At 46.3% G+C, this 144,179-nt stretch overlaps 3 protein-coding genes across 6 annotated transcripts in view; all 3 read right to left on the minus strand.

Moving 5' to 3' along the window:
- Positions 1-20,713: 20,713 nt before the first annotated feature.
- On the minus strand, positions 20,714-77,621 carry LOC138816358 (probable ATP-dependent RNA helicase DHX35). The gene is made up of 22 exons (XM_070006076.1): positions 77,553-77,621; positions 71,644-71,777; positions 67,673-67,765; positions 65,523-65,600; positions 61,143-61,247; positions 58,870-58,931; positions 58,007-58,076; positions 55,253-55,312; positions 49,961-50,073; positions 48,981-49,077; positions 47,994-48,152; positions 45,442-45,652; positions 44,534-44,658; positions 40,575-40,629; positions 38,599-38,694; positions 37,057-37,151; positions 35,127-35,204; positions 32,764-32,893; positions 30,928-31,009; positions 28,684-28,755; positions 27,393-27,504; positions 20,714-21,880 (listed from the first exon to the last, which is right to left on the minus strand). The coding sequence occupies exons 1-22, from the start codon at positions 77,608-77,610 to the stop codon at positions 21,836-21,838; spliced, it is 2,130 nt and encodes a 709-aa protein (XP_069862177.1). The 5' UTR covers positions 77,611-77,621; the 3' UTR covers positions 20,714-21,835.
- A 5,822-nt stretch (positions 77,622-83,443) lies between these two features.
- Positions 83,444-104,228, minus strand: LOC138816359 (protein FAM83D-like). Its single transcript, XM_070006077.1, has 4 exons — positions 103,746-104,228; positions 91,159-91,326; positions 87,233-87,357; positions 83,444-84,670 (listed from the first exon to the last, which is right to left on the minus strand). Exons 1-4 carry the CDS (start codon positions 104,226-104,228, stop codon positions 83,686-83,688), a joined length of 1,761 nt encoding a protein of 586 aa, XP_069862178.1. The 3' UTR covers positions 83,444-83,685.
- Positions 104,229-105,650: 1,422 nt separating this feature from the next.
- The window catches only part of LOC138816360 (protein phosphatase 1 regulatory inhibitor subunit 16B), a 97,512-nt gene continuing 58,983 nt past the window's right edge, over positions 105,651-144,179 (minus strand). For all 4 annotated transcript variants that reach the window (XM_070006080.1, XM_070006078.1, XM_070006081.1 and 1 more), the window contains 9 exons: positions 128,866-128,936; positions 123,962-124,107; positions 117,732-117,835; positions 115,009-115,133; positions 113,921-114,046; positions 113,125-113,200; positions 112,313-112,442; positions 112,065-112,233; positions 105,651-110,597 (listed from right to left, as the gene is read on the minus strand). In XM_070006080.1, the coding sequence (XP_069862181.1) occupies positions 110,088-110,597; positions 112,065-112,233; positions 112,313-112,442; positions 113,125-113,200; positions 113,921-114,046; positions 115,009-115,133; positions 117,732-117,835; positions 123,962-124,107; positions 128,866-128,936 (1,457 nt within the window). In that variant the 3' untranslated portion in view covers positions 105,651-110,087. The remainder of the gene's footprint in view (positions 110,598-112,064; positions 112,234-112,312; positions 112,443-113,124; positions 113,201-113,920; positions 114,047-115,008; positions 115,134-117,731; positions 117,836-123,961; positions 124,108-128,865; positions 128,937-144,179) is intronic.

Raw genomic sequence — 144,179 nt, forward strand, 5'->3', positions numbered from 1 at the left:
GATCTGGGGAGTGGGGGCGGGACCCTGTGCCCACTGGCTTCTGCCTGTATCCAGCCAGGGAGGCACTGACAGTAAAACAAGGAGGGAGGAGGGCTGGAGTGGCCATCCCTGGCTCCACCCTAGGCCTTGGCCTCCCTCCCAGGCAGCCTCTCCAGGCAGTTGAGTTTACCCCTTTGCCTAGAGGTGGTGAAGGCTCCCTATGGATACTATGTCCAGCCACACACCACCCCATACCCCTCCTATGTGTGATGATTTCTCTTCTCTAAACGTCTCTCCATTACCCCCATTACTCTCCATTGTGTGTGAAGCTGTGAGCCAAATCCCAGGGTCAAGGGAGCAGGGGCCCAAGACCCTGTGCTAGGAAAATAATGCACAGCAGAACTGTCCCCTCAGATTTGTTTAACACAAATTCAAACATAAAAGTAGCCCAGGCACCAATGACTCACACCTATCATCCGAGCTGATATTGAGGTTCAAAAGCCAACTGGAACAGGAAAACCCCTAAGACTCTTATCTCTACTTCACCACCAAAAAGCAGGAAGTAGAGCTGTGGCTCAAGTGGTAGAGCACTAGCCTTAAGCAAAAAATGCTAAGGAACAGCACCCAGGTCCTGAGTTCAAGCCCCAGGACTGACACAAAAATAAAGTGATAAACTGGGCACCACCTGTAATCTGAGCTACTCAGGCATGGTTCAAAGCCAGTCCAGGTAGGAAACTCTGTGAGACTCTTATCTCCAATTAACCACCAGAAAACCAGAAGTAGCTTAAAGTGGTAGAGTGCTAGCCTTGAGAAGAATAGCTCAGGGACAGTGTCCAGGCCATGACTTCAAACCCCATAACTGACCAAAAAAAAAAAAAAAAAAAACCTCCCTAGAGTTGCTAGGGTTCCCCAGAGTGGACTGACACCCTTATCCATGTGTGAAAAGGATGCGACAGAGGGCCATGGAATGTTCTAGGTGTCAGATTCTCCCCCCCCCTCAATCCTACAGAATAAACTAAGCCTTGCCAACACCTTGATTTTAGCCATTTAGGACTTCGGACCTCTAAAACTGCAAGCTGACAACATATTACATGCTTTGAGCTACTGAGCTGGTGTGGACTTTTATCTCAGCAACATTAAGAAAAGAACATGGATTGTGCCCTCCACAGGCCCTGGTCCCCACATTAATCCACTCAACAATCTAAGCTGAGGCTGTGGCCCAGGAAGGCTTAACCTCACCTAGCTTCAGTCCTCATTTCCAAATGGAGGTGTCTACGCCCCAATCATGGAAATGTTACAAGGACTAAACATGTCAACAGTAATGTGGCTATGTGTTCAGGCTAAGCGCTAAACACACAAAGCCCTCAAAACTCCTCTATAGCTGTTATTGTTGGCCATGGCTTTGCTATAGCTTAGTGGTCTTCAACTCTAGCCATGTCTGGAGACACTTTTTGTTGTGACTCTGTGGGTGGGATGCACTGCTAGTGCATCTGGCTTCTACCCACTAGCAATGATCCCACCCACAGAGTCACAATAAAGCCAGATGCAACTCAACATTCTACCATGCACAAAACAATCCCCAGCAAAGAACTTGACATGCCCAAAGATAAGTGCATACCTATAATCCCAGCTACTTGGGAGACAGGGATAGGATCATCGTTCAAGCCTAGCCTGGCCAAAAATGCAAGACCCCTTCTTTTAAAAAAAGCTAAAGGGCTAGAGGCATGGCTTCAGTTGTAGAGCACCTGCCTAGCAAATCCAAGCTGATACAGCCTGGTTCAGCACTATCCATCCCTGTATCCCAAAAAGCCTCTTGCACATACTTCTGTAATGCAAGCTTTCGCCATAAGGTGGCGCTGGAGATAATACCTGTCTTCCATATCGCTGGCTACTTCCGAGCTCAGATTACAGATTAACAAATGACCCTCCTCTATGCTTCTCTACCAAAATCCATGTCCTGTAAAATATCAAACCATGCTTAAAGTGATCTTTTCTTTTGGTATTACTAGGGTTTGAACTCAGAACCTCATAGGCAAGTGCTCCATCATGGAGCCATACTTCTAAACATTTTTCTGTGCTGGAAATCTTGATATTAATAGGGTCTCACTTCCTGCCTAAGCATGAACCTGGACTTCAATCCACCTGTTTTAGGCTTCCCATGATAGCTGGGATAACAGGTACATGTCACCACACTCGGCTTTTTTCCAAACTTTTCTGCCTGCCAGCCTGAAGGTACAATCTTCCCGAATCTCAGCTTCCCACACAGCTGGGATGATGGATGTGTACCACCACAACTGTCTCAAAAGAAGCCTGAGTTCAAATCCTACTACTGTCAAAAGAGAAAACAAAATTTATCATCTCAGGCTTTACATAGCACCTGCAACTTAACAAGACACCCCCCACCCTGTCCCTGCCCCGGCTAGGTGATTCCACCACACATTGGTTCAAAAACATCACTTTACAATTAAAAATAAGTCACTGCAAACAAATCTTCCACTTCCATAAAGCCCCTGCTGCTACCTACCAATCCTTGTCTGACCAGGTTCCCTTCCTCTGTGGCAGTCACATGACCCTTGAAAGTAGCCATCACTACAAACTTGATGGGAAGCACTTTGCTATGCATGATGGGAAGTGTTTTCTTATGCTTAGGAGATGATGCACCTTTGCTCCTCAGTAAGATGTTATCTTTCTTCTCTTTTTTAGGTTGGTCTTGGGGCTTGAACTCTGGGCCTGGGTGCTGTCCCTGAGCTCTTAAGCTCAAGGCTAGCGCTCTACCACTTGAGCCACTTCCAGATGTTATCTTTCTTTAAGGATGAAAGACTTTCTTTATTAATGTGTAGACACTGACCTTTTGCTATCTTACATGTCAGGAACGATTCGTCCATTGGACTTCTGGGTTTGGTTAGGGAAGTGTCTTGAGATATAGAAGTTTTGTTTTTGTTGTTGCTGTTGTTTTTTAAGCTAAATCTGTCAGTCTTTTCTCTTGGCAATTCTATCTCATCTTGAAATCAAACATTTCTCTTTTTATGCTCTCTGGCAGTCTTGTATTGGTTTATTTCCTACTGTTTTACCCATTCAGGGGTTGGGATTGGGTTTTTTTGGTGGTTTTTCTTTTTGGACCCTAGAATAAAATCAAGATCAAAACTGTTCTCCAAATAACCAGATGTACAAGTAGCAATTACCGACAAATCCATGCCTCTCTTGAGGAGACGTGAGGCACTGTCGTTGTGGACCAAGTTCTCACCCAGGACTATCTATTTCAGCCTATTGATTTGCCCATCTTCACTTGTGTCCATAACATACAGGTTTTATTATTGTAGCTTTATCTCACATTTTAATACCTAGTAAGGAAAGCCATTTTCCAAATCAATTTTGCTATTCTCATCTTGTTGGGATTTTTTTCCTCCCTAGTTTTATCTCTTTTTTTTTCACTTGTCATCAAAGAGATGTGACTTCTGGGTACCTGGGGGCCTTCCTGGCTGGGAGCAGAGGGTGCCACCTCATGTGGAGAGGATTCGGGGGTGGGGGGGTGAGAGCAAGGTGGCATTCCTTTCTCCCGCCTCCCCAGGACTTTAGCGTTTCTGCTAGATTTTTATTCTTATAGAAGCTGAGCAGAGCGATGTTTTACATCCCAGTCTTCACCCACCATGATCTATGTCCCTTTTACAAACTTATCTCTGGGTTTTTGCTCAGTTTATAAGCTCGAGGTAATCTTTCTTCCCTAAAGCTCCCTTCTACCAGAGTCTGGGGGAACCTTGAGATTTCCTGCCGATGATTTAAAGGGCTATAACACTCGCAGGCTAGATTTGTTTTAGTGTCCATAAAACTCAAAAATTTCATAAAACAATTGGTGAAAATAAAATTACCAAAAAATGATATAATGCCAGCAGACTGTATAATAGTTACGGGAGAAATGGAGACCATGATTCACCAGGGGATAAAAATGACAATGTATTTATTGCAGTGCACTGACAAGAAACTAATTTGTCCCTTTTACTTTTGAGACAGGGCAAGAATTCCGATTCTTCTCTTCTCCCTCGGACTCTGACAGGAGAACAGAAGGTGGGAGCAAGTGGGCCTCAGCCCAGGGAACGTGTGTGTGTGTGTGTGAGTGAGTGTGTGTGTGTGTGTGTGTGTGTGTGTGAGTGTGTGTGTGTGTGTGTGTGTGTGTGTGTGTGTTTTGCATCTAGCCATAATCACCAATGGTGGAAGAAGGTAGGTAGTTAAAAAATGAGTCATTTTCCCCCTTTGTGCTCTGAAGAAAAAAAAAAACACACCAAGTAAAATAAAACTAAATGTTCAGTTGAGAATCAGTGGTTGTTTGCTACTGAAAAGCGAATGAAAGGTGACCTCACAGAGACATCAGGGAAAGTTCCAGAGGTTGTGGACACATTCTGTGTCTTAATGGAGTGGGGTAGCTTGGGTATGTGCAGAAGCCCCAAGTCATTGTACTATAAACATCATAAAATGGAAGAATTTGATTTCACAAATTATACCCCCAATGACCTTTAAAACATTCCATAGGCTGGAGGCCAGGAAGAAAGGATAGAAAGTTACTTCTGACCTAGTGGTTAATCATCAGACACAAAATCTGGACACTGTGAGAGCAAAAGGGTACTTACTAAATAAATAAGTGAATGAATGAATGAGAAGTGAATGAATGGGTAAGCGAGTATATGAGTGAATGAGTGGAATGGGTGAATGAATGAATGAATGAATGAACGAGTATGAGTGGACAGATGGGTGAATGAATGAATGAGTGGGTGGGTGGGTAAGTGAGTAAATTAGTGAGTGAGTAGACAGACTTATTTCTCCTTAGCAACAGAGCCCACTGTGCAGGATGATGCACATTCCCCCAGAGCAGCCTCTGGGAAGGGCTCATTAACCCACCTCACCAAGAAGAGGAGGGAAGGTTAGAAAGTTGCCCTGGCTTGACTTGCCTCTGTCACACAACAGGCTCGGCTAATGCCCAGATTCATCAGCAAATAAAGGAATGAAGCTGGCCCCTCGTGAAGCTGACCCTGAGTGTCCCTGCACAAGCCGGACCCGGCCCTGGGCCTGCTGCCTCTGCTCCCTGATCTGGCTCCCGCAGAAGCTGCTCTCAATTCTAAGAGACACGTGGCAGCGGGGATGGGGCACAGGAAACAGGCCTGGGCAGCACTGGGGACGCGGTCATCTGTCCCCACACTTGAGGGACCAGGCGAGGAGAAACATGCCACCGGAGCCTGGGCTAGAGCTGGGAAAGAGCTGGGAAATGGCCTCGCTCCTTCTCCTTCCCTCAGACTTACAGGGCTTCCGTGATCACCCACCTGGAAGCAGGGGCCCACGCTGCCCCGAAGACACGGTATCAGCCTGTGGGGCTTGGAGCAAGGGAGGGAAGGGCCAGGGCTGGGCATGGCTGTGATGGAGTTGGGGCAAACCTTCCAAGTGGGTTCGCTTGGAGAAATCAAGGAAGACAACATTTTAGGGTGAGGTGCAGGGAGATGAATCGCATACACTGCTTGATTTGGCATGGAGGTCATTCAGGGTACAGAGAGCTATACTGTCAGGATTGCAATTCAGCCTATTCCTCTGCTCCAGCCTGATAGGGGTCACATGCATACCAACTTGACAGGGCTTATGAGGTGCCCAGATATTTGGCCTGGCATGATTTAGGGCTTGGCTGTGAGGGTGTCTCTGGATAGGATTAGCATTTGAATGAGTGACCTGGGTTAAAGCTGATGGGCCTCCTGGTGTAGGTGGGTCTCACTCAACCAGTTGAAGGCCTGAGTAGAACATAGCATAAAGGCTGACTTGCCTCAGTGAGAAAACTTTTCCTCCATTTGATTGCTTTCAAACAGGGACATCAGCTCCTCCTGGACTTGGAGACCTCAACACAGGCCTGTAGACTCATCCGCCACCATGATCTCTGTACCTTAGCATCAATTAACATAAATCTGCTCCTGAATGTCTCTACCTCCTAGGGCTCCAGTTTCCCTGGACACCCCTGATGGAAGCAGAGCCGCTTCCTCCGTGAGCAGGAGGTAACAGAGACCAGATGAGGCTAAGGGGAAGATTCTATACCCAACAACCAAAGCAAGGGGCCAGAGCCAGACCCCTCACCAGGTGAATGCCCACACAAAGGATGGCCATGAGGAGATGTGCTGCCATGCCACCGTCGTCCGCCTCCACGGTGCTGCTTTCCCATTCCACTCTTCTTGGCTAATTTTCTTTCTCAAGACCCAGACTAAAACCGGATGTCTAATGCTTTTGTTCACTGGCTGGTCCTTTACCACCTGAGCCATGCCTCCAACCACCATCTTTGCTAATTATATTCTCAGGGACACACATACACACACACACACACACACACACACACACACACACACACACACACTTCGTGTGTTTCTACTTGCCTCTGCAGTATATAGAGCCTCAGGGTCACTATCTCTGGTTATGGAGAAAGAACCTAAACTTGCAGATTAGCTAAGGGTTGGCTGGCTCTCCAAGATGATACCCTGCCCCTGCCACCTCCAGCCCTGACCAGGAGAGAAGGGTGTCCACCTGGAGAGGACACTGAGCTCCTCCATGGAGGCCACACCCCTCAAGGGGCACCCCTCCATACTCTAGGCAGACAGAGGCTTCTCATGCCTCTTCCTTTCTGGGAACCTGGGGTCCATGTCTCTCCTCAAGCAGGTGCAGGTACAGTCAGAACCTCTGTGTGTGTGTGTGTGTGTGTGTGTGTGTGTGTGTGTGTGTGTGTGTGTCTGGGGGGAGAGGAGGAGATGGGGACTAGGGTGAATTGCACAGGGTTTCCTTTCTGAGAAACTATCTTCAGCTCCCTTGCTGGGGCCTAGAGAATAGAACACTCAGGTTTTCAGAGGCCACAGAACTCACCTGCTCTGACAGCCTGTATACTTGAGCAAAAGCCAGATAAAGAAGAAGAAAAAAAAAAGATGGTCTTTTTCAGTGGCCCACGTGGGGAAGGGTGGAAGAAGAGGAAGAAGAGAGGAGGATGGGGGGAGAGAAGAAAGGAGGGGAGGGAAAAAACGAGAGAGGAAAAGAGAAAACAGGAGGAGGTAGAAGGGAGGGGAGGGGAAGGAGTGGAGAGGGGTATGACTAGCACATTGTAAATTGTCCTATGAAAAGGTCCATCAACAAGAAACTGAGGAAAACAAGCACACCCCAACATCTAGCCAGATGTAGGCAACATCTGCCAACAACCTGTAAGCAATCAGGAAAGTGGATGCTCCTCCAGCCCAGCTCAAGGGTGAGAAAGCAGACCTTCCCTTCTGTTAGGATGAGCAGCAAGGCTACATTGGAAGGGCCTGGATTAAGGCAGGAAAGAGAAAGGTTATATTGCAATCTACCCCAGCTACCAGAACATGCACTATGCAAATAATGATATTTTATCCACCGACGTGTCTCCAGCTCAGGTGTCTCTGGTTTAGGGCAGCACCGATTTTAGGATCTCTTTTTGGATTTCATAAAACACTCAGAGGTTGGCTGCACCTATGTGTGGCCTCAGTCCCATGAACACGAGCTCAATATTAGAAAGCAAAATGTAAGCCACGGTCACAGATTGATGCAAGAAGAATCACATATGTGTGTGCACGCACACACACACATACACACAGCTGTGTCTCCAGCCTGTACACACCCAGGCTTTCCGTGCATTATCTATAATGCACTTGTCCATACCCACCATCACTCCAGGCTCACCAGCAGCACATCACACATGGGACAGGAAGCTCGCGCAAAGGAGACACAGACATTGAGACACAGAGATGTGTGGCATGATGAGCTACAAGATCCACGCATGCTCTGGGATCATGGCTGTGGACACAGACTGAGAAGTCTGCCCACATCCTCACACCTCCAGTCCATGTGCACACACATGCCCAGTCAGTGCACTCCACACCAGCAGGAGCTCACCCGTCCACACATCCACACATCCACCTGGGAATGGCTGGATTCATTCCTCCATTGGACTGTTTGCTGCTTCCACAAAGATAAATGTGCCCCTCTCAAAGATGAGCTGTCAACCCCACAAATCACTGCCCCTCAGCTCCTTCCTGCTCCCACCCTCGACCCTCCCCCATTACTCATCCAAAGGGGAAATGCAAAGAGTAATAATAATTAGACAAGGACAAATCACTGGGCTGGGTTAGGGATGGCTTCCACTCAATAAAGGGCTGTTTCCCTGGCAACCAGGGCAGATGCTAGGGACCAGGCCCCTGGGTAGGTACAGAGACCTGCAGCCCAGGGTTCACCCCTCCCTGGTGCCAGCAGCAAGACTCTGAGGACCCCGAGATCTGAGGGGAACCAGCAAGTGTCACCCTAGTCGCAGGCACACTCACAAATTGTGCTTTGGAAGCACGCACGGTGTGAGCAGGAGATTGACGAGCGTCTGTCACATCCTGTATTCTACATTAAATGGTGCAGGGCTTATCATTTTTTTCCCCAAAGCTTATCAAAAGAGATGAAGTTTCTAAGACAAATATGTTATATCTAACTATTACCACAAGTGCTTGTCTATAAACTTTTCGGTAATACAAAAGTCAAGTTCCCAAGAAGAGCTCCAGACACCGGCTTGGCACTGAGCAGATATGGTCATCCCCAGATGGACTGGGCAGTTCAGACCACCTGGATAAGAAAACATTTCTTACCTTCTCACGGAGCCAGGTTAGCCTTTGTGGGTGCTGTTCTCTTCCCTTAGAGAACTGCAGAGGTTCCCAAACAGTCCGGTTTGGGCATCACAACCTTAAGGGAACAGAAAGGAGATCCACCAATCAGAAAGCCATCTCCAAAGATGCCAATTGTCAACATTCAACCCAAGGCCAGGCTCCATAAGGAGGAAGATGGCACAAGGTGGCTGTGATGCTCTGAAGAGATGACTTCCTGTGCCGTGTTTATGCCATGTGCTCTCCTTCTCTGCCATATTCCTTTTCTAATAAACTTTTCCATCACCTTAAAAAGACAGAAGAAAAGAAAGAAAAAAAAGCCAGCCAGACACCAGTGGCTCACATCTGTCATCCTAACTACTCAGGAGGCTGAGATCTGAGGAACGTGGTTCAAAGCCAGCCTGGGCAGGAAAGGCTGTGAGACTCTTATTTCCAATAAACCACTCAGAAAACTGGAAGTGGCGCTGTGGCTCAAACGGTAAAGCGCAAGCCTTGAGCTGAAGAGCTGAGGGACAGTGTCCAGACCCAGAGTTCAAGCCCCATGACCGACTCATTCCCCCCCCCCCAAAAAAAAGCCAATGAAATCTAAATAATGTTGGTGCTTCGGTGAATAGTCTGGGCCCAGTGTGAATTTATTTTGGAGAAACATGCAGCAGTTCTTATATGAAATTCTCTCTGGATTCAGTGCCTCAAGCCGATCATCTTAGCTACTTGGGAGATGGAGATCCGCCTGAGCAAAAGAAGTCCACAAGACTCCATCTCAACCAATGGCTGGGTGTGAATGGCAAGCACCTGTCATCCTAGTGATACAGACAAGCACAAACAGGAAGATCCCAGGCCAGGCCAGCCTAAGTGAAAAAAGGTCAGATCAGGTATAAAAAAGGGAGACCCTATTGCAAAACCAACCAAGGCAAAAAGGAGCTGCCAGAGTGGCCCAGTACCACCAAAAACTAAAAGAGAGATGCTGCATTAGAGAAGTTGGGTGGGGGGTCAGAGGAGATAGAGGGCATAGAGGAATCCCCTCTATTATTTTTTTGCAGCCTTTGGTCATCTAAAATCATTTCAATATGAAATGATTGTTTAAAGTGATATTACTAGAAAATTATAATGGATGCCTGTTGAGGGAGTTAACAGGAAGATGAGCCCAGGTTTGCTTGGAACGCTTCTGGCTTTTTGCACTTGGTTTTTGTTTATTGGATTTATCATTTTTCAGGGAGGTTGGTTTGTAACCCAGACTAGCCTCAAACATGTAATTCTGCCTCATCTCCCTGAGTACACTGAGATTACAAGTATGAATCACCACACTCAGCTCCTGTGATTTTTTTTAAATGTAGAAAAAGACATCCCCCACACACAAAAAAAAAGATGCTAAAGTACAGCAAACATGTAACATAGAAAACCACAGCTGGGGAAAAGGAAGAGAGATGAAGAAGACAAATATAAACTTTAGTCCAGAGAAAGAAAGAGAGAGAGAAAGGAAGGGAGGGGGGAGGGAAAGAGGGAGAGAAGAAAGAGAAGGAAGAGAAGGAAGAAAAGGAAGGGAAGGACTTTCCTGCCTAATTTGTCCTTAGAAATATGATAGAGAAGGTGCTGCTGGCTAATACCTGTAATCAGGAGAGGAGAGGGGAGGGGAGGGAAAAGAGAAAGGGAAAAGAAAGGGAAAGGGACTCAAACACCCGAGGGAACTCAGTGCCGATCCACAGGCACCTTTCTAACTCCCTTTCTAGGTCAAACCTCAACAAGGACTCTCTACATAAACACTCACCACCCCCAAATTCAGCTCCCCCTCTGCAAGAAGAAAATAAGCAAAAGAATGAGTTGTAATTGACTGAAGAATCCACTTCCTCATTGCTGCGCACTCTCGAATTAACTAGAATTATATTTTCCTTCTGCTTTCTGGTGGAAGATTTATGAGTATTCTGAAGGGAGGAGAAGGAATTGAGATAGAAATTAAACTCACTTATGGATAAACAAAAACATACTTGCCTTGTCATTCTGAATTCCAAGAAACCCAAAACCACCTCCACACACTGTGGATCTCATATCATTTCCAAATTGCTCTCCACGAGGGCTGTACCAATTTGTGCTCCCTTAATAAACACACAAGTGAGCCATTTTCCCCACAGCCATGCCAAGATTCATCGCCAAGCTGAAAGGTGCACTGCAAAAATTAAAAAAAAAAATCACATTCACTGCTTTCCAACCGAACAACCCATTACATTTGCCACCCCATGACGTTACAAATTCTGCCCACACCAGCTCTTGGCACAGACATGGAGAGCGAATATCAACCAATTTTAATGAATTTGGAACAGCAAGTTCTTGGCTGGGAAAATATTGTGGCTTATTGAAGGATGTTGTTCGTTGTGGGGTCGTGAACATCATGTACCAGCCAGCATCATGAAATGACTTCATCAGAGGGAGGCAGGGAGAGGGCATTGTGGGCAGTCTCTGAGGGCCAGGAAGACAGACCAGGACAGAGCTGGAGAGGTACCTGTCCATTCACCCATCGGGAAATCTCACTGTTACCTTCTTCTCTCTACAGTCCTACTGATTTAGGATGCTGAGATATGAAGATCAAGGTTCAACCCAGGCAGACAAATTCCTAAGACTCTGATCTCCAGTTCACTAGCAAGAAGCTGGAAATGGAGGTTGGCTCAAGTAGTAGAGCGCCAACCTTGAGCTAAAAGGCTAAGTCCAGAAAGCCCTGAGTTCAAGCCCTAGTGTCAGCATGCACACACACAGGCACGCTCATACACATAAACATAAATATGAAAGTAGAAGGGAAACGATTCAGGAAAAGGGTAAGTGGGAAAATGAGGGTAACAGGAGATGAATATAATCAAATTATGTATTTTCTATAATATTTATATATAATACAAATATATACTTAATATATAATACTAATATATACTTAATATATAATACTAATATATACTTAATATATAATAATGTATATATAATATATAATATACATTATATGTAATAATATATACTCCATTAAATATATAATATTTAAATATATTTACTATAAAATATATATAATACATACAAATGTCATCATGAAACCCTGTATTTTGAACATCTAACATATCCTAGAAAACACTTTAATGTCTCCAAGCAGTCTCAATGAATGGGATCCATGTTTTTATAAAGCCCCAAAAGCTGTAAGAGACAGCCAAGCACCAGTGGCTCACGCCTGTAATCCTAGCTACTTAGGAGGCTGAGATCTGAGGATCGCGGTTCAAAGCCAGCCTGGGCAGGAAAGTCCAAGAGACTCTTATATCCAATAAACCTCCAGAAAACTGGAAAAGGTGCTGTGGCCCAAGTGGTACAGTGCTAGCCTTGAACTGAAGAGCTGAAGGACAGCACCCAGGCCCAGAGTTCAAGCCCCACAACCCATCCACCCCCCCAAAAAAAAAACTATAAGAGACTAAAATCTACACATCCTACAGTCAGCTTGGGAGCTCCTCCCAGCCCCCTCCTACAGCCAGCACCCAGATGGGCCTGCTCAGTAAGTAGAGCAGACACCCAGCCCAGCTGGGAGGTCTGGGAGGAGGGGCAGGGCAGGGCCAGGCAGGCGGTAACAGCTGATGGGTGTATAGTGTGTAAACCGAATACATACTGTACGCCTCACACCAGGACAAGTGCAGTGACAGGAACAGCTTCCCAAAGTGGCCTGGTCGGGGGACACCCAGCAGCCACATGCTGGGACAGGGCAGTCATGGGCCCTGGAGTCCACAAGGCTGCTCACGCCTCCGGCCTCTACCTCTCGTTAGCCAGGAGACTTCCATGAACAACAGGTCAATCTCTGAGCTCCAAGGAGGCATCCACACAATGGAAGGAAGAGCCAGGCCTTGTTTAGCTTAAAAAAATGACACCTGGGAAATTCTTAGTGCAACCTTTTTGTCTGCAAGGGAATTCCAGGTAGCGTAACTCCCAATATTTAATCCACAAGCCCAGCCTTGGTCTGGATCCCTCTGAGAGTGTCAGAATTCACATCCTCCACCCAGGGCCCTCTTCTTGCCCTCTGTCTCTCACTCACAGATCCCAGGCCCCTCTGTCCCTGCCCTCCTCCCCTGCCTTCTTGCCTCTCAACCCCTGCACTCTTTGACCCCCTCCCCCTTCTTCCTTTCCCAGTCTAGACTTCCTCTTCTTGTAGTACTGAGGCGCATGCGTGTGTATGCACGCATGCTGCTGTCATCTGCAGGTACATGCAAGCACATGTGTGCAGACATGGACACACGCATGTCCCATGCCAATATTTGTGCACAAGCGTGATGTTGTGTGCATGGGTATGCAAAGCCGTGAAATGGTGTGTGCTGTAGCGGGGTTACACTTGTCATGTGGGCTCTATATTCTGGGCTGGTGTCACATTGAATGAGCCAGGGCACACGGTGGCCAAACCAGGCATCCTCCCCTCCCCAAGCTGTCCTCCCTCCCCTCCCTCTAGCCTGGAGAAACAAAGACAGTTTAGCAAGAAGTCCCCAGCTAAGCGGTTTTTTTAAGACCTTCAGCCAGCCACTGCTGAGGGCTGAGCTGAATGTCTCACTTTATTAGTGAGTTTGGCCTTGGGTGTCTGGCTGTTTGATCAATCCCACAGGGGGGCCTCCGTCCTCCCCGCCCCCCCCCCCCCGCCTCTCCGCTGCACCTGATGAACAGCTGCCCCCGGACCGCTGATCACCTATTGATTTTCCGCCACGCCGCTACCGCCAAAGCCAGCTGCCATCTCCAGCCCTGTCACCCAACCACTTGGTGACTAACTCATCCCCCCCTACTGCAGGCCCTCCCCCCTCAACACCAGCCTGTACTGCCCTTCTAGCTCTGACCGAGCTCAAACACATTCTCTTTCTCAGGGCCTTGTGGAGAGACCAAGGCACCAAAATCAAGGTCCTTGCTCAGTGACTTCCCACCTACCAGACGCCTCGCTTTGAAGCCCAGCCCCGTGACCTTGCACAAATTGCTACCTCCTTTTGTACTTCAGTTTTCTCACATGCAAAATGGGACAATGGAAGAATCTAGCATCGTGTAAATATGACAGTAGTTTTAACATGGTGGCTCAGGCCTGCAATCCTATTCAGGAGGCTGAGCTCTGAGGATCACGGTTTGAAGCCAGCCCAGGCAGGGAAATCCATGAGACTGCTATCTCCAATTAATCACTCAAACACAAGAAGTAGAGCTGTGGCTCAGAGTGGCAGAGTGCTAGCCTTGAGCAAAAGAGCTCAGGGACAGTATCCAGGCCCTGAGTTAAAACCCCACAATCAACCAAAAAAAAAAAAAAAAAAAAAAGAGAAGAAGAAGTATGTATTCTAAGTACATCTAGAGGCTTCGGAGACTATGCAAAAAGCCCAGAAAAGTCAAAACTATAATGATAATAGTAATACAAAAATGTCTTTTATGTTCTCGGGGGAAATTTTGACTCTTGGTGGAATGCTCCAAGATTGTAGGATTAACCTCAAAACTTGAACATAGGCCAGGCATGCTGTACATGCCTATAATCTCAGCACTGGAAGAGCAGCAGCAGGAGGATGATAAGTTTGAACCTAGCCTTCGCTACATAGAGAGACCCTACCAAAACAACAGCAACAACTTTGAAGCAGAAAGGACAATCTAGTTATCTGTCTTCTATTAAATCTGACACGACAGAGATTTGCAAAAACTGTCAAACAATGCCATACTGCCTTCTCCCCTAAATGTAGTATGTGGGAAATACAGGTTATCAGTCATAAAATGGCATTTATGCTAATATGTTTAACTGTTGTTCTCTTAAATTGTAAACAAGTGTTACTAAAAATTTGTTTTAATTCCTAAAATAGGAGCAATGTAACTTGCCTTCACAGAAGTGCATTCCACGCCTTGAAAATCCTTAAGAGTATAGACCAGGAACTAGACAGGTACTGGTGACTCATGCCTGGAACCCTAGCTACTCAGGAGGCTGAGATCTGAAGACTGCCGTTCAAAGCCAGACGTGGCAGGAAAGTCTGTGACGCTCTTATCTCCAGTTAACCACCAGCAAACCAGAAGTGCAGAGTGCTAGCCTTGAGCAAAAGAGCTCAGAGACAGCGCCCAGGTCCCAAGTTCAAGCCCAACTATGGTCATGGGGCTATGGGGCTCGAACCAGAAACGGCTCATATAAATTGCCAGACAGAGAAGGGAAAGTAGGAGAAGAGGAGGGGGAAGAGCAGGAGGAGGAAAGGGGATGACTATTCTTTCGACTGGGAGTCAGAGCCATCACCCTCGTTGAGCTAGGCGGGTTATGGAGGGCAGGTTTGAGGAGGTTGACCCTAATTGGAACCCTAGTCACTACAGCCAAAATGGCACAAAGGGGGGGTCTCTTGTGCTGGAATCCCTGCTCTGCTCCTCCCCCGACCCTCAGCATCAGCCTGGGGCCCAGCACCATTGCCAAGGGCGTAGACCCCTGGCTGCCCTGCCCCCAGGCCACCTGGCACTGGCTCTGCCTGGAGCCTTCCAGCTCGGAGCTGTGGAGAGGAGGGCGAGGGAGGAGCACAGAGAGGGCTTGTTCAGCACTGTGGCCGCCGGCTCTGTTGTAAGCACTTCAGAAAAGTTCAGCCACCTCACCCCTGCTGGCTGTCTTATGAGGTTGTTCTATAAAACACAGCTATCTGCTGTCACAAGTAAAATGACAGACACAGAGACTACTGTCTAAAGAGCTCATTGCTGACAGTTTCCCAACAGAAAAGGGACAGGCCACAGCAGGCAGGGCCAGGCCCTATGAGGAGCCCGGGGGGGGGGGGGGGCGGGCTCAGGAAGCAGAAGGAACCAAAAATGCAGACAAATGGCTCTCATTTCTTGGATCAGCTGGCCTTGGGTGGGACAATCCCTCCCTACAACAGTGTCCAACATCTCAAAGCATCCATCATAAGACATAAAAGGCAGCATGATTAATGCACAGGTATCAACTGACATCATTCTCACAGATGAAGGAAACTGAGGCCAGGGTGAAGGGTCACACCTGTGCTCACACAGCAACAGGATTAAGCCAAGACCCTGTGTGACCCACAGGCCCTTCACTACCTGACCCCACTGCCCCACTGTCAGGCCCGTTTCTGAAGCTGGGGCTGGTTAAACTCTGGCTGGCCTCCAACAGATCAGAGCCTAGCACCGGACAGGCTCAAGTCTTGAGTGCTAGTGGCTGTAACTTGGACCTCATGGCCTTGGCTCCCATACCCTTGGGCCTGCTTCTTGGTAGGTGCCAGGCTCCTGGTTACTCAAGCCACTCTCTCCATGTGCCTAGGCCACGCAAGACTGCAGGAAAGGGGGTGCAACAGACAGGCACACAGATTAAGGGGTGGCCTGAGCAGGCCTGAACATCCCATTGGTTCCTCAGATTGGCACGCCTCCCCCCCCACCGCCCCCCACTCAGTTTTTGCAAGTCCTCAGGTCTGCAAAGAAAGCTGGGTCCTTCATCCGCCACCCAGCACCTGCCCAGGTTGCACTCTGTAGGATTTGACAGGCCCGTCAATCATCAGAACTCAATAAAGGTCTGCTGGTATTTGGGGGTTTGTTGTTGTCATTGTTGTTTTGGTTGGACCTGCAAAGTGGAGAGATTGATGTATCCTTCTTATGGGTGGTAGAGATTAAAGGACCTGGTGGCGAAGCCCAGCTTTGGGCAGAATGGCCAGAATACAGGAGGGAGCCGGTCCGTACGCCCTGAGGTTTGGGCCAGACCACCTGGGAGCATGCCTGGCTGGGCAGATGGCACACTGGCACCAAGCAGGGATCAGCACCCAGCCACAGCACCCCCAGAGTAGGACAGTGTTATCTAAGAGCACACACGTGGGGCACCAGCGCCCCCTGCTGGCAGCCACGTGCAACATCTGCCCAGAGCATCCCGGTACCACCAAGCAATAGAAGAGGTGGCCCTGCCTGGTTGGACAGGTCCCCAGCACCCTAGGGAGGCCACCAGCAACCTTGGGGAGCCGACCCGACACCTGGGCCATTTGAACAGGGACCAGTCCATCCACTCGCAATGTGCCTGCGTCCTTATCCGTCCACGATGTTCCAGCCTTTCCTTCTGGTCCAGTTCCACCTTCAAGTCCCCCCAGCCCCAGGTATGAATGATTTCTGTCACTCCAGATGCCCTGCATCACTGTCCAGGAAGACCTTCGGGGGCCACGGTTGTATCTGGCTTGCACATTAAAAGCCAGGATATGGGACCTGAGCAGCTAGCTCAGTGTCACCTAGACAGGGAAGCCAGAGCTGCCCTGCTAGCCAGCAGGGGCCATTCCCAGGGAACCTGCATTCCCACAGCCTCAGGTTCCAGACGTATAGGCCTGGGTCTGAAAGTCCTACCCTGGGTGGATAATCTGGGGACTACTGTTGCCTAGAAATCCAGCCCAAAACTTGGTGGCACACATGACTGCTATTTTATCTTGTTCACAGACGGTCAGAGATTTGAACAGGGCACATGGATGTGTTTCGTCTCCATCCTGGCAGAGAGGGTATTGGCTGAGGGAGAGCAAGAGGGCTGGACCTAAGGGGACCGGATGGAGAGCCCACTTCCATGGTGACATTCTGTCCCCCTCCTCCTTGGAACCCTTTAGGACAGTTGCCCACACCTCCAATGAGCTCTCCGGCATTCTGGTCTCAGTCACTGGTAAGCAAACAGGACAGAAGCAATGTAGCCTCCTGTGGCCAGACAAAACAGTCACAGCCATCACTCCAGCAGGCCAGGATGGAGGAGGAAACAGACTGCACCTGCGCACGGGAGGTATGTTGAAAATCTGCAAATCTGCAGCTGTCCTGCCGAGCCCATTCTGATTGAGGCCTGGGTGCGGGAACCCTCAGGAAAGGTATTTCCAGGTTACACCTGTGAACTTGAATGTCAGGATTGGTCCCTCCATCTGTGAGAAAAGGGGCTGAGAAGGAATTCCCTGGGCTAGTTGCCACCATGGTGAAGGGGCTGAGGACCCTTCTCCAAGAAATACTTAGAGTAAGACAAAACCAATGAGTTCTCACCAACCTAGCCAACCTCAGCCCCCTACACGACTTGGTTCAATCGCATGGAATAACACACACCTGAGAGCACTGGGGAAGAGTGCTGCACATCACTTCTGCCCTCCATATCTGCTACCGGGTGGCCAGAAACAAGAGACCAAAAGCATGGTAATATGGTTCACTTCCCCTTGGCCCATTGCCAAGGCAGGAACAGCAGTGGCTGAGTGGCTGCCTCCCCTGGCCAGCAGAGGGCAGCACTGCACTGCTCTGCAGCATCAGAAGCTGAGCTGATTGGCTGGAACAGAGTGGGACTCCGGAATTGCCCCTCCCTGCCTAAGGATGAACTACAGCCTGGTCTAAAAGCGTGAGCTTCCACATACTTACACATGCGCGCGCACGCACACACACACACACACACAGCCTTGTATCTCAAGTGTTTTACATGCTAGCTAAGCTGGGGAGCAGAGGGGACACCACACAGTCCCTACTCCCACCTGGACAAGCAGCTATCCCAGAAGCTGGCCTCTTCTTGCATCTGCAGCGCGAGTCTGGAATATGCAGAGTTGCTTGACATACCCTTCTCCAAGCAATGCTAAGTTTAGATGAAGAGAGAATTGTGTAAGTTTCCTGGTGTTAGCTCATCCACTTGGCCCAGATCTTGGCCCCTTATAAAGCCATTTTAAAAAAAGAAAAAAAAGCAGACTTCTGTGCTAACTTGGCTGGTTCTCAGTGACAGGTCAGACAGTGAGGAGTCACACCTGAGGGCCATATAATAGCTGACATTAGCCCACCTTTGATGCTAAGGGTTCACGAGGGGTTTTCAAGCCTCGGTGTTGGCCGATGATCCTGGCCAGCTCCGAGGGCCTGGGAGGCGCGGCACCGCACAAGCTGAGAGGAAGCAGCAGGTGAGCCTGCAGGTGAACAGCATCACATCCCACCTGACAATGCTGCTGGGCAAGACCCGGTGATGCAACCTGTCCTATGTTAGTTCCTATGGGGAATATGGAGGCGCTGGATCCCATCAACCCCAACAAGGCCCATTGCCCACCCTCCCTCCCCCACACACCAGCTGTCTGTTTTTCCAGCAAGTTCACTCACCTCTCCTGAAGGTGAACCACGGGCCTATGTCTCTCCAGGGGTGGAATGAGCCCTACTCCTGGTGGCTTTGACGGCCACTGAAAACACTGAGTGGGGGTGTGGAACCGCTGCGAGGGCATCACTCCGTCACACGCCTGGACAGCATGCTGTTAGCACGGGGAGACGCCTGCCAGGCTGCTCCATCTAGACAGCAGCAGCAGGCCCTCTGAAGCCAACCCATGATCTCTCACCTCTTGGGGGTCACAGATAAATACGTCCAAGAAATGAACACTGTATTCAAAGCCGCTGGCCAGGCTATGGTCACTGGGTAAGGTCGGCAGACCCTGGCTCCCCTTCTCCCTCCCTCTCTGGTGAATCTCCTGCTTGCCAGCTCCTGACGTACTGGTGCCTTCACTTAATACCCACCAGTAGGAGGGGAGGCCTCGTATGCCACCGGGAGACACTGCACTTAAAATGTCTTCTCATTTAATTTTCACTTAAGCAGGCAGAGAAAGCCTGCCTGAACAAGTTCAATACCACCCAAGGTAACAAAGTAGTATCTCTGTGATTCACCCCAGATGCCAGCACAACCGGCCTTGTTCACAAGAGGGAGCAGTGCTGGAAGACCAGGGACGGCAGGCCCAACCAGGCCACCTGTGAGACAAACCAGCTGCGATGTGATTGGCTAGTTCCTGTTCCAACACTTCTTTTTAAAAAATGCAATAGACAAGTCCAGAGTTCCAACGCCCTGGGCGGGTGGAGTCTAGGTGAGTCACTGGAAGGGAAAGTCTGATTATAGCTGGAGGTGAGGAAGTATGACGTGGGCTGACGCTGAGAGTTGAAGGGAGAAACCCCTCTTCCCCCCGCCCCAGTGCTCCAAAAGTTCTCTGAAGACAGCTGCTCAGCTTCCAGGATCACATTTGTTCCCAGGACGCTGCTGCACTGTACTGATGTCCACAGCCCCCAGCCCAGCAGCCCTGGACCTGAGGATTTCACCCACCAGGTTGCAGTTTCGTTTTTAATTGGTCTTTAATTTGGTGGCTGATATAGATGGTTAGCATTTTGTTTCTAAGGAAAACCTTTTTAACCAAAAGGACTACCATGTGGTGTCACCAGCATCTCATGTCTCCACCCTGCCCCCCCTCCCTCTCCTGTGCCACACACACAGTCCAAGGGCTCAGTCAACATTCGCAGGGCAGGCTCAGAGGAGCAGACTGAAGCAGGGAGCCCCGGTGGAGGCCACGCCCCCGCAGGCCTGTGCAGGCCCCACACACAGAAAGAGCTAAGGTCTTAGACCTTGAGGACCCACGAGGGGCAGTAACAACACAGGAGAGCAGGGAGGCCGCCTGACGAGGCCAGGGGACGGGGGAAGGAGGGAATGTATGTACTCAGAACCTGCCCTTGGACAGAGGTGACAGGTGAAGGTATACTTGCTTCTGGTTGCTTCCCTCCGGTCTGGCCTCCCATTTTGGATCTCTGGTCTTGAATCTGACGAAGTGGATGCTTTTTCTCCCTTCCATGCCAACATAACTTTTTTTTTTGCGGGTCATGGGCCTGAACTCTGGGCCTGGGCGCTGTCCCTCAGCTCTTCAGCTCAAGGCTAGCACTCTACCACTTGAGCCACAGCGCCACTTCCAGCTTTTTCTGTTTATGTGGTGCTGAGGAATCAAACCCAGGGCCTCATGCATGCAAGGCAAACGCTCTACAACTGAGCCACCTTCCCAACCCCCAACATAACTGTTTAAAAATAAAATGTTTCAGAACTCTGTTTGGGAAGATCTCCACTGAACACTGGTGAGAATTTGCACCTCTGGGGCTTTCTTGAAATAGCATCAATAGCTTGCTCTAAGAAGGTCTTGCTGATAAGCAATCAGGCACAAAGAGTATTTGGTGGGGCGTCCTGCATTCCTGCGACCCCCCTCCCCCCCGCACCCAGAAGCAGAGGTCTGCCTCAGCCTTGGGCTTCGTAGCTAACGGTGGGCCCTCACCTGGATCAATGAATAAGACCATCTTAAATACAGACCACAAGGTTCACGGATGGGAGGGAACAGGTTTACTTCAGGTATAAAGGTTTTTACTATTATTAACAAGTTCTCGTTACTATTTACACGTTTATAAAAATGACAAAATGGAAATAAAAATGACATACAGGTTTGGTGCCAAAAGTGGCGGATCCAAACTAAAACCAGTACAAAAATAAATGCATCTTCAAGCCACGTGTTTTAAGGTAAATGTCACTGAATCGCTAAGGGGAAACACCTGTGGCGTCATGTGTTGTGAGTGCGGTCATCGTCACAGCGAAGCAGCCCCTGGCGCGGCCCTGACCCAGTGCCTGCTGGGAGAGCCACCCCACGTTCTCGCAAGAATGCAAGCAGACTAAGATCAACATACAAGAGTTATGTTCCTGAGCTACAGAAGTTTAGAGTGCCTAAACTGTAGTGAATTCCTGCTAAGGCCGAGCTCCCGTGGGGCCGGAGCTGAGGAATGGCCCGGTGCCCCGCTGGTGACACCAGGACACGGTACTGTACTGAGGGAAGCAAGCCCACCTGTGAAGGACGAAAGCCTGGGCTGACAGTGCCCTTGAGTCTTCCTGCCGACGGCCAGCCCCTTGTGAGTCTCCTGGCCTCACAGAAGCAGGCACAGGGGCTGGGGAGAGGCGGGCGGGAGCTGCTTGGTGTGTGAGCCCCTGTGCCTGACAGACCTGGTCCTTGGCGGCCTTGGTAGAAGTCCTCAGCGCTCGCGGTCTCTTCCTTGCAGAGAGCAGCTTGTACATGCCCACAGTGGACTTCATTGGTCGACACAGTTGGGGCCAGAGCAGGGAAAGCAAGGGAGTCCTGCCAACCCCACAGGCCCCACACAGGTTCTGGCCCTCAGGCTGACTCCTCCTCTTCCTCTCAGAGCCTGGCTGGCCAGCAGCGCACCCTGCTGGAGTGGCATGCTGGCTGGGTGAGCAGCAAGTGAGGCTGACCGTAGGGCCCAGTCCCCCCCAGCCCTGCCTGGGTGCCGCGTGCAGGACCCCCTGCCCATGCAGACTCCTGCAGATACTGAGGGGAGAGGGCAAAGAGGCTGAGGGGCGGGCTGCAGCCCACTTCAAGGCAGCAGCAAAGTTCCACCTGCGCTGCTGCCCGCCAGTCCCTGCAGCCCCAGCCGAGCTGGGCTCACTGGTCCTGGACCTTGGCCCTTTTGGCCTTCAGGGACAGGTGCTGCAAGAGAAGAGAAAACACCACAGATGAGAATGCTGAGACAAAGAAACCAGAATTCACCCAGCAGTGAGCAAGTAGACTCTTCCACCTTCTCCACAAACGCTATACAAAAAACTGTGGAGAAAAGCCCAGTGCCCCACCAAGGAAATGGCCCTAAGAGGCCACAAGCAGCCTGAAGTTGCAACACTAGGGCCAGAGAAAGGTTTTCTTTGGCTGCAACCAAAGGCCTGGGCTCTGGGACTAGGCTTGGGTGGGGCATGGACCTCAACTTCGCAACCATGGAGTAGAACCCACACCTTGGGAATAAGGAAATGAGTCAAGTTACCATGAGTCTTAAGACGTCAGGGCCTGTGCTCAAGCTATGGCCCAGCCTATATGGGGCGACATGCTACGCAGACTGGAAGACAGCACAGACACCTCAGAGTGACACTTCTTTTCCAGACGCTCCTCTAACAGTGTAAGAAACACAAAGCCTACTAAATCACAATCGTGGGTACCAGGTAACATTCTAAGGTGAAACCCAAAGTGCAAGAAACCCTTAAATGTGCATTTGAGCCAGAGTGGGTAGGCTTATGCCTTTAGTAGGGACCTCCACTCACCAACTACGGGACAGCTGACTCACTGAGAATAATCACATGCAGATGATGCAGAGATGCCTGGAGGGGCCACCCTGACACCCAGAGGCTCTCTGTACTTCATACCTCAGCATACCCCGAGGCCACACCAGCAAGCTCCAAGAGAGTAACAGGACCTGGGCTGGAGGAAGCAACAGAATTCTACCCATTCCCCCTAGATAACAAAGGTATCTTGGAGAATCAGGGAAAACAATTTAAGAGCAGGAAGGCAAGTCTCTCAACAGGAGGCTGGTTCTTCCTATTGAGCTGTGGGTCTGACTGCATGCTGTGCTCTGCCCTTCACCTGATGTGACCCCCACCACTACCGCTGGACATCCAGAGCCGTGACCTGTGGATGGAGAGGCTGCCAGCGTGCCTGTGCTGCCTTTTTTGGTGCTCTTTTCTGGAAGGAATGTTGAGTATAAACAAAGTAGACTCTGAACCATTTCGGGCTTCTTTACAGGGTGAGAGCAACACTGAAAGCTGAGTGATGGAAAGTCACAGGCGGTGCCAGGGACAGTGTGGATGACCTGTGGGCTGGGCAGGGGGTGAGCCGGGGTGAGTCGGGGTGAGCTGCACCATACACGGCCGCCCTGGGGCCAGAGCTGGTACCCAGGGAAATCAATCTTTGGACATGTGAATAGAAGTACCTTTGGACTGCTTCTGATTTCGGGACCTTTTGTCTTGTATATAGGTTTGTCTAATTTGGGGAAGGGAAGGGGAATCACAGAAATGGTGGGGTAATGGGTGAACCAACGCAACAGCAATATTCACGGGATAACATGCTGGAAACGAACTTTACAACTTGGGGGGGGTTGGGGGAGGAAGCGGGAGAAAACAAGGGCGGGGGATAACCCTGTTTGAAAAGAATTGTACTCTTTACCTTACTTATGTAACTGTAACCCTCTGTACATCACTGTTACGATAAAATTAATTTTTTTTAAAGAGGGACCAACTCTTCTAACAGCAGGGCTTGGCCACCCACCTGTACAATGAGTCTGTCATACCAGGTGTTTCCTAAGGTCTCAGCCTCTCTGAAAATGTTCTTACCGTGGTAAATGCCAGGAATTTGGAGAGAAAAGACAAGTGTGAAAATTTGGGCTTATCATATTCTTCAAACTTTGGAAGCCATTTGCCCTTTAGCTTTGTGGGTTTGACTTAAAGAAACTTCAATTCTGGGGCTAGGAATGTGGCTCAGTGGTAGAGTGCTTGCCTAGCATGCATGAAGCCCTGGGTTCGATTCCTCAGCACCACATAAACAGAAAAAGCTGGAAGTGGTGCTGTGGCGCAAGTGGTGGTAGAGTGCTAGCCTTGAATAAAAGAAGCTCCAGGACAGTGCCTAGGCCCTGAGTTCAAGCTCTAGAACAGAAAGAAAGAAAGAAAGAAAGAAAGAAAGAAAGAAAGAAAGAAAGAAAGAAAGAAAGAAAGAAAGAAAGAAAGAAAGAAAGAAAGAAAGAAAGAAAGGAAGGAAGGAAGGAAGAAAGAAAGAAAGAAAGAAAGAAAGAAAGGAAGGAAGGAAGGAAGGAAGGAAGGAAGGAAGGAAGGAAGGAAGGAAGGAAGGAAGGAAGGAGAAACTGCAATTCTGAGAAGGGAATAAAAATGCGTCAGCTTCTAGGCTACCTGGGTTCTGGACAGGCCGCATGAATCCAAGCACTGCCCAGCCCAGCCTTCTCTAAGTCCTTGCATTCTGTAACTCTAACAGGCGCTTCTGTCCCCCACTGTCTGCAGTCCACGGCTATGTGTAGTTCTCATCATTTCTCTGGGATGCCTGAAGTCTGCTTTTCTGCCACACAAGTTAACTCTGATAAGCTCCACAGAGCAGAGACAGCACTCTGTGTTTTTCTCAGCTCCTGCAGGCGATCCACTCTGCAGCTGAATATCTGAAACTGCAACAGGTCTCACTTGCTTTTTGTCTGGTTGGCTATGGATTAAACACAGTAGGGCAATCTCCCTTGCTCTGTTACAACAGAGGATGAGGGTGAGAAGAACTGTCCTTCACAGAGCCACAAACTCCAATGTCCCCAAGACTTGAGCTGGTTGAATAAACACAGAAAATAGTCTGGCACCTAGAAAGTACTAACAACCACCTCAGCCCTGTTGATTGCCACCAAACAGGGAATTCAGACCACTGGTACTAGATTTTTTTTTCTCTCTCTCTCTTTTTGAGATAGAATCTAGCTATGTTATCTAGGCCAACCTCAAAAACTAGTCCTCCAGGCTCTGTCTCCAAGTACAGGACATGTTTTTCTAGAGAAACCAGAAATTCAGTCAATGTGGAATCTCTTCTGAAAGCAGGGTCTCACCATATTGCCAGGCTTCCCTTGTACTTCTGAGCTCAAGTGATCCTCCTGACTCAACTTCCCAGCACATAGGAGCTGCTGCTGCAACCAGCCTAAGTCTTACACTTTTAATATGCAGGATTCAGATTTTGGTTTGATTCAGTTGAGATCTTGGTTAGAATACAAAGGACAGCCCAGTTCCAGCCCGGATGGAGTAAGAGGGTTCAGACCTCCCCTCAGGCTACAAACAGCAATGACCCAGGGAAAAAACAGCCGAACAACTCTACTTAGGCACTGGAAAACAAACAGCACCGGGATTTTTCTCTTTCTCTAGCTCTCTCTTAAGAGTTTAGTTTATTCCTAGTGTTGGAGATGGAGCCTAGGGCTTCATGGCGCCCCTGAGCAGTACCTTGTGCAGGCTATGAATCATGAAAATGGAAACACAGAAGAGCTAGTTCGCCAAACCTTGGCATAGATCAACAAATTCTAAACAACAACAACAACAAAAAAGCAAAAGGGGTGAGTGCAGAGAAAGCCTGGGCTTCACAGGGCTGTGTAAAGGAGTCCCAGAGGTCCACACTGAAGTCTGGCTGAGTGGTCGGCTGTACACGGCATGCACTGTGCTCAAAAAAGCTGGGTCTTATGTGTGTGACTGGAGTCAAGATTCAACAGAAGCTGGGCACCAGTGGCTCATGCCTGTAATCCTAGCTACTCAGGAGGCTGAGATCTGAGGATCACGGTTCAAAACCAGCCTGGGCAGGAAAGTGCATGAGACTCTTATCTCCAATATTCCACTAGAAAACAGGAAGTGGTGCTGTGGCTCAAGTGGTAGAGTGCTCGCCTTGAGCTGAAGAGCTGAGGGACAGCACCCAAGCCCAGAGTTCAAGCCCCACGATCAACCAAAAAAAAGACTCAACAGAATAAAAATGATATGCCGATAAATCAACTGACTGCCAAAAACTGTTTAATCAACATTCTAAAATAAAGGAAAAAAATCTAGGCTGGGCAGTGATACATGCCTATAATCCCAGCTTTATTAAGATATGAAGACAGGAGGCTCTCTGGGGTCAGGCTGGACAAAACTTAGTGAGATCCTATCTCAAAAAATAAACCAGCAGCTGGGCGCTGGTGGCTCACGCCTGTAATCCTAGCTACTCTGGAGGCTGAGATCTGAGGATCGTGGTTCAAAGCCAGCCCGGGCAGGAGAGACTGTGAGACTCCTATCTCCAATAAACCACCAGAAAACCGGAAGTGGCGCTATAGCTCAAGTGGTAGAGCGCTCGCCTTGAGCTGAAGAGCTGAGGGACAGCGCCCAGGCCCAGAGTTCAAGCCCCACGACCGACCAAAAAATAAAAAAATAAACCAGCGACAGGAAATGTACTCATTACTGTACTCACCTAACTGTATTCCCTCTATATAGTATCTTTACAATTAAAAAAAATTTTTTTTAAAATAAACCAGGCATGGTAATTCATGCCTATAATCCCAGCTACTCTGGAGAAAGAGATGAGAAGACTGCAATTCAAGGCCAGTCTGGCCATAATACCCTTATCTGAAAACCGAACTAAAAGTAAAATTAAACTAAAAACAGACTGAGGGTATGGCTGAAGAGAAACAAAGGACATAGTTGGATTTGTCAAAGAAGGAAAAACAGCAAGGTAGCAGGCTTAAACCTAACCACATCAGTAACTACAGCAAATAAACATGCAAATTAAAAGCAGAGTGCAGACCACAAAGACTGAGTCTAGAGCCACTTGAAGCCAGGAAATTTGTGAACTCTAATTTATCTGTCAGCCTTCCAAATATAACACTGCCTTTCCATTCCAATCTTGTTAGAAGAGTGGAGGCCTGTGAATGATAATGAAAGGACCACGTTGGCAGAAATGAAGAACACAAAGCTATAAAGTATCGTGCAAATCTCACAAGCCCACTGGTACCACTGGGGCTGCCACGCCAGGAAGGTGTGACAAAGGTGACAGTCCCGCTGCTCAGCATTCATTGCCCAAGGGTTTCAACCAGCACCTGTGGCGGCGGCTGGCACCCACTTGGCCTCTGGGCAGTGACTGTTCTGAAAGCAAGTCCATGTTGAGTGACAGAAGTGTAACATGGGGACTGGTTGGAAGAAGGGAATCAGTATATGATGGGCAGGCTGACGGAGAGGATGAGGGGGATGATCAAAGTACTCTGATGGTGCATGCATGAAAGCAGAATAATGAAATTCATTATAACCTGTTTAAGGAAGGAGGAGGGGAAAGAGCAGGGAGTGAAATGATCTAAGTACATTACATGCACATATGGAAATACCACAATAAAACCCCTTTGTACAATTAATAGATGTTAATAAAAATCAGTCTGAGAAACAAATGTGAGAGGATTTCTTTAGGCGTGCTTTTGAGAAGTGAAGGGAGAAAGAAGGGCTGGAGCTATTTTTTCCTTAAGAAGTTGGAGGGACTTGTTTTTCACTGTCTTCCTTGTGAAGCACATGAGTGAGTGCTTTCAGCTGGAATGTTTGGGTATTCAGTAGTACCTGACCAACACTAGGCACTGAATTGGAGAGGCAGCATATACTTCTCGACAGGAGGGGGCTGCTACAGCAGCTGGGTAGATGGTTTACCCTACCGTTCCTTGTTGGTAGAAGTGTGGAGCCAACTCCAGCAGCCAGGCAGATTCTATGGCGGTCACATCCCTCATGTAATACTTGGAGGTCTGCACGACTTCATTGTAGATAACCCTGAAACAAACAAGAGGCATGACTGCAGGGCCCTCCTGCATTTATTGGTGTGTGCTCCGCACAGGCCCTGTAGCAAGCACGGGTGTTCAGGCTGCTCTCTGAGCCTCTTGGCCGGGGGTAGGGGGAGGGGGAACAGGGGGAGGGGGCATCACACAGTGTCACAGTGTGCTTTACAAATGAGCTATACACCCCACAGGGCTCCTAAGACACCACAATCACCCACAAAGAAGCTTTAGTCCACATTTATGGAGCTCTGAAAAGAACTTAAGGACTCAATTAGGAAGCGCATTAACACAGGCAAAGGCTTGTCTGATTATGAAAAGGACTGGGAAATGGTTCTAAAGAGACACAAAGGAACTTCGCAAAGTGATGAAAATACTTTGTATCTTATTTGGAGTTCAAGTTACAAGGGTGTACAGACCTGTCAAAGGAAAAAGCCTCACCTAAAACTCAGGAGCCAGGGGACATTAGGAGATATTGAGCTTCCGGAGTGTTCTTCAAACCATAAAACCCGAAAATACACCAGCCATCCTGCAATAGGTCTTTCTACCCTCTATCTATGCACGCATGCCCCTGCCTATTTCCCAGGTCTGTCAGTGGTAAAGAACCACCGGCACTGTCCTGACACATTGCCAATCAATATTTCTGTAAAATACAGTATTGACAAATTACTTTTAAAGAAACATTGCCTTCCCCCACCTCTGCACTTCTCCCTTCCTTGCCAGCCAATGCTTCAGACTGACACAGGGTCGGCTTGCCAGCTGTAACAGTGATGTCCAACCCCCAGACACGGGCTTTGCTCCTACTGACATGCGTTCCCCATCGACTCCTCAGACTAAAAGCCCTTTAAAGTCCTTTCTGTCTGTCCTCCATAGAGGAGCCATCCACAGCATTTCCAACACTCCTCTGGCAAAGCCATCTCCAGCTGGACTGCAACCGGACCTTCTTGACATCACCTATGCTGGCTGTGCTGGGTGCAGAGCTCATCGCACACCACTGTTTGCTTAAAGGAGCTTTGTAAGATCAGAGACCCTGAGGGCGGCTCAGCAGAATCACCAAGTCCACCAACCCTGGGGAGCACCTGTACTCCAGGCCCTGGACCCTGCTCTGGGAACCCTGTGGTGACCTGCTTCAAGGCAGGCAGGCAGGCTGGCCTCACCTGGCAGCAGAGGGACTTACCAGCGTGGCGGCTTCTCTGCGTAGAGGACGGACGCGGGGTGGATATGCAGCTCATGGTCATCGCGGATAGTCCTTGGAAGACACAATTTGTCTAAGGCACTTCACAAGACCACAGTTTTGTTTTGTTTGTTGGGCATGGGGCTTGAACTCAGGGCCTGAGTGTTGTCCCTGAGCTATTTCGCTCAAGGTTACCACTCTACCACTTTGAGTCACAGCTCCATTTTCGGTTTACTGGTGGTTAATTGGGAGATAAGAGTTTCACAGACTTTCCTGCCTGGGCTGGCCTCAAACCACAATCCTCAGATCTCAGTAGTTAGGATTACAGTTGTGAGCCACTGGCACCCAGCTTTCCCAGTTTTTAACATTATCAAAATATGCACCAAGGGTAAATGCCACCTGCAGCCACCCCCACCTTTAAAGTGAAGAATAAATCATGGAGAAAAGAGAAGAGCAATGTGTGGGTGTGCAGAAAAATCAGAATACAGTGATCTGCCTCTGTGTGTGTGTGTGTGTTTATAATCTGCAGGTTCTTTCCCAACAATTCCCTTCAAGTCAGAAAGAACAATGTGAGTCTCTATAAGCTTTCCTAGTACAGCCAGTTAAATATTAAGGTTAAAGACCACAGAGGAAGTTGAAATGGTGGAAAAAGTGAACTCAGTGTGGGATTATTAGATTCTCTGAAACATGTATTACTTCCAATTCTGTCTCAGATTTGATTCAATTTAATTCAAACTATTAACTGTGCACATAACTACCAGCAAGAGCAGATCACCAGGCATGAATAATATGTGTGTTTCTGTGGGCACTGGGTCTGTCTGCCAGGTGTCCTGCTGGCCCCATCACAAAGCCAGATGACCACCTTAAATTTCATCTCCAAAAAAATGACTGGCCAGAGCCTTTCACATAACCCCTATTTCTGTTGAGGACACTGATGAAATTTGTAAAAAGCCCATCACCATGGCTAAGTGACACTCTTAAAATGAGAAAGACAATCAAAATGCCCAAGTTGGCACTGACTGGGGGAGCTCAGGCCTCTCCAAAAGGGGTCTCCCCTCCCAAAAAGAAGGGGTGCCTCCACACAGAGATCAAGGTGGCAGAGCCCCCCCACCCCCCCAGGACAGGCAGCAGCCCTAAGGAGCTAGACCGCTGACCTGGACTAATGAGAGTTCACTAAAGACAAGGTACATGCCTCGATTTAATGTTCACACAGCTTCCAGCATACTAGATTGAGCAGATCTGGCTGCCAAAATTAAAAACATTCACTGAATTCTGGACCCTTTAACAGAAGTTTAGTGTCCTGGGAAAGGGAACTTGTCAGAAAACAGAGTCTAATATTTTCTGAGGGGGGAAAAAAAAGTACAGCCTTCCAAAGAAAAGACTAACGGCAAAAAAATGAGAGGAAATCCAAAAAAGAACTCAGAAAAAAAGCCTTTTATTAGGGATAAGGAAAGAGCCAGGTATGGTGACGTATGCCTGTAATCCCAGCTATTTAGTAGGCAGCCAAAGCAGAAAAATTCCAAGTTCATAGCCTTGGCAACAGGCCTGTCTACTCTTACGTGGCTCAGTGGTAGAATACTTGCCTAACATGTGCAAGGTTATGAGTCCTATCCACAACAGCAGAGAAAGTAGGAGAAAAAAAATCCAATGATAAAATGATGGCTAAACTTCATAGCTAACAGTAAGTTATGAGACCACATTAAGCCAATGGTCAGGAGGGGCAGACGTCAAGTAGCAATTCCAACAAACTAGGAACATTTAGCTTGGAGAAGACAGTCTAAGTACACTTTGGCTTTCACTGTATTTGAATATGGTAAAGGCATTGGCGACAGGCAGTTTCCTGTGTACCTGGAAAAAGGACTAGAAGAACTAAGGCTGCAGGAAAAGATACTTGCCCAGCTCCAAGACATCCTGAGCACAATGTACCAGTGTCTAGGGCCTAAAGGACTCTAAAGACAAAACTACTCAATGGTAAAATAACTTCCCTGAGAAAGCAGATTAATGGCTTCCTGCAGTCTGACAATTCCATGGTTAGAACTGTCACCTTATGCAACATGTGGACACACTGAGTATTTAGAGCCCCTTGCAGAGTTAAAATAATCTGCGTAAAGCTATCTTCTAATCAGTTCTGGAAGGAGGCATGGTATAATTCAAAATAATCTGATTTCTTTTGTTTGCCCATTGATTTCTGTTTTTGTCACTTTAAAGACTCCCCTTTACAAATGACGTCAGGAAGTATCATGTTACCTGTAAGCTCCAGTAGAATGAAACCTGGCTGCATTCGCAAAGAATCCCGCGACGATGCATCTCAGGACGGGATCTGGATCACCTGCCCAAGGCAGCAACAGTGATGATGACATGCTCTCTGGCTCTAGGCTCTGCATGCTCAGGCCTGTGCTGGAATGCACAGGATCCAGGCCTGACTGCCCTCCCTCATGCCTCCAGGCTGCTCATCGCCTGAACCAGCCCAGCCTTGTGTCTCTCCTTGCCAAATAAATGTCCGCCAGCACAATCCGAGGCAGCCCATATTTGCCTTTATGCTAAGAGCAGGTGACTGAGAAATGACAAAAGACCTGGTTCTTGCTCTTGGACAAAATAAGGCCCTGAAATAAAACTGCCTGCACATTACACTCACTGTGTGTATACTTCAGCAAGTGAGCCTCATGATTCTCATCTATAAAATGCAGCCACAGCAGCACACAGTTCAGAGCTGCTGTGAGCATTAGGACTGGAAGAGTATGGCTCACATGGAACAACACAAGCCTCTGGAGTTCAAACCCCCACACCAAACAAATAAAATAACATTAACACAGAACACTAACTGGCCTGCTAGAGGCACTCAAAAAATGATAGCAGAAAACTTGTAGGGTTGAGAATGTGGCTGAGCGTCTAAGACATAATTAAGACTATCAGGAGGACTTGGAACGGGAGGTGTGGCTCAAGTGGTAGTACACCAGCCATGAACAAAAAAACTGAGAACATGAGTGTTTGAGTTTAAGTCCCCAGTACTGCGTACACACCCACACCATACACACAAAAAAAGGAACTGCTGCTAAACAGATGCACAGATATGTCACCTCCAAAATGTAGGCTGATGAGCAGCAACAACTGGGCTCTGCTGACTATCAGCTGTGTTATCCTGAATGATGCCTTTCCCATAACTCCACCCACTCAGGGCACAACCGCTATGCCTCACAGAGGGAGAAGAAAGAGAGAAGTCTGCAGAGCCCAACACTAGTCCACCCTACCATGTCTTCCACAGCCACCGTGACCAGTGCTACAGGCCAGAGACCACATGACACGGGACTACCTGCCTTACCCCAGGTGACCACCTACACTAAACACATGGTTTTGCTTTATTAACACTTGCATCTGAAAAGAAAATACGATGTGTATGTAATAGCCGTGAACTTTATTCAATTAAATTAATTTTCTTGCAATGACCATCATTATATTAATTGTATGATGTGTGAAGGTAGAAATAAAACGTAGTGGTCATAAATGTGGCAGATAATATTTGGCCTGTCATGATGCTTCTTATTCCCATGATAACTTGGGTTCCCATTCAAATACATCTTCCCATAATGCCCTGGGTTCCCACTTAACCAATGAAAAGAGCCAGGACAGCATATGTACAAGCCATTGAGAAATCAGTGCAAAGCCCAGGGGAGGATATAGGGGAGGAGCCCCATACTAAAATAACCACCCTCGGAGAGGACTCCAGTGGACTCCTCTTTGGCACTCACTCCGGAGAGTCTCCCTTCTTTCAGGGCTTTCCTTTCACTTCCACATGAACTTGCTCTCTCTGCCTTAAACACAAATCCATACCCGTAGACACACCATTGTCGGTGTTAAGACTCTTATATGCCATCATAGCTTTAAAAATCTTGGTAAGAAGCCTCAGAAATAAAAAATGGATGGATCACCTTGAGAGAAACACAAACTTTACCTTCAGGTTTTCATTGATTAAGTAGTTCAAGCTGCGAAGCCTGATGTAGGGACAGCACGCCATGCCACCACCTATCAACCCACAGCTAAGCAAAGAAAGGGAAGTCACCACAGGGCCACTTCACACCCACTCACCTTCGCTGGACTTCTTGGGCACCTGAAACTTCACAAGCAGCTTTTTCAACTGTTCTCGCACAGTTGCAGCTCTGACAAGCCCCTTGTAATTCAGGAAATGCTCCTGGCACCACTGGGAGTTTTTATTGTGCTGCAGAACAATGGGGCAGGACAGACAGAGCATTAGGAAAGCTGAGACCCAATATGGGGAGACATTATCATCTGGAGACAACTTCATGTCATATCTGGTTCTTTGGTTTTGTTATGTTTTTGTCCCATCTCTCTACATTTACAATCTCCCTTGCTCTCTGCACTGAGGAGTGAATGAGAAGGACACAGAAGCTGCTGTCAATCTAAGCCCAATGAGAAAGAGCCACCTGCCAGAAATTCACTCTCAACCAATCTCTATTATTTGGTAGGCTTTGGCCTACACTTTATGACTCTTGTCACATGCTGGAACTATCTCCAAGTGTTCCTTATTTGTCCCCTAAGTATGGTTTTTCTGCCAGTAATCCTTAATTTTCTTCTGCATTCTGAAGTATGACCATGTCTTTGATTATATTACTGCTCAAGCCAGGCAGGAAAGTTTAAAAAAAATATAAGAAAATGTAATTTATATAGGATTTTCCAATAATAATGCAATCTGCAGCTAGCGAAAACATGGTGAGGAGCTGGGAACGTGGTTTAGTGGTAGAGTGCTTGCCTAGCATACATAAAGTCCTGGGTTCAATTCCTCAGTACCACATACACAGAAAAAACTGGAAGTGGCACTGTGGTGCAAGTGGTAGAGTCCTAGCCTTGAGCTGAAGAGCTCAGGGACAGTGCCTAGGCCCAGAGTTCAAGCCCTACGACTGACAAAAAAAAAAAACAAAAACAAACAAACAACAAAAAAAGGAAACTTGAGCAAAAGAATTTTAACTGTATCCATAAGTCTTGGTAAAGAGATAGGGGTTTATTATTCCAAAAGCCACTCACTAACTGGAAAAATCTTTCTCATATCTCTGGTAAAAGAAGCATCTTAAGAAGTAAATAGAGGCTGGGAAGGTGGCTCAGTGGTAGAGTGCTTGCCTCACATGCATGAGACCCTGGATTCGATTGCTCAGCACCACATAAGCAGAAAAAGCTAGAAGTGGCCCTATGGCTCAAGTGGTAGAGCGCTAGCCTTGAGCTGAAGAGCTGAGGGACAGTGGCCAGGTCCTGAGGTCAAGCCCCACGACCAACAAAAAGTAAAAATAAAAATAAAGAAATGAATACAAGTCAAACATAATGGCTCAAGTCTGTGATCCAAGCTATTTGGAGGCAGAGATTGGAAGATCACAGTCAAGGACAACCCAGGCACAAAACAGTGATACATGTCTATCATACCCAGCAATGTGGGAAGCACAGATAGCCCAGACTAGCCCTGTCATAAAACAACTCTACTTTGAAAATAACCAACACAAAAAGAAAACGCTGGAGGCATGGCCAAAGTAGTAGTTAACCTGCCTAGCAAGTATGAGGCCTAATTCCATCCCCAGAACTGGATAAAAGGGAAATAAATACAGATAGTGTATACCTATAATCCCAGCACTGACCTTACTACAGAATAAATCCTGTCTTCATATACAAAAGAGACTGGGTGCTGGTGGCTCATGCCTGTAAACATAACTAGTCTGGAGGCTGAGATCTGAGGATTGTGATTCAAAGGCAGCCCAGACAGGAAAGTCTGTGGCATTCTTCTCTCCAATTAACCACCAGGAAACTGGAAGTGGAACTATGGCTCAAAGTAGTAAAGCACTAGCCTTGAGCAAACGAGCTCAGGGACAGTGCCCAGGCCGAGTTCAAGCCCTACAAATAGTGAAAATACAAAATATCATTCCCTTTTCTTTATATGAGGTTTCTGTTTTCACCATTTTCATCAGCTTCAGTCTTTTGAAGATATTTGGTGAAACCTTTAAGCTCTCTTACTTGTTCATGGCTTTACTGAACATGAAGGATGAAAGTTAACACGGACTGTAGCAAATATGGTCCAGGTATGTGATGACAGACACTTGCCTACGCATCTTCTCTTGGCAGCTGGGACAACTTTGAAGGTTCATCCAAGACTTGAAGTTGTTCTCAACACTGCCATGTGGCAGGACGTGTTTTCAAATGCTGCCTTTCTGTCCACTACACAGTAGATGTACAGACTGGGAGGACACTGGATGTAGGCACTGAGCAGCCAGCACACCACTAGGGTGCCATGTCTCCAACCAAGGAAGAACAATGAACGAATCCTGTATTCCTTCCAGGAACACTATGTGGCAAGAATCCCTATATGAAATAGAGGGTCTCCTCTGGTTTTTTGTGAATTCCTACGTCACTGCAAGTTGGGTTTTGGGTGTGTGAACCACAGCTATGCTTACTTTGATAAATGCTTCATACACATTGAGCATGGTGAGGTGGTCACCTTCTTCCACAGCAAATCTCCTGTGCACTCGAATCTGGAACAAATAAAGCTTCATTTACAAGTTGATCTCCACAAACCCCTTGTACTAGGACTGGGAGAGGCACTGCAAGATCAACAGCGTATGGCTGTGGATTCAGAAGGGAGCCTGGCTCACACTGCTCCCAGCCCTGCCGCATTCCTAAAAGCCCTTGGCTTCGTTACTTAACCCTGCTTGGCCTCAATGTCCTTATCTCTAAAATCTGGAAATTAAACTTCTTTGTCAAGATGGCTGTGGATGAAAATAATGAACTATAAAGTCCCAGGCACCAGAACCGGATGCCTGTGTCCCTGTCTCAGCCTTCCCCGATCCAGTCGGAATGGTTTCTCTCAGAAGCATTCTCTCCCATCCCAACATGGTGTAGGCTCCTGGGGGGGGAAGGGGTTGACTATGCCACACCCCAAGGCCAACACGAGCTAGCTGCAGTCCTTTCACACTCCATCACCGAATTCTTTCTGTAAGATCCTGAATGATGATTTGTTCCCATGGGATTGAGGTACAGATACATCAAGAAGGCAAATCTTTTCATTAACTCCAGAACTCTTCTCCTGAAGTAAGTGTCACATACCCTTCCCTTCTTTTTTCTCTCCGCAGATTTTTGCCAAGCACTAACCTTAGAACAAGCACTGTTGTGAGCATTTGAGTTACAATAATGAATAAAAGTTAGTGAAGGAACTACAAGAAGAAAAGAAACTATAGGAAGTGTCAAGAGGAGAAAAAGAAATCAGGGAATGGCTGGGAAAGGACATTTACTGGAATTTTAGACAAAGAGATAAGAACTTCCATTTTCTCCCTTTGCAACTTCGTTTGTGTGTCCTGAGGTAGGGCTGTTAAGAAGGTCAATAAAGAGTTAAATAAATAAGAATCCTGAGGAAATAGATGGCACTACTGGGCTGTGGAGGCAAGAAACCCCGTAATCTGTAGACAGGACTCTCTAGGAGGTGACAACCCTTGAGAAAGGGCTCCTTCCCCTGCACAATCCACTCCCCCAGGATCCACCTCCATCCTTCTATCTCCTCCCTCTTGGTACTCAGCAATACTCAAACTTTTTTTTCCAACTCGACCTATTTAAGCAGGTCTTAGGCAGTCTGGCCATCTCAGTTCTAGCTCTGAATGCTTCATCTGAAACACCGCTAACATACCCCCCCCCAATGTTTCTGCAGAGTAGCCTGAGTGGCAGTTCTCCAAAAGGGCACCTGAAGTCAGCAATGCAAGGGTTAAAGTCTAGATTATGAAAGCCTGCTCCTCCAATTCCAGTTGTGCAACCATGAAGGAGTTTCCTAATAGTTCAGTGCCAATCTTTAAAATATGTTAACAGCAGCAGGCACTATAATCCTAACTACTCAGGAGGCTGAGATCTGAGGATCACAGATCAAAACTAGCCCAGGCAGAAAAGTCCCTATGAGATTCTTATCTCCAATTAACCAATCAAAAACCACAAGTGGTAGAGCACTAGCCTTGAGCACAAAGAGATTTAGGGACAGCATCTAGACCCTGATATATATGGTAACATATAACATATAACACACACACACACACACACACACACACACACACACACACACACACACACACACACACACACACACACACACACACACACACACACACACACACACACACACACACACACACAGTAACAGCACTTACATCCAAGGTTTATTTTGAAGATAAAATGAAATTGTAAAGGTAAAGCACTTTGCACAATGTCATACACACAGGAAACACTTAAAATGTGAACCAATAGCACTTGCCTAGCTTTGTCTTCAGTAGATTCTGGTAAGTTTTAACAAGAGATGCTCAAAATGAAGTAAGACTATGAGCAGCTTGGGAAGGAGACTGCACTTACTGCCTGAGATTTCTGGTTTGAAGGGATCACAAAGATATTCTGGATCTGCATCATGGCTGCAATGCTTAGAATTTCCTGAGAACAGCCAAAATTTCCTAGAAAATAAAAAGTATGTTTACAATTATGTAAGAATCAACAAGCTGGGCTGTGTTTGGCTCTGAGGTTCAGTACATGTGCAAGGCCCTCACTCTAATCCAGCATCACTTTAAAAAAAAAAATGTCAGCAATGTAGCTACAAGAAATGAAGGACATTTTCTAGTATTTTCTTTTATTTTTATTTTTTTTTTGGGTCCGGTCTTGGGGACTGAACTCTGGGCCTGGGCGCTGCCCTCAGCTCTTCAGCTCAAGGCTAGCGCCCTACCACTTGAGCCACTTCCGGCTTTTTTCTTTTTTGCTTATGTGGTACTGAGGAATCGAACCCAGGGCCTCAGGCATGCAAGGCAAGCGCTCTACCACTGAGCCACCTTCCCAGCCCCTCTAGTATTTTCTTTGTACCACATGCAAATGTAAAGATAGTGCTTCCAGAGTTTCTTTGTCAAGTGCTTCATTCAACCAGCTAGAATATCCTATATACATGGCAGTATGAAGAACTTTGGCAAAAGGAGCTGCTCTTCTGCATTTCAGCACTAACACTGAGGGCTCCATCACCAAGGGCAGGCCAGCCGCACACCTACCTACTCCCTCCTCTCCCATGTGGATATCTGCAATCCTGGCACAAGCTAGGAACGGGGAGTGTGGGGTGTGCCTTCTCCTGTTTCTTTGCCCTGGCCCTTCTGCAAGGTGCCACAAGTGTCCTGCCTCTCACAAGTGCTCCTTTGTCTGGGAAGCCCAAAGCCTAACAAGGGCAGGATGGTACTGTGTGGCTGCTGCGCCTGCTGAATCATGGGAAAGAGTCTGCAGCAACCAACCCTGCAGGGCACTGGACAGAGCAAACTGCTCTCCTGCTGCCTTCCTAGTTTCCTGCCTGTGTATGGATTCTCCCAGCCCCACACTCAGGATCTGTTTCCTGTGGAAGGCTAAGACCATCTAGTTGTTCCAAATCACTACAGCTAACTTTCACCAAGCTGGTTCAATTACGTGTGAAATCTACCAAGTCTATCTCACAGAAATAGAGTAGAAAGACGATTACCACAGGCTGCAAGGAAAGAAGGTGGAAAAGGAGGAGAGATGAGGAAATGTGAGAAGTTGCTCTAAGAATACCAAGTTTCAGATTAGGAGTTAAGTTTCGGTGATCAACTGTACCGCATGGTAATCACAGTTAAGAGTAATGTTAAAACAATAGATTTTTAACATTGTCTCTAGAGAAAATAAGTTGGTCAGGTGACAGATATGCTAACCAACTGAATCTTTCTACACTATACACATAGATCGAAACACTGCATCGTATTCCATAAACATATACAACTACTATTGGTCAAAAGTAAATTATCTGTTGTTGTTTAACCATGATTAGGCTCTCTTCTCCCAGGGTTCACAGAATTCAAGAAAACAACTCCTCTGATACCAAAATAAAATCAACATGAGCTGTCAGGCCCTACCCACCTGATTCAAGCAGCATTTTGGCAAACATGGGATTCAAAGGAAACTCTGCTATTCTCATGCCAAGTGGTTCAGTTAGGCGACAGTCTTTGTCCAGACCTGCAAAAGAACAAAAGAAATCAGAAGGCATGTACCATTCTGTTGAAGATGTACAAATGGTAAGAGAATACAAGATGAATGTAAAAAAAAAAAAAGTGTCCAAAAGATGATTCAGGCATCACCAAACTGGGTTTGACCCCAGAGAGCCATCACAGTATCAGACATTTCCACTGAGTTCCCAAAAGCCCAGCTAAAACAAACAAAAACAAAAAAGGCTTGCTGTGTCTAGTGACTTCTCCTCAAGGACATTATTGTAAGACAATAGCCCTGTAACTTCTGCCCCCACTCTCTCCCTGGCCCACAGCCAGCCCTCTCTCCTGTGTTTCAGACACTGTTCTTGGCCCAACAGCTTGAAGACACCACAATCATCTTCCCACTGTCTCAGCAGTGCTGGGCTCTGCTCCCTCTGTTTTGGCAGTTACTCTCCCCCAGCTCCTGAGACCACAGCTCTCCAGGTTCTCCACCACCTCCTTATGGCTACTGTTCAGTCACCGTCTACATCTTCTCCCACTCCCAGGACCCAACAGGTCAGATCTGGAAGGATGGCAGCCTACCTCACACCACATTCTTCACATAGAACATGTGCCATCATATGGCCAGCAACTCTCAGAGCTCTAAATCCCAGCCCTGGCCAAATCCCAGATGTGGTACCAACATTAGACCTGTTTATCCAACTGGCCCCTAAGCAGTTTACTGAACTGAGCCAACTCCTCCAATTCCCCATCTTCCTGATTGGCATCTAGCATTTGCCAATACAGGCATTACATTCCCAAGACTCCCAGGAGATAGACAATTGCGTTACTGAGTAAAACAAACACTACAAGTGCTCAGAGTGAGACAGAAAAGGCTGTTCTTCTGGGGTTTCTCTCCACATTTTCCAGCTCATTTAGACAGTAAAGAATAGTATAACTTTGGAGAAGGGGGGGAAAAATAGGGGGTGAAATAGGGTCTTAGGCTGGCCTGAAATTAGGATTATAGGTATGTTCCCACACTGGACTATTTTAACTTTTGCTGTGTGACTGGAGGAAAAGCAACCAAGTGAAAAATCCTACACAGTCAACATTTCTTATATCTCAATACAGATAATCCAAAAACTTACTCCAACACATTTATTTTGGGCTGGTCATATGCAGACAAAACTGAAGACCTTGTAAATCAGTAGAGAACTTTTAAACCTACAATTGACTATATATTCCAGAGAAACATCATAAACATAATGAAGGAAAACGGTTTCACAAGCAAAAAATTACCTAAAATGGACCACAGGCCTAAATGTAAAGGAAAACTATAAAATTCTTTGAAGAAAATCAATGGAGTAAAATTGAATGGGGGTAAGGTTGTGTGTGTGTGTGCATGTGCGTGTGCGTGTGTAGGGATGGGGAGGTGTTGGTGTTTGTGTACTGGGAATTGAACCTACAGCTCACGCTTAGTAGGCAAGTGCTCTACTACTTGATCTACACCCCCAGTCCTTACAATGTTGTTTGGGGGTTTGGCTGGTTTGTGTTTGGGTGATGGGTGTGAACCCAGGCTCTCATATAAACTAAACACTCTGCTTACCACTGAGCTACTACTTTAGGCTCTAAGGCAATGTTATCTTAGATATGACACTAAAAGCACAAGTAATACAAAGCACTACGGCTACATAAAAACTTGAAACTTACATTCTGCAAATACCACCCAAGTACTCACATACTGGTATGCTTTATAAATTGTTATAAGTAGCTTTTACTCTAATTATGGTCTCAAATTCTATTTCAATAGAGTAAATTATAGCCATATGAGAAGAAACAACCCCATTCCCAAAGACACTAAGAACCCTACTGTGAATCCACCTAGCTCTCATCTCATAGGAGAACATATAATAAGGGAAGCAGGCCTACCTCCCAGAGCATAGAGTAACTCCAAAGCTTGAACCATCGACTGTGCTGGAGGGGGCTGTAAAACACATAAAAATCATCCTAAATTAATTTCTCTGTGCAAGGAACAAAAAACTGACCACTTCTGGCTCAAATCCCCTCTCCCTCCAGCATGCACCAGTGCTTCCAGCCCCCATGCTGTTACTGCTGGGGACGCCTTTGACATATGCTTCCTGCCTTCTCAGCAACCTTGGTACTGTTTGGCCTCAAAAACCCAGCTACATTAGCTGCTCCCCATATGGCCCTCCCTCATCCTCCACTCATCAGGAGGATGCTCCCATCTCTTCTCCTCTTCATTTTCCTAAGCTCTCCCTAGACACCTCTACCTTGACTTTATAGTCTTAACCCTGGCAGCCCCCAATACTACAGCACCCATTTACCTCTACCACCCAAAGTCCAGCTCCAAGCTTTGCCTACGGTGGATTATTTGGCATGGGTGTTGGTCTCACCTGTAATCCTGGCTACTCAGAAGGCTGAGATCTAAGGATCAAGGCTCAAAGCCAGCCCAGACAGTAAAGCCTATGAGACTCTTATATCCAATTAACTACCAAAAAAGCTGGAAGTGGAGCAGTAGCTCAAGTGGCAGAGTGCTAGTTTTGAGCAAAAAGGCTGTTTTTTTTGTTTTTTTTTTTCAGTTCAGCCCAGGCCCTGAATTCAAGCCCTAGGACTAACACACACACACACACACACACACACACACACACACACACACACACACACACACGCACACATGCACGCACGCACGCACGCACGCAAAACAGTATTTTCTTTGAATTTCTGAAAGTAACAGAGGATGCTAGATACTCTCCAGTTAAGCCAAGCTTATATTGTGACCTTCCCTCTACAAATCTTTACTAAGCACTGAGTAAGGGCATTCTCCTAAATTACTTGATTTCTACTAAGTCAGGTAAGAATAGTACTCTCTTGACCTGCTTAACTTTTCTTCGAAATGCATTCATGTGATAAATGTAAGCTCAACTTTATAGACAGGAAAGTACAATCAGTAAGAGACATTTGAACAGTCAGTGGCACAGTCTATTTCCACTCTACCAAACCTACTTTGTTTGCCCAAGAACAAAGCCAAACTTTCCAGAGTTGTAATGACTGCCTACGCAGGTACACTGCAAACTCAGGAGGGTGGAAACAACCCTGAATAGCTTACTGCCCGCCAGCTCTGAATACATCACTGCTGAGCAACCCTGCCATCGGCCCACCAGCCTCTCCCTCACAGAGCTACAAGCCCCAACACAAAAATGCAGGCCTTCAAACCCTCACAGGACCTTCTGCTACACTGAGGTCACAGGACACAACAGGATGCAAAGCTCCAATTCCAGCATTAACAATGACAAAACAAAGTTAACAAGGTCTTCTTTGACTTCTTGCAATCCTGACCCTATTTCAAATATCATAAAAAAACTAAACTGTTCTGCTGAATGGCAACTCCTTTGTACAAGTACTTGAAATCAAAATATTCAAACAAAGCACATAGAAACAAACTATAGGAGGAAAAAAACATATTCCTTTCAACCCCCACAAAAACCATATATCCTTGTTACTTTCATTTAACAGATATTTACCATGAAGCATTCACTAAGACCACATCTTACTGAGGATCATAAGTAAGCATTCACATATTTGGAATACAGTGTGTGTACTTTGTTTTTCTCTCTGTATATATGCCTGTTTTCCCTGTTGCTTGCACCCACAAAAACCCCCCAAATAATTACTTGGGAGAGCTATACAATGCTCCTTCACCTTCCTACTCTATAGGGAAGTCAATTTCCTTGCTAGGGGCAAGTGAGCTGCCTCTAGGTTTTCATTACTTTAAGTGGCAGTCTTAAATATAAAAATTATACATGTCTTTGATTCAACTACAAAAAATAATAACGCATGAAGAAATAGCCAGAATATATAAGGATACATTTGTATTTTTTTCATTTTTTAATTGTCCAGAAGTTTTGTTAGTACTTTCATCATTTTTTTTCCTAATTTTTAATGTTATATAAAACAGTGCTATAAACATGATCATCTACACTTTTTTCTTCTTTTGAATTATTTCTTCAGGAGAAAGTTCCAATGGTTAAAAAAAAAAAAACAAAAAAAAAACCCCACCATCATGAGGTCACCCTTCATGAGGACGGCCAGCAGCAAAGGGGCACTGGGCAGGGGGGAAGGGCTTCCCACTGCACCTGCTTCAGGTTTTGCCACTCTTCCTCATGCTTTGTTTTCTTCCAGTGCTGGGAATGAAACCCAGGGCCTTGCACACATTAGGTAGTAGTGCTCTACCACCCAGCAACATCCCAGCCCACTCCTTAGTATTTGATCACTGAGTTAGAGTGACATCAGATCTTATGACTAGGCTAGTTTGCTCCTCTCTGTAACCTGGAGAAGGAATATACCCTAATGCCAGTCTACAGCTTGTGCTGCTTCTCCCCTTATGGCCTTTCTGGGCTACTCTAGATGATACATGATGAAAGCTCTTTGTATTCTTTAAGATATTGACAGGTCATTTCTGCCAAGTTTTCCTTTACTCTTAGATGTGGGACTTCTCATTAAATTTGCCTATGTTATGTTTGTTTTCTTTTTTCTAGTATCATCTCCTATCAAGCAATAGTCAAAGGGGACACTTTCTCTATGCTTACAGCAAGCACACAATTACTTTATTTGAGGGGCTGGCATTTGTGCATTGTATTATTCACCTAGTTAACCATGATGTAACAGCAGGGAGTTTCTTACCCCAAAACCCAAACTCATCACACCATATACCAACACAAGCAGGCTAAAACAGCCAGCAAGCACACTTATACTCCAGAAAGTGTGAGTGAAAACATGGTAACTAAACTAGTGCTTCATATGTATAAGAGAACTATAAAAATCATAAAGACAAAGGCAGAAAGGTCTCATATGTTTAAGACATCTGTACCTCAAAAAAGCAGTAAAATAACAGGAAAAACATTTATATGAAATATTAAAAAGTAATGTCTATAATAGTTAAGGACTCTTTAAAAATCACTAATAGCTGGGTGCTGGTGGCTGATGCCTGTAATCCTAGCTACTGAGAAGGCTGAGATCTAAGGATCACAGTTCAAAGCCAGCCAGGGAAGGAAAGTCCATGAGATTTTTATCTCCAATTAATCACAGAAAAAGCCAGAAGTGGTGCTGTGGCTCAAGAGGTACAACACTAGCCTTGAGTGAAAGTAGCTCAGGGACAGCATCCGGGCCCAGAGTTCAAGCCCCAGGACTGGCCAAAAAGAAAAAAAAAGTCACTAATAAACCCAAATTCTAAATAGCTCAAAACTTCAAATGAAATAACAAGTGTCCAATAAACTTTTTTTTAATTTACTTTATGAGGAACAAACAGAAAGTAGGTAAAGATAATACCTCCATCTCTGTTCTCACCAATCACACAGCGAAAGTCTAAAAGATAATATACAGCAGGATGGAAATGCCAGCACCAGGCCAGCATGCACTACTGAAGACATGGTACAGCGATCAGACTACATATCAAGAGCCCACAAAAGGACTCTGGTCCTTAGGCCCAGTAATTCCACTCCAACCTGCCTTAGGAAATCAATAGAAATAAAACTGGTCATACCGAGTTGTACTCCCAAGCTGGTAAAATCCCACTTGGAATCCAGATTTTGCCTCAGATATGATTAATAGGGTGGAAGTCTCCTCCTTTGTCTCTCAGAATACAGAGCACACTGCTCTGTAATCACCCACTCTCTTGTCTCTGTCCCCCAACAGACAGAACAGGGCAGAACAGGAACTACCTAAAAACAGGAACTGTAGCCACAGTTGTGCCTTGTCTGAGTGTTAGGCAAACAACATCTGAGCCAAGCAATGGAAAAAGAGAGCTGGTGTGTCCAGCCACAGTATTTGGTATCACCCTGAAATGTCTCCAGACCAAAGGCTGGACTCACCGACATGAAGTGGAACCTGAGCACGTTGTCAATCCCCAGTGCTTTCAGCTGTAGGATGACAGGAGCCAAGTTGCTGCGCTGCATCTCAGGGACAGTGGACTGAGGCAACTTGTCAAAGGCTTCCTCTGGGGATAGAAAGCAGAACTGTCTGATATCAAAGTGATAGTCAAATGCAATCACAGCCAGAGAACAGTCCTCCTCTGCCTTCAGCAAGAGGCTGCAGGATTCTAGGCCAGCTGCATACAGCATTGTAATGCAGAGTTCTTTTTATATTTAGGAAGGACCATTATTTTTTAAATATTTTGATAAATACATTGAAACAATGTGCCTTTTAAAAAACTGTCTGGATAAAAAAACAGCACATTACGGGCTGGGAAGGTGGCTCAGCGGTAGAGCGCTTGCCTTGCATGCATGAGGCCCTGGGTTGGACTCCTCAGCAACACATAAGCAAAAAGAAAAAAGCCGGAAGTGGCACTGTGGCTCAAGTGGCAGAGCGCTAGCCTTGAGCTGAAGAGCTGAGGGACAGCGCCCAGGCCCAGAGTTCAGGCCCCACGACCGGACCCAAAAAAAACAAAACAAAACAAAACAAAAAAACAGCACATTAAGCTAAGGGAAAGGTAAGTATGCCTATGTATGCTACAGGTTTATAAGACCACAGAAGGACCTAGGCCCCGACACTAGACCAGACCAGAGCTGGCAGGCAGCTGACGACTCAGTGGAACACACTACTTGCAAAGAAGTCTGTTTTTAGAGTGAGAAAGGTGAAGGCCCAAAGGCACAGGACCCTGAGAGCAAGACCTGAATTTTACATCAACTTTTGCCATTAGGGATGAGTATGTTCAGTATTTCTCAATAACAATGCCCAGGCTAACTACAAGTCACAAGCCCTTTAGGAAAGCCGCACTAACCTGTATAAAGGCGGTAACACTTTCCAGAGCGGCTGCGTCCACCACGTCCTGCCCGCTGGTTGGCTGACGCCTGGGACACTGGCACCACCACCAAGCATTCAATGGCTGTCCTGGGGTTGTAGGCTCTCAGTTTCACAAAGCCACAGTCAATCACATACACAATGCCGCTGATAGTAATGGAGGTTTCTGCCACATTGGTAGCAACAATCACCTACGCACACCACAAAAAGAAGAGTAGGAAGAAAAGTCACTGGGTTCTTTTCACTTTATATAAATACACTGTTATGCCAGGCACCGGTGGCACACACCTATAATCCTAGCTACTCAGGAGGCTGAGATCTGAGGATACCTGTTCAAAGCCAGCTCCTTAAACTATGACCCTTTTATGTGACAGTCCTTGAAAACTGGCTCAGCATGCATCAGGATTGGGAAGAATCTTTCCGTTTTGTTTTTCCCCTCGAAGGAAAATGCTGAAGCTCACATTGAGGGATCTAAATTTCTCAAGCCAGGCCAGTGGTGTCTCAGAATAACTGAAGCTGGCAAATGTCCCCCTGAGCCAGCTGTCTGCCTCTCCCACACACAACACACAGTGTTACCTAACCATACTATTTCCTTCCCAAAAGATATAAACATCTAAATGTGTATAGTTCTTGCCCAGATCCCTCCCCAACTCCTACTGTGGTCAGGAGAAAGGTCCATGGGACACTGGGAGCAGCAAGACAATGGCTGTTAGTTCTAGGCTTGATGGGAATGGCTTCAGTCGCTGATTAGTCCTGTGCCCTCTTGCTCTGAGGATGGGAACAGTATACTCCCTTTTAAATCTGCTATATAACATCCTAACAGAGTTACTCAATCTTTCCTGATTCATTCAAAGTCTTTATTTTCCTCCAATATTTGCAAACTGCTACAAATCTCTATAGCCTCAGATCGCTTCTATTTACAGTAATATCTCCCAATCTCCCTCCTTTAAAAAAAAATCACATTTTACTTAGAACAGAAAAACTTTACAAGTCAGTTGCCAGTTGCTCACACCTGTAATCCTACCTACTCAGGAGGCTGAAATCTGAGGATCATGGTTCAAAGCCAGCCCAGGCAGAAAAGTCCATGAGACTCTTATATCCAATAAAACACTCAGAAAAAAGCTGTAAGTGACACTGTGGCTCAAGTGGTAAAGCACTAGTCCTGAGCACAAAGAGGCTCAGGACAGCACACAATCCCTGAGTTCAAACCCCAGGACCAGAAAAAAAAAAACCTCTACAAAGGTGAGTTTTTCTTCACCAAATGGAAGGAAAAAGGGAGGAAGAGAGGGACTACAAATACAATCCAGCAATCTACTATGATGTGGCATGTAATCATTCTACATTATAACAATGGGATGTTAGATCGGCTGGCCACGGAACCTCTCTGAAAAATAAGGCTGAGACCTGTTGCAACCCTCCAGAAATCCAAGTGAAGCTTTATTTCAAAGGTAGGAGGGCCTGAGGACAGAAGCAGGGCCTGCAGTACAGTCTCTGGGCTACAGCGAGGTACTGGGACCTGCCTTGGAAGGAGTCGGGGATGTATATGGAGCTCTCAGGACTTTTTTCAGACACTTTTTATAAATTCGTTTTATAAAAACCTGCTAACATTTTACATAATAGTTATGATTTATACTATAGAATCATCTATCTAAAAGTGTTATTTATGTTTTATAACCATGATAAACTGAGACTTGAGGTTAAGAACTTATTTTGGGGCACACAGCAACTCCAGGGTGGCATCAACGCACTGGGTGGTTCGCTGCAGTTCATGTCTGACTGGGCAGATTCAGGTTGCTACAGCCCACTGGCCCAGGGCCAAAATTGAGAGCAGACCCTCGGACCACCCTCACCTACTTTATTCTCTGCCACCTGCTACACAGTCATCTACTGAAAGGGAAACAATGAGGGGAGGAACAGGAGGCAGACCAGCTGGCTCCTTTTAATCAACAGACACTTTTTCCCACAGCTGGCTCCCACTGACGCCTTTTCCCATCACATCCCTCCCCAACCCAATTTCAAGGCTAAATATTTTGTAGCCACACCTTGAATTAATTGATTTAAACTTGGCTCTATAGGCAAAATGGTACTTAACATAGGTGCTTTAGAAACACTGGTAAAAATTTTATCTATTATTCCTCACTGATCACAATCCACCATGACCGTCTCTTAGGTCATGAGAAAAATTTGGCAATAGAAGAGAAGTCATCTACTTTGATCATCACTGTCAGAGTGACCTTTCTATGGCCTATGTGCTTTTAGATCTAAGAGGTCTAGAAACATGGGACTGAAATCTGGACAACACATTCTTTTTTTTTTTTTTTTTTCCCGAGGCAGTGACCTGCAGGTCTTTTTTATTCTAGAACATGAAGGGCCATGTTGTATCCACCCTGAATGACACATTCTTGTTTAGCAAGCTTCACTTCAATTTTTAAAAATCAATAATATAGACTTTGTGGTACCGATGGTAAAAGCCTGCCAATATGACTAGAAGTGGCTACAAACACCACTGGTCACCCACCAGGGGAGTCTCACCTTTCTGACACTTCGTGACACCCTTTCAAACACTTTCATTTGCTCAAAGGAAGGCAGCCCTGCGTACATGGGGAGAACCCGGAGGTGTTTCTTCATCCCAGTGCGAGCCAGGGCTCGGGCCTGCTCAATCAGCATAGACACAACAGCTTCTACTTCTTCCTAAACATTGAACGAAGAACCCCAGGAAGCTGAGACCCATCATTTTATCACATAAAAACACATATCGTTGAGAAATCACAGTTTTAATGCTGGTCAGTTCAGGAAATTAACTGCTGCCACCCATCCCTCTTGGCTGATTGTTGAGCAAATAGTATTAAGTATGGTACCCAAAGGGGTAAAAGTCTGTAACTGTAATATTAACTAGTGAAACCAAACTGTCTTCAGTTAAGTGAAGAGCTCCCAATAAATAAAAAACAATGATAATTTTACTCAGCTTATTTATGTGTGTGGGCAAACAAAGCATTTCAAGAACAGGAACAAGTCGTGGCCTATAAAATCATTATATTGTTTCCGCAGAAAGATTACTAACTGTGGAAAATGTCTCACAGTGGAAAATATTACAGCTGGAGGGGAGTTCTGAAGAGTACTGCAATCCAGAGGGAACACTAGACTTGTTCAGTTGTTTTTCCAGTAATATGGTCACTTCCCACCTCCAGGATGAGCCGGGAAGGCCACACCAGCATAGAAGCATGTGGTGGCAATGTGCAGCAATAAAATACACCAACATTCAGTGTTGGTCCACCCAACAGCTTACTGACTCAACTATTTCTTCTTAGAATTAGCTAATACCCATAGACTATAAGTTAACCCTCTATAGACAGAACAGGAGGAAGGAAATAATGGTTCCTTGATCTCTAGTTGGTAGGTAACTCAACAATTTTTTATGCAACTTAGTAACTACAAAATCATGAAATAAATGGCTAGCCAGACCCTATATTAATTCTTGCCTTAACAATTTTGTTCATCAGAGAGGCCCAATGGAATTACCTGGCCAGTAAGAAAGGCTAGTATGTCTCCATCTCCCTCTGTCTGGTGAATTTTCACCACAGTTTCCACAGTTGATTTGATATAATCTGGAACAGGACTGAAAAGACATATGTTTAACTAAGTTCATCATTAAAATGATCATTAATAATAGAATAATTACCATACTAATCTGGCAGCAAAACTTCATGAAAGTTAGTTTGAGCCTGCCCAGTAGTAACTAGTACAAAATAAAGTAAATATGAAGTCTTCTTCTTCTTCTTTTTTTTTTTATAAAACACAGTAACCCAGGGCAAAGCATGTAACTCAGTGGTAAAATACTTGGCGAGGCTGCAGAAGGCCCTGGGTTTGATCCCTACTACTGCGAGAAAGATATTCAATATATACATACACATATATAGTGTATGTATTAGATGCCGCATTCAAAAACTGTAAAAGGGAACTTCGTTTTAGCTGTATTTGTAAAGAAATAAGAAGAATATATCAATGCTTACAGATACTGAGCCAGGAAAAAACAATGACTGCAGTGAGTGCTGAGGCCTACCCTATTCCCAGTTCACTTTCCCTCCTGGATTGAGTGGATGGACCTGGTGGGCATCTTTAACTGAGAAGTGATTTATCAGCCACTAGACCAGGTTCTGGTCCTAGTTCACCCTGAATAGGTACAGGCATTAGGATGTCCCTTCTTATCCACTACCAGTACATCCTTGCTTGGCATCCTGGCAAACCCCAGTTTACCACTTCTACAACTTTGCTCTCCAGCTGAGCTAAGGACCACAGGCTGAGCAGATCTGCATGTCAGGGTCAAGATTTGACCCAAGTCCAGCAGTGGGGCTGAGCAGGGCTCTGGAACACCTGTCAGAGACAGGAGACACACATGCTTCTCTGCATCATCTCAGTGCTAGAAGCAGATGCAGTTTCCTGTCATCCCACACTTCAAGCCTTGTTCAAACACCAGCATGGAGAAGCAAGCTTTATCAAACCTTTGCAGATAAAAGATATCCACTGGAAACGTTCGCCCTTCCACTGTAAGGATCACGCAGGTATCCCTGGTTGAGTCACTGGTTTCATTTTGATTAAAGAAATCTCGAAATTTCTATAAGAAAAAAAAAAGTGATTTTTTTTCTCTCTCAAAAAATAAAAAAATATTTCTTGGGAAGAAAAATTAATATAAAACTGGGAGGAGAGTTTGACAGCTAAGTATTCATATGTTTAACAGATTATACAGCACTAATTTTTCCATGCACATATTGACACTTTAAGGAATTATATTCAATGACTATAAAGGTTTGATAAATATAATGAAGATTAGATTCCAAAACTGCATTCAGTAATGCATCTAAGTTTGTCATGTAGTTGTGGAATAATTTTATTCCTAACCTTCTGTATTTTATTTAACTGAAGGTTAGATCATAGTGTGACTCAAATTGAGTACATGTTAAGGCAGGGTAACATACCGCTCTAATCATCTGGAAAGCACATTTCTATCAAGGATATGATTGCTTCTGTGAACTGTACATATGTTGCTGATATACACTGATTGATGGCAATGTACATCAGTGTATATCTTCATCTCTACCTGTCCTACAGGAATTCACATAATGTCTGTATGGGCAGGTCATCAATCACACATTTCCACATTCCTACGGGACCCTGTGGGAAGAAGTGGCCCCAGGCACTTTCTTCCAAATAGGAGGCACATCCTGCCCCATGGCACTTGACCACCTGATATAAGACCTCAGCCCTGTGTTTGGCAAGAGGAATACATAAAAGTACTTCCTGTCAACAACAGGACTCTGTGCTACAAAGAATTCCACACAGAACACCACTTTCACAATCCTTCTGGGTTAACTGCATCCAATGGTCATACAAGCATGGGCACACTGGAAATGAGGCACAAGCAAGAAAAAACAGACCCATATACACTCTCCAAAAGCATAAACAGTCTAGGAAAGACATATTTTGTGCCAAGAACCATTTTTATGATTGAATAAAAGGGGGAAGAATGCCTACCACAAAAGACCTGCAAATCATCACAATCAGAATGAACAAAAGATTAGTAACAACTGACTTTTCAGTCTTCCTGGACACAGCACTGCCCCTTGGCTGAGCCACATAGGATTAAGATGCTCACTACTAAAAGGGAAGAAGAAACAACATCCCTTCTGCATGATACTAAGGGTGGACAAAGACGTAAAGAAGCATCTATTAAAGGAAAAAGATAACCATTTCAGGTATACCTACCTACCTTAACTGAGTTAACTCTCTCATCTACAACATGAACAAACTTCTACCTACTGGCCAGGTTGCTGCAAGGTTTGAACAGCGTGCATGACTGCCTGTGACACTATTCAGTAAGACCAGGGCAGTGAGGATGAATATGATTATCATCAGACCTCTGTTCTGCATCCCCAACTTTTGTGGCATTATGAAGACAAAATAGAGAAGAGATTTCAGGCAAGTGGACTACAAAGGGAATTATTAAAATAGTTCAAGGGAGAGAGAATCAAAGTATGAACTCAGGCAAAGCATTCCAGAGAATGACTGCTAAGATAGCACCTGACAAGAAGTGAGTATTCACACTCACAATCATGATGGGGAGAAGAGTAAAAGCGATTCTTATTCAAGCAGGGTCTTGCACTTCCTAAAGCAATCAGTCTTGGACCTAAAGGACTATGATCATGAGAAAAGAGCTAAGACAAAACCCAAGAGAGCAGGCTTCAAAGTTTCAGTGTTCCCCAACCAGCCAACTGCTGGACAGCTAAGGCTGGCTCACAGGAGCAAGATCAAAACCACCTGTAGAGTACCGACTATCAGATGAATGAATCCAGGGACCCCAAGTGGCAGCCTTGAGAAAGAAGAGCAGAAGCCAAAGGTGCCTGGGAGGAAGTTATGGCAGAGGCAAAAAAAAAAAAAAGAACAAAGATGACTGGGTCAGAAGCTGCAGGAAGAGCAGGAAGGTTTTATGAAGGGCTTGGCAGACAGTGGTTAAAGTTACAACAAAGCACGTAGAAGAACAAGAAGGAAGATCGTGCCTTGACAACTTTGTTGGAGTAGATAACTAAACTTTAGCTGCTAAGGAAAATGTGGTACTGAGGAATAAGACAGGCACAACTTCCTGCAAGAAAAACAGCATGTACTGAGAAGGCATAAGATGTTATAAGATCTTGGTCCTTAAGATGCTTATCATTTATAAAAATCATTTGGAAATATATACAAGCAAGTAAATATAGTAGGAACAGTATATGAATCCTGAAGTAGAAATCAAGAAGAGGAACAATAAAAGGAGCTCCCCCACACCTAGAAAAGAAGAGTCTGAGCCAGGGTCTAGGAGGAGGGCTCCCAATGGACATGTGGTAAGAAATGTAATGAGATTTAGGGGAAGTGAACAGTCCATGACACAAAATGAAAATAATGTAGCTCCGTGCTGGGCTGTCTTCCAGCTCTCCATGGATTACTTTGCTGATAGCAGCTCCTATCTGACCCACACAAGTGGGCTCCCTGTGGCCATGCCCTCCCCCCACCCCCCACATGCCTACAAGATACAGATTGGAACACGATGGGATTCCGACCCCAGATAACCCCAGGTTCCTTCTCCAGGAAATTGGAAAGAGGAAAATTAGTCTTTCTAAAATAGTTGGACTTGTGACAAAAAAAAAAAAAGCAGGAACTGCCAGCAACTGTAGGTGGATAGATGCAAATGAAAGCAAAACAATACTGAATAACACAAAGGTCAATAAATACATGGCAATTACAGCTGGTCATGTATTAATTGCTTAACTGAGCTTACATTAACAAGGCAACTAAAGCAATCAAAGCCCCTATCATTCTCCACTGGTCTCAGCACCTACTGATCACAGGTAACTTCACCTTCAAGCTAAGCCACCCTAGTCCCCAGGTAAAACCAGAGCAGGTGGCCCATCAGCAGCCCTATTCCTATCCTATAGACATTTGGAATTAGTCCATCACCCACAGATGCAACAGCTGGGAAGCAGGGATGAGATTTGGGTACCTCTGAGCTACCTAAGGCTAGACCTAGAACAAATCATGTTAAGTGAGGTAAGCCAAGCTCAGAGTCAAACAGTGCATATGTTCTCTCAAATGTGGAAGGTAGATCTAAAATATACCAGGACATGATAAATTATACAAGACTCTAGGCATTCACACACAGTGAGACCAAAGGAGAATATCTCAGTGCCTCTGAACATATAAAATAATATTTATCAAAATGAATTCCAGGAAAATGGAAACAAAAGTCTTTCATTTTGTCTTGTTTGTTCATTTATCTGTCTTTGGGGGGGGGGTGGTAAGGGAGAGCACAGAAATGAAGGGACAAAAGGTGAACAAATGCAGCAGTGGTACTCACTAGACACTATGTTGAAAATGAACTATACAACTTGTGGGCAAGTACAGGAGGGAAAGGGTGACATTGTCCAAAAAGAAAGGGTGACATTGTCCAAAAAGAAATGTACTCATTACCTGACTTATGAAATGGTAACCCCTCTGTAGGTCACCTTTATAATAACAATTGTAAAATGCTACTTAAGCCACGCCTTCCTCATCTCCCTCCCTACCATGCTCCTCACTGGGCCCTCCTCAGCCCACTCCTATCCTCTTCTTTGTTCTCTTACTCTCACAAAGGAACTCCTGCCACACCCGCATGGCCCCTGGACCTATCCTATCTAGCCCACGGATCACCCCCACACAGACCTCACACTTCCCTTCACAGAGCAGGCACTGGATACACAGGCAAGGGTGGAAAGAAGAAATCATCTCAGCTGAGCCCTGCAGGTCCTATACAGAAAGGACTGAAGAATTTACTCTGCCTTCCCACTTCAAACAAAAAATTAAGCCCAGGAAGTCTCCTATATCAACTACTACAGGCAAGAATAAAAATAAGAGAATTTTTAAATCTCAATAACCCCCAAAAGACAAAAACTACTGTGCATCGTTCAAACCTTACTGAACTGTCACCTCCTAGGTGAGTTTCTAGATACCCCCAAGCTAGCTGAAGTACTACTTCACTGGTTGCCTTGGCACTTTTAATATTGAACAGTAAACATCTAATTTTGTTTCTGCCTCCCCCAAGGTGTGAGAGAGTGTATATGGATCTCTTATAACTAGATTGGTGCTTAGCAGATAATAATAGCAAGTAGCCAAAAACTGTGTAAAGTTGAACAGCTGTTTGAACTAAAATGCGAGTCATCAAGAGAGAAAAACAATGTAAATCTAGCCATAAAAAAAAAAAATTAACAGCCGGAGCCAGTGGCTCAGGCCTACAATACTACAATACTACAATACTAGCTACTCAGGAGCCAGTCCACAAGACTCTTATCTCCAATTAACGCCTCCCCACCCCCCAAAAAAGCCAGAAGTAGAGCTCTGGTTCTAATGGTAGAGTGCTAGCTTTGAGCAAAAAACAAACAAAAAACAAACAAAAAAAAACAAAAAAAAAACTAGGGACACTTTGGGGAAGTGGAGAGGGAAGGGATGGTGGGGAAAAACAAAGGAAGGGGTAATCATGCTCGATAGGAAATGTACACATTACCTTACTCATTTAACTGTAACCCCTCTGGACAGTATCTTTACAATAAAAGAAAGAAAGAAAAAAAAAACTAGGGACAGTGCCCAGGCCCCAAGCTCAAGCCCTAAGACTGGCACATACACAAAATCAACATGAGGAACTGGAGATGTGGCTCAAGTGGTAGAATGGCAGTCCTTAAGCAAAAAGGCCAAACAAGAACATACAAGGCCCTGAATGCAAACCCTAGTACCAGCGCGCGCGCGCGCACACACACACACACACACACACACACACACACACACACACACACACACACACACACACACACACACACACACACACACACACACACACACACACACACACACACACACACACACGGAAATGATTATGTATAGAGAGTAAGCTCCAATTGCACAAGTCTAAACATATTTGCTATGGTCATACATAAATTAAGAACCGTAGTTTCACACTGAAAGAAGTTGAAAAGAAAAAAGCTGCCATGTAGAAAGACAGCATGTAGAGAAACAAGTAGGTAATCATAAACTCTCTTGGCTAATTACAGATTAATTTCCACCCACAGTTAAAAAGGAGCATCCTATGATTTGGTGGAATCTAGGACACCAGATGGCCCCAGAAGGAAGGAAGGCCATTCTGCCAAAGATGAGAGATTGCTAGAGGTAACTTCCCAAGGCTATGCCCAAAAATTCCAGTGTTAACAGGGGAGGAAGAAGGAGGGAAAGGCTCTCACCTCTGCATCCAGAGTGGCTGAAGCCACAATCAACCGAAGGTCCCCTCGCTTCTTCTGAATCTAAAAAATAAGATATTAGAAAGCCACAATAACAGTATATGTATAGATGGAATAATCTGATATCTACTTCAAACAACCCAGTGTGGGAAAAAGATTTTTGGAGGAAAGGGAGTTTATCAACAAAACAACCACAATTAATAGTCGTAAGAAAATGGGGCCATCATACTATTTTTTCTAGTTTTGTAAATGTAGGACTTTTCTAAAATACAAAGCAAAGAATAACTTTATATGAAATATAAAAGAGGGCTGGGAAGGTGGCTCAGTGGTAGAGTGCTTGCCTTGCATGCAAGAGGCCCTGGGTTCAATTCCTCAGCACCACATAAGCAGAAAAGGCTAGAAGTGGCGCTGTGGCTCAAGTGGTAGAGTGCTAACCTTGAGCTGAAGAGCTGAGGGACAGCTGCCAGGTCCAGAGTTCAGGCCCCAGGACCAACCAAAAATAAATAAATAAAATTATATATATAAAGCTTTTAAGCCCTGAATGTAACTATTTTTTTCCTGATACGTGGCTGCTGAGACAGCCTGCATCTATACATAACAGTCAAAAAGCAAAAACATAAGCTGGACACTGATGGTTCAGGCCTATAATCCTAGCTACACAGGAGGCTAAGATGTAAGAATAGCGGTTCAAAGCCAGCCCAGGGAGGAAAGTCCATGAGACTCTTTTATTTGTGTCAGTCAAAGGGCTTGAACTCAGGGCTTGGGTACTGTCCCTTAGCCTTATCTTTTGCTCAAGGCTAGTGCTCTACCACTTTGGGACACAGAGTCACTTCTGGCTTTTGAGTGGTTAACTGGAGATAAGAGTCTCATGGGGACTTTCATTCTGGGGTTGGCTTCCCATAATCCTCAGATCTCAGCCTCCCGAGAAGCTAGGATTACAAGCATGAGTCACCAGCGAGGACTATATGAGACTATTATCTCCAATAAACTACCAAAAAAGCAGATGTAGAGAGAGCATGGGAAGGGGTGACATTGTCCAAAAATAAATGTTCCCTTTACCTACTTACATAACTGTAATCTCGCTATATAACACCTTGTATGTATAATTTTTTTTTAAAAATTGAAAAGCCAAGAGTAGAGCTGTGGCTCAAGTAGTAGAGCACTAGCCTTGAGCAAAAGAAGCTCAGGGACAGTGCCCAGGCCCAGAGTTCAAGCCCCTGGACTGGCACCAAAAACAAAGCTAAGACATAACAATTGATAGCATCAAAATAGAATATAGTTATTCAAAAAGCAGATGGTTAATGGGTAGTAGAAACTAATCAAATAAACCTGAGCAAAATCCCTAACAATAATGAAGAATGATTTCTTTTTCATCTACCCCACCATAAGGATTTATTTTTCTATGGCAAATAGAGTTGTACAAAGATCCAGAGAAATGGACCCTCTTTGTTTTACTATTCCTAACCTGGTAAGAAAATTCCTTCTATCAAAAAGTCTCATTTTGGCCAAGGAATAAAATACTGAGTATACCATCAGCAAACACAGCTCACAAATTCTAAGTTATGTGTTATATACTACAAGACTTGTATACAGCCATACATAAGCCCAACAAAGATGCCTAAGGCCAAACAGATTAAGAGAATCTAAAATCAAGCCCACCTTCCCCTTACCTAGCTCAGATATCCTCCCTGAGAGGGCACAGTTTTCTTACTTAGACGAAGGTCCTACATGGTCTAGTTGTGAAGCTGTCTATTCTGAGTGGTTCACGTTTTCACATTTGAGTCTCATAACAAATGATGCAGAGCTTGCACTGACCAGTAGACCATTCTTCACTCCAGTGCAGCAGCCACTGGCTACAGGAGGCTATGTAAAGCCCATGGAATAAACAAGGCCAGTGTGGCAGGGAAGCTGACTTTTATTTTATTTCTTCTTCCTTAACTTAAATCTAAATAGCCCCAGTGACTAGAGGCACAGATATAGACTTTATTATCCCTATTTTAAAGATAGGTAAGCATGGCAGTCAGAATCTGAACCCAGCATGTCTCTAAATTAACCTGGTCTACTATTGTTTTCTGGACTCCTGTCACTGAGAATTTGTCCAAAAGAAGAGGAGGGGGAGGGGGAGGGGAGGAGGGGGAGGAGGGGGAGGAGGAGGAGGGGGAGGGAGGGAGGAGGAGGAAGAGGAGGGAAGAGAAAGTGGAGGCAAGGCAAACTTGGACATTTATTGTGATTCTTGGAACCAGAGTGTTGGCAGAGGTCATTACAACTGTTTATCTCCTCTGGAGTAGGCTTGGAAACTTTACAATAAATAGTTTAAAAAGCAAAAAGAAACAAAAATGCGACACACTTAAATAAAAGGCATTTACTGCAACTATACTTGCAATACATAAAATCTGAAAGCCACATAAAATGCCAAACAATAGGGAAAGAGTTACATATTTTATGGCAAAGACAGGTGATTATGTAGTTATTCTTCAAATAATATTTAATGACACAGAAATGATCTTGAAAAGAGGGGAACTTGCAAGATATAAATTAGCACAAAAACACAAAATCACACTCAGGAAAAAAAAAAAAAAAGAAGAAGACACATGCTAACATTCCATCAGGGATCTTCTCTGAAGAGGTGGAATACTGGATGGGTTTTATTTTTATTTTTTCCTCATCCTTTTTGGATTTCCAGAATTACTGCAGTTACTCTCCTAAGTTGGCAACACAACAAAATACAGAAAGCAGAGGCAAGGAGAGGAGTCATACCTTCTTTAGCAAGCCAATGGCAATGTCCGTGTACAGAGTCCTCTCGTGGGCTTCATCCAGCATGATGACACTAGGAATCGGAGAGTACCTGCAGTGAGCATCGCAACAGCCAACCCAAACTCCCAACCAGTCCAACAAAGGGGTACTCAGCCCTCACTTCCTATCAATAAGCATGGTGACCTCAATATATCTTGGTGAAGAACATGACTAACCACTATCGTTAAAGAGCTCTACCACCCACAATGGATTTCAATGGGATTTAATACCTAATTTTAAATGATATTTAAAATCAATAACCCTACAGAACATATAAAAATCAGAACAAGGCTCAACCATCTTAAGACCATTAAGCTTAATAACAGCCCAAGAGGGAAGTAACTGTAGCTATAACACACATGTACCAGGCAGTCACATGAGACATCTTCTCCCAGGATACAGAGCCTAGGAGAGAATCTTAACGCTAATATCATAATGGAAGGAGCGAGAAAGCAATTAAGGAGAAATAAAGAAATTGGTCTCTATCATATTCAACAAAACCCTGAGCAGTGAGTTCTTGGCCATGCTGTGATTGTACTCACCCCCATTCTAAAGCGGCAGAGAGGCAACATTTAAACAAAAAGGGCAAGTCAACAGGTTGTCTAAACAGTAAGAGGAATTTCCGTGTGCTAGGTTTTTGGCTTTCTGTAAAAAAAAGCAGACTACCTACATTCTGAGAACATCACCATGAGTTGGAACAGCCATGGTCAAGAAAAAAGCTTTGGGCAGCTACACATACATGAATCTCAGCTACAAACACAATGTTTCTTAACTCACTTGTATACTTGGAAACAATAGGGAAGTTATCACAGGAAAGTCATGTTTACCTGTATTTTGTTAGCAATGGGTCAACCATCATTTCCCTCACCAGCATTCCATCAGTAAGAAACTAAAAAGTAAAGACACAAAATTGTAGAAAAAGTTTACTTAAACATAAATTAATGACTTTAAGCTCAAGGGCAATTCTGTTCAAGCACAACCAAAAATTTCAAATACAGGATTCTTATCGGGTTACAAAGTAAATGAGGCAGAATTCTACCTCAGTTAACAAAGGTCCACTTGCTCTGGGCTGCTCTGGTACTGTTAATGAACATAATGAAGACAAGCCCAAGTCTGCCGCAAGGATGCTGTGAGTCTGACATAATTGGTCTTACCCAAATACAGCAGGTTATAGGTTGCTGCTCTTAAGGTTATTAACCTCACCTTCTGTTGATAAGTAAACGTAGGGTTGAGGCTAAGAACCTCGTTTATGGGGTCTGCTGGAAATTCAGATCCTGGCTCTACCTTTACTTGCTATAAGTACTTTGAGAAGTTCTTATCCTCTTTTGAGTCTGAATCCTCACTTCTAAAATGTGGTAATAAAACTACTTTACAGGGTTACCATGACAAGAGAAAACAAAGGTTGATCACATAGAAAGTATTTATGGGATGCCAGCTACAGTTAATAAGGTTTATGAAATGTTCTGAAATATATGACATCTACTGGACGCTGCTACTAGTTTATTACAAGTTCAGTAATTAACAAAGGCTAGGAATCTCTCTCATGTGCCAAATCTGAAGTATTTTGTTTTTTAAGAGCAGGACATTTCCCCACCATAGTCTGGTTGGCCCTGGCACCAGCTGCCAGAAGGGAAAGTGAAAAACTACTAGGAACTGAGCACCTAGAAGTTACTGACAAATAGAACTCAAAAGCTTCTCGTGAAAGCCTAAGAATCATGTGCTTGCATAACCCCTGGAAAAAGAAAATGAACCTAATGTGGAAGAAATAATTTGTATTGTCAAAGCACAGAATTCACAAACTTTATAGACCACGATAATGACAATGTGCCTTGTGAAGGTTAAAATGTGTTCATGACTTTAACTGAGAATCACTATTCCACAATACTGTGAAATATGTGAAATTTATGTAATCACCTAATCTCAATTTTTTTTTTTAAAAAGTGAGAGAAGGGATGGGCTAGGAGAGATGGGTGGCAATGTTGTCAGACATCTTGCACTCATATACTGTTTTGTAGAATGGGAACTTCTTTGTACAACTACTTAAAGATATAATAATAAAAAATGTAAAAAAAAATAAAACGAGCTAGCCTCGCTATACTTGATAGCACAGATGAACACTCCCTTCACCTGGAAAAATGCACGTCAAAGATAACAAATTACACAAGCTTGGAACAAGGTCACATGTTTACAAACCACTCCTCTGTTCATATGACTCATCTGATTATTTTCAACTTTCCTCTGTTGCAGGAGAGAGAACTGAGATTCTAATAACCAATCTTCATTTCATCAGAGCATTTGTTCTGATTACACCTGACTCCAGCATAGTGCTAAACAACAGACACCCTGTTGGGCTGATTATATACTCATTACTATTGATAATAATTACTTTAATATTAGCAACTAGGTCAAATAAGACAGAGAGGGCTGGGAAGGTGGCTCAGTGGTAGAGCTCTCGCCTTGTAGGCATGAGGCCCTGGGTTCAATTCTTAGCACCACATAAGCAAAAAGAAAAAAGCCCAAAGTGGCGCTGTGGCTCAAGTGGTAGAGCGCTAGCCTTGAGCTGAAGAGCTGAGGGACAGCGCCCAGGCCCAGAGTTCAGGCCCCACGACCGGACCCAAAAAAAAAAAAAGACAGAGACAAAGTCCATTATCATGTTAAACTAGGCCAGTTTTAACTAGTGAAAACATCATTTATGAATTCTACACTAATTCAATTTCTATGATTTCATCTGGCTTTTAAATTGGTAGGATTATTTCTATATTTAGATATCTATGTGAGTCAGTAGGAAAGAGCAACATGCATAAGAAATGGCAGCTCTGACTGGCGGCACTGTGACTGAGGAGCATATCACAAGAGGTTAAGTCATTCACCCTCCCAGACCCTCGACCTTCTCCTCTGTAAACTAAGGGCTAAACGTTACTTCTGAGTTTCTTTCTAGACTAAGATTCAAAGACTCTGTACTTCCTAGTAAACTAATACCCACAAGAACCAGGTTGATGTTCTATCTTTTCTGTCCTATTCACCAATAAGGGAAAAATGCTTTAAGTTCCTCCAAGACAACCTTCTTCCCCACTCACACTAGCAGAAGCAGCTCAAGTACCTTAATTCTTGTCGCCAGTGGGTTGGTGCAGTCATCAAAGCGGATGCAGTAGCCCACCTCGTGGCCCAGCACTGCACCCCTTTCCTCGGCTACTCTCCCTGCAACCTTTGGGAAGAAAGATCATGCTGAAAATAGAGACATAGAAATTACTGCACAGAGCACGTACTACAGAGACTAAAGGTCATCATTAACTAGTATGTGAGCACAGTGGCAAAGGAGGAGACAAAGGGCAGGTTATGAGAGAACAATGTGAAAACTATGTCAAGTACTAACATATATGTCCTGTTTGCAGGTCAGATATACACACTAACTATTCCATGTACTAACTGATACATATATACATATATATATATATAGCTGGCTATCATGATCTTGGGGCAAATCTTAAAAAGTAATAATGTTTGTCATTGATTTTAATTTAAAAGACAATAAAAATGTTCACATTCACTACCTAACCACGTAAGTGCAGGGTCAAAAGAAAGAGATAATAGAGGCTTCCAGGGAGCCAGCACATCAAGCCAGGTGAGGCAGGCATCCACTGGCCTTCTATCCCATGCACACATATCCTTGACCCCTATCCCTCGTCTGGAGTTCCTGAACCCTAGTTTGGAGCATGACCACTACGGAAGGTGTCTGAGGCAGAGCTGATTAACACAGCCATTCTGGCCCAGCAGCCCCAGGCACAGAAGCCGAGAGTCTCCCTGCACTTAGTCCTCTCAGCCAAGCTCACTTTGTATTATCTGTTCATTACTGCTTAAGAAACAGAAGAACACATAAAGTCAGAAATAGTTTTGCGGGCTGGGAAGATGGCTCAGTGGTAGAGTGCTTGCCTTGCATGCCTGAGGCCCTGGGTTCGATTCCTCAGCACCACATAAGCAAAAAGAAAAAAGCCGGAGTGGCGCTTTGGCTCAAGTGGTAGAGCGCTAGCCTTGAGCTGAAGAGCTGAGGGACAGTGCCCAGGCCCAGAGTTCAGGCCCCATGACCGGAGCAAAAAAAAAAAAAAAAAAAAAATAGTTTTGCCTAGTGACTTGAAATTACAGATCTGACAGGCCAAATCTGAACCAATCATCAGGCAGCTGGTCTACATCATGTAGTCTTTCAAAACCTCTTATGAAACCAGACATTTGTCCTACATAGCTTTTAACTCTAGAGATTGTATTTCCCCATAACCAGCTTTTCACCAAGCCAGTTTTATTATTGTTATTGTTTCGAGTTAACCCTAAATACCACTATACTACAAGTCCCAGAAAAAATGGCACAATGTATACAAAGACAGTAGGAGCCTCAAGGGACAATAGGCTTATAGAAATGAGACTAAGTTGGCCAATCCTCTTCATAAAAATCATATGGCTCTATAGAGAAAAAACCAAGCTTCTTAATTCTAGTGGTTTTGCTATTTGTATTATATACATTTGCATAAAAAATATGTTTTTAGGGCTGGGAAGGTGGCTCAGTGGTAGAGCGCTTGCCTTGCAGGCATGAGGCCCTGGGTTCAAGTCCTTAGTACCACATAAGCAAAAAGAAAAAAGCCGGAAGTGGCGCTGTGGCTCAAATGGTAGAGCGCTAGCCTTGAGCTGAAGAGCTGAAGGACAGCGCCCAGGCCCAGAGTTCAGGCCCCACGACCGCACCCCCCAAAAAAGAAAACAAAATATGTTTTTAGCTGGACATGAGCACATGGCTATAATCCCAGCACTTAAAAGGCTAAGGCAGAAAGATTTCTCCAAGGTCAAGCCCAGACAGGAATATAAACAAAACCCTACATCTAAACTAATCAGTAAATAAATAGTTTTACCCTCAAACTTTTTAAAATTTCATCATTATAATCATACAGGGTTATACTCTATTGGCTTTTTCATAGACTTTTAATCTATCATTTACATTTTGTTCCCATAACCTCATCAACTGGCTAGACAAATATTACCTTTTTTGACAATCCCAATATATACAGAAAGAAGCTAAAGAAAAAGAAAAACAAAACAAAAAACAAAAACAGGGCTATGCCCACAATTGTAATCCTAGCTACTTGGGATGAGTATCATAGTCAAAGTCAGCCCAGGTCAAGTTAACATGAGATCCTATCTGAAAACAAGCCAGGTGTGTAGGTGTGTATCTGTAATCCCAACTATTCCAAAGTAGAAGTAGAAGGATCACAGTCCAAGACCAAAACCATTAGACTCTATCTGAAAAATAAACTAAAAGCAAAAAAACTGAAAATGTGGCTCAAATAGTACAGTGCTTACCTAGTGAACCAACTACTAAGTACTACACAGAAAGTGCTGGGGCCCTGAGCTTTCCAAGATAATGGGCAAGATACATGGATCGGGGGCAAGATACTGGCATCTATGAGTGTGGAAGCTAGAAGAAGGTAGGCGCTCAGCTTGCCCTGAATCTCTCGTGAAGGAAAGCCTGGTCTGCCCTGAATCTTTCATGGAGGAAGGCCTGGGTCTGGAAGTCAAACTTTGAGCTGGTGAAGCTAGTAGTTAGAGCATTCATTACTGATAACCTCTTACAGACATCAAGCACTGCTTATACATCTGCTTTTGGCCTCTGAGATTGTTTTCAGCAGGAATGAGAATTGATTGGAATATATTGTCTACATAGGAGAAAATGTCACAATGAACCTCCTTTCCCTTGTATAGTTACTGTGTGCTAATAAAAAACAGCTCATGTGGTACTACTGGAATGTGAAGGGGAAGGGCAAACAAAAAGAAAATGCAAATATGGTCAGAGTAAACTATATGCATGCATGGAAATGTCATGATGAAATGCCTTACTTTGTACAACTACTATAGAAACACACACACACACACACACACACACACACACACACACACACACACACACACGAAAAAAAGCCATGCTGTCTCCTGGATATTTTTATGTTTGTGGAACTATCAATTTTGGATTTTTTTAATTGTAATATAGGGACTGGGAATGTTGCTCAGTGGTAGAGTGCTTGTCTTGCATGCATGAGGCCCTGGGTTTGATTCCTCAGCACCATATAAGCGAATGTTGCTCAGTGGTAGAGTGCTTGCCTTGCATGCATGAGGCCCTGGGTTTGATTCCTTAGCACCACATAAGCAGAAAAAGCCAGAAGTGGTGCTGTGGGTCAGGCAGTAGAGTGCTAGCATTGAGCTAAATAGCTCAGGGACAGCGCCTAGGCCCACAACTGACAAAAAAAAAAAAAAATTATAATATATTTCACTATCTTCTTCCATTCTAAATACTAAATTCTCTTTAAGAAAAGTGATTATGAGATTCAGGTAGAGATGAGAAGAAACCAAATAGGATTTATTTACTAAAAACACATGAACAGTGCTGAAGTGTGAGTACCGCTTGCCAGTGCACGACCCTGGGTTTGATGGACGTACCATCAAAAAAAAAAAAAAAAAAAAAAAATCATGCACCTCTTCCTAAGAACAGTATAAGAAACCTCAATGAAAGCTGTGAGTCTGTAGGAGCTTGGGGCAAGGCTCTGTGTGGTTTCTAAAATCCACAGAAACAGGGGAGGGGGGAAGGGGCATACTGATATTTATATTAAACAAAAAATAGTATATATTATAGAGCTTGAAATAAAAATGTCAGCAATGTTTCTATAACTAATGAGGAAGGAAGGTACACAAGGAACATGTGAGAATTTCCTCTTTTGTAACAGGAACTGTAACATAGTTTGATTAATAAGTAATATTATTTTTTATGGTTTTTCTTTCTTTCTCAGCTTTAATAAATTCTCTTAAATAAACAAGTATGTACCCAAACCTCAGTAGCTACACATATTTTCATTCAGTTTCCTCTTGTTAGATTCAACACAAGTAAACATATAATCATTCCGTACAATTATTTTATCCAACCAGCCAGACACTTGTCTTTTGAAAGGAACCTTGACATTCACAAATATGTACAATGCTTGTGCCGGAACATTTGGGGAGGGAGTTAAAAATTATTTGTTTTCTTTTTACTTCCTTAGGACTTTTTTTTATTGCGAAAATACTGTACAGAGGGGTTACAATTACATGGGCAAGATAATGAGTACATTTCTTATCAAGCATTGTAGCCTCCTCCTTTGTTTCCCCTTCCCATCCCATCCTCCCCGCCCCCCCGTCCCCTCAACCCCACCCAACACTCCTCCCCCCCACCAAAGTTGTAAAGTTCATTTTCGACATAACGACTTGTACATCTTATTGTTGCAATGGGTCCACCTGTATCCTTAGGACTTTCTTTAAATGTTTATAATGTAGAAGTATTCATTTACAAAAATTCAATTCACTGTTGTTGACTAAACTAAATTCTTAAGGAACAGCTTCTACTCATTTGCAGTTTTTAGGAAATAAGAAAACAAGGAAAAACAAAGACACAAGCTGAATCTCAGCAAAAACTTACTGTCACAGCAGCTACTCTTCGAGGTTGGGTTACTCCAACCACTCTTCCTTCCGCTGTCCAGCCAGCTTCTGCCAGATACTGTAAGCAAAATCACATCTGAGTATACATCTTTTTTTGTTTCCGTTGTTTCACTAGGCTTGTTTTCTTATTTTCCTGACTAGGCTTCCTGTGTAGCTGGAATGATAGTTTGTACCATGACATCTGGTTTATTTGTTCAGATGGGGTCTCACTAAACGAATGTTCGGTGGGCACCTTCCTAAGTGCTGAGAAGTGGGCTGAATGCCTTACAGGTTATTCCCCATGATTAATCCTACCAGGAAGACAGAGCAATATCAGCCACGTACAGATGAGGGACCAGAGTGATCACACAGCCTGTCCAAGGAAGCTGATAAACATCTAATACCTGGAATTCAAGCTCAGCAAACCAAAGCCCTGATATAGAACCAGAACACAACCCTATCACTCAAAACCAAACACTTAAAAGCATGCAGTTCATCTCCTAGGTGGAGAATTTAAATGGAAAAAAAATGTCATTTCCATAAATCTAGAACAACCTGGGGCTGGGAAGGTAGCTCAGTGGTAGAGTGCTTGCTTTGCATGCATAAGGCCCTGGGTTCGATTCCTCAGCACCACATAAGCAGGAAAGGCCAAAAGTGGTGCTATGGCTCAAGTGGTAGAGCACTAGACTTGAGCTGAAGAGCTGAGGAACAGCACCCAGGCCCAGAGTTCAGGCTCCACAACTAGCCAAAAAAAAAAAAAAAAAATAGAACAACCTGTCTATGTATCAACACCCTGTGTGATTCAGTCTTCTTTTGCATACTTAAGGAAGAAACTGAATGATGAAGCAGGTATAGTGCTGACAGAGGTAGTGGGTGTTGTGAAGGGTCTGAAATCACAGTCAGAGGCGAATCCCATCTCAGTGCTCCATGCTGCTAAAGGAGTCCCAAGTTTGGCCTTCCAACAGTACTAGTACAAACTGGTTTAAGAGCTTGTTTCCACAACCCATTGTTTTGACAGAATCATCAAAAAATATCATCTAGATTCCAGATATAATTTGTGAAACTTCAAAACTGATAAGTGTTTGGTCCTTCAGTCAGTTGTATTTTCCAAGAAGATATATATAACTCTGGCAAAAGTTTATTCAGAAAAGGCTGCTCCGTTTATGTTTAGTGCCTCTGCCTTTCTAATTTTCCCAAGTCATAGATCAAATTTAGCAGTGACTGTCTCAGAGAAAGAGAATTGAGTTTCTAGCAGAAAAAGGAAGTCCTCCATGGGAGGTAGCAGATATTTGGAAAAATATACTCTGGAAATAGCTGTCTTCCTCCTGCTCCTGACCCCTAAAAGTCTAAGACTGCCGGTAGTTTTTCTTAAGGATCTGGCCCCTACTTCCTGTACATCATGTGGTAAACATGCTCTTGTCTTGATCTGGGTGCTGGTACACAGGTGTGTTCCCTTGTGAAAAGAAATCAAGCTGTACAGGTAGGACAGATGCACCACCCACCCTAGATGTACTTTATATTCAAGTACAAATTAATTTTTTAAAGGGGAAGAAAAACCTTCCATTCTTGTCCTTAACTACCATGCTTTACCCGTCAAGGTCTGAAGGCAAGCTCTGCCGGCACCCTGCCCCTCTCCACCCTACTCACAACCTTCACGGAATGGACCACCTTTCCACTGACAGCTCACCAATTATCTAAGGTCTATTTCAAATGTCATTTCTTCTACCATGCCTTTCCTGACCCTCTCGTCCACTCCTACCCACACCAGGTACGATTTTTTCTGATAAAAAGTCTCTTCTGTAGCAATGCGTAATTCTGTCATAGCAAATATTTACTTGTAGCTACAGCAGTTCACTGGACCCTCAGCCTTCTTCAACTGTAATTACTTGAGAACAAAAACTATATATTATGCCTCTGTGAATGAATGCCATTGTTCCTTTCAGATAATGGCTATTCCATTACAATTTTAGAATTATAACAAATTAAAGACAACTGTCAATTTTTGTACTAAAACTCAAGGAAAGTGTAAGTCTTAAAGGTTTAATTTTAAGAACGTGAGGTAAATTATTTATTGAGAGGAGACCTTAGACCAAAATGTGGTAGAGAGAGTTCTTTCAGCAAAGCGTCAGGCCCTGCTCAGTGGCCACTCACCTGAGGAAGCTGAGTGCTCTTCCCACATCCTGTTTCTCCAACAATCACCACCGTCTGATAATTTTCTACCAAGTATAAGATATGATTCCTAAGCTGGAAAAGAATAACTGTGCATTATAAACAGCCATATTTTGCCTCAGAAGACCTAAACAAAAATATTTCAACACTGAAGATGAGTTGTTTCCAAAAAGTAAATTTTAGAAAGAACCATCAAAATGTTCTTCCAACTTTTGGTTGCAGGTATATATGCTATACACCTGCAAACAGCAAAATAAGCCAATTCTTGGATTCAAGATTTTAGTTATAAGCAATTACACTACAGACACATTAATACAAAGTATATACAAAGATGTATATATGTGTATGTGTGTGTGTATATACATTACATTATTTACAACAGCCAAAACTTCAAACAACCTAAATCTTCATCAAGAGGTATTTGGGTAAATCAATAAGGCACTCCAATGGAATAAGTCATGGTTATTAAAAGAAACAAATGACCCGCATACCTGTAATTCTAGCTACTCAGGAGGCTGAGAACTGAGGATCTTGGTTCAAAGCCAGCCCAGGCAGCAAAATCTGTAATACTGTATCTCCAACAAACCACTAAAATGCCAAATGTGCAGCTGTGGCTAATGCAAGCGCCATCCTTGAGTAAAGGGACAGCACCCAGACCCTGAATTCAAGCCTCACTATCAGCACAAAAAGGAAAAAGTCTATTTGTACTAACATGGAAAGAAAGAAAGTTATAGAATGTATAAATGATGCACAGTATTTATCGTTTCAAAGAAAGGATAAATACTCCAGAGAAATAGGAAGGCTGGAAATCATGGATACAAAAGAGAACTTTGAACTTTGCCCAACATTTATATATAACCTAATTTTAAATTTTTTATTATTATGTTTTTAAAAATCCCAGAAGCCAGGCATCAGTGGCTCATGCCTATAATCCTAACTACTCAGGAGGCTGAGATCTGAGGATTGCAGTTCAAAGCCAGCGCCGGCAGGAATGGCTGTGAGACTCTTATCTCCAATAAACCACTTAGAAAACCAGAAGTGGGGGGCTGGGAAGGTGGCTCAGTGGTAGAGCGCTTGCCTTGCATGCTCGAGGCCCCGGGTTCGATTCCTCAGCACCACATAAGCAAAAAGAAAAAAGCCGGAAGTGGCGCTGTGGCTCAAGTGGTAGAGCGCTAGCCTTGAGCTGAAGAGCTGAGGGACAGCGCCCAGGCCCAGAGTTCAGGCCCCACGACCGGACCCAAAAAAAAAAAAAAAAAAAAAGAAAACCAGAAGTGGTGCTGTGGCTCAAGTGGTAGAGCTCTCGCCTTGAGCTGAAGAGCACAGGGACAGCACACAAGCCCAGAGTTCAAGTCCCACGACCAACCAAAAAAAAAAAAAAAAAACAGAAAAAGAAAAGCACAGGCTTTCATTCGTACCTCTAAATCCAAGTTCACGATAAAGCACTCATGGGTTCTATATACATTCCAACTAAACCTCATTTCCCCATGTAGCTGAGCTAAAATGCCGCTTCAGCTACTGAAAAGCCACAGGTAAATCCAACGCCCTATCTACTTGGCTTCAGGAGGTGTTGTCTATAACCAACACTGATTACAGTCATGCCTGGTGGTCCAGAAGGTAATGAAGGTATTCCATAACCACCAGGCTGGGACTGAAGACAAACACTGCCTCCTGCTCTCTGATCACCCTGGGCTCATCTGGTACCACGCCAACAGCGTGGTGAGGCTGAGAAGCCTGGGATGAGGCCAGTCAAACAAATGACTGGCTACTTGGGGTTTTGAATTTGGCATTATATGGGGTCTACATATGCAGTTTTAAAAGTGAAAGGATATTTGTCAAAAATGAAGATTCCTGCTATCAGAATTTCTGACCAGTGGGCCAGAAGGAGCCCAGGAATTGTATTTACACATTCACTCAAAGGATAGCTTACTGCAGGTGCAGGAATTAACTGTTGTCTAAGTGTTCTCCTCTTGCTGCTTGGACTCCTGTGTTTCTTTTCATTTTGAGTGAAAGATAATGAAAGTTTAGATTCTTTGCATTTATTTTGTAAATGGAAAATTCATCAGATGAACAGACCGGTGGAGAGATGGCTAGATGGGTAGGGATCAAGGAAAATTTGAGAGATAATTTAAACACAGATAAATTTAGAACAGCTAAGGCATTCTAGGACACATAAATAAGAAAAACAAAGGAAAGAAGATGGAAATAAGCAAATGATGCAAACTCTATTGGGAAGGCTATGAAAAATTCAGGTTTGGATTGCAAATGAGTTAGGAGAGAAACAGTTGGGGTTGAATTAGTAGCTAAAGAGTCTGGACTTGGTCAAGTGCTGGAGACTCATGCCTATTATCCTAGATACTCAGGGGGCTGAGATCTGAGGATGGCAGTTCAGAGCCAGCTCAGTCAGGAAAGTCTATGAGACTCTCATCTCCAATTAACCACCAAAGGCAAAAGTGAAGCTGTGGCTCAGTTGGTAGAACATCAGCTTTGAGCAAAAAAGATAAGGGACAGTGCCAAAGTCCTGAGTTCAAGCCTCAGTACTTACACACCTTTAATCCTAGCAACTCATAATAACAGAACTCAAGAGGCTGAGGCAGGAGAATGGAGAGTTTGAGATTAGCTGAAGTTTCAACTTCTGTTTTGTTCCTTGTGCCATACTGGGGATCAAACCCTGGGCCCCATACAGGCTAGCAAGTTTTCTACTACCAACTTCTGTTTGTAAAGCTACTTTTAGCACTAGTGGAACAAGAGGTAGCTTTGAACCATGATCCTCAGATCTCAGCTTCCTGAGTAGCTAGGATAACAGACATAAGCCACTGGCACCTGGCTTGCGTGCGTGAGTGAGTGCGTGCGTGCCTGCGTGTGTGTGTGTGCGTGCGTGAGTGAGTGCGTGCGTGCGTGCGTGCGTGCGTGCGTGCGTGCGTGTGTGTGTGTGTGTGTACAGGGGCTTGAACTCAGGGCCTGGGCACTGGCCTTTATCTTTTTTGTTCAAAGATTTTCCTGTCTGATCTGGCTTTGAACCATGGTCCTCAGTCTGACTAAATTAAGACTACTGGTTCATATTTGGAGAAAGGACACATTAACAGACGCGGAATTAGGAGCACAGCAGACAAAGTGATTCATCAGTGTTCATTCCCAGTCTCTCCAGGAGAAGGAAAGAAGTACTGCTGCTAGCCATATCCACTTGGGTCATTCCAAGACAGCCATGAGGCAGGCAGAATTCCACAGCCTTTGTGACTGGCTCCAAGCATGTGCCCACCTGCGGCTGAGAGCCTGCTTCCTGACTACAGGGACTTTCCATGCAGATTTGCCAATGGGTACAAATCCTGTCCACCAACGGTGGCCATTGGTACTAAAGGACCAGGGTTCACCATGAACACATGTATTCTGAATGTGCTCAGAGAACACACCTACACCTTGGTCTCATGAGCTGAACACGCACTCAAGTCATTTCACGCAAGTCAAGTGTCAAGATATGCACAGAGCATCTGGAAACCATATTTAAAAAATATCTATCACAGCAGAAAGTAACCCCAATTCCCAGTTTGTCTTGGTTAAAGAAATATGTCTTTACAAAGAAAGTCAAAATTGCCCATATGCTGGCGATAAAATGAAGCTGGATATAAAGTTCACTGTGCTATGCTGATTACTTTCTATATGTCTAAAATTGTCCATAACAGAAAGAAACAACTGGGAGAAAACAATGCCATTCCCATTCTTCCTGTTTTCTAATATGTAGGATCTAGTGGGGAAAATCAAGAATTTTCCAGACTTATATGATTCTCTTTCTCACATATACTCTCTCTCTCTCTCTCTCTCACACACACACACACACACACACACACACAAACTACACACTGCACAAGTTCTGAAAACTACTGTGTGTTCTACAGAAGCACCCAGAGTGAGAAAATCTACTATTGCAGGGTCGAGTGGACAACTATGGCTGCACATACCTTGAACACAGGCAGCTTCTGCCTCTGCTGTTCTATAGAAAGAGCAGCGTAAGGGTTGTAAACAACGGTTGTTGAGGAGTTTTCAGCAATACTTTGTCTCTCTTCAGAGATGCTGACACCTGGGCCCTCTGTACCTGCAAGAGAAATGGGCTTTTAGACTCTGAATCGATGAGCAGGGAAATGTATAAAGGTTATATAGTTTCAAAGACAAAACTGGGAGAAAGAAACAAGTTTCAGAAAGCTGTTAAATCTCTAACAAAAGTCCAAGAAACCCAAAGGCCATTGCTGAGGACAAGGACAAATCCTAGCTACTGCAGAATGGCAGCCAGGTGCAAGAAACCAGAACGCAGGACACACAGGCTGCCAGGCTTTCTTCCTCTCACTTCTGCGCCTGTACACAGGCCCTTTAAGCCCCTGGAATGGCTTCCTCAAGAATGGGAAACAAGGCTGCTGGCAGCACAGGGCTCAGGCCTGAAGTTCCTCTGCCATGCATTACAGGCACCCAAAACAGGAAAGGGAGGAGGGGTGGACTGAACACCTGCAGTACACTGGGCACGCTAATGCTGGAAATGCAGCAGAAGACAGCAGGCGCTTACTGGCTTTTGTTTGTTTGTTTAAAGACAGTCTCAACTCATAATAGGCCAGGCTGGCCTCAAACTCTTGATTCTCCTCTCCTACTCTCTTAAGTGCAGTGCCATACCACCAAGCCTGGTGCTTACTTGCTTCTGAGTAGATATAATATGGTACATGAATAAGTGCCAATTAAACAAACAGACCCTGTAAGAGGAACTAAGATTGCAACAGAAGGCAGGGGGACACCAATCAAGATTCACTGTACCAATAAACTGACATGCCAAACTGAGACTCCTTTGTACAATCCATGGCAAGTTGGCAGAGTGCCAGCCCAGCCATGAGCAAACAAGTCAAGCAAGCACAAGGCCCTGAGTTCAAACTCTGGTATGGGGAGGTGGCAAATCCCATTGAAGATACCACAGCCCTTTAACCTGCAAAGAAAAAAGCCTCAAAACATGGGCTCAAATGTTATGATCAGCATATACTAGCATACCGAGCTCAACTGTGCATTTTTTATGGTTCCCTGATCTCTTTAATAATCTGAGAACGGCTGAGAAATCTGAGAAATGCAGCAGAATTTATAGGCAAACAGTGGGGATCCTCAAGTGAAACTCAGCACCACTGCTTTAGAACTCCGTCTCTTTTCCAGGTACTTCCAGGAGCACAGTGGTAAACCAGAGGTCCAAAACTGACAAAGACCAGGTAAGTGGGCACTGCTGTGCTTTTGCCAAGTGCTGACCTTCCTTCTGATATATGAATTTTGGTTATCTGGCGCATCATGGCACCTTGGCGGATGATGGGGACTTTCCAAACACTCTTAAGAGGTGAAATCCCACCCACTTTCCTACCCCCCAGGCGAAGGCGATAGACCCTGAACTCCTAGAAGCAAATGGGGTGGGGACTTGGACAACAGGTTCCCAGACCTGCCAGACCTGACCATGAACTCACAAGGCCCCAAACTCTCCCTGTGACCCTGCCCACCTAACCATGACCCTATTTAGGCCCCTCCTCCCCTGCCACCATTGCGCCATACCTCACATCTCCTGACCCTCTTCAACTCTCCATTAGAGTTGATCTGGTTTGATGAGATTGTTTTTCTGCTCTTTCTTTACTATCATCATGGCTCAGTTTCCTAACAGTATTATCGTGCATTGCAGGCTGCAAGTTCTGGGGGGACATGTGTCCACACACAGTCACCAGCTGTCTAGTAAAGCCTCCTGATTAAATCTCTCAAAATGTGGCTTCTCTGTATCTCAAGATCAAATTCCAGTATAACATTTTCAACAAGATAAAAAAATAAAAAAACAGAAGAAAACTTGGAACAAACCTGGGATCAGAGAGGATTTCCTTCCCTTTCTCCTCTTACCAATGCTACTTTTTGATAAATCCTTGTGAGCTTTAACAAGGACACAATACCAAAGAACATGTTATCCTCTTCTGCTCTGTTTCTGACCAGACTGTCTTCTTTTTGAAAACATTTTAAGACTGGAGTATTTTAACACCATCCTGCAAGCTCTTTTATTTCCTTCCATACCAGGGTTTGCAGCACCCAAGACTTGCCTTCACTACCCTGTCCCTTCTTTGTCTAACCTATAGTCCAGACCAGCACAGCTTACTCTGTTATGTCCTTTAGTGCAAGAACAGCTGCTGTCAACCAATATGGGGCTTATCTTCTCCTTACAAGACTTCATTCAGCCAAACGAGAACACTAGAGCTGCTTTCTCTCAGTTCACCTCCCACAGCCCCTTTTGTTTGTGATGGTTTTCCATTAGGAATACATTTTATGCTGAAAGGAGTAAAGAGCACCTTCATCTCTCCAATGTAAAATGAGGCTGGTAACATTACATCTTTTCCACATTTGAATAGTAAGGAAACTTGGGCTTGTGGGCCATCCCAGACTTTTTTTTTTTTTGGGGGGGGGGATCGATTGCATCTTGAACTCCAGGCCTAGGCGCTGTCCCTGAGCTTTTCAGCTCAAAGTGAGTGGTCTACCACTTGAGTCACAGTGCCACTTCTGGTTTTCCGGCAGTTACCTGGAGATAAGAGTTTCACAGACTTTCCTGCCAGGCTGGCTTTAAACCGTAATCCTCAGATCCCAACCTCTTGAGTATCGAGGATTACACATGTGAGCCACTGGCACCCAGCTCATCCTGGACTTTTTAAACAATGGAAACAGAAACTGGTGCAGCTAAGTGCCTATGTACTATGAGACCCAGGATTCAATCTTCAGCACTACAAACATACACATAATATACATATATACATACATACATACATACACACACACAAACACAAACAGAATAGAAAACAGAGTATGTTCTAGAAAGCAGTACTATTTGTTACATATGTGTACCTATATCACAATACAGTTCTTACTATGGGTCAAGTCGAAGTTATTCTGCAAGGCACACAGTCAGCAACCATTAAACAGTGGTATGAGTAAATGAAAAGAGACAGTCCCTTCTGATCCAGCAAATTAAGTGAAAGCTTTTTCTAGAAAAATCTCAGGCAGGGGCTGGGAAGGTGGCTCAGTGGTAGAGCACTTGCCTTGCATGCCTGAGGCCCTGGGTTTGATTCCTCAGCACCACATAAGCAAAAAGAAAAAAGCCAGAAGTGGCGCTGTGGCTCAAGTGGTAGAGTATTTGCCACATGTATGGCTGCTTTTTTTTTTGTCTGTAGTTTCTCTTTGTGATAGTTTTATGATTAAGTTCTTCCATATTTCAGCCACTTTTCTATGCTGAGCTTTATTTTCAACAAAAATTAAGATCACATTAGGTGAGGAGTTACCTTTTATTTATTCAAGCATTTAGTAACAGGCCAAAATTGTTAAGTATAGTAAAGGTCTGAATAACCAAGGAGCTACTCTGGAATTACAGTAAGAGTTCTGCTATTTAGTTCATTGAGTATACTTACTGACAAACTCTGTAATCAGGAGACAAATGTAAATGGGCAGGGCTCTGCTCTAAAGGTGTCCTCTTTGTGAATTGAATGTGATGTTTGATGTCCATTAGGAAGGATTTTTTTATTTTTTTGCCAGTCCTGGGGCTTGAACTCAAGGCCTGGGCACGGTTTCTGAACTTCTTTTGCTCAAGGCTAGCACTCTACCACTTGAGCCACAGCACCACTTCCAGCTTTTTCTGTTTATGTGGTACTGAGGAATTGAACCAAGGGCTTCATGCATGCTAGGCAAGCACTCTACCACTAAGCCACATTCCCAGCCCCATTAGGAGAGATTATATTACCACATACTAACCTGGTGACTAGACAGAGTCACTTAGGTGCTCCAGTCTTGCTTATTCCATTGAAACTTGGCATAACAAGATTGTTGTGAGGATTAAGTGAGACTAATACATGAAAGGCTCTTGGCATTAGACATAGCTATTATAATTATATGGAAGTATAGAAGAGGGAGGGAAAGATGGAGTGTGTAGACAAAAAATACTTCATAAAGATTTTTTTTTTTTGGAGTGAACGTTTTAGTTCATGGCAAAGGGTGCAGCATGAACGGAGGCAGAATAGGATTTGTGCTTGAAGAATGTCCAAAATAATTGAGCCCAAATAGTTGAGTGGTGCAATGGTGTTGTGTGATGTGGTAAGCTGTATTTTGGGGTGTGGTAGGCAATGAAGCTAAAAAGTAGGATAGAGCATCACTGAAAGGGCTCAGAGGAAAGTTAAGGGTTTTGCACGTCACTATTTTCAAGGGGGAATATTACATGGCCAGCATTACCCTGGCAGTGGCATCTTGAATGAAAAGCATCCCAGAGGGGTGTTACGAAATACTGGAGGGATGCTGAGAGGAGGGCCCATCAATTATTTTAAGAGGCAGCTAGGGGAGGGGGTGAAGTGAGTAGTGTAATGTATTAATAATATTGTATGCCTTGCGAGATAGGCATATAGGTTTACTTATTTGTAATTTATTGGTACTACAGTTAGGCTTGGAGGGGTGTCAATGCCTGAGATTTTTCTTTTTTTTCTTTTTTTTTTGGGTGGTCCAGTCATGGGGCCTGAACTCTGGGCCTGGGCGCTGTCCCTCAGCTCTTCAGCTCAAGGCTAGCACTCTAACCTCAGCCACTCGATTGGAAGGACTGAGATTCAAGGTCAGACCAGATTCCCCATCTCAACCAACAACTAAAAGAAAATCTGGGGGTGTGGCTCAAGTGGTAGAGTGCCTGCCTAGCAAGCACAGACCCTGAGTTAAAACTCAGTACCGGGGGGAGGGGGGGGCTGGGAATGTGGCTTAATAGTAGAGTGCTTGCATAGCATGCATGAAGCCCTGGGTTCGATTCCTCAGTGCCACATACACAGAAAACACTGGAAGTGGTGCTGTGGCTCAAGTGGTAGAGTCCTAGCCTTGAGCAAAAGAAGCTCAGGGTCAGTGCCAAGACCCTGAGTTCAAGCCCCAGGACTGACCAAAAAATACAAAACCCCTCAGTACCATCAAATAAATAAGAATTAAGCACACTGCTTGCTTGGGTTTGTCTCCCCCATGGCTCGTGTGAGCTGTCAGAACTTCGAGAAACCATTCTAAAACATTAAAAGCTTTCCTTACATTCATTTCGGTCTCACTTCATTTTTGCTGCAATATATTTTGCACATCCAGACCTACAGAGATGCAAATGGTTTAAAACCAAACAGGGGAGGGGGGATGGTAACGCTTAAGAAACTTGTGGGTTTGGGTTTTACTTTTCTTTTTACCAGACACTGATGGACAGAAAGGAAGTACCATGCATCTAGCACGGTCTGGTACGTGTGCATCTATATGCTCATTAAAAGCCGATTCACACATGCCACAAGAAGAGAAAGCATTCTGTAATGGTGACCGCCGTCCGTCTGCGGAAGGAAGAAGGTGCACCCCAGAGAGTTCGGGGTGGGCAAGAACTACGGCGAGAACACCGGTCCCCTTCTGGGGCGCACTTCCTAAGTCAAGCCAGGCGTCGGTGCTCCTCCTCCGGCCCCTTCCACGGCTCCGAAGCCGGAACGTGGGTCTGCGCCCTTGAGCCGCTCAGGCCCGCCGTGGCGCCGGGCGGGAGCCGGGCGCGCGCGAGCGCTGCGGGACTGGCACCGCGAGGGGTGGGGAGGAACCGGATCGGGACCGGGGCCGCAAAGACGGCAAACGCCCCGGGGGGCTGGGCCGCCGACAAGGTCGCGGTTCCCGCCCAGGCTGGGGGGCGCACGCCCCAACTCCCGGGGCCTGCGGGGGTCCCCCGAGGAGTCCACCCGCGCGAGGCGGCGGCGCCCGGCCCGCCGAGGTCAAGCCTGCGAGCGCGTCCGCAGGCCCCGGCGCACGGCCGCGGCGCCAGCACCCGCCACAATCGGCGTTCCGCCGCGGGCCTTACCGGGTCGCCAGAACTTCACGGGTCCCAAGGGCGCAGCCATGCTGGGGTGAAAGGTCATCAGGAAGGCCCCACCCCGCCGCCGCACGCCACTCCCGCAGAAGACAGGGGGCGTGGCTCGCGAGGGGGGGGGCCCCCGGGCGAATCGAAAGCCGTGGAGGCCACGCCCCCTGTCGGCACCGCCCCCTCACGGCCACGTGATCGTCTCTGGGCTCTGGTCCCGCCCCCTCGGCTCACGTGACTGGCCCGCCATGTTGGAGCGTTTGCTCAGTGGGATGATGGCTGGTCCCTGCTGTCTCTGATTTACTAATTCTCCTTTGATCTCGTTATTTTCAAACTGAAAGGTAATAATACAGCTACTCCGTGGGTCCGAGATTACCGCAAGCTTTAGGAGCTTACTTTGTGCCCTGATACTGCAGTTTGTGACCAAGGTAGGGGTGAGGTGGATTGCAAATAAGCCCTAGAGAAAAGTAGTGTTTACTGTTACCAATCAGTGAGTCTTATGAAATAGCATAGGTCCTGCACGGTAAAACCCCAAAGAGAGGCGAGGAGGGGATTACGGTTGAAAGAAGAGACTAGAAGTTGGTTAGGCCAGAGCGCTGCCTCATGTTTCCTCCAAGTGATATGCCTATTTAAAAAGTAGATTCTAGTCTCCCAACTCCAATTCCAAGATCGAGCCTTTTAAAATGCTCTTCCTGACTTCCTCGACCCACAAGTTTGGGGCTCGGGACCTGGACACTGTCTCCGAGATTTTTTTGGGGTCCGGTCGTGGGGCCTGAACTCTGGGCCTGGGCGCTGTCCCTCAGCTCTTCAGCTCAAGGCTAGCACTCTACCACTTGAGCCACAGCGCCTCTTCTGGCTTTTTTCTTTTTGCTTATGTGGTGCTGAGGAATTGAACCCAGGGCCTCATGCATGCAAGGCAAGCACTCTACCACTGAGCCACCTTCCCAGCCCCAATGAGTACATTTCTTATCAAGCATTGTTGCCTCGTCCTTTGTTTCCCCTTCCCATCCCTTCCCATCTCCCAATACACCAGAACTTCTTAAGGACAAGGAAAACATGTCACATTCACGTTCATTGACACATGCCCTTAGTGCCTTTTCAAATATGTGTGTATAAATGTTTTATATATATATATATATATATATATATATATATATATATATATATATATATATATATATATATATATAATCAGCATTTTCCCCTATTAAAATATTACCTAAATAACCTACATGTTGAGTGTAGAATTGTTATAAACTAGGAATGCACTCAATCTTCTCTCTCTTCCTGATTATTTTCAGCAAGTATGGCCTAAAAAGATTTTTTTGAGAGGTCTCAAACTCTAGACCCTTCTGCTTCAGCCTCCCAAGTGCAGTATTACAAGTGTACACAACTATGCCTAGCAAACTGTGTGTGCACAAATGCATGCACACACACGCCTGCATGCCCACAGTTAACCGGGGCTTGTACCCAGGATCTTGCACTCTTACTAAGGGTGACCAGCCCTCTTATCACTTGAGCCATACCTCCAATTCCATGATAACTTCTTTTTTCCCCCATTTCCTGGAGTTCATTTCAATAACTATGATATATTCTTAAGGTAGCATCATGTGTTAAGGTACATTTTGCCACTTCTAAATGATGACCATGTCAACTTCCAGCTGCCAACATTGTCTTGTGGGTATGTCCAGTTACAACCATCCATGAATCCATGTGCTAGAGCTGTTAGCTTTCCAGAAAATGCTATTCCCTTAGGTAGGCTCCAAGAAGCAGGATCAGACAGCTGCCTCCAAAATGAAAAGCCCGTCTTTTGCAGAACTGCTTTTCAGAACTCTACCAGAATTTTCCATAGAATCTTAAGTGCAACTTCTGCAACTGTTGTAAATATGTCTGGTTCACTGACTTGCACACCAGTGATGGCGTTCACATTGTATGAGCATAAGGAAAAGTGTTTGCTTAGCTTTGAGGATGTGACTAGCATTAAGGAAAGATCCCCTGGGAAGACATTCCACAGCTCAAGGAATCTGCACTGTGTTAGCCTAAGGTGTGAGAGTATGGAGTGTGTGTGAGTTGGAGGCCTTCTTGCGTCCATGAGGTGCATTCTGGATATTGTCTCAAAACTGGGACATTTCTCAGAATGACATAGAGACTTGTAGGAATGAGCAAATGCGAAATCTGCTAGTCAAAGTAGGGCACCTATCTAGGTGTGGAGCACCAGTGAACTGACCATCTGGAACTATTCTGTGTAAGGAACATGCTTACAGAATACTGAATACATTCCTTTTACATTATGGCTTCTATCAAGTTCAGGGTCTGAGTTCACCCCAGAAAATGTCACTGTTTGTTACCAGGATAAATTACCAGAATGCTCTACAGTATCACATTACTAAGATGTCTATAAGAAATTCTTGTATTTGCCTAGTACCAGGAACAATTATTCATCCTGTACCTGGACTTACTTCACTCTGGGAACACTGAATGATGTAACTAACAGGTTCCTTGCTATCTCAGCTACCATCAAGTTTAAAGTTACACGCAGACCTACATGAAGTGTGTGTGTGTATGATACAACATGCATGGCTTCATGCCTAACTCCTTTCTGCATCTCTACCCTTGAATTTCATTCATGTAACTTAGTTTCAGTCTTGTAACTTACAGTTTGTAACTTGTTACCCTAATTAAGTCCTTCTTGTTATTTTAAGTCCCAAAAGAGATTGGCCCCAGCCCCACTGCCTGTGGAGGTGGGGTAACCATCTCATCAGTTCATTTCCTTGTTTTATAAAAGAAATGTCAACCCTGTAGTATAACCAGGTCAATCTTGAATCTGTGTGACTCTCTAACACAAAACAAACTTCGTGAGGAAAATAAAAACAAAACTGAATTTGAACAATGAATATTTATTTTATATTGACAAGAACTTAGCAAAGTTGTTTAGTGTCATAGTGGTATTGCAGTAGTTTTTAAAAAGTAAGTTGTCCTTTAGAGAGTGGCAGAGTACTTGCCTAGTATTTGTGAGACTCTGGATTTGATCCCCAGCATCAGAAGGGGGGGGGGAGGGAAACGAAGTAGAGATAAATGCTGAAATATTTATAGCCAAGTCTGATATCAGATGGATGAAGAAATAGTTTTCTCCTGGGGAGTGGTGACAAACATTTTTAAAGTATAGTCTCTTTCATGTGCCCTCCTCTCCCCTGGGATGAGAGCCAGTAATCAACGTGAGGGGTACAGGGGCAGCGCCTTGCACATGCTAAGCAGCCACTGTACCACTGAGCTACACATCCAGGTGTCCCTGGGCACCCCAGCACACTCTGGTGCAGGTGGTGCTCAGATCTCACTTTAAGGGAACTAAGCTATGGTGACACTTTCCAGAATTCAGTTCCAGAAAAGCTTTGCTCATTTTAAGATGAGACCACTATTTTCTTGGGATTCCATGTAACTTCTGGTTTGGGGTTTTTTTGTTTTGTTTTGTTTTGTTTTTGCCGGTTGTAAGGACCTGAACTCTGGGCCTGGGCGCTGTCCCTCAGCTCTTCAGCTCAAGGCTAGCGCTCTACCACTTGAGCCACAGCGCCACTTCCAGCTTTTCCTGCTTATGCGGTGCTGAGGAATCTAACCCAGGGCCTCATGCATGCAAGGCAAGCACTCTACCACTGAGCCGCCTTCCCAGCCCCATCTAATTCTTATTTCTAATGGTTGACAACAAGTTCAACACTGGTGCAGCCGCATTCTACACAGCAGGCAGTACCTTCCCTATTACAGAGCTCTTCTGCTCTAGCCAGCCAGAACAAGGAAGCCATAAGTTAACTCTCTTTCTCTTGTCTGTCCATGTGAACAATGGTTTTAAGTCCTGCTCCCTCAAAGGGGTTAGTGTGGTCAGGTATGTGCATGACAGGCTCAGTATTTGCCCCATTGAGAAGCCCTGAGTCATCTTACTTTTTACATGTAATCCTATTAACAGTTCCTTAGAAACAAGGGTGAAATTTTCATATGGAATTAAATTGCATGGTCACACAAATTAATGTTCTGTACCTCCATTTGTACCTGAGGCTAAGGTTCCACTTTCTGTCACCACTACACTGCTGCTAGTCAAGGAAAATGCTCCAAAGCCTCCCTACTCCATATAGAGAAGCAGTCACCTCACAGAGTCCTAAACTTGGAATCGGGAAATTTATGTTCTTGTGTCATCAAATTTCACATGATCAGCCATAGGACCTTGAATGTGCTATTTAATCTGAGCCTCAGCTCCATCTAAAAATTGGAAAACATGCCAGGTATGGTGGAGGCTCATGTCTGTAATCCTAGCATCAGACAAATCCTCAAATCTGTGAGATTCTTATCTCCAATTATCCAGCAATAAAACCAAGTGGAGGCATGGCTCATGGAATAGAACACCAGCCTTGAACAAAAAAGCCACGTGAAGAGCATGAGGAGCTACGTTCAAGCCCCAATACTGACACACACACACAAAAATTGGTAACAGCTGTCTAGCCTACAAAGCTGTCTACTACATTATCATGAGAGCTTAAGACTGCACACAGAAAGAGGCCTAAGACTGCAAATGGCTTCAGATAACAATGAGTTTACCTGAGGCTTAGCCCATATTATTTGTAGGCAGATAAGAGTTGGTTACAGGCAAATACAGACCAGTTTCCACACATCTGCTTCACTAACCCAGCACATAACCTGACCAGAGTCTGCATGAAAACCTGCAGGAGTACTCTGGATCCTGGTGCAGCAGCATTCTACACAGCAGGCAGTACCTTCCCTATTTATTTTTATTTATTTGGGGGGGGAGGGGAGATCTGATCATGAGGCCTGAACTCTGGGTCTGGGCGCTGTCCCTCAGCTCTTCAGCTCAAGGCTAGCGCTCTACCACTTGAGCCATGGTGCCACTTCTGGCTTTTTTCTTTTTGTTTATGTGATGCTGAGGAATCGAACCCAAGGCCTCATGCATGCAAGGCAAGCACTCTCCCACTGAGCCACCTTCCCAGCCCCAGTACCTTCCCTATTATACAGCTCTTCTGCTCTAGCCTGCCAGAACAAGAAAGCCACAAGTTAACTCTCTTTCTTTTGTCTGTTCATGTGAATAAAACAAAAACAAGATTCCACAACTATACTGATCCTGATTAGCAGGATGTAGAAACCAGCTACATTGCTTGCCAGTGGACTAGGAATTTGGGATAATTGTCAGTGTCCTCTCTTGCCCCTGCTCTGGGATGGGAGATTGCTAAACTACAGCCAATAAACCCATCTGATGAAATGAGGCCCATGGGGCCACTAGACTTTATGCTGAGCAGGCATCCAGGGCTCCTTTGGCAGAGAGGCAGAAAACCCATGTCCTCCCTGAAATAGCTCAGGTTTTTCTTTGAAAACACAAAAGCAAGAGCACATTAGAGGCCCACTACCACGGCAAAGTGCCCCACTCAAACAGAGTGACATCAGTCTTCACCATGCTATGGATGGCAGAACCCCAACTTTGATGTAGTGGACTTTGATCTCAGGACCTCATGCTTGCAAGACAGGCACTCTACCACTTGAGTCACATCTCCAGTCCATCAAGTAACTTTAAGTGGCATCTTTTCCCTTTTACAATCTGGACCATTCATTTCTTTCCCACTTGATTGCACAGATACCTACGAGTGCTTTTTTTTTTTTTTTTTTTTACATATTCCTAAAGATAAAAGACAAAAATGTCAGGAAAAAAAAAGTGCTCAAGCAGTCAACACTTAATGCTAAGAATATACATTTAAGAGACAAACCACAGCAAAACTTTTCTAAACAGAACTTTGATCCTAAAAACAGTAGTGACTCAAACTTCTAAGGCAGAAGAGTATACACACAAAGAAAAACATGGAACATTTCCTTTGCAATGATTTAACCTTAAAACACCTACATATTTTTTTAAGTAATAACATTTTAAAATGTGCAAAAAAAAAAAAAACCATACCCATAGTGTTTAAGCCATAATATCAATCTTTGGTTTCTATGATACAAAAAGAAAAGCATGTAATGTGCAGAATTAAATTGAATTCAAGTCACTTGTGGTGACTCACAGCCAGGCAGCAGTTGGAATCCTGCGATGGTTTTCAAAGCAGGAAGGTAAGGTGCTGCCTACTGCTGGTACTTGGACCGAGAATCATTGATGGGTAGAAAAGAGAGGGACATCTCTAATAGCAACCAAATTCACTGAGGCTCGGGTGTAACTTCCGGGGCTAAAGCTAAGGTAGTTTTCAGTAAAGATCGTTCTCCTGGAGAGCATGGTCAGCATGTGGTTGAGGCGAGACCTGATGCCAGTCAGGTGATGCTGTCGCTCTTGATTCAAGTTTCTCAGCGAGTCCCTCAGGCACAGATCCAGGTGCGGGGTGCCCAGGTAATTGGGGTACCCAGGATTGTGGAGGTCAGTGGCTCTCAGAGAAGTGTGGGAGCCAATGGAGCTGGCCACAGAGCCTTGGGAAGACAGAGAGGAAGATGACTTCAAACTAGACGACCTGGACACAGACATCTTTGACACAGGTGACCCATCTTTGGACTGGGGTCCCTGGGGAGGGAGGCTGCTGTCCTCAGCATCCGTCTGCGTGGTGGCTTCCCTGGCCCACAACACAGTCTGGGAGCTCACAGCCCTGGTGGCCACCTCAGTCTGGGTCCCCACAGAGGCGGTGCTGGAGCTGGTCTGTGTCCCCACCTCGCTCACGCTCACCGCAGCCAGCTCCTCTCCTGGTTCTGTTTGGGTGGCAATATGGACCCCCTGGCTGCTGTCCAGGTCATCCTGACGGCTGTGCAGGTAGTCATCCTCGCTGATGGTGGAGGCCTCCGAGTCCTGGCGCTGAGCATCCTCCCCAGCCCCCGTAGTCCCGGGGCCCAGAGGTGTCTTCTTGGGCGTGCTGGACAATTTGTCCAGGCGCATGCGCAGCAAGTTGCCCAGCGTGAGCGTCTTGGACAACGGTTTCCGGTCTGCCAGGTGGTAAAACCCGCCATGGAACCGGAAGTTAGACAGCAGTTTGGAATTGATAGGCTTTGACTGGGCATAAAGGATCCGGAACTCCAGATCAAAGTGTTCAACCACTTGGCCAGACAGAATTACCAAGTTACTGCTATTTAATTTGCCATCCGTCCATGTAAAACTGAAAAATTGAAAACAGACAACAAAAGCTGGTAAGGATAAGGACTTTCAGTTTACTGACAGTCTTAATAATGAAGCTCATATTCTGCTATTTAATATTCACAACGTTGGTGGTAACATACAGACCAATTCAGTGTGACATCAACACACCTTAACAGAAGTATAGAACGTGTGTGTGTGTGTGTGTGTGTGTGTGTAAATGAAAAAGGCAGACCAACTGTTTAATCAACAGGTAAAAGCCACATGATCCTCAGTCTTAGAGTTTTAAAAATGAGAAGGGGACTCTCAAGTATTTAGGCAGTGCTATGTTCTCTTTTAGAGATGAACCCACTAACAGTACCACAATAGGGAGCTATTCATAGGTCATAGATTAGGCCCGTACCTGACACCATGTTCGTCCCTATGGTTTCCATTTCTGCAGAAAGAGATGATTTGTTACCCTAACACTGAACACACTAAGAGCTGATTACTGCCCCTGTGCCCCTGCCTGTCCAGCATCTCTATCTCTGTTAACAGGAGAAAGCTTTATGTGCCCATCTAAGTTCAACAGGGGTAGACATACTGCCCAGATTGCCCAGTGAATTCATCTCCTTAGATTCAGGGATTATTATTCCTGGGTGGGCGTAAGGCCCCATGATGGCCTAATAAGTTCCCAGAAATTCATACCAGTACTGTTTTGAAGAGAATCTCACTTTGGAAACAGCTACTACAAGGTGTATATGTAAGCCAGGGTCTCTGCCATCAAAGGGAAAGAGCCAGCCGAAGAGTAAAGTTCAGCCAGAGAAAAGCGGAATCCAGACAGAGTCAAGCCCTTGGTCAAGAGAGGCTGACAACCAAATGTACTCTCCCACACTTCCCTATTCTGTGTTTGTCATTATCACCCTGCAAAGGTGCACTGTAGTCACTACACTGATAACAGATATTTGCCTACCTTAAGTAGGATGCTTTAATGAGAGATCCTGAAACATAGTTTCAACTCTGTCTTTTACAACCAAGAACCCTGACTAATACAGATGCTACTTATGAACTACCTTCAAAGCTTGAAAAAGAATTTTCTTTTTTTCCTTTTTTTTTGTTTGCAGTTTGGGGGCTGGAATTCAGGGCCTAGGCACTTTCCCTGAGCAATTTTGTTCAAGGTTAGCGCTCTACCACTTTGAGCCACTGCTCCCCTTCCAGTTTTTGAGTGGTTAATTGGAGATAAGATTCTCATGGGGGGCTGGGAAGGTGGCTCAGTGGTAGAGTGCATGCCTTGCATGCCAGAGGCCCTGGGTTCTATTCCTCAGCACCACATAAGCAAAAAGAAAAAAGCTGGAAGTAGCGCTGTGGCTCAAGTGGTAGAGTGCTAGCCTTGAGCTGAAGAGCTGAGGGATAGCGCCCAGGCCCACAGTTCAGGCCCCATGACCGGACCCAAAAAAACAAACAAAGATTCTCATGGGATCTTTTCTTCTCACACTGTCTGAACTACAATCCTCAGATCTCAGCCTCCTGAGTAGCTAGGATTACAGGCATGAGCCATCAGCACCCAGCAGGAAGATTCTTTAGAAAAACATCAGTGAGGTAATAAAACAGCCACTCAGCACTAGGACTATAAGGTGGAAGTTAATACCATCCATGAGGGAGTAGTTCATTTGTGGAGGTTAGCTTTTGTATTTTTAGGTTTTAGAATTGCCAGAAACCATTTGGAGGTAAGTTTCATTAGTGTGGATAAACCCTACTTTGGATGAAAACCTTATTTCTTCTGATATTGATAAATTTCTTATAAAAGGAAATCTCAAGGAAGAGATCTAACTCTTTGGAAAGGAAGTTACCAAGAGCTTCCTGATTGCCCCATCTGCCAAAAGCCCAGGCTGGCACTCTAGGCTACATAGTTCTTCAAAAGGGGATTTTTCTCTTCTACTCTGCAGTCACCCCCACAGCTACAATTGGACAATGTCAGAGGAAGTGGCAAAACACACAACTATGAAACCACACAACTTCCAGAGATGAATGTAAACATCTCCTGATCTCTCCCCCTCATTCAGCCTCCCTACTCTCTACCTGAAGACACCACAAAAGTGAGACTCTCAGGGTGGTCTGAAACATAGCCAAGATTTTCTTGGCTAAGGTACTATATCACAAGTCTGAAAGCAAGGTGAAGGAGTTAAGTATAAAGGTACAGCTTCAGGTCTGTTTGCCATATTGATGTCAATGCCTGCAATGCCTTTATCCTCAGAAATCAGGGCAAATGGGATCCAAACCCCCAAGGAACCAGGCTTTAAGGCTGGGTGTGGCAGTTTGTCAGGCCAAGGCCTACTAAGCCCAGGCTTGAATCTAAGGCTGACTATATGTTCTCTGTGCTTGTTTAACTTCTGCAGTTTAGATTTGTGGACATGGCAAGGGAAGTGACTCTCACACCAATTACCTCCAATAGAAGGGGCTGGAATAAGCCAACTCACACACAGGTGTGAACACCTGGGAATGCTGAGTCACAAAGGCTGTCACTGAGAGGAACAAGACGTGTTTACCTTGTTCTTCTGAAGAATTCAGGTTAACAATACACTTAATGCACTTGTTAAAAACATACCTGTAGGAGCCTGTGGCCACTCGAATGCCATCAATCAATGTGAACTTTTCATGAACTTTCCCAATAATTTTGGTTCCCGACCTTGCATAGTAGATGTTTCCTGTAATAGTCCGCACTGTCATCAGCTATTGGCCAGGAAATGGAAGAAAAAAGAAAAATCAATGAAGAAGTCAATGATTTCCATTCAGTGAACAAATGAGTAAGACCAAAAGGCTTAGCTTACAATTCGCAAACTTGCTGGTGCTATGTGGCTTAAGAGTTACCATTTACAAACAACACACTCAGCAGACTAGCCTACTATTCCCTAAGTGATGTCACTCTACTTATAGTCTTCTCTATGTCAGTTTCCTATGTTTATTGTTGAGGCTACTAATTAGCGTGTGTGTGTGTGTGTGTGTGTGTGTGTGTGTGTGTGTGTGTGTGCACTCTGTGGCAGAATAGTTCTGTCTGGATGTGCATGGCACAACACACACACACACACACACACACACGCACACACACACACACACACACGCACATCACAGCAATGCCAATGTCCACCTGACATTATTGGACTATCAATTACATAAGATAGATACACTGGGGAAAACAGATGAAGGGCCCATGGAACTTCTCTGTACTACCTGTGCAACTGTGTGAACCTAATATTATTTCAAAATAAGTTAAAAATGAAACACTATGGTTAAACAGAATGTCACTTCTGTGGTATTCTTATTAAAATGCATATGAACTGAACCAGGAGGAAACATCAGACAAGTCTAAATTCTACACAACACTGCTTACTATTCTTCAACATCATCACACCATGAAAGACAAGAGGCAGTGCTTCAGAATGAAGGAGCTAAGAATACCTGACAAGTAAATGTAAGGTGTAGCTATGGACTGGACCCTGGACTAGAAAAGAGGCACTAATGGAATAACTAGTGAGATATAAGGTCTGAAGATGAGATATTATAGTACTAAGATTCAAAAGATGTTAATATATGGGAACTCTGGATAAAGTGTATTCAGGTACTCCTAATATTACCTCTGTAACTATTTCTTTCTTTTTTTTTTTTTTTTTTTTGGTCCGGTTGTGGGGCCTGAACTCTGGGCCTGGGCGCTGTCCCTCAGCTCTTCAGTTCAAGGCTAGCACTCTACCACTTGAGCCACAGTGCCACTTCCGGCTTTTTTCTTTTTGCTTATGTGGTGCTGAGGAATCGAACCCAGGCCCTCATGCATGCAAGGCAAGAGCTCTACCACTGAGCCACCTTCCCAGCCCCATCTCTGTAACTATTTCAAAGTAAATGAACACACACACACACACACACACACACACACACACACACACACACACACACACACACACACACACACACACACACACACACACACACACACACACACACACACACACACACACACACACACACACACACACCCCTTGTAATCCCAGCTGCTCAGGAAGTGGGAGTAGGAGGATCATGAGTTCAAGAACAGCCAAAGCAAAGGTAGTAAAATCCTATCTCCAAAACACAATATAAACAAAAGGTCCATGGGTATAGCTCAAGCAGTACTTTCCTACCAAGTACAAAGCAGCCCTGAGTTCAAACCCCAATACCACAACAAAAAAAGGGGAAAAAAAAGTAGAAAATTTCAAAGATACCCACATGGAATTGTCAGGAGGAAGGCTTGACTGAAGCAGATGACTCCTGAGTCTTAAAGAATCAACATGTAATAGGCATAAAAATACCACTACGGGCAGATTCAGGAGTGGTTGTGTATCTTTCCTTTTGACACACATCTTAATGTTATGCAGGCCAAAGTACTTTTGGATGCCTACCCATGAATACCTGCCCAAGTTCCTACAGACAAGATAATCTAGTGATCCGAACCACCAGAGCCCAGAGCAGAGGGCACCCAGAGAGGGCACAGATTCTCCAGCAATGGGGTGATGGGGGCTGGAGACGGTGCCCGTCTCCTTAGGAAGGTGTTAACCCACTACAAAAGGTGAGGCTGCCAGAGTTACGTACCTCCTTCAAATTCTCCTACAGAGGATCTGGACCACCAAGAAGGCAGTAACCAGCAGTGCTCAGGCACAGCCTTAATTATAGAAAGCACGTTGGAATTATATGCTGATACCTTCCTTCCATCTCTTCTCTGGCTCTCTAACACCTAGTTATAGGATAGCACTCCAGTTTCCCATTCCTAACTTGCATGATCCTTGAGTCCACCAGATCTCATTTTTAAACTGATTGCTAGGTCACATGGCTATCTCATTTCATTCAGCCTCTAAGTCTCAATCAGACCTCCATCATGAATTTAGTGTGGCACAAGTGACAAGTAACTACCTAAGTAAGCCCAATCTTCTGCTTTCTCAAGGGAGAATCCCAATCTTCTGATTTTCTGGGAGAAGATTAATGGTGGGAATTTTCTAGACAAAATTGCTAGGTAACAACAAGATGGTAACATAGTGACCCATGCAGAAACCCATAGTACCAAAGATCAAATTCTTTGCATTCCTGGATGCTTTATTCCTACTACTGAGGACAGTACCTGCCAAATAGATGATGCATAAATTCTGAAGGGCACAGGTAATGTTGTTGCATTTCTAAAAAAATAGATTTCTGTGCAGCAGTGTACTCACTAGACACCATGTTGAAAATGAACTATTACAACTTGTAGGAACAGGAGGGAAAAACTGGGAGAGAGCAAGGGAAGGAGTGACATCGTCCAAAAAGAAATGTGCTCTTTACCTGACTGAAGTAATTGTAACCCCTCTGTATATCACCTGTACACCACCGGTCATGGGCTTGAACTCTGGGCCTGGGCACTGTCCCTGAACTCTTCAGTTCAAGGTGAACACTCTATTACTTGAGCCACAGTGCCACTTCAGCTTTCTGGTGGTTAATTGGAGATAAGAGTCTCACAGACTTTCCTGCCTGCACTGGCTTTGAACCATGATTCTAAGATCTCAGCTTCCTGAGTAGCTAGGATTACAGGCGTGAGCAATTTTAATAGATTCTGAAATAAATGACAATTGTTCTTGCCTTTTCTACCATGGAAACCAAACCAATAGATTGCATACCCTTATGTTTACTTATTTTCATTACTAAAGAAAAGGACATCTTAATTTTGTAATGATGAAGAAGAGCAGCAGCACACCGCAGTGATTACGTGCACAAGAGTTGGAGACAGGTAGATGCACTGAACGCCAGGCCCATGGCATCGTAGCGGGGGATACCTGGGCTCTGTCATCACTGCCTGACCTAAAACATCAGGACAATCACTTCTGCGATGGAGCCACTGAAAGGACTAGTTATATAACATCTGTTAAAGCACTGCCCAGAGCAGAATTGGAGTTCTACACATGGTGGCCACCCTTAGCTACCACCCCACTGATCCCTCCATCTCCTTTCCCACCAATACGGATGCCAGTCTTCCTTCTATCTCTACTCTGGTCTTGCATATAAAGAGATCATATAATATATGTCTTCTGTGACAAGCTCCTTCACTTAACATATGTTCAGGTTCATTCATGTCATACATGGGTCAGGACTTCATTCCTTTTTGATAGCTGAATAGACAACATATTGTTTTCCCATTTATCAGCTGATAAGCACTGAATTGTTTCCATCCTTTGCCTATTATGAATAATACTCCCATAAACATCCAGATACAGTTTTCATGTGGACCTGTATTTTCTCTTGGGTAGACACTTAGAAGGGGAATGCTGAGGTATTAAGTATGTTAAGTATCACAGGTATCAATACCTGTGACTGGATCAAAAGTATTGTTCATTTCCTGTGGAATCCCAGGCAAATGACTTGGCCTTAGCCTTAGTTCCCTAACTTGTTAGGAAAGATGCTGCCACCACCCACCTGGAGACTGGGGGGCTCTATCATATTTGTTGACTGTGACAAGAATGGAAATAGTCTACCACTAACCTTTTCCTGCTCAGGATGTACTTTCAGATCCATACACATGTCCAGAAAGTGGGACAGCTGAGCCTGGTCCAGAAGGATGTACACAGCCACTCCTTGTTTCCTGCATATTTCCTGCAGGTCTCTGAAGATGTCAATGTCTGTAAACACATCCATCACCACGGCAATCACCTACAAGATGAAGCAGAGGGAAGAGCAAGCTGTCAGCTCCTAAGCACAATACCCTACAGCATACTGACTGAAGTCTAGACCCCATCTCAGAGGCAGGAAAGCAGTCTATCCTTCAACAGTCCTCCCCGTTCCTTCACCTGCAGTGTGGGTTTCCTTTCACTATAGACTACTTTCCATCTCTGAAGACCCCTAGACACACCTGTCCTGAAAGTCTTGACTTGGCCCAGCTCACATCCCCACTGCCTTCCCCTACCACACTGGCAAATTTTTCACAAATACAGAGGTCATTGCCCTGTCCTGTGAACCTGTTCCACTCAACGTTGCTACTTTACTAAACGCCATCATCCTCTAGACTCCATTCAGATAAACAAGCCGTCTAGGTTCTGGGCCAACTCCATTATCTAGGGCATGCTGTGTTTCCTACTGCTTTTCGGTCCATAAAGTAAGCAAATAGCTGGATGCTGGTAGCTCACACCTATAATCCTAGCCACTCAGAAAGCTGAGATCTGAGAATCATGATTCAAAGCCAGCCCAGGCAGGAAAGTCTATGATATTCTTATGTCCAATTAACCAGGGAAAAAAAAGCCGCCAGAGTTGTGATTCAAATGGAGATCACTTTGAACAAAACAATCTCAGGGACAGCACCCAGGCCCTAAGTTCACTCAGTATCAGCATACACACACAAAAAAAGTCTATGGTTTTGAATACTGACTTTGGATCATGAGCTCTGATTTTTTACTATGATGTACAAAAACCCATCCAATCCATCATCAACTTACAGCTTGAACCAATCAAATGAGGCACAGAGCTCTTCTCATCTTCTGCCTTCCCAACACCAAATCTTCCTAGCATTCCTTTCACGAGCGAGGCCTTCTCTAACCAAAAGCTCTCTCCTCCATAAAAGATGGCTCCTGTGGTTTTGTAGTTCATTTTCCAGTACTAGTCCACAAGACCACAGGAATAGTTTCTGAAAGTTCTGCCTTTAAGCTGGGCATTGGCGGCTCAAAGTTGTAATCCTAGCTACTCAAAGCCAGCTTGGACAGGAAAGTCTGTGAGACTCTTATCTCCAATTAACTACCAAAAAGCCCAGGGGACCTGTGGCTCAAAATGGTAGAGCACTAGCCTTGAGCACAAAAGCTCAAGGATAGTGCCCAGGCCCTGATTTGAGCCCCCGGACCAGCACCAAAAAAAAGAAAAAACCAACAAAGTTCTGCCTTTAACCTCCAATCAGTGCTTTCTCTCCACGTACCTGCACCCCTCCCCCCCAGCAATGTCACTTCATTTGTGCCTGCTAATAATTAATTTTCTACACCTAGCAAGAGACTACAACTAAGAGCTGCCTCTCAAGCCATGTGTCCTTGGGCAAATTACAGCTGTTCTGAATGTCTGTTTCCTTAGCTGCAGATCAGGCAGGTCTACAGCAAAAAAAATCAATGACTATACACAAAAGTCCAAAAGACCCTGTGTTGTCCGCTCAGGCATTCACTTTCCTGGTCCAGAGCTGCAGCTGTTCTGACAGCTACTTACAGGGAGACACCCAACAGCTTCTACTTGCTCCTTTCAAGAACTGCTGCAGCCCTAGGGTTTCTAATCACCCCCTACAAAGGCTTAAAACCATGGCCCTCAGCTCCTGGCAGGGTAGAAGGGGTGTGGAAACATCCTAGCTTGCAGACAGGCCCCTACAAGCCAAGCCAGGAGTTGGCAGTGCAAACTAGGAGCACAAAATTGGGGAGCTATTCTGCAATCAGAGTTGTCAGGGCTCCTCCCTCCTCCTGGTTTTTCAACAGTAGGCTCCCAGGTCTCTTGGAATCTTGTTAACCCTATTTCTGAATGTTGAGATTTCTAATTCTCTCTCCTTCTACTCCACAGTGGCCTTTAACTGTGATCAATTTTACTCCACAGTGGCCTTTAACTGTGATCAAGTCATCTCTTGGTCCCACAGGGCTCAGGCCAGTCTTACCCATCTTCAGGATTAAAGAAGCAATGCAAAGACAAAGAGGCCCTTTTGCTGTCTCTCTCTAAAACACTAGGGTCTCATCTACTCAGATGAGGGACCTTGAAAACCATCTTTCTGGGAAGCCAATGCTTCCCAGAAGACCAGGATCTCTGGCTACCCTCCTTTCCCCATCTGATCTTGAAGGTACCCTAGCCATGAGCAATTCTGGGTAAAGGGCACAGCTAAAACCCACCACACACAGATTTAAAAAATAAGGAGAGGGTAGGGATGGCTCAAGTGGTAGAGCAGTTGAGAAGGCCTAGGTGTAGTCCTCAGTACCATGAAATAAATAAAAAGCAATAAATGTTCTTCCTTCATTGGTGGCATCTTCAGAAGTATAGATCCTCCCATGGCTTCCATGCATCATGTTTTGAGAGTATTCATTTAGATCACATAACAATTATAAGACAGAAAAGCCAGGACACACAACTCAGTTCTGCCACTTGCTACCTGTATAACCATGGGCAAGTTTCTTAATCTCTCTCAGCCTTAGTTCACCCTCTGGAACATATGGATAATAGCAGCAGCTATGTTAAAGGACTGTTGTAAATTTAATCCTCAGGGCTTAGCTCAGGGCAAGCATGAAATAATATGCTCAATTAGGCAGCCAGTTCCTTAGAATCTACTGTGGGCTGACCCTGTCCTTGCAGTAGGCAGAACTGGCTGCAAGACACAAGCTTCAGGAAAGCACCTCATAAGGGGACAAGACAAGGGGAGCTGTCAATCATCCTCCTTACAGTGATGATTGCCTTTAGGCATGCAGATATTGACCAAGTAAGATGTAGAAGGCTTCCTGAGAGAGCTGAATCTGAGCTGAATCACAGAGAGGAACAAGATTTGGACATAAGGCCTCAGAAGAGCTGAAGGGAAGAGTTGGGGATGAGGTTTGTACCATTGTGGCTGAAACATAAAGTATGCATGAAAGGGAGGGGGTGGGGTCATAGGACATGACTAGGAAAGAGGGATAAAGGAACAAAATGGTAAGAGGTCCCTGAATGCCAACCAGAGACCAATGCCAATCCTCCTCCACACTGGCTGTGAATAGAGTGCAAAGTGGAGAATCCAACAGGACAGAAGAAACTGAGACTGTACATTGGGTCACACACTAAGTGCCTGCAACACAGTAGGTACATGGCTAATGGACTTCAGCAAAAGTTCTGATTAGAGACCCAGAAGGAAAAAAAAAAAAAAAAAAAAAAAAAGCAGTGATCAAGCTTCTGACAGTAGCCAGGTAAGAAGCAATGAGGGTTGCAGGTGGAGGAGCAATGCAGAGGGGTCTTAAATACAAGTGTGAAAATCAGAGTCACACGCACAGCAGGGCACCAATGAGGGAAATATAGAGATCTTTTTGCCTGACGGCCTACTCTTCTGTGCAGCCATGAGCCTGGCACAGCCTTGGGCACTGAGGATGTGTGTCCCTCTAGTCTGAGAACCCAGTCTGATGAGATGGAAGAGCCAAGGGGTGACACCGTGTGGTGTACTCTGAAATACCCCGGGGGCTGATGGAACGGGCACCAGCTGGCAGTGTTGGACAGGGCTGCTGGAGGCTGACTGGGAACAGAGCCCAGAGCACAAGACGCCAGCCAAAATGAACTTGGATTCACCAATTAACAGAACAATTGCATAGTTAACACCTTTGCTGTCTGATGAGTATGTAATTTGCTGTTTGGTTCATTGTTTGGTTCTAAAGCCTCGATCTTTCCCACAGGTTGGGTTGGAGGCTGGTCCCTAATCCCTGCAGGACACCTCAGGGCCATGGAGGAGAGGAGGGTTTCCTTCTCCTTAATCTGTGGAACCCAATACACCCTCCTTTTGTACTAAAGCAGAACTCTTAGCTAAAGCAGGACTCTCAGGAGACCGATCTTCCCAGGAGGCCCAGTCTTCTTTGTGGCGACATTCAGCAGGAGATCCCCATACCCATCCTCCTGTGTCTCTCCACCTCCACACTCTGTACAGCTAAACCAGACACAGGCAATGATCCAGCCTCCTCCTCACTAGCCAAGTCTAGGCCACTGAACCTGTTCCCTAAAGGGGCTAGCCAGCCTTCCCCCATGGGCCTACAGCTATCCTAGACACTGCCACTCCCAGCCCATGCTTCGCGAAGCCTGCCCCTTCAGGGCTAGAAAGCTGGGCATGGGGTGACTTCTCAAGTCTACTCCAGAGTTGTGCCCACCTGTCAACCAGCCCCAATATGATTATCTACAGAGGAAACATCCAGCCGCTTAGAAACTGGGGTGTCTGGACTGCTGCCTGGGCCCCACAACCATCTGGGGCTTCTGCATCTGCAGTGGTCACACTCGTGTCAAATCCCACATCCTCATCCTGGGTGACAAACTCAGTCCCTCAGCTGCCCACCACTGACTGACTTGCCCCAAGGCACTCAGAGGGCCTCGTGTTAGAGGACAGATCACCGGTATCCTCCATCTCTACAAAAACTATGGAGCCCACTTACTCATCATACACAGCAGGGGTCTTTACCACTTGCCTTCTTGTACAAAAGCCCAAAGGAGATAGATACCTAGAGATTCTAACACCCCATTAACCCCTGGTAAATAAGAAAACTTGGAGAGGCTGGAAAGCATGTTCAAAGGGACATTCTTAGCCATGTGCAGAACTAGAATGTTTGTATGAATGCAAAGCCACCTATTAAAAAAAGAAAAAAGTACAGATGAGTCAGGTGCTAGTGGCTCACATCTGTAATCCTAGCTACTCTGGAGGCTGAGATCTGAGGACTGTAGTTCAAAGCTAGCCCAGCAGAAAAATCCATGAGACTCTTATTTCCAAATAATCAGCCAAAAAAAAAAAAAAAAAACAGAAGTAGAGATTTGGCTCAAATGGTAGAATAATAAGGTCAAGTAAGAACATGAGGCCCTGAGTTCAAGCCATAGTACTAGCACAAAAAATAAATAAAATGCCCTTTGGTGGGTGTCAGTGGCTAACGCCTATAATCCTAGCTACTCAGGAACTGAGATCTGAGGATCGCAATTCAAGCCAGCCTGGGCAGGAAAGTCCGTAAGACTCTATCTCCTATAAACTACTCTGAAAAGGCAGAAAGTGGCACTGTGGTTCAAGTGGTAGAGTGCTAGCCTTGAGCAAAAAGAAGCTCATGGACAATACCAGGTCCAGAGTTCAAGCCACAAGACCTGCAAAAAAAAAAAAGTGCTGGATTAAATATTATTCAAAAAAGTCTATTATCCAGTCTTCAAACAACTTAGTGCTATGAATGAATCCTGACAGGATCAGTAAAGTACCCTACCCTAAAGTACATTGGCCAAAGCCCACCATAAAGGACCATTTACAGTGGTAAGAAGTGAGCCCAGTTGCTGGTGGCTCACACCTATATTCCTAGCTACTCAGGAGGCTGACATCTGAGGATCACAGTTCAAAGCCAATCCAAGCAAGAAAATCTCTAAGACTCTTACTTCTGAATAACTATGAAAAAAACTGAGAGTAGAGTTGCAGCTCAAGTGGTAGAGCACTAGCCTTGAGCCAAAAAAAAAAAACAACCTCAGAAATAAGCAAGTGGCTCATACCTGTAATCCTAGCTACATAAAGTGCTGAGATCTTAGAATCGCAGTTTGAAAACAGCCTGGGCAGGAAAATCCATGAGACTCTTATCTGGAAGTGGCTCAATAGAGTACCAGCCTTGAGTGAAAAAGCTCAGGGATAGTGCCCAGGCCCTGAGTTCAGCTCCGTGACCAATTTAAAAAAAAAAAAAAAAAAAAAAAAAAAAGCTCAGAGACAAGTGTTCAACCCTGAGTTCAAGTCCCAGAAGTGGCAACAACAACAAAGATTAATTACCAGAACAAAGGTCAAGGAGCTGTCTGGTCCACAGGGCACCCCCTCTCTACAGTATGGTAAGGACTAGCTCCGACATGGGGAAGATGTCCCATGAACAGAATCTGAACTTGGACTTGGATCCTGGCTCCTTCACTTCTGAGAACCAGGTATGCCATCACATATTTGGTTACAGTGGCTTCTATAATATGCAAATAACACTCTATTCTGTACTGGTGATTGAGAGAATCCACTGGCAGTTTCTGGCACGTAGCAAGCCCTCAGTAGCATGTACTTCACATTCTTTGTTCAAATTCTGGCACCATCCCTAGTCAGGCCATCTATTTGGGCCTCACTGTCCTGGACACAAGTCCTGCTCTAGCCAGTCTGTGATTCGTGAGCCCTCCATTGGGCTGGTCAGATATGGCCAGGCAATGTTTCAAGGGGCCACTTGGGGCCTGTCATCCCAATCCCCATTCCAGCTCTTCTATATGAAGCCGGAAGGACATGTCCATCACCCCTTCCCTGTGTATCTGTTTCCCTCCCTTCCCACCCAGATGTGCAACCTGCCTGGAATTCACTAAAGCCTTTTATGCATTCAAGATCTGTCAGCCTGGCCACTGGACTCCGCATGCTGACCACATGTCCCCATCCATCGCTCACTATTACTCACCTGGATAGTCTCCTGCTACAGAGGCAGAAGACACATTTTCTCTCTGTGTGTTACATGGTTTTTGTTTTGTTCTGTTGTGTGTGTGTGTGTGTGCACGCGCGCGCTACTAAGGCTTGAAATCAGGGTCTAGGCACTGTTTTCCTTCTCAAGGCTGGTGCTCATGAGACTTTAATTTGCTGATTATCTCGAATAACCAGCACAAAGCCAGAAGTAGCGGTACAGTACAAATGGTAGAATGTCAGCCTTCAGCAAAAAAGCCAAGCAAGAGCATAAAGCCCTGTGTTCAAGCCCCTCTACCAGCACACAAAAAAAGAACTTTTTTGGTTATTTGAGACAAGATACAAGAGCTCACTTTGAACTCTTTGAACTCTTAATCATCCTGCCTCTGTCTCCTGAATGCTGGGATTATAAGAGCATACCACCGAACCTGGCACATCAAGGATTTTTAAAAGCTAGTACAGCCACAGCATTTTGGAGTTCTTAGAGAATTGAACCTATAGCCATAAAGGAGTCGAAGAATAATCCACAGCTGCCTCACTACCTAATGGATGCCCGAGGAAAAGAATGGAGAAATGAAATGGCAGGCAGAAAACAGAGCAGTGCTCACCAGGAGCCAGAAAGAGGACACAGGAAAGTTAAGAATTGAGAGTCCCAGAGCTTCTGCATGGGGTGAAGGAAAAGTACAATGAACAGTAATGACAGGTGTACAACACTGTGAATGTCCCAAACACCACTGAATTATACAGTAAAAAATGGTTATGTATATTTTTGTATATTGTTACATATATTTTTCCACCTTGTTAAAGAGAAATAGCTGTGGATTCTAAAATGCACACAATCAAAAGGAAGGGACAAACGGTGGACACAACACAGTGGAGTCTGAGGACAACATCCTATGATGCAGACCAGGACCTGACCTTGCCCCCAGGGGAGACATCTGGCAACTTCTTTTTTAAATTAAACTGGGATACAACATACAGCCTAAGCTTGCGATCTTAAATGGGCAGTTCTGCGCACTCAGCCCACTGACAAGTACAACCCTTGCCTCCATTTCCAAATCAACATCCGGAACAGAAACTGAGCATAAGGCTATAAGTCCTGCTGTCCCTCTGAAGACAGTGCTGACCATCACAACTATTGGAGTGGGAGGCTGTTACTGGTCTCTTGTGTGTGGGGGTTGGTGATACTGCTCAACATCCTGCAACACACAGGACAAGCCACCCCCCCCCCAAAAAAAAAAAAAAACAACAAGGAATCATCCAGCCTCAAATGCCAAAACAGCAGCAAGGTTGAGAAAGCTCTGGGATGATCTGGGCATCTGGAACAGGAACTGATACAGCACAGATTCTATCGTAATACAAGGTTGAGCAAGATCAGCAGAGCCAGCATCAGGACATCCTCATACTCACAGGGGCCTCCATCAGATTCCTCAGCTGCTAGTCCGCCAGGCAGGGTTCTCCGGCTATGCAAAGATCGCTAACGCTCAGGTCATCAAAAGGATGGCCAAAGATGAGGTCACAACAAAAGGGGACCCTTTGGAACAAAGGCACACAGGGAATGGCGGCTGGTAAGAATGACAGCTATGAAAAGTTGGGAATCTCCTAATAGGATGAACTTAGGTGTGAAGTCTTATTCAGAAGCCAGGAATAATTAAGTACCAGTGATGCATAATTGTAACCCCAGCACTTGGGAACCTGAGGCAGGAAGAATGCAAGTTCAAGGCCAGTCTGGGCAACAGAGCAAGATGATGCCTCAAAAAGAAAAAAAGTCAAGAAAAACACACCAGAATCAATCATACCAATAAATGAGGCCAGCCAGAACTCCGAAGTAGTGCTCAGCTAAGCACTAACTGGCACAGTGACAGACCCAAAGGACTGAGTGACAGAGTCACACCTCACCAGTTACAGAAGGAAAGGGTAGATTCTGAAACCAAGTGTGTTAGGAAAGAGATCCTGCATAATTCAAAAACTCCTTTAAAAAAAAAAAACAAATTTTTGTGCTAGGGATCCACAACTATAACCATAGCTACTCCAGAAGCTGAGATGTGAGGATCACAATTCAAAGCCTGCCCTGACAAAGTCTGTAGATTCTTATCTCAAACCACCAAAAAAGCCAAAAGTGAAGCTGTAGTTCAAGTGGGAGGATGCTAACCCTGATCAAAAAACCCAGGCACAATTCTCTGAGTTCAAACCTCAGTACCAGCACAAAAACAAAAAATAAAAAATAAAACAAATTTAAAAATAAACAAAAACCCCTTGGGACACCAAAGCAGTATTTCCTGCAGCTCTGGTGAAATGCAACAGAATGCCAGGTACATGGTCAGCTTGAACCCATGCCTCACATAAAGTTGGCACCTTTTTCCGTGTGACAGATGCCTGTACCCTGAAAGGCACACAGAAATGGAGCCAGTGGAAGGGCAGATCAAAACCCATCACAATTATTCAGGGATAAAGAATGGTTGAGTAGAAAGACAGAGTCACCCAAACTACTTAGTTTCCACTCCTACCTTTCCCTTCTCCATCCCTTACCCCTCCAAAAGTATGAGGCCTGATAGAGGAGGGTGTACAATAGGCCCCATACAGAGTACCTAGCCTGGAAGAGGACTTCTAGATAAAATCTATCCCAGAAACAGGCATTTGGGCTACAATGTCAGGATTCAGTCCCGTCAGTAGCCACTGGCTACTGCCCTTGGCTTCCCATATCCACAGGTTGGTCATGGAGCCCTTCCAGAGTCACCCAGATAATTCAGGCTGAACCCACACCTCCTCTTTGAGGACAAATTTCACAGGGCACTCTCCTAAGTTTGACCCTGCTCCCATGCAGCCTGGCCCCAAGCTCACTGATCATTAAGTGGGACCTTCCATGTGGAATTCAAAGTTCTTATTCATCTACTAGACAATTCCACATACTCCTCTGCTTCATTTTACTGGCTCTACCTTCCCTGAAGAGAGCAAACTGCATGCTAATTTATAAAACTTAAACCCCAGGGACCTCAAGTGCCCTGTGGTCATGAACAACCTTCTCTATTTGATGGGTTGAGGTCTCTGCTTATTTAATGCCTCCCCCCTTTTAAAACTGACCAGACTAGTCTTCTGTCATCATCATTGTCCTGTTTATAGATTCATATCATGGAGATGAAAAGTCCAAATCTTTAAGAAACCAGTTAAAAAACAAAAACCCCTCAGCCTGTTGGAAACTTCCAACCAACCAATACTTCCTCCTCAGCGAAGGAAGGTAATTAAGAGGGTGGGATCCACCTGACTAGAGCTTGACCTCAACAGTGGATCATGTGGTTTGATCTTAGGCAAGTTACTTAACCTCTGGGTGCTGGGTCTTTTCTTCACTGTGGCCTCCTCCCAGCACTGGGAGGATATTAAGTGAGATAATCCAGGAAAAGGGCTCCTTCACAGCACTCTTGTGCATGTCATCATCATGTTTACCATCAGAATACATCACCTGAGACGTGCACCTTCACGGTCCTCGCTGTCACGGGCAATGACTTCAAAGGATGTAGCCAGAGTGACACACAATGCACAACTCAAAACACAATGCACAGCTTTGCAGGTTGCAGCACCTAAGAGCCACCAGATTAGCCCTCTAGTCCCTCTCCCCACCCATCTGAGGATGTCTCAGAATTACAGGGCCAGCTTTTTCTCTCCACAGAGGACACAAGGAAAGCATGGACCCAAAGTCAGCCTCGGGTGGAGGTCTGGCTCCATCACTCTCTACATAATCTCTTGACAACCTAGTCTCATTATAAAATGGACAAAATAACTGTAGAATGCTGTCTAACAAAGAGGAAACAATTTTCACTTGGGCAATTTTTTTTTAACAAAAGAGATGGTATCTGGATCTTCGAATTCAATTATGTTCCAAATCAAATCCAACTCATACCCACATCTTTTACCCTCAGCCTATCCTCCTTCCAGTTTGGTAGTATCACCATCTGCCCTGGCTATCACGGTCTGGAGCACAAAAGCGAGCCACACCACGGCCCTCAGTCCCGCTCACGCTTCCTGTACCCTCATCTCATGGCCCCTCTCTTCTACTCCATCCAACTGCTTTCTCTTCAGAGAGCTGTGTGATACACAGTAGGCACTGAATACAGCAGCAACTTGGCAATATGGTAGATGCATTAAAAATACTCGTTGGATTTTAAGGTGTCACCTTTCTCAGGCTAAACTACCCAGGTTCCAATACAAAATCTAGGAGAAAAGAGCCAACCACAGGAGTAGGGCACGGATTGTTTACAAGGCAGGAAGCTCTATCCAGGAATGTATTACAGATCACCCCAGATAAGGGGAGTCTACATTCCAGCCAGCCTCCATCCCTTCTAAGCCTGCTCACGACCATACTGTAGTTTTCCTTCTAGATCTAGCTTCAGTGCCCCTCCACTACCACTCTAATTTGGGGCTGGGTAGAATGCGAAAGCAGTCCCTATCTCTGTCATGGAAACCTCTTTTTTTTCCAAGTACTCAAGTTCCCCTCCTGGAGGTGAGCTTTGGGAATGCACACCTACCCCACAAGTCTGCCTCTTTCATCTTAGTAACCAACGGTTCTAACTGAAGGAATACACAGGCAGTCTGCATCATCAAAAGGGCCCTCAGTCCACCCAAAACACTATGGGATGACACATTCTCGCTACTCCAAAGGCAAGGCACCAGGTCAGAGTCTGCAGCCCCGCCAGTCAGGTCTAGAGCCAACATCAAAAACACAGGTTTTTTCCTCTGGACCTGGCTCTCTCAGACCAACTTAATGCACAGATTTCTCCTTCCAGTTACCACTTGGCACAGGGCCTACCAAGTCTTACCATGCCTGGGACTTTGCCTGCCACTTCCCTAGCACACTCAGAAAGCCAAAAAGCTGGGGCACAGCCCACCAGCAATCATGCTGGTTTTAGCTATGAACAATGGTGTCTACTGCTATACTCCTGCATTTCCCCTTCCCCCACTAACACACACTGCATCACACACTAGGACCATAGCCTATTGTGGATAAAGGCTGATATAATACAGAGGTTATCTGTATTTTAGACAAACACTACCTGGAACAACCCCTACCCATAGGAAAGCAAATCTGGGTCCCTCTCATTCAACAAGAGGCAACGATTTCCTGTCAGTCCCTGGCCAGAGGCAAGGAGACAGGCTCTAACACTCCTGCTAACAACAAAGTAAGATGTATAGAATTAAGCTGAGTGCTGGTGGCTCATGTCTGTAATCCCAGCTACTCAGGAGGCCGAGCTCTGAGGATCATGGTTTAAAGCCAGTCAAGGGCAGAAAACTCTGAGACTCTTCATCTCCAATACACTACTCAGAAAAAGCTGGAGGTGGTGCTGTGGCTCAAATTGTGGAGCCACGAGTACAAAGAGGCTCAGGGACAGCACCCAGACCCCGAGTTCAAGCCCCAGGACCGGCAAAAGAAAAGGAAAAAAAAAAGTGTGTAACTAATGAGCAGTAATTGATCCCCCATGTCCCATAAGATTTTTGGAAGAAGGGATTATCTTCAGGGATATTTTCCCCCTAGGCAAGGCGAGGGTGGAGTAACGCATGTCCTAAGCCGCTACTGAAAGTGGGATCAGGAAAATGTGGCTTCAACTGATTCTGGTTCCTTCTCCAGAGGCAAACGAACACGAAAGGAGTTGACTCGGTGGCACAAGCAGCATCCTTGGGGACCCCCTTCCCCTCCCCCCCACCACACCCACACCTGCCATAAAGAGCGGCTGGGGGGGGGGGGGTGTGGGTCCAGGATCTGACGGAGACTCGGGGAGAGGAGCGAGCCGAGGACCCCGGGAGATCGGGGGGGGGGGGGGGAGGCGCTCGGCCCGCGCTGTCCGCTGCCCTCAGTTTCCCCTGCCAGCCAGGGGTGGATGCCCCGTCCGGCCCGGGGGGGGGGGGGTTCGGCCCGCTGCCCTCAGTTTCCCCCGCCAGCCATGGGTCGATGTCCCGCCCGGCCCGGGTTGCGGGGGGCGCTCACCTCTCGCGCGGAGCGCAGCTGCTGGCGCAGCGCATCCTTGCAGCCGTAGGGGCCGCCGGCGCCCGCGCCGCGGGGCTGGAAGTGCGCCTCGACGCGCGTGGCGCCCCGGTACGCGCCCCGGTAGAAGGCGGGCCAGCCGAGCTCCAGGGGCGGCGGCTCCAGGTCCGACTGCTCGGGGAAGTAGGTGCCCGAGGAGCAGTCTTGCGACGAGCCAAACGAGTCCTCGGCCGCCGCCGCCGCCGCCGCGCCCTCCCCGCCCGGCCGCACGGCCGCGCGCAGCACATCCCGCACCTCGTCGGGGTTCAGAAAGCGGCCCAGGCGCTCGCGCCGCAGGAACGCCGCAAAGGCCTCGGGGCCGCCCGCCACCAGCTCCTCCAGCGCCAGGCGCCGGGCCTCGCTGAACAGCTCGGCGGGGTTGGGCGGCCCGCACGGCGACAGGCAGGCGGCGGGCAGCTCGTCCGGGACCTCGAGCCGGAAGGCCATGGCGACCGCGGCTCCCGACCACACTCGCTACTTGGACGACTTCTCTCGGGACCGCTTTATAAGCGCCTTTGAATCAAACCGGCCCGCGCCATTGGCTCGCCGCCCCGCCCAGGCTCTCCTATTGGTTATTTGCCTCCCATCGGCGGGGCGGGGCGAGACGTACGTCATCGAGACCCCGCCTCCTGATGGCTATTGGCGGCTTCGCGCCCCGCCGTTTCGCTCGGCTGCAATGACAATCCATGGTCCCACGCAGCCTCACCGTCCGGTGGCCGAGGGGAATTTAAATCTGGCTCTCTAAACAATCCCTGCAGGAAACAGCTGTCGTGGTCAGCCGGAGGAGCAACCACGCTCGAGGGACTGTGCAACCCCGGGAGGCGCTGCCAGCCACCGGGCTCCCGCAGAGGCCCTAGAGCCGTTCCGAGCCTTTCCTAGCGCGCCCCCTGCCGGCAGCCCCCTGTCCCCCGGTGCGGCCTTACCAGGCCCGCGACTGTCAGACCTAGCAGGGAGCGAGGAAAAGCTGATGGCTAACTCTTGGGCACACTGACCGCGTCTGGGCTCTCAGTTTGAATGTAGCAAGGCGCACTGCCATTATCCCATGTGCCTAATCATCCATCCATTCATTCATTCAAAAAATAGTAGGCCGAAATCGGGCCGGGTGGAGCACACCTCTAATCCCAGCACTCAAGAGACTGTAGGAAGATAGCAAATCTGGACTACATAGACACACACGTGTCTATATATAGAGAGAGAGAGGGAGAGAGTGTTTATGCATATAACTATATATACCTATGTATACATATATACTGGGTACACAATGGGTACACCCTTCTATTTCTCCTCTCTCACTGCTACGTTTTTTATTTAGCAAAACTCAAATTCTATGTGAACTCTGTTTTCCACTTGCACCCTGGCAACCATACCTGCAAGCAAACCTTCTGTTTGCATGGATGATCTGTGGCCATGCCTGTTCAACAGCCACTTTTCTTCCTGGGCACTAGCTTCTCTTGCCAACCTTCTACGTGTGTGTGTGTGTGTGTGTGTGTGTGTGTGTGTGTGAATTAGTATGCATATTATATATAGTCAGGAAAAAAAATTTAAACCTAGGGATTAAATCTATGCTATCACAGGATTTCATGTCATTTTGAAAGGAATATTTGATAGGATATAAATTCCCAACTGCCTCTCTTCTTTCCTTGAATTCATCAGCTTCTACTTTCTCCCAATCTAAAAACATACCAGCTTTATCTAGGAGCCACCAGATCCCCCTCCACCTCTGGAGCCTCTTGAGAGAGCTTTCTGGAGGGAGGGGAGAGGGAGTAAGGATGTCAAGCATCACCTATCCCCAGCACCAGTATCACTTCTCCCCAAATTCAAATCAGCCCAGGTCACATGAACTCATAGCAATAATCACAATCAGACTAGTGAGTGTTATTAAAAGGAATTTAATAACCTTAATTAAAAATTCTTAACAGCAATTCCATCACAGGCCTTGTCGACTGGAAGCAACTCCAGGGGGTGGCATCCTTTGGGATGTGATCAAACCCAGTCTGGGACATGAACAGCCACATGGCAAGGAGCTACCTGGAAGTTACTTCAATACAATATCAAAGATCCATGAGGATTTTTTAAAAAAAGTTTTAAATATATTAGACTCTCTGGATTGCCATTTTTACACAAAGCTGCTGATACAGTATACAGAGTTTTAACCTTTTTTTGTTTTTCACATAAAATACATTTTTCTTAAATGTTCTCTGTACATCAGTGGCTTCTGGTCTGGTGAATTATTGCGGAGGGCTGGGGGTCTGCAGACTTTTCCTGGGTGTGCAGAGCCAGGCCCCGCATGGTGGCACCTGCAGTGTCCACGGGAAGCAGGCCCTCCGGCCAACAAGAGACTTCCGTGGAGGAGAGGGCTAGGGCTTCTGGCCAAAAGGGTCACCTCAATGGAGCTGGCCACTGACCACATGCATGACCTTTTGCTTTTTTGTGCCCTGGGGGAGGAGAGGCTATTCTCCAGGCTACAAATAGCAAAGTCATATATGGGCCTTCTGGGCATGTGGCAAGGAGCGCCCTTCTGGAAATTTCCCCAGTATCCTGCTCTGGGACAGCAAGTTGGAGAGAGATCAGGATTAAACAGTGTCTGACAGTAAGAACCAAGAAACTCTTGTTATTGTAAAACCAGCCAACAGTGGTGGGCCAGGATACAAGCCACACCCTTATCAACTTCTCCAAGCCTCCTGTAATTGATTGAATGTGCAGAGCAGTTCTACTAATGCTGCTTATTTGATGGAGAATCCTGAAGTCATCAGCAGACCTGAGCTTAGGGCTCATTCTTATTCCCTGAGCTACTGGCCAGAAACACAATCTGGTGACAGCCACCAATTTCCAATTGTTGTGGGCACAAGGGAAGCAAGGTCCAGAGCAAGCTCACAGTGAGCCACAGGATACCTGCTTTGAGAATTGCCAGGAATGACCACCACACTTGGGTCTCTGCAAGAGTTGGACATCTGGTTGACCTCACCAGAGTTCTCTCAGTCCTTTGATCCACACCTGACAGGGAGAGAGGCTGACTCTCAAGGAAAGACTTCCATGTTAAAAGAGAACTGCTATACCCCCATTCTCTACCCCCACCCCATATCCACAGACAGGGTGACAGTACTATGTGACAGCAAAAATGAGCAAGAGACAATGACTTTGAGGATCAGAGATGCATTTGGCAGCAAATTGCAGGCTCCTTATTCTTCTAGACACTGACCTCAGCCTGCCCTTACACTGTCTCCTAGGGATGCTGGCCCAAAGGCAGCTATCCCTGAAGATTCTGGGGTTGTATTTGTCTGGAACCAAAGACCCAACATCTATACTTAGTCGCAAACATTACCAGGGGTGGACTGTGAAGCTGTCTCACAGCTAAAGAGATTCACACGCTAGGATTCCAGGAGTGAGAAGCACAGGGACACTGACTGGACCAGAATGTAGTCACTCAAGGGAACTGGTTGGGGCTGCAGCAGGATGTCTGTGGCTCCCAAGGAATGAAAACCATCAGGAGCAATTCTCACTGTCTTGCTTCTCCTTTATCCACACAGCCTAACATAGTGCCTGGTCTGTGGCATAACATAGTGCCTGGTCTGTGGCAGCCACTCAGTAAATCTCATGAGTGAACAAAGCAGAGAGCCTTGCCTGTTTGTGGGAGAGTGTGCCTTGACTTATCCCTCACCACTCAGAAGACTTGTAGGGAAAGCTCCCTGAATGGGGACTTGAAGCCCTAACAGAGAACACAAGATGCTAAAAAGCCTACAAGTTCACAATCTAAGGCTGAGGCTCCTATGGCTGAGATTCCCAGCCCTTGGGCTGGAGAAGAATGACCCACAAGGCAGGAAGAAGGGGAGAGAGGGAAGGTCCTGGATGGTTCAAGGTGGGCAATAAATGCCTTCCCTCTCTGGCTCCTGAGCAAACAGATCAGCTGTTTCCTGAGGAGTATGTGGCTGCCCTCAGCACTCTTATCTCGTGGCTTAATTGGCTGCAGAAGGATCTCAGTGTCTGTCGGGACCAAGGGGCTGTGTGTACTGGAGCATCCTCTGCTTCAACCACAGGCTAAAATGATGAGAGCCCACCTCAAGGCCCATGGATGCAAGAGGAATCATTTATACCAGTCTTCAGTTTCCAGAAGTGACCATCCACCCTAGACTACAACCAGCCTGGAATTGGGGTAGAGGTGGCCTGGTGTCCCCCAAGATACTCCCTGGCTCACAACTCTGCTCCTAGTAAAACATCAGGCCAGGCCCTGGAAGATCCTGCTTCCTCTCCAGGTAACAGGAGCCATGGGAATCACAGTAGGAAACAGAGACTGACAAATGGCAGACTCTATTATGAGGGCTGTGGCCCAGAATTACTTCCCTAGCCCCAGCCCCCTGGCTAGGTGCCTTTTAGGAAGAAATTTTCACAGGCTCAGACAGAAGCAGTTAAAGGGCACCCGTATCTGTTCCCTCAGGTCATAATCTGGACTTGGGGTGAGAGGCCCTTCAGAGCTCTAAGGAGGTAGTTTTAAGATGAAGAAAAGACACACCAAGCAGAGAACAAACCTGTGCCTTGTTAATTATGCCAAAGGAGTTTGGCTGAGCCTCTGGTCCATGCATGAGGCAAAGACAACAATTTCAAAGGGGTCATGAGAGAAGGTGAGGTGCTGGGAGTCCTGTTTCCCCTGCTTTTGGAAGACTGGGGCCAGGAAACAGAGGGTTGAGATCCAACTCCAGCCTCCCCACATTCTCCTAAATGCAGGTACAAGACACTGGGCTTGAGCACTTAAGACTTGCAGGCTTCAGCATCACCAGTCCAGCAGAAGCAGGCTGGGAGTCCCAGGCCTGCAGAAACTACTGGCATACCTGTCTTGCCAAAGCATCCAGAAAAGGCAAGGCTGGGCCCAGGATCCTGAACATTCACTCTGCACACAGAACTGATGTCTAAGGTTGGCAAGGTAGTGCTGTAGCAGGCTCCCATGTACTCATGATGAAGGCTCAGTTTGAGCAGCGCTGGCTGAGACACACTAGGTCCAAATAGCCCGAATATTCAAAGATGACCAAGGTGCTTCTGGGTATTTTCATTTCTGACCAGAGGCTTTAAGAGATGACTTCACTTTCCCTGGGGGGAATAAAAGGCTTTCCCGGAAGTTCCCTACTGAGCTTCCACTTTCCAACACCAGCTAGTAAAAACTAGTGACTCCCTCTTGGGAGAAGAATTCATTGCCTCCCATGTGTTGCTTCACAGCCTTCAACAAAGCTTGCTAGGTGCTGGTAGCTCATGCCTGTAATCCTAGCTACTCAGGAGGCTGAGGTCTGAGGATCGTGCTTCATCTCCAGCCTAGCCAGGAAAGTCTATGAGACTTATGAGACTTTTATCTCCAATTAACCACACACAAAAAAAAGCTAAAAGTGGAGGTGTGGCTCAAGTGGTAGAGCACTAGCCTTGAGTAAAAAGGCTCAGGGACAGTGTCCAAGCCCTGATTTCAAGCCCAGTACCAACACACACACACACACACACACACACACACACACACACACACACACACACACACACACACACACACACACACACACACACACACACACACACACACACACGTTTGTATTAAATGCACCCCTGATTCTCCCATTCTGGTTTCCTCAGGAGTAGAATGGCCTAGTTTTCCACCCTGGGCTGTCACATAGCTCTTGCCATTCGGAGCAGGAAAGCAGCGCTCAGTGAGGCCAGGGCACCAGGCCTGTGCCCATCACATCTAATCCCTGTGGATTCGTGGCTCTCCCAAACACAAGAGAGGACTTTCTGTCCCTGCCAGGTGTGGATAGTAGCCTAGCTGGCCCCTAGCATGACTCAGAGCAGGACTGTGGGACTCAGCCCAGCAGACCTTCCCCATATCAGCAGAAGTACTGAGCCTAAGTCTTCCCTGGATCCTTCTGGGAAATGGCCACCACGTCTCAGCCCCACCTGCTTCCCAAAGAGTTCAGATGTGTTGTTCTTGCACATGTAGACAGACTCTGTGTGTGTGTGTGTATGTGTGAGTGTGTGAGACACGTGGGAGTCCTGGTCCCCAAAAGCCTTTACCAAGAACAGAACTGGAGCCCAAGCCCACCCTCCCCCAATTGGACAGCAGAATGAATCAAGCTGCTATGTTTCAGATGGCAGACAATGCAGCAGGAAGCAGGAAGGAGGGGGAATGGGAATGCTGCAGGAAGCTGGATGAGGGGTGGGACTCAGCAGAGCCCACCTCTTCTGGCCTGCCCCCTGATGCCTCCCCAGCCAGGGCTGCTGGGCAGGCCTGAACTCCAGGGACCCCTCCCCGGAGCATCTCTCTCCTCCAGCACTGGGAGACTAGGAGATGCGGCAGCAACCGTGGACTTTCTCCTCCATCTCTTCCATGGGGGCCTTGAACTTTAAGAGTGGGGGATCTCCACTGGTGACTGTGTAATACACTGAGGTCCCGTTGCTGCTGTAGGGTGAAGTTCTGCCTCCGATCAAGGGAGCCTTGCCTTCGTTGCTGCTCTCCCCTGCTCTGCCCATGCTGCTGCCCAGGTGGGTGCTCAGGAAGGGGTGGCTGAGTAGCTTGGCTGCAGCCCGCTGCCGTTTCAGCTCCAGAAGCGTCTGGGGGCTCTGCTCCTTGTAGCCACTCCAGGGAGGAGTGGCATCGACCACCCCCGGGTTGCTGTAGGCCATGCTGTAGTCAGGTACCTCATGCATCTTCCAGACATCTCCATTGGACAGTGCATACTGGTAGGCACTCACTGGAGCCCGGAGGCCATTTTCAACAGGCCCGTCCAGTTCACCCCGTGAGATCTTAGTAGAAAATTCTGAGAGTAGCACGGGCTTCTCCAGCCTGGGGTTCTGGGGAGGAGAAGGACAACACCATCTGATGACTGGATCTGTACCGCCCATCTGAGCATCTGCAGTGTTTGGCTCTACCTGGAGCATCTCCAGTCTGTGTGTCTGGCAGAGCTGACCACTCCCCCATCCTTGCTCCAGGTCTGGACCACAGCCCCCAGGCCTGGCTAATGAGCATATTTCATAACATGGATTAGTCCATGAGTGAGTTGTCACTGGATCCACTGAAATTCAACCCAAGACTTTTACTAGCACAACCAGGAAGAGAATCTTCCGGAACTACAGGTAGTTAGAAGGCTGCAAATGCAGCAGCCCTGAGTTCAAGCCCCAGAATCAGCAGGAAAGAAAGAAGGAAGGAAGGAAAGAAGGAAGAAGGGAAGGAGAAAGGGAAGGAGGAGAGGGAGAGAGAGAGAGAGAGAGAGAGAGAGAGAGAGAGAGAGAGAGAGAGAGAGAGAGAGAGAGAGAGAGAGAGGGTAAGCGTGAGAGCGAGAGAGTGAGCCAGACACACAGAGAGGTCCAGAAGTGGTCATACTCTCAAAGTCAAGGGATAGTTGCTTAGGAGATGGAGGCAGGGAGACCACTAGTTTGAGGTTCATCCCTGCAAAATCAGTGGGACAAAATACAAACAAAAGGACTAGGAGCATGGCTCAAAGCTCAAATGACCGAGAGCTTACCTAGCAAAAGTGAAACCTGAACCACCAGGAACAGGAAGGGAGGCCTAGAACAGATTTCCTTTGGGACCCTCAGAAGGAACCAATCTTGTTGACATCTTAATTATTAGACTTCTAGCATCTATAACAATGATATGTGTGTGCCTGTGTGTGTACCTGTGTGTGTGTGTGCGCGCGCCCGCGCGTGTGTGTGTGTGTGTGTGTGTGTGTGTGTGTGTGTGTGTGTGTGTGTGTGTGTGTGTGTGTGTGTGTGTGTGTGTGTGTGTGTGTGTGTGTGTGTGTGTGTATATGCAGCTTGAAGCCACAGGGAAAGAACATGCATGCTTAATTAGAAAAGCCCTTCCAACCCCAGAACCACCAGCTACTGCCAGGCAGTCTGCTTAGGGAACTACAAACATCCTACCCAGGTTCTCCAAAAAAAAATTCATCCGAGATTTTCTTTTGAAAAACATCATTCTCAACATCTTGTTGTATATCTCAAAAAAGTTTTAGGGTCCTTAGCTTCTGGGGTGACTGTCCACTTGAGCCTTTCTTTGGGGAAGTCTAGGGCCAGGATCTGCTGGAAGAATGAGGACCAGCCCCCCTCCCCCGCCCCGACTTCCCTGCTGAATGTAACAAGACCCAAGTCCTCTCATTAACTACACCAGTCGCAACCATCAAACAGGATCCAGATGTTTAAAGCCGCGGTCTAGCTACATACTTCCCCCCGAAGGGTCTTCAATAAAGAGGCCAGGCCAAGGCTGGCCCTGACTTGCTCTACATCAGAGGCTGAGCTTGGGGCAGGACTTGAGTCACTCACCGGGTCCTTATTCTCTTGGTCTGTCCTGGTCTCCCTGATGTCGCCGTTGTAGGTGGCCGTGCGCTGATCCTCAGAGGCACTCCGCTGCTGCCACAAGATGGCCTCTCCCTCATACTCTTTCCTGTACAGGTTGGTCCTGTCCGACAGGCTGGCTCGACGCACTACCTTCCTGAGGAGACAGAGGGGATGTTGGGAGGCTGCGCCCAGGTGTCACAGGCAGGTCCGTGCAGGCTTCCCTCAGGACTCACCCCCGGCTGCCTGTGCTAGATGTCCTGCGGCTCAGAGATGACTTGTGCCTCAGCTGGGACTTCATGATCACATCGTGCTTGTGCTTGAGCTCCAGCAGCAGGACCTTGAACTCCTCCTCTTCACACAGGTCTAGAAGGGCAGAAGGGTCAGTTGTGGGGAGTGGGGGGAGAGAGGAATGGATAGGGCAGGACCTGAGATCCACACTGATGCTTGGAACCAGAGGAACCATTATTCCACCTCATCCCACTAAAAAGCTCCAAACATTTCTCTGGGGATACACAGGCAGGGAAGAAAACAGGACTAGCCATATTTCCTGGGCTGTAACCCCATCCTTAGAGGAATGTGAGAATGGGAAACACCAGATATCCTAGGAGTGGGTTCAATTCCAGAGGTTCCCAAGTAGGACCAAGGGAACATTGCAGGGAGAGCCATCAAGTCACCAAAGACATGAGAAGCACTGAGGAAAACATGTAGGTACCTCAACAAGAAATGAGGAGAAGTTGAGAAAACCCTCCATTGATCTATCTAATCCTTTTATATACCTATCCCCCTGTTTGTAGGCTTGGTCATTCTATCCATAGATTTGTTCTCTGCCTAAACAACAGTTCATCCATCCATCCATCATCACATCTCCCCATCAATCCCACCCATCCACCAATCCAGGAATCTATCACCCATTAATTAACTCATTCTTCTATTTACCTATCCACAATCCATCGCTCTACAACCCTATATTCATACACAAACCCATCCACTCATCAGAAAATTGATGAGTTACCGATGTGTGTACCAAGTATTGTGTTGGGCTTACCAATTGGCATCTCATCCATGGAGGTCCTGGCACTCAGACTAGCTCCATGGGATACCAACAGCTCTGCCATCTGCATCTGAAACATGAGAAGAAGAAGCCCATGATCCCTGCCCAAGGCTCAGAGAGCCTAGGAAGTGGAGAGAGCCCAAGAACTCTCAAGAATATGGAACTCAGCTGATTCCCACGGAAAGCACTGCACCCTGGAGCTGTGGGGGACCGGCAGACACATGGGCTTGGCGCCTGCCCTGGCATGGCTACGTTCTACTCCCAGGAAGAGAAGGAGAGGTCAGCTGTAACTCTACCGCTGCAGATATTTTAAGGAGAGATTACAGAAGCTATAATCGTATCTGGGAAACAAATGAAGAAATGCTAGGAATTTTCTAAGTTGGCAATTTTTTGTTGTTGTTGTCAGTCATGAGTCTTGAACTCAGGGCCTGGGTGCTATCCCTGAGCTTCTTTTGCTCAAGGCTAGCACTCTACCACAGATCCACTTCCAGTTTTCTGGTGGCTAATTGGAGATAAGAGTCTCATGGACTTTCCTACCAACTGTCATCCTCAGATCTCAGCCTCCTGAGTAGCTAGGATTACAGGTGTGAGTCACCAAAGCCTGGCTATAAGTTGGAAAATGTAATCATCATCCTGTTAGAACACAACTAGCCAAATGTTTTAGCAGACTCCTTGAGCCTTTTCATACTCCCATGTACTTGCTGGAGTCAACACCCTGAACAGACTTTGAGCTAACTGCCAGTCCAAATGACACAGGTGGACCCTGTGCGACCCTGTGGGTGGGACATACCTGTCCCCAGAAGGCTGCTGCATGCAAAGGCTCCCATCCGTCCCAGTCCTTCACATCCACACGCACGCCGTGGTCCAGGAGGAGTTCTGCTGCCCGCAGGTATCCATTGGCTCCTGCTATGTGCAGCTGGAAGAGATAAGAAAAAGTGAACCTTCCCTAGGGGGCTGGTCCCAATAGCTGCATGATCTTCTCCCACTTTCAAGTCCTAGACTGTTCTTGGGACCAGGAGGATGGAATGAAGTGAGGTGGAGACACCAGCCATAGTATAAAGGGTTATTAACTCTGAAATGTGGACCTTGAAGGGAAGGCAGAGGGGGCTGGGAATGTGGCTTAGTGGTAGAGTGCTTGAAGCCCTGGCTTCGATTCTTCAGTACCACATAAACAGGAAAGGCTAGAAGTGGTGCTGTGGCTCAAGTGGTAGAGCGCTAGCCTTGAGCATAGAGAGGCTCAGGGACAGAGACCAGGCCCCAAGTTAAAGCCCCAGGACCAGCAAACAAATAAACAAACAAAAAAGGCAATGTTTTGCTGGGCACAAGTATCTCATGCCTGTAATCCTAGCTACTCAGGAGGCTGAGATCTGAGGATCACTGTTCAAAGCCAGCCCAGGCAGGAAAGTCTGTGAGACTCTTATCTCCAATAAACCACCAGAAAACTGGAAGTGGTACTGTGGCTCAAGTGGTAGAGTGCTAGCCCTGAGCTGAAGAGCTCAGGGACAGCGCCCAAGCCCAAAGTTCAAGCCCCATGACTGACCAAAAAAAAAGGAAGGCAGAGATGGATTTTCTTCTCCTGTTGTCCCAGGGGTTCCACAAGGATGGTATAAAAACTATGTCTCCAAATCCTTTGGCATGCCTTCCTTGCTGGGCATGGTGGTGCACACCTGTAATCCCAGCACTTGAGAGACTGAGTCAGCTGGGCTGAGGCTCCTATCTAGGAGCCTGATCACTTCCATATTCCAAGGGCAACCCTGGAGGGGCACCAAGGATCTGGAGGAGGCTCAGTGTCATAACAAGCCCAAGTGGAGAGGTTTGGCCCCTGGTTCAAGTTGACCCTAGACAGTCTTAGCCCTGGCACTGGCCCCATCTGCTCACCAATGTGGCACCCTGGGCATCTATCCAGTCAAGATCCTGGCCTGCCGCAATCATACAGTGGATGTCTGAAATCATCTGTTGCTCGGGTGCTGCTCGCATCTCATTGATTTTATCTTGGGTGATGCCTGCATTGGGAAAAAAGAGAGGGTGCACTCAACATCCTCAGGCCCGAGTCACAAGGAAGAGAGGGTGGATGGAGGGACAGTCACACTGCTCCTGCTCCCCGAGGGTCTGCTAGGCACAGGGCACACAGACATTCCCATAAATAATTTTCTCCAGGCCCACCGTGTTGACCCACAGCACAAAGGTCATCCAATACCCGGTGTACTGACATAAGCCCCTTATTATTCATCTACCTGGAGGACCTCTGACCATCTTCCCACCCAGCTCCAGCTGTGCCAATACCGTTCTGCTCATGTTCATGCAGGTCCCCCCACCCGCAGGCTTTGCTAGCCACTCTGTCTGACCCACGTCTCCCTCACTTTCCTCTGTCTTATCCATGACTGGGATCACAATATGCATTACATTTGTGTTGCAGAAATGACTGAATTAAGGGTGCTATTCCTTTCAGGTAGAGAGTTGAGTAGCTGGAAGGAAGGGGCCCAAAGGGACATCTCATAGCCTGAATTCCTGACTGAAAAGTGAAACTTTTATGGGCAGCTAGTAATGGTATTGTGGAGGGGGGGAGGTGTGGGTGTGGGTGTGGGTGTGGGTATGGGTACACATACACACCAGTATCAGGACTTGAACTCAAGGCCTTACACTCTTGCTTGGCTTTTAAGCTCATGGCTGGCACTTTACCACTTGCTCCAGACATCCAGTCCAACTTTTTTACTCGTTAATTGAAGGTGAGAGTCCCTTGCAAAAAGAGTCTGCCCAAACTGTCTTTGAGCTGCAATCTTCAGATATTGATCTCCCGAAAAGCTAAGATTACAAGCATTTGCTACCAATCCCTAGCTACTAATGATGTTTAAGAGGAAAGTAACATACTCTGTGAAAGGAAACATTACAGCAAGTGCCCTTGGAGAGAATTCAGGGGAAGTCTATACATTTAAAAGGAAAAACAGGATCAAGAAAATGTGATACATACATATATACAATGGAATTCTATGCCTCCATCTGAAAGAATGACATCACCCCATTTGTTAGAAAATGGAAAGACTTGGAAAAAAATTATATAAGTGAAGTAAGCCAGGCCTAAAGAAACATAAGTCCCATGGTTTCTCTTATTTGCAATAACTAGTATATGTCTAGGACAAGCAAAAAAGGTAAAAAGCTGTGTACATATGACCATATAAGATGATGTTAAGCACAACGATCTCCAAGACAAGGACACAAGTGGTTTTTTTCTTGCTTGCTATTGTTTTTAATGTATTTATAATGCACTATGTGATCTTTTTGTTCCTTTTGTATATGGTATATATCATGGTATAACCCCTGCTTTTCACTGTATTTGATTCCCGTGCCCTGCATCTGGTATATACATTTTTATAATTTGGGGAGGGGAAGGGAATAACAAAATGCTTAAATAAGGATACATTGTTACAATGGTGTAACAGTGAAATGCACAAAACAGTATGTTGAAAAGGAACTTTACAACTTTGGGGAGGGGAGAGTTGGGGAGGTGGGAAGGACAGGGATGGTAGGGGAAAAACAAAGGAGGAGGTAACAATGTTCAATAGGAAATGCACTCATTACCTTACTCATGTAACGGTACCCCCTCTGTACAGTTTTTTTTACCATAAAAATATATTAAAAAGGAAAAAAAGAAAATGATACATTTTGACTAGCCCTTAAATGAAATTTAGTATTTCCTACCATTCAAATTTAAATAAAATCCTCAGTACTATTAGCCATGCCTATGAGTTTATCACCAACAGAAAGTCCAGGTATTTCCCCATTTGGTCACCTTATCATTGAATGAATTAATCATGTTCCCTATCTCATACATGTTAAAATACTTTGCTACCTAGCTATGTTGGGATGCAATTTGCCGAACATGATCCAAAGTCCATAGATTCCTAAGGCTGCCATGAAAATTGTTAAGAATCTCTGCAGGAGATGGGTAACAAAAGCCTTAGGTACCAGGACCAAATGGGACTGCAGAGAACTGAGAAGCAGCTCAAGGCAAGGCTGGGGCAGGACCTTGAGTTGCAGCTGAAGGTCTGGTTTGGAGTCCCCTTTAATCTCGGGGTGGTCTCCCCCTGCCAGGCATGCTGGGTGCCAGGGCAGGCAGTACCCACATCTCCCATGGCTCCCCATCTTTCCTCTTCTGAGAATTCACTGTGAGCCCAGAACAGCCCACACCTTGTTTATCTGGGCCCCTGACAGCCAGCTTGGTGCCTGGCACAAATCAGCACTCACAAATGTTCTTGTTTTTCTTTTTTTTTAACATTATTTTCCCAAATGGGGACAGGGTTTTATGGTGAATGTTTATTGAATTGAATTGACAATGGGGAGACAAGGCCAGCTGAGGCCACCCGCGTGTGCCCACGTGTGTGGGTGGGGGGTGAGGGGAGAAGAACAATGCCTTCCTTTTGCACGGCACGTTTTCCAGGGTCCTGTCATGTGTTTTATCTCGTTAATCGCACACATAGCACTCATGATGAGGACCCGTTCCATTTACTGAGGACTGGGCGTGGGGAGCCGGGCACGTAGCTGGCAAATGTGTTCACTCACCGACGCTGCCATGTGCCTACTATAGAGCCTGCTGCCCTCCTTACCTTGGTAGGCCATGCAGGTCTCGATGACATCCAGGGTGGTCTCATCCTCGCAGAGGTCATAGGGCATATTCCCGTCGGAATTGACAGCCAGCAAGTCGGCTCCACTGCGGAGACAGGGTCAGGATGAAGGCCCAGGAAGAGGTTGCTACAGTTGGTCTGGCTGACCTCTCTCACCCACAACCCCCGTGCACACCCCAGCAGCCATGGCCACCCTCTGCGGAGCGTGCCAGCAAGGCGATGCCCTCTCTTGCTCACTGCATAGTCCATTAGCACAGTGGCTTCACTGAAGGGACCCAGAGTCCCAAGGAAGTGATCTCAGATGACCGCTCCACTTCCTGCTCTGGCAGCAGGTGGACACTTAGGGAAAGAGGTCAGAGTTCCCCACCCCCACTCCTGGTAACAATAAAAATAATAATACTGAGGAGAGGGGTGGACACATGAAGAGAGAAAGGGGCAAGGAGGATGCAGTCATGATATTCAACGCACATCCTACCAAATTAAGAAAACTGAGGGGAGGGTGGGAAGGGGAGAAAAGGGGAGAGATGGGGAAGGGAGAGGAGGGGTTAAGAAGGAACTGGGAAGATGAAAGGAGTAACTTCGATCAAGGGGCATTGTATTCATAATCTGATTTGTTGAGAGGTAAACTGCTCTGTACAACCACTTAAAGACAATACAAAAATATAATTTTAAAGAAAAAGTATTATCAGAAGCAGCAGCCGCACTCACCTGCTTGGAGTTAAGTCTGCTCTAAGTCTCTGACACCCAACACATTATTTAATCTTCACCACAGACCCGGGATGGGGGTAGGAGGCGCTGTGAGTTTCCTCGCACATTAAGAGGAACAAAGGCACACATGAGCTCACTCCTATGTACACACAGTTTGCATATGGCAGGGTCAAGACTTGAACCTAGACCTCTTATGGGTCAGCTCTTTTCAATTCCTGTTCTATATCCATCTTTGACCACATGCAAACACATCTTCCAAGTCCCTATGCAAAAGTCTAGTCAGATTCACACATAAGCAGTCAGACTAAAGGAGTATATGCCTAGAGGAGGAACCTAGCAGCCTAACGCCTCTGACCATTTAAAATGCTATTAATTGCTAGGCACCAGTGGCTCATGCCTATAATCCTAGCTACTCAAGAGGCTGAGATTTGAGGATTGTGGGTCAAAGCCAGCCCGGGCAGAAAAGTCCATGAGACTCTTTTCTCCAATAAACTACTCCGAAAAAGCTAGAAGTAGTGCTATGGCTTAAGTGGTACAGCACTAGCCTTGAGCAAAAGAAGCTCAGGGACAGCACCCAGGCCATGAGTTTAGTACTTTCAAAAAAAAAAAAAAAAAGAAAGAAAGAAAGGAAAGGAAAGGAAAAAGGAAAAGAAAATACTATTTATCAAAACAAATCCTAAGAAATGGAAACATGGGTTTTTGTTGTTGATGATGGTGGTGGTGGTGGTGGTGCTGCTGCTGCTTATTTTTGCTTTGGGTTGTTTTTATTTTTTGTCTTTTTAGGGGGGGTCAAAGAGAGGTACAGAAAGGGAGGCCAGAAGAGTAAGCAAATGCAAGGCAAGCGCTCTACCACTGAGCCATCTTCCCAGCCCAAGCAAATGCAATCATGGTATTCAGGAGACACTTTATGGAAAAATGAACTATGCAACTTATGGATAGGGATGGAAGCAGGAAACTGAGGGCAAGTGAAGGAAAGGGTGACATTGTCCAAAAAAAAGAAAGAAATGTAATTACTACCTGGCTTATGAACTGGTAGCCCCTCCCTACAACACCTTAATAATAATAAAAACGAATGTAAACAAATAAAAGACTGGCCAGGCCAGCAGAGGACTAGATCAGAGCATTGGGAATCTCTATCAGAGCTCACCCTTTGAGCTGTTGAGTGCCGATAGCAGGAATGTCTGGGGGACCACGGAAATGCAATGCAAGTTCTTCGGGGTTCACTCGGACCTGCTGCAATGCAGTCCTTCGAATGGGCTTGGGGAAACGGATATGAAACCCATGTGTTGGGCGATTCTGCTTCGGCCCAGCAGGGGGAGCCACTACGCCAGGCCTGCATCGCTCTCTCAATGCCTGTGGGCACCATGGCTTGGGCGATGGTTACCTGATGCTCCTGGCCAACTTGGCTCTCATTGGAGGAGTAGCATGGGCCACCATGCTGTCCTCTGACTGTTAGTGCTCCACTGCAACCTCCCTGAGCTCTCTGAGGGTATGTCCTTGAGCAAGTCAAGCTACCTGCTCTGCACTGGGGAAGCTGTAATGCTATCTCTGCTTCACCCCTGGTGGCCATCTGGTGGGCTCCCACTGTTGGATCAATACCTGCACAATAGATGCTATCTGTTCCTACCTGTTCTTGGTCATGCCTCCTGACTTCCTGAACTCACGCATGTTTCTTTGATCTGCACAAATCCCAGCCCACTGGTTTTGTCTATCACAGCTCTGTTTTTCCTTTCTGACTTCATAGATCTTTTGCATTTCTGTGTGCCCAGTATAAAAATAGGACCTGGAGCAGCTCAAGTACCCAACCATTATTATGGAATATAGCTGACATTGCAATTTGTGCTTAAAGATCCAAGAAGCCTAGAAAGAACTTCAGGGTAGAAAAAGACCTCCTATGAGTACAAACAGAAATGGCTCTAAACCCTGGGAAAGATGCTATGTGGTCCACTTACACACACACACACACACACACACACACACACACACACACACACACACACACACACACACACACACACAGTAACAATACATAAAGAAAATAAAGGAGATAAACTCCTTTACTAGACTCTTTCTCAGCATAGACTCATGAAGAAAAACAAAGAAAAAGAGCTGATGGTAATAATAATAATAACAACAACAACAATAGAATGATATCCTGACAGGAAAACAACATAAGAAAAGGATGTAAAATCCAGCCAACTAAATTCACAACATACTTAAAAGATCCCACATAGGGCATATTATAAAGGATCCCACCACAAGCTCTGGGGCTTAATCTGGGGAAGCCTGCGTGGTTTGGCAGAGATTGAATGAATAAAGGGTGGGGGGACCCACACAATCATGTCCGTTAATGCAGAAAAAGGATGTGGCAAAAAATCAATAGTATTCTGTGATTTAAAAAAAGTCGACAAACTAGAAATAGAAAGAAACTGTAAAATAACAAAACCATATACAGAAAACCCACAACAAATGTCAGTCACACTCCACAGTGAAAGCTTTTCCTCTCAGATCCAGAATAAAGCAAAGAGGCTTGATTTTGCCATTTTTATTCAGCATAGAGCTACAGGCTTGAGTCAGAGCCACTAAGCAAAAAAAAAAAAAAAAAAACTCTTTAAAAAGTCGATTAAACTGGAAAGGAAGTACAAAATTATCTCTGTTCACAGATGATCTAATATTATATGTAGAAAATCCTAAAGATTCCACAAGAATTGTTACAACAAATCATTAAATTCAGCAAAGTGGCAAGATCAAGGTCAATACACAGACACACACAAATCAGCAGATTTTTTTAATACTTTAACAGTGAAATATCAGAAGAGGAAAATAATAAAACCAATTTATAATGGCATCAAAAGGACTAAAACATTTAGCAACTCACTTAACCAAGAGTTGAAAACTGGACACAGTGTACACCACAAAACATTTCTGAAAGAAATTACACAGTAGGGGCTGGGAAGGTGGCTCAGTGGTAGAGGCATGCCAGAGGCCCTGGGTTCAACTCCTCAGCACCACATAAGCAAAAAGAAAAAAGCCAGAAGTGGTGCTGTGGCTCAAGTGGTAGAGCACTAGCCTTGAGCTGAAGAGCTGAGGGACAGCGCCCAGGCCCTGAGTTCAGGCCCCACAACTGGACCCAAAAAACTAAAAATTAAAAAAAAAAAGAAATTACACAGTAATAAATGGAAAGACAGCCCAAGTTCATGGATTAGAAGACTTGGTGTTGCTAAGATGCCAATGCTCCACAAAGAAATCTACATGCAATCCTATCAAAAGCTCCCATTTTCTTTTTTCTTTCTTTCCTTTTTTTTGGGGGGGCGGGGTAGACACTAGGTATTGAACTCAGGAACCATTCCTCCAGCCTTTCAAAAAAATTTTTCCTACAAAACAGAAAAACAACTTTGAGCTGGGAGGAATTGGGGGCTGGGAGCTCTCACCTATTAAATCTAGCTACTCAGGATGCTAAGATCTGAGGATCGAGGTTTCAGCTCAGGCAGAAAAGTCCAAGAGACTTCAATTAAATAGCAAAATGCTAAACTGGAGGTATGGCTCGAGTGGAAGAGCACCAACTATGAGTGAAAGAGTCAATGAAAGTGTGAGAGCTTGAGTTCAAGCCCCTCATACCGACACCCGCCCCCTCCAAAAAAAAGCAGAGAGCCAGGTGGAGTAGTGCACGTCCATAATCCCAGCAGGACTGCACTTCCGAGGCCAGTCTAGGCTACACAGCAACATCATAAAGAAGCAAAGGGCTAGGCACTGATGTCTCACACCTGTAATCCTAGCAACTCAGGAGGCTGAGATCTGAGAATCACAGTTCAAAGCCAGCCCAAGCAGGAAGGTCCATGAAATTCTTATCTCTAATTAACTACCGGAAAACTGGAAGTGGTACTGTGTCTCAAAGTGCTAGAGCATTAGCCTTCAGCCAAAGAACTCAGAGACAGTGCAGGCCCTGAATTCAAACCCCACAATGGACAAAAAAAAAAAAGGAAAGAATTCAAGCAGCAAGTTCTTCAAAGAATTTATGCAAATAGACAGTAAACAAGTGAAAGGAGGCTCCAATTATTAATCATTAGAGAAAAAACAAATCAAAGCCACAAGGACACTCCACCTCATAGCCATTAGGATAACTGCAAGCAAACAAAAACAAAAATAGCAAGTGTTGGTGAGAACATGAAGAAATTAGAACCTCTATGCATTGTTGGTAAGAATGTAAAATGGACCATGGGGTAAACAATACAGAAGTTCCTCAAAAATACTAAAGATAGAATTATCATGTGATCCAGCAGGTATATTCCCCTTCCAGGTATATACACAAAATAATTGGATGTGCATATTCATAACAGTATAATCACATGAAAGAAATCCAAATGTCCTTCCATAGACAAATGGATAAGCAGGTTATGGCATACGCATTTACACACACACACACACACACACACACACACACACACACACAACAGAGGAACTTCACTCACTCTTAAAAATGAAGAAAATCCTCACACAAGGATGAAACTTGACATTATGCTAAGTGAAATAAGCAATCCACAAAAAACACAAATACTGTACGATTCCACTTCACTGAGGTACTTGAAGTAGTTCATTTAAAAACAAAGCCAAGCAGTAGAGCATCATTTGCCAAGAGTTGAAGGGGTTAGGGAATGGGAGGGGGGCTTTGTCTAATGGGCCCAAAGCTTCGGCTCTCTAAGCTGAGAGAAATGAAGCAGATCCTCTTCATGAATATACTTAATACCACTAAGCAGACATATACAAATGGCTGAGGTAACAACGTTTATATTATTTGTATTTTCCCACAGTGAAAATCTTGGAAGAAAAGAAATGAAGAAGAAAGACTAAATCAAGACACAAGCTCAAGCTGAAAGATAGAATGAATGACAGACAGAGATGAAGAGCTGAAGAGAAAAAGATAAAGACATGCAGAGCTGGTGCCAGGAGGAGCTCATGCCTGTGATCTTAGCTACTCAGAGATTGAGATCTGAGGATCACAGTTTGAAGCCAGCCTGGGCAGGAAAGCCCCCTGAGACTTCATCTCCACGTAATCACCAAAAAGCCAGGCGTGGAGCTGTGGCTCAAGTGGTAGAGCACTAACCTTGACCAAAAAAAACCTCAGAGGGACAACACCCAGTTCAAGCCCAGGATCAACACAAAAAAATAAACAAAATAAAGGAGACACAAAGAGAGCAAGAGAAAGGAAAGGGAATTTACAAGAAAAAGAAGACAGAGGAGAAACAGAGACAAAGAAAGGACTAGGGAGAGGAGGAGAAGGAGAGGACAGAAAGAGATGGAAGGGAAGGAAGGAGAGAAGGTGAGAGCAAGGAGGGAGAAAAAAGGAAGAAGGGGAGGGAGGGGGGAGGGAGTGAGGGAGGGAGGGATGAAGGAAGGAAGGAAGGAAGGAAGGAAGGAAGGAAGGAAGGAAGGAAGGAAGGAAGGAAGGAAATGGAGAAAAGCCAGAGGCAGAAGGCAGGGGCCCTTGGTGGTGGAGGGGCACGTACTACTGGACGAGGGTCTTCACCAGGTTGACGTGGCCACAGGTGGCTGCAGCATGCAGGGGCGTCCACAGCTCGTTGTCCCTCGCATTCACATTGGCACCGTGGGAAAGGAGTAGCTTGACAATTTCCTCAAAGTTGTCGATGCAGCACTAGGAAGGGACAGAGAGGCAGACTGAGCCTAGGCAGAGGGCAGGGCCCTAGCGCGTCGAGTCACACAATGCTCCCCCAAAAGAGGCCACTTAAGAAGGACCCCAGAATCAGATGACCTGAGTTCAAACCTTGGGGACTTTTAGGCCAGGTGCCTTACCTCTTAGTCTCCTTGTTTCCTTGGGAGAAAGAATGAAGTTAAGAATGTATAAGATTTTTAAATAAAGGTTTAAAAAGAAGATTGTCAACTATAAGCCTTTCAGCAAGTGTTACTGGAACAACACACAATTTACACGTGGCTTCAGAATCCCAGAAGGCTGCATCTGGAGACCCTAGATGCTGACTTAGTTATCACCATGTTCAGGCAGTATCTTTCACCCTCGTGTGGAGCTGCGTCCCCCAAAGTGTGTCCCTGGATCACAGTATGAAACCTCTGACTTACAAACTTCAGATCTCAAGAATCCCCAAACAAGCACAATTCCTCCCAACCCCAAGAATCCAACAGGCAGATTCGGGGATGGGGGGGGGGATGGAGGGGGGGAGTCCTGACACAGTGCCTGCTGGGAGACAGCGAGTTTGTGCTATGGCATGAGTGTCAGGAAGCCTCAGCTCCCCGAAGAGAACACAGGCTCCAAGAGACCCCAAACTCCTTGGACAGTGAAAAGTCCCCCAAGGGGACAGAGGGGGCTCAACTGGGGCTATCAGGGAGCGGTGAGGGCAGAGGAGGGGCTCAGGGAGCACTTTGCAGCCTGCAGAGTGGAGAGTCTTCCCTCCAGGTGACAGCTGGAGAAGCCAGTTAGCGGGACAGCACAAGGGAGGAGACCTGAGCTCAGGAGAGTTGTGCAGTCCGACTTGTTTTTTAAGAAAGTCACTCCATGTGACTGACTGTGTGTGTGCACGTGTGTGTGTGTGTGTGTGTGTGTGTGTGTGTGTGTGTGTGTGTGTGTGTATACACCCACACTGAGAGGAGACAGTGAGATGTTGTGTTGAAGTCACCCGGTTAAGAGATGATGGTGGCCTGGCTTACAGAAGTGACAGTAGGGACAGGATATGAGACAGGAGCCCAGAAACAAGAGCAGAGGCACCTGTGGGAACCCGAGACCCCAAGTGGGTGAAGTAGGAAGGGACCCACAGCACAACACCCAGGCCAGCCCCAGGGAGCCAGGACTCAGTGCCGGAAGGACACGTTTGAAAGGAACAGCTGTTGGTATAGATGATACCAGAGACCCAGGTTCTTTCCAAGCAGCCTGTCTGGGGGATGGCTGGGTCTCTGGACAGGGGCCTGGTGATGGGACTTAGATGGGCAGGAGAACCATGCAGTGTCCTGGCACAGTCAGCAGGGGGCACCAAAGACACCATGTGAGGCAGCTGTGGGCAGTCCCTGAGCTGTAATGGGGGTCAGGGGACAGGAAGCCCTGAGATTCCACCCTTAGGAACTGCAGAAAGCACAAGTTGAGGGGGTGAAGGTATACAGTAGTATACCCAGAACTGCATCTTGTGAGCCCCATCCCAGGGATTGAAGTGTTCCTATTCCAGGCCTCTGCGGGTGGAATGCAGGGGTGCACATAAGGAGCAGTTTGTGATGCGTTGCGCAGGGTGGGACATGGTAGGAAATGGCCCTCCATTTTGTCTCCCCAGTTGTTGTCCCCTTCCCACCGCCCTGGGTGAGCTTCATCAGGTCTCCCTGCCTCCCTCCCACTCCCCTCAACCAGAGGGAGCTTCTTGTTCCTCTCACCATGTCGCTGTCAGTTTGCAAACCTTGGAAGACTCCCCGTTGCCAAGAAAAGCAAACCCACACTTCTCTGCCAGGCCTGGGGAGCTCCACAAGCTCCCGGTCTCCTCTGTACAGGAATAGTAGTGACACTCAAAACAACCATCACAGCTCTGACAACAAGGTGATTATATCAACAACAACAATAATAACCTATGCTTCTTGAGGATTTAGTTCAGTCAAGTACCTGGCTAGGCTTCAGCCATTTATGGCCACATTTAATCCTCCAAGCAAGCCTTCTCAATGCTCCTCGCTCAGAAAGGCCAGATGCACCAGGTCACACACCATGAGAAACAGAGGTTTAAACAAAGGTTTAAACAAAGGTTTAAACGCGCCTATAGACAGCTGGGCCTGCAAGCTCTCAGGAAGATCAGAGTTTGAAGCCAGCTGGGGACTACATAGGGAAGTCCTGTCTCAAAAAAAAAAAAAAATGAGAGTACAAAAACAAACAAACAAATCCATCCACAGAGTTGCATTAAACCAAAGGCGCCGGTGGCTCACACCTCTAATCCTAGCTACTCAGGAGGCTGAGATCTGAGGATCACGGTTCAAAGCCAATGTGAGACTCTGATCTCCAATAAACCACCAGAAAACCGGATGTGGCACTGTGGCCCAAGTGGTAGAGCACTAGCCTTGAGCTGAAGAGCTGAGTGACAGTGCCCAGGCCCAGAGTTCAAGCCTCACAACTAAAACAACAACAAAACAAAAAACAAAAAACCAAAGGTCCTATTGTCAGTTTTCCCAATTGTCTCCTGCCTTCTCCCTAAGGCTTCCTGAACTTGAATTATGTCAGAATCAACCCCTCAGACTCCCAACTTGAAAAGCCAAGTTCCTGTTCACTCTTCCCAGGCTTCACATTCTCTTCCTTTCCTGTCTGGCAAACTCTTACTCATCCTTCAGCGCTGATGTCTTCTTGGAAACCTTTCTTCCTGCCCTGCTCCCCCCCCCCTTTTTTTTGTGCCGGTTCTAGGGCTTGAATTCTGGGACTGGGCACTGTCCTTGAGCCTCTTTGTGCTCAAGGTTAGTGCTCTACCACTTGAGCCACAGCACCATTTCCAGCTTTTTCTGAGTAGCTTATTGGAGGTTAAGACTCTCATGGACTTTTTCTGCCCAGGCTGGCTTCAAACCATGATTCGCAGATCTCAGCCTCCTAAGTAGCTAGTATTATAGGTGTGAACCACTGTCCAGCTCTTAGTTTTCCTTTGAGACACGTTATCTGTCCCCAGCCTGAGCTCATCTCCTCATCTCTCCTCTGCATTGCCTTACTCCTGCTATTTCTGAGCTGGGGGTCCCATCAAACCACCAACTCTGAGAGCAGAGAAGCAGCCTAATTCACTCCTGGGATCCTGTCCCAGCAAGTGTGCCTACCACAGAGTAGATATTTAATAAAGATTGGTTGAATGCATGAATGAATGAATGAATGAATGCAGGCCAGTGGAAGGAGAGCGATGGCAAAATAGGGCCCAAGGTGAGTATCATGGTGGAGGTGGGACTAAAGATAATGAAACTCAGGACCAAATCAGTTCTCACCTCCCGGCCTATGAGTCGGTACCGGGGAACCCACTGGAAGAGCAATGGGCTCGGGGGAAGCCATGTGACCAGTAAATAAGAAGCGGAAGCATAATGTGGGGATGGGAGGAACTCCAAGCCAAAGTGAGGCGACCGAAGGTTGTTCACCAAGGCCCAGATGGCAACCCCAGGTTGGCCTGGAGCTCTGCAGCCGCCGTGTACTGGCAAGAGCCCCCGGTGCCACCCCGCTCTGCCAGGGCCCACCCACTCGTAATCTAAATTCACTGTGATTAATTCCAAAGTCAGCTTCCATCACCTTAGCCACACTCTGTGGAGCTCTGAGGCCAGAGCTTGTCACAGAGGAGGTCACTGATGCCCAGAGAGCCTAAGGAACTTGTCCAAGGTCACCAGCCAGGGAGTGGCAACTCCAGGCTTCACTGAATCACCACGGCCCTGGCTTCAGGACCCTAGCTGGCCTGGGGAGTTAACATTTGGGTTTCCACTGCCCACCCTCCCTCCCTCTGGTGCAGCCCCAAGTAGCCTAGAATCATGGAGCTGAAAGTTAGGACAGACAGACACAGAGACAGAAATAGACAGATTGACAGACAGACAGACAGACACAGACACACACACACATATGGGTAGTCACAATGGCCAGTCTGTCCATTCTTCTCCTGAGCAGGGTTCCAATTACCTGGCCTCCCCCTAACCAATCTACCTGCAGACCTGGCCAGGGCACAGAAGTGCTCCAGTGTGTTGATCAGGAATTCACCACGCGCATGTTAAAGACCTCCTCTAGGCCAGGGTGGGATTAGAGGCAGGGACTCAGAGCGCTGGGCAGGGACCAGGCTTCACAGGGTCTTGGAGAGTAGCATTAGGACAAGAACGTGTTGATTAATCTCAGGGAGCAAGGCTATGTCCTGGGGTGGGTTAGGAGGCTGCAGAGGAGAGAGAAACATGACATCCCACACAGCCTCATCCCAGGCAAGGCGGGCTACCGCCATGCTCACTGGGGAAGTGGAAGTGTCATCATGGTGCATAGGGGTCATAGCCAAACACTTGGCCCTGTGACCACAGCCAACATCTGTCAATCACCTACATCTCCAGCACAGCGGATATCCTGGTGAGTGGGAATGATCTTTGTCAACTGGGCAGTGGAGATGACAGGCACAAAGACCTCCTGTCCCCTGGGCCTGTCCTGTACATGTGTGAGCATCTCTCTCTCTCTCTCTCTCTCTCTCTCTCTCTCTCTCTCTCTCTCTCTCTCTCTCTCTCTCTCTCACACACACACACACACACACACACACACACACACACACACACACACACACACACACACACACACGTCCCCAAGGCAGACAAGAGCCATTCTCTGCCCCTCTCTCCCTCTTCCCTGAGAAGCAGGGCAGGACAGTACAGGGAGAAGGGAGGGCTCCCCATCAAAGCAGGGAACACGGGGACCCCAGCAAGCATGGCTTACCTGGTGCAGGGCTGTGAGTCCATCTTCATTGCACAAATCAGGGCTGACTTTATTCTTCAGGAAGTAGCGGACTGTAACAGGAGGGACAGAGTGAGGATCCCTTCACACACAGGGAAGGCATGTGCCAGGGGCCCAGGCCGATGAGGTAGGAACACCCTCCCCGTTGTCCAGATGAGAAAACTGAGGGCACAGAAGGGTTTTGGCTTGTCTTATCTTGGGCCAGACTAGCATGAGGTGGTGGCTGTCAAGTCTTCCTGTATGTCAGGCACTGATCTCAGCAGTTGGCCTGTCCCCTTCCCATGGTCATCTTCCTCCACCCGCATACACCATATTGGCCCCAGCTGTCACCTGAAGCCCAAGTCCCATGATCCCACAGGCCAGCTAAGACCTCCTGGCTCTGACCCCAGCTTTAGAAGGCCCAGATCTGGGCAGTCTCCCACTCTGTAGTTCATGGAGGGATCCACTGGAGCCCACGGTGACCATGATGGCCAGTGCGGTTGGACATGGCCTTTTCCGTGTGCCCCCGCTGTAAGGGACAAGCTAGGGGGAGAGCATCATTCATTCTTAAGGGCAATCACCAGTCATTGACTCTGACAGGAAAGGGGGGAGAGCCCACAAGGCCTCAGGAGTAGTGGGGATGGGGGCAGCCCCTCAACTCAATCTCCCAACTCCCAGACCACAGCCCAGTTGCACGCCAGCCCCAGCACGCAGAGGCCCCATGTGAGGGACGGGTTGAGGCCTCCACATAGCAAGGTGAGGTCTTCAGAAGACTTGCTGAGAATGAGGTGACAGGACTTTGTCTAGTCAGAGAGCCTCTTCTCTGCATGCTCACACAGACCCGTGAGCTGAGTCTAGCTATTGAGATGACTTAAAATTTAATTCACAAACATGCAAGTGTTTCGGTTGCTCTATGCTTAATGCCACAAGCACATCGAGACATTGCTAACTTCTTAAAAAGTTCTACTGGAAGACAGGCACTGATGACTCGCGCCTATAATCCTAGCTACACAGAAGGCTGAGATCTGGGGATCACTGTTCAAAGCTAACCAGGGCAGGAAAGTCCATGAGACTCTTATCTCCAATTAACCATCAAAAAGAAGAGCAGAAGTGGAGCTGTGACTCAAACAGTAGAGCACTAGCCTTGAGCAAAAAAGCTCAGGGAAATGTCCAAGCTCAATGTTCAAGCCCCAGGACTGGTGTACAGGCACACACGCGCGCACACACACAGAGTTCTATTGCTCAGTGCTCTTTTCAGGAGTCATAAATGGAAATGAACCGCAGCACAAATGGCAAAAGCCGGCCCTAACTCCCCATTGCCCAAGAAACAATGGCCACATTGCTTCCTATGACATTCGAGGTCATGCATGGTAGGTCCCTGCACTAGTGATCTGTAGACCACCATCCAGAACAATTCGAAGAGGCAGGTACACCGCTGGCATCATGATTTGGAAGACTTGCACCCTCTGGAGCTGCTCAATGCACAATACGCCAAAATATATGCACTAATCCTATCCCCCTGCCCTGGTTTCAATTTTTCTCCTCTTTTTGTTTTTTCTGGTCTGTCATGGGGCTTGAACTCAGGGCCTGAGTACTGTCCCCTTTTTGCTCTAGGCTAGTGCTCTACCACTTTAAGCCACAGCGCCACTTCTAGTTTTCAGATGATTAATTGGAGATAAGAGTCTCAAGGACTTTCCTGCCCAGGCTGGCTTTGAACCACAATCCTCAGGTCTCAGGTTCCTGAGTGACTAGGATTATGAGTGTGAACAACTGACACCCAACTCTAGTTTCATTTCTTATACTCCAAACATTTCCTGTAATCATTATTTGTTCGCTAGTTACATACTTCCTCTGACCTCTGAACCTCTGCATAAGCCTGAACCCACTGACTGGAAGATTCAGTCACCCATTCACCCACCAATCCACCATCACGTGCACACACATACACACACACACACACACACACACACCAGCCTCACTCCTCATCCTTTAGGACTCAGCTCAAACTCCCCAATCTCCCCCCATCACACACACCTAACGCTCCTATTGTACATTTCATAGCCTTATCACAATGAACACTGCAACCTTGGGTCTGACATTAGATTCTAAGCCCTAAGCAGGTAAGACCATAGTCTGGTGTTGGTAACTCTATTCCTAAAGCATGATAGAGAGTTCATCTTCAAGGTCTCCTCCGGGGCTTTGCCCAATAGGCAGCCTCCTAACTCAGTACAAGCTCATAGTTTCTCCATCTCTGAGCAGTGAAGCGTTAGCCAGGGCTAAGCCTGGAGACTCCTGCCTGTAGCAGGCAGCTCTGGCCTGCAGGTTCCTCCCAAGGGCCTGTGAGCCGCCTGGCAACTGGTCTTGGCCTTGGGCTATGCTAAGGAATACAGCAAAGTCTCAGACAACCCAGGCACATTCTGCCCCAGGGTCAATGGGTGGGTGGGTGGGTATGGGGGGGGGAGGGGTGGCCGGGAGGGCGAGGGTGCTCCTGAACCCGACAGAGGCTTGAGGGAGAGAAGAAATGGACATTGTGACTATCTGAAAAGGGTTTCTAGAAGGTTCTGCTCCCATGAGGCAAACTGGAGTTGCCTGGGATGGCTGATCGGCCAGGCTTCCTGTCCAGGAGGCTCTCCAAGAAGCAAATAAATAAATAAATAAACAAATAGCAGCTGCCAACAGCAGTCTTTGTGCATAGTAATTATTGGGGTGCTCTCTGTGCTGCGTGGGAGCCCAAGCCATGTAATTACCCTGATGTCGGGCAGTTATTTTCAGCCCAATAAGTGGGACAAGTCATCTCCATCTCTAAGAAACCCGTAATATTCATGAGCCAAGGCCTCCTCAGCAGCTCTCTTTGCCCAGCTCCAGCAGGGAGGCTGGAGCTGGCCTTGGGCCCAGCTCAGTGGAGCAAAGTCCCACTCCCCAATGTGTGGCCGTGGTGCTCTGGGTCTCGGCTATTAGGAGTCCTTGGACGGAGCCTACCCTGTGCTCCCAGCTCCATGCAGAATCATGTTCCTTCCTGCTTTCACATCTATCAGGGTCCCCACATACAGAAAAGGAGACAGAGGGTCAGAAAGGTCAACATGCACGCACACACACACACACACACACACACACACACACACACACACACACACACACACACACACACACACACACACACACACACACACACACACACACACACACTGAATAAAGAGTTAAATAAAATGTGGCACCAGATGCTGAGTCCTGAGCCCAAGTGATGGCTCTGCTCTTCCAGAACTAAACCAAGAGCTAGCCAGGGAAGAGGGGAATCAGTAGTCTCCACTTTTCAGACCAGGTAAGCATCAGAAGTTTACCAGTGCCAGGCCAAGTTGCTTCTTATAAACCACAAACAAAGCTGAAGAAACATTCTGCCTTGGTCAGGGGTTTGGGGCACAGTCAGATCTGTTGGGGCTATGTCAACTGTAAATTGGCCTCTCTTTACCCTAGCTTAAAGCCCTCTCCTGGTGCTACATGGGTCTAAATTCCTTCTATGATCTTCACTGGGATTGACAAACTGGCCTGTGGACCAAATCTGTCAGGCAGTCTATTTCTGTAAATAAAACTTGATTGGACCCCACCACACTCATCCATTTACATCTCACCTACAACTGCTTTTACCCTACCATGGCAAAGCTGTGGAGTCATCACAGAGACTGTGGGCCATATGTATTTACTAGGGTTTTAGACCCTTGGTCCCCAAAGTCCTTCTCAAGGTGGTCTCATCTTAAAGATGACCACCTTGCACAATTCCCGGGGCAGGGGATTATTTTCACCCTAGTTGATGTCAATGAAGCGCTCTAAAATTGTGCAGTGTGCAACTCGCTCAGCCACACCAAGGCCCTGTCTTCCAACTCTCTGGGCATCTTGGATAATAGAGGAAGCTGGTGTGAGGTCTAAGAGCTGCCTAGGCTTGGGGAGCACAAAGACAAGAGGGACCTGCCCTCCAGTGAGCTGGGAGTGCCCCCCCACTTCTGCTGACTACCCATCCTTGGCTCTTCTCCCAGCTCCCAGGCTTGGCTACCAGCTTGTCAGAATGACCCGTGGGTTCTCACTGTCTGTTTCACCGTAGCTTTACACAAGTTATCCCTCAAGTCTGGGCCACAAGTCCTCAACCAGACAGTGGGGATCCCACCAGCACATCCATTGTCAGGATGCTGTGAGGATTTAGTAGAATCGTGTCTAAAAGCTAGTGTCACTTACATTAGGAACATGCATAGAAAAAACCAATCACTGAGCTCCACTGGGGTCCTTCCCCGAAGGGCTGGATGCTGCACGGAACGCATGCATCATTCCAGAGCTCTGGAGCAGGTCACAACGGACAGAAGCGGGTCTCTCTGCAGCAGTGCTGATGGACCACTGTGAGGCCATAGAGGGCCGCCTGCACCACCCCCTATCCCATGAGGGCAAAGAGGTGGCCCCGCCCCCTCTCCCTGGAGCATCCTGCTCCTGGCACCCGCCTGGTGCTCTGCCCACACCTCCCTGGCAATCTGGCTGGAACGTGGGCCAGCGGGCCATCTGCTCCCTCCATCTCCAGCTGCAGTGAGCCAGAGAGAGGCTGAGGCTGCAGCCGCCTCCCAGGGCAGAAGGCGGGAGGTTCACTGCTCACAGACTTGGGTTTGCATCTGACCCAACGTGTCCCACAGAGCAAGCCCCCTGACCTCAAGCAAGTGGGAGGTTCAGGCAACCACAGGTGTGGCTCCTGCCTTCTGCCCTGCAGAAGGGAACACGAACCAGTAAAACAGAGGGGTCTCCCACTGCCAGGGACTTCGGGGCTATCTGCCTCTGCTCCAGGGGTTGAAATGGGCCCCGGTGACTTGAGGGTCATGTTCCCTGAGCATGCTCCCACCCAGTCTCCCTTCCTTTCCTGTTCAGTGCCAGGTTAGCTCACTGCGCCAGCCACACTGGCTTCTTTTACTTCCGAAACAAAAACAAAGCAAAACCTGAGCGCCCAGCCTCTCAGCCTTGACACACTGTTGCCTGTGCCTGGAACGTTCTTTCTTTCCCGCGTTGTACCAACATACTCCTTTTCCTCCTCAGATCCCAGGCAAACTGTCACCAACTCAAGGTGACTTGAGTGCCAACTGTGCTTTCGAAGCCATTCTTCCCACAGTACTTCTGCATTTGTTACATCTTTTTTTAATGTTATTTTTATTATTATAATCATCATCATTATCATTACTACTACTACTACTACTTTGGGTTTTGGTGAAGCAGAGTCTCATTATGTAGTCCAGGCTGGTCTTGAACTCATGCTCTTCCTGCCTCAGCAGCCCATGTGCTGGGATAAAAGGTGTGGGCCACCATACCCAGCTAGTACATTACCATAGCATCTGCTTCACTAGCCACAGCGCTACTTGCCCTAGAGGCTAGGGGACCATTTTCCATGTGACACATTAGCAAATGGCCTCCTTCAGTCTTTCTCCTCCGTGCAGCCAGAGCACAGAAGCCTTCAGCCCTCTCCCCACAGTCCTCTCCCTAGGCTGGCATCATCTCCTTCCTGTCCTGGCTCCTTACTCTTTCTGTCCAGTGGCCTGGGCTGTCCTCTGTATGATGCAGTGTGGCTGTGTGTTGAGCACAGTGGCACTGAAGTCACTACGCATGACATCACCAACTCATCCTCTGGAACCACTCAGGAAAGTGAGCAACCCCTGCTCTTCTCTGACTACCTGGGATTACTGCACGATTCACAGATGGGGAAGTGAGGCCTGGACAGGTGTAACAAGTTGTCTGAGGGCCCAGGGCTGGGAATGGGAGCCTGGGGCCTCCACAGACTGTACATTTGACCACTTTGCTGACCTGATGTCAAACAGAAGTTGCCGAAGGATGGCCAAAAAAAAAGTGAAAGGAAAGGTTGTGACCAAATTAGGTGTTCTAGAACACTCCATGACCTCAAAGACAAGAATCGTAAGAGTGATCACAGCAGCCTTGTTACTACAGCTTGTAAATGAAGGGCAGAGGCTGGGCCTCTGTGGGCCTGGGGTCCTATAGAAAATGTATGGCTTCTCTAAGCCCAGCTCCAGCGCCACCTCTGCGTGTCCTCAGGCTGTGTCTCCTCCAGTGCAGACCCGCCCCATCCTGATCCCAAACACCCATCCACCCATGAAAAATCCCGCCCACACTGGCCCTGTCTTCCTTCCTGGAGATGCTGTAAGGGGTTCAGGGGGCCCAGCCCTTGACCCAGCACTCACAGAAAGCAGCCTCCCACCCCTCCTACCTTCTCCCTTCCTCCCTCCAACCTCCCCCCACACCAGTCACAGCAGTCCTGGGACCTCACTGCACGGTGCCTTCCAAAACCATCCCACTGAGAAATCTCAACCTTTCCACCCACCACTGCTCTTCCCTAGAGAAGAAAGAGCCAGAAATAGCTGCTTCCAAGGAAGCCAGGCTGCCTGGGGCTGGGGCAGAGGTGCAGTCAAGTCTCGCGGGGTTGTCTCCAGTGACTGGCGCAGGCTGCACGTCTGCCAGGCAGTTCACCGGGGTTCTGGGCAATGACTCAGGCAGGGCGGAGGACGGCCCGGGAAGACGTGGGCGTCTCTCAAAGTCCCATGCCAGGCCCAGCCCCTCTCCTTCCTCCTGCAGAGAGCAGTGTTCCAGGGTCCATTCATAAGAGGAGGGGTCAGCCAGGAACCAGTAATTCATGCTCGTAATCCTAACTACTCAGGAGGCTGAGATCTGAGGATCATGGTTCAAAGCCAGCCCAGGCATGGAAGTCTGTGAGATTCTCTTATCTCCAATTAATCAACAAAAAGCTAGAGGTGGAACTGTAGATCACGTAGCAGCCAGCCTTGAGCAAAAAGGCTACCTAAGCGTGCAAGACTCTGAGTTAAGCCCCCATACCAGCACAATTTTTTTTAAAACAAAGAAGAGGAGTCAGAGTCAGAAGATTCTACGTGTTGGTGGGGATGTGGAGAAAGTTCTGGTACCAATATGAAATGATGCCATTGCTTTGGAAAACAGTTTGGTAGTTCTTCAAAGATCAAATATCAAGTTATCATGTGACCCAGCAATTTTATTCCTAGGCACATATATGTAAGAGGAATGAATAGGTATGTCCACACATATACAAAATAAACTTCATAATAACCCTATCAGCTGATGAACGTACCAACAAAATTCCACACAATGGAATATTACCCTGCCATAAACAGAGACGAATTACTGACCCAGGCTAGAACATTGGTGAACTTTGCAAAAGAAATCAGACTAGAAAAGCCATATATGACCTCATTTACATGAAATTTCCAGAGTAGGCAAATCCACAGAGACAGAGAACTGAGTGGCAGTCACTAGTGCCTGGTGGTAGAGATGGCAGAACAGAGAGAGACTGCAAAAGAGTCCAGCATTTCCTTTAGAGGTGATAAGAGTAGCTGGAATTAAGAGAGTGATGGTGGCCGTATAAACTGGGCAAGGACTTGCACGGAGACTGCTTTAAAAGGAATGAATATCATAGTAGATAAAGGATAGTTCCATCAAAAGGGAGGGAGCTCCCAGTTGGTCCCCAGACATCCTGTTGGAAGCTCCTTCCTCTGCCAGCCCCGTAGTTCTGTGAGATCAGCACAGTGTTATCCCCCTCATGACAGAATCCACAGTGCCAAGATGGCACCCAGTAGACACCAGGTGTTCAATCATTTCTTACAGGAAGGAAGAGGAAGGGGAAAGCCACTGGCTGGTCAGGTCTCTCTTGGCCTATAGGATCTGCCATCTGCCACCTCTCCTGACCACTGTGCTCTCTTCTCAGGAGCTCCCAGGCCCCACCCTCCTTGTGCACCTCTAGGCCTGCTCATTGGCTGCTCTATCTGTCTATCTTCCCCAGTTTCCCTTCCTCCGGCCCTCCAGGCCCTGGCTTACATGCCACTGCCTTAAGGAAGCCTCTGCTGAAACCCTAGGCTGGCACTGGCCTGAGCTTGATCAAGAGCCAGGGTGCAGCTGTGAGTGGATCTGCCTGTGAAGTACTTGAGAGGAAGTTGGAGGGGACCTCTGAGCTACTGTGACATAGTCCAGGCCCCCAGTTAGTATCTGGTGCCCGCAGGACAGGATGGGGCCTACCAGGGCCTCTATCCCCACCTCAGAACTGGATATTACATCTGTTCTTGGGCTACTCCAGGTGTTGGAGTGTGGGGACAGGGGGCTGCACTTAGCTCAGAGAAGATGGGGGCCTGGCCTGGGGGGCAAGTCACACTCATGTGGTAGAACACTTGAGATCTGAGTTCAATTTTCAGTACTGCCATCAAAAAGAAAAAAGATAGGGCTGGGAATGTGGCTTAGTTGTAGAGTGCTTGCCTAGCATACAGCCCTGGGTTCCATTCCTCACCACCACATGAACAGAAAAAGCCAGAAGTGGCACTGTGGCTCAAGAGGTAGAGTACTAGCCCGTAAGCAAATGAAGCTCATAGTCAGTGTCTAGGCCCTGAGTTCAAGCCCCAGAACTGGAAAAAAAAAAAGAGGGGGATAGGAAAGTAAAAGGGGGAGAGGAGGGGAAGGGAGGACAAAGGAGGGGAGGGGAGGGGAGAGAAAGGGAGGGTAAAGGAGGAAAGAGGAGGAGAGGAGAGGTATATGTGTGATTCTGCCACACTGTAAGCTGAGTTCACTTTTCAGTACTGCCACCAAAAAAAAAGATAGGAAAGAAAAAAAGAGAAGGGAGGGAAGGGAAATCTAAAATACAGGAGCCTGTATGATTCTTCCATCAAAGCTGCAAAGATTTTTTTGACTCTGACTCACTCTTATTCTCTCTCTCTCCTTTTTCTCTTTTTCTCTCCTATTTCTTCTCCTTCACTCACCCACAATTTCACTGAACCCCTCCTCCTCCTTCTCCTCCTCCTCTTCCTCTTCTTCCTCCTCCTCCTTCTCTCCCACACCCTCTTTCTATCTTCTTTCATTAACTCCCTTCAAAGAACTCTTGCTGTCTGTGGTACTGTCTTAGGGATTCAGGCAAGACTTCCTGTCTTGTAACATGATCCTGGAACTCCGCCCCCCCCCAATTTAGTTCAGGGTTCAGAAACACAGCAGACCCCAGGTGCTAGGGACCCATCTTCTCTGACTGTCTTCAGCATTCTCTAACACCTGTCTCTCCCCCCACCCCCACCCCCACCCTGTCCCTAGCAGTACTGCAGGCCCAGGGGCCTGAGCTCCCTTCTGCCCCTCAGAGCCCGCTGCTTAACCAAGGGAGCTCTCCAAGGTACCTGCTCTTATTCCAATTCTCTCCTCCAATGCCCCAAGTTCCCTTCTGACTTTCTCTTGCTTTCCTAACCTATCTCTCTGTCCACCTAGCTCTCCTAGATCTTTTTTTTTTTTCTTAAATAGCTCAATTATTTCATATCTCCAGGCAAATAATAGATAAAAATATTCCCAGCCATCCAGGTAGAAGATGCAGACACATCACCATGTAATGGCTTCACAGTTGTCATAATATCGTAAGGTTTGTTGCTGATTTTTCAATTGTGAAGCAGATATTGTGTGTGTGTGTGTATGCACGCGCGTGTGTGTGTGTGTACAAGCTAATATTGGGGGCTTGAACTCAAAAGTCTTATACTCTCACTTGGCTTTTTCAAGCAAAGTTGACACTCTATCACTTGAGCCACACCTCTGTTTCTGGCTTTTTGGTGGTTAATTGGAGATAAGTCTCACCGACTTTCCTGCCTAGGCTGGCTTTGAACCACATTCCTCAGCTTTCAGTTTCCTGAGGAGCTAGATTTATATTTTGGACAGAAGAAACCGGTTGTCTAGGAAGGGAGAAGTTCTTCCAGCTGCCACCTGTCCATTTTGAATCTTCCCTCTGATTTCCTTGTCCCACTGACCCCTCTCCACCTGACCGCTGTCCCTTACCACCTGACCCCTCTCTCTGCCTGTCTTCCTGACCCTCGGTTTTGGTCTCTCTTAAGGAGGCAGTGCCCTACATCTCTGTCTCAGCTCCATGTTACACAGGATACAGACAGTTCTACCCAGAGCTTTCAACTGTCTGACTAGGAAACTGATCACATTTCAGAAAAATTAGAAGGTAACCAGACACATGAGAAATCTAAATCAGGATTTGTACCTTCTTTATCATGGATGGAAAAGACATTACAAAGTGATGATAATAATAAAGAAAACTAAATAATATATAAATAATAAATAGCATATAATATAAATAATATAAGAGAATATGAATAATAAAGAAAATTAGGCCAGGCGCTGGTGGCTCACGCCTGTAATCCTAGCTACTCAGGAGGCTGAGATCTGAGGATCTCTGTTCAAAGCCAGTCCGAGCAGGAAAGTCTATGAGACTCTTATCTCCAGTAGGCCACTCAGAAAACCGGAAGTGGCGCTGTGGCTCAAGTGGTAGAGTGCTCGCCCTGAGCTGAAGAGCTCAGGGACAGCACCCAGGCCCAAAGTTCAAGTCCCACAACCGACAAAAAGAAAAAAAAATTAAAGGCCACCAAGCATGAACCAAGATGATCCCAAATCTCACATGTGCCATTAGCATAAACATAATAATACTCCACCCCCTATGAAGCAGTAGAGACAGGATTGCAGAAAAAGAAAAACCTACAAAAGATATACCCCAAACAAAATAACAGGACTAAAAATAGAGGAATGTTTAAATATAAGATAGGCAGATGCAAACACAAAGAACATGGGGGTGGCAATGCTACATCATGCCCCCAAGGAATTCTGGGAAAGCAAGGAGGCAGTCTGCCTTAGTATGGTCAGAAAAAGAACCTTCGAGATGTAATAATAAGCAGGAAGCAGATCAATGATTGCCTGGGCCCATTGGCAGGATGAGGAAGGTGGTATCACGCAAGAAAGCTCATACAGGGGCTGGGACGGTGGCTCAGTGGTAGAGCGCTTGCCTTGCATGCATGAGGCACTGGGTTCGAGTCCTCAGCACCACATAAGCAAAAGGAAAAAGCCGGAAGTGGCACTGTTGCTCAAGTGGTAGAGCGCTAGCCTTGAGCTGAAGAGCTGAGGGACAGTGCCCAGGCCCAGAGTTCAGGCCCCACAACTGGACCCAAAAAAAAAAGAAAGAAAGAAAGAAAGAAAGCTCATACATTGCATAATCAGGAAAAAAAAAATCCAGTAAGGCAAAAACAATTAGGATATGTCAGTTGCAGAACGGTTCCATAAATCTTCAGTATACATGTCCTAAAGAAAAGATCAGGGGGCTGGGAAGGTGGCTCAGTGGTAGAATGCTTGCCTTGCATGCATGAGGCCCTGGGTTCGATTCCTCAGCACCACATAAGCAAAAAGAAAAAAGCCGGAAGTGGCGCTGTGGCTCAAGTGGTAGAGTGCTAGCCTTGAGCTGAAGAGCTGAGGAACAGCACCCAGGCCCAGAGTTCAGGCCCCATGACCGGACGCAAAAAAAAAAAAAAAAAAAAAAAAAGATCAGAGGGCAAAGATTTATAGACAAGGATGTTTGAACAGTATTGTTTAACAGGCAGTTTAATAACGCGATCTTGGATTCAACTCAAATATCTAAATAACTGCACATTTGTTAATAAACCCTGGAATATCAGGGTGAATATGACATTCTGAAGCTAGTATCTGGGGTGTTTTTAGTGGCCTAAGGAAATGTGGATACATATAATAGAGAATGAAGTCATCAAAATTAGAGGTTCAAGCTGGGCACTAGTTCAGGAGACTGAAATCTGCGGATCATGGTTTGAAGCCAGCCCACTCGGAAAAGTACATGAGACTCTTATCTTCAATTAACCACCAAAAAGCAAGCAGTAGAGCTGTGGCTCTTGGGCAGAACAGAAGCCTAGCAAGAGCACAAGGTCCTTGAGATCAAGCCCCCAGGACTGGCACGGATACACATATAAACACACACACACACACACACACACACACACACACACACACACACACACACACACACACACACACACACACACTATATGTCCAATGGATTTTCAATTGAAAAAGAAAAAAAACATTTCACATACTTTTTAATTCTACAAATGCTTTATTAGTTAAAAAAAAAAAAACAAAGGGGCTAAGAATGTAGCTTAGTGATAGAGTGCTTGCCTAGCATGCATGAAGCCCCGGGTTCAATTCCTTAGTACCATATAAAATGAAAAAAGTCAGAAGTGGCACTGTGGCTCAAGTGGTAGAGAGATATCCTTGAGCACAAAGAAACTCAGGGTCAGTGCCCAGGCCCTGAGTTCAAGGCTCTGTTCTGGGAAGAAGAGGAAGAGGAAGAGAGGAGGAAGAAGAGGAGGAGGAGGAGGAGGAGAAGGAGGAGGAAATTAACTGTGATTATCAGTGACTTTTATTTTATAGTTGCCAATATTTTATAAGCATTTAAGCATTTATAATGTGAATTTTTCAGTTTCACTAAAGGACAAATCTTTCCCAAGATGACAGTCCCTACAGAAATGAAATCCCAGGCTTTGTCACAAAGCTGAGCTTCCTGTGTGGGGAAGGAAGTTAAGCAGTAGAGATAACAGGAACTAATATGTTCACAAAGCACAGGCATTGGTAAACAATGGTCCACAGGTCTATATGTGGCCTGGCACTTACTTTTGTACTGCTTGGGTAAAGACTGGGAGTTTAACTCAGTGGCAAAACAGTTGTGTGGGGTGCTGAGGTCATGGGTTTGATTCCAGAACTGAGAAGCTTAGAAAAGGAAAGGGATAGGAGGGGAAGGGAGGGAATGGAAGAGAGAAGACAGGAGAGAAAAAGGGGGGAGGAGAAGGAAGGGAGGAAGGGAGGAGAGAGAAGGGAGGGAGGGGAAAAGAGGGGAGGGGAGAGGATGACAGAGAGGAAAGGAGGAAAAAATGGGAAGAATGGGAAGAAAGAAAGGAGAGCGTAGGGGAGGGAGACCGGGAGAGGAGGAAGAGGGAAAGGAGAGGGGAAGAGAAGGGGAGAGCAGAGAAGAAGAGAATAAGTTTGAGCCAGCTCTGGTGGCACACAGTGTGATATCAGCCCTTGGGAGGCTGAGTCAGGAAGACCTTGAGTTCGAGCCCAGCCTAGGCTCCCTAGCAAGAAGAACCTGTCTAAGAAACAAATACACAAAAAGGCTGGCTCCAGTAATAGAGCACTTACCTAAGGAGCTCAAAGCCCAGGGTTTAATCCCAAGTATCAGAAACAAAAAGAATAATCTATAAGTGATGAAAAACAGTAGAGAAGAACCAGCTCAGTGCAGCACATACTTCCTGCTCTGTGTGGCCGGGCGGCTCCCGGCTGGGGGGCCTGGTCGTGAAACCGACTGCATGGACCACACAGCTGACTGTCTGCTTGCTTTTATTTCTGTGTGTTGGTACTGGGCTTGAACTCAGGGCCTCTTGTCCTCTCATTTGGCTTTTTCACTCAAAACTGGTGCTCTACCACTTAAGCCACATTTCCCCTTCTGACATTTTGTTGGCTAATTGGAGATAACAGTCCCCTAGTTTTGTCTGCCTAAGCTGGCTCCAAACCATGATCCCTAGATCTCAGCCTCCTGAGATTACAGGCAGGAGCCACCAACATCCAGTAGAAAATCTGGTCCTTTAACAGAAAAACTTTGCTGATTCTCAGGGAAGTGGTTTTCAGCTGACAAAACAGGTTTAAAACCACAGTCCCCATTCACACGCACACTGAAGATCTCATGGTTCTAGGCAAAGAGGACAAAAATCAACGCTTGTGCCAGGTGGGAAACAGGAGCATCTTTACCTGCCAGGGACTGAAAGGTGTCCAGATCCACTGAGACACTCCAAGTCTCTACCTCCTACCCCAGCTCAGGGGCCTCTCCCCTCTTCCTGCCAAGAGCAGAAAGACCTTCTGTAACCTGAATGGCAGAGGCTGCAGCTGCAGACACATTGATATTTTTATCCAGCCCCTGCTTCCTGTTTGCTGGTTGGTGTTTGCTTTTGTTGCATCTGATACAGACTTGGTTTCCTGGTCAAACCACAAAAAAGAGGGTCTGTCTCCTAAGAGGGTCTACTGCCTTCCCACCGCCCCCCACTGTCTCCCCACAGCTAAGTACGACCTCCCCTGGTGCCACTCAGACGCCCATCTTCCTCCCCGCTGTGCAGGAGCAGAAACCAGGGCGACTGGTGGGCAGAGGGGAAACAGGAGCATCGCTGCTCTGCAGGAAGTGGAAAAATCCACTCTTATCAGAGAGGAGCAGGCGGAGCCTGGGGGCAGCTCGTTGCAGGTCCCAGAGCTTCTGGAACATACACATGGCTCAGAGACACCCAGGAGAGGACAGAGAGTGAGTTCAGTGTAGTATTTGAAAAAGCCACTGGCTGATCATATTCCGAGCTCTAGGACCTTGGGGATGGGGGTGGGGGGTCAGTTGCAGAGGTTCTGAGTCCTCGAAGCTCAGCCAGGTGTGGGACAGAGAGCAGAGCCAATGAGCGGGTGATGACACACATTCACTCCTGTTGACTGGGCTCATACAGACAGACCAGCCCAGTGAACGATCTCACTTCATCCTCCTATCAATCTCAGGCAGAAGGGAGGTAGGCTCTCCAAGGGGCTATTTACAAGTGGAGATAATTAGGCACAGTATTCCCATCCACTCCGCTGGTAGGAGGTCCCAGCACCCTCACATTTGAATTTGCTCTGCCATGAGAATTCTATACTGATGCCTTATAGCCAAAGGCTGACTTCATGGTTTCAAGTGTCAGGGATCCAAAGTATCCAGAGGGCCTGTGATTCCAACACCAGGCTCTGAGCTCGAGGGACAAGGGACTGGTCTGAGCTTTGTCACATAAACTTCTACCCTGCAGAGAGATCAACAAAGCATGCAAATACAAGCCTAGGGGCAAGGAATCCTTACCTCCTCAGGGATCAAATCAGACATGCCCTTTATGTGAGTCTCAGTTTTCCCCATCTGTTAATGGGAGCTATAACATCATGAGACTATCTGAGAACTCCACTGTGAAGGGCAGACTGACCTCGGTGCCTAGCTGAAGGGGACTGTCCAGCTTGCCGATCTCACCTGTCTCATCTCCCAATCCATGGGCCTTCCTCAGGAAGATGGGGCCCAGTCTTCAATCCCAAGACAACAAGATCTAGGCAGCAAGTATCTCTGGAGGTCTAGCCCAAGTCCTGCCAACCTCCCACAATCTACCCTCTGGGCAGTTCCTTCCTCTGCTAAGAGGGGCTCATGGGTGTCACTAATAAGACACAGTGTGACTTCCAAGACAAAATCATAAGGGACATTTTGGCTTCCATCTTTGGTTACTCGCTGGGCAAAGCCAGCTGCCATACTGGGAAGCTTTCGTGATGTCCCACTGGGAGACCCAGAGTGAGGAACTCCTGCCAGCAGCCTGTGAGGCAGCCATCTTGGAAGCAGATCTAGCTTGTGGCCAAGTAGATGACATTAGTGT

This window comes from Dipodomys merriami, unplaced genomic scaffold (assembly GCF_024711535.1).
Source record: "Dipodomys merriami isolate MVZ:Mamm:240054 unplaced genomic scaffold, mDipMer1.0.p SCAF_692, whole genome shotgun sequence".
In the NCBI taxonomy this organism is placed as follows: Eukaryota; Metazoa; Chordata; class Mammalia; order Rodentia; family Heteromyidae; genus Dipodomys; species Dipodomys merriami.

What these genes read in the sequence shown, in the direction of transcription:
- LOC138816358 (XM_070006076.1), bottom strand. Translation starts at nt 77,610, where the DNA reads ATGACCTTTCACCCCAGCATGGCTGCGCCCTTGGGACCCGTGAAGTTC. An exon ending in AGAGCACTCAGCTTCCTCAG is followed by an intron (nt 65,601 to 67,672) that starts GTGAGTGGCCAC and finishes TTTTGCTTACAG; the next exon opens with TATCTGGCAGAAGCTGGCTG. An exon ending in GATATCTTTTATCTGCAAAG is followed by an intron (nt 49,078 to 49,960) that starts GTTTGATAAAGC and finishes ATGTCTTTTCAG; the next exon opens with TCCTGTTCCAGATTATATCA.
- LOC138816359 (XM_070006077.1), bottom strand. Translation starts at nt 104,228, where the DNA reads ATGGCCTTCCGGCTCGAGGTCCCGGACGAGCTGCCCGCCGCCTGCCTG. An exon ending in TACATCCTGAGCAGGAAAAG is followed by an intron (nt 87,358 to 91,158) that starts GTTAGTGGTAGA and finishes CCTGGCCAATAG; the next exon opens with CTGATGACAGTGCGGACTAT. An exon ending in GTGGCCACAGGCTCCTACAG is followed by an intron (nt 84,671 to 87,232) that starts GTATGTTTTTAA and finishes TCAATTTTTCAG; the next exon opens with TTTTACATGGACGGATGGCA.